The 144,179-nt window shown below is 38.3% G+C and overlaps 1 protein-coding gene across 3 annotated transcripts; it reads left to right on the forward strand.

Annotated features, from left to right (window-relative positions):
- The first annotated feature begins 6,959 nt into the window (after positions 1–6,959).
- On the forward strand, positions 6,960–82,191 carry IPO8 (importin 8). Of its 3 annotated transcripts, XM_032855158.1 has the most exons (24): positions 6,960–7,267; positions 13,169–13,250; positions 19,717–19,873; positions 22,303–22,461; positions 23,513–23,669; positions 26,868–26,957; positions 28,345–28,439; positions 29,043–29,127; positions 31,201–31,335; positions 32,952–33,051; positions 35,910–35,986; positions 36,272–36,388; positions 37,226–37,315; positions 38,970–39,135; positions 40,318–40,478; positions 41,312–41,437; positions 55,930–55,996; positions 59,542–59,667; positions 60,339–60,436; positions 64,036–64,131; positions 76,731–76,951; positions 78,416–78,621; positions 81,166–81,369; positions 81,977–82,191. In XM_032855158.1, the coding sequence occupies exons 1-24, from the start codon at positions 7,184–7,186 to the stop codon at positions 82,174–82,176; spliced, it is 3,099 nt and encodes a 1,032-aa protein (XP_032711049.1). In that variant the 5' UTR covers positions 6,960–7,183; the 3' UTR covers positions 82,177–82,191. The 3 variants fall into 3 exon arrangements, with proteins under 3 accessions (XP_032711049.1, XP_032711050.1, XP_032711051.1); XM_032855159.1 differs by lacking the exon at positions 41,312–41,437; XM_032855160.1 differs by lacking the exon at positions 13,169–13,250 and having other exon boundaries at positions 7,167–7,267.
- The last annotated feature ends 61,988 nt before the right edge of the window (positions 82,192–144,179 follow it).

A 144,179-nucleotide genomic window follows, 5' to 3' on the forward strand; every position in this document is an offset into this window, starting at 1 on the left:
AGTTTGAGGATTTGTTTTCATTATCATTAAGCCTGGGGTAACACATGGAAGAGTTTTACCATAAAAACCTAACTTGTGGCACACCTAGGTGGCTCAGTCAGTCAAGTGTCTGCTTTTGGCTCAGGTCATGATTCCCAGGGTCCTGGGATCCAGTCCTGCATCGGGCTCCCCTCTCAGCGGGGAGTTTGCTTCTCCCTCTCTGCTGCTCCTCCTACTTGTTTTCTCACTCTTGCTCTCTCTCAAATAAATAAAATCTTTAAAAAAACAAAATAAAACCTTCCCTCTTTCACTAATATTTGCATTTCCACCTCATTTACAGAACACCCTTAACCTTTGTGATCTTACTGGATCCTCACGGTGGCCTTAGTGAGGTAGATACTGTTTGACATAAGATGGAGACTTTTGGAGACTGACTTTCTGAGGCCACTAGCAGAAGTGCCTGGGCCAGACTTCACTCTCTCAAGCGCAAATACAGCCTACCATTTTCTACAGTAGTTTTTCTCTTCTTCAGTTCTCAGGTGCTGTTGCTTTTACCATGATTCCCATTGTTTTGCCCACACAGATGTTTTCGGTTCACTACTCAGTTTTGCTCTGGTTAACTAAACACTTTTTGAACTGGAGAAACTGCACTCAGAGCTGTTGTCACAAGGTGTAGTTGCAGTGGAGCCTGAAGTTGAGTTGGAGGACTCCTCCAGTGTAGGATGTGGAAAGCCTGAGGAAATAAACAGAACATTTTGAGGATGGAAAAAAAAAGGGATCTGAAAAGAAGTATTTCTTCTTTAAGTCCTAGTTAATACTACTCTCTTTAGGTTCTATCCCTTCCCACCACACTACTATTTTAGTCTCTTGGAGAAGAGACTGTAGTCAGAAACTTCCTAATCCCCTATTTAGCTTATTGATCACTGGTTTTTAATTTTTATTTATTTTTATTTTTTTAAATAAGATAAATAAAAATTTTTAAAAGATGTTATTTATTTATTTGACAGAGAGAGACAGCACAAGTAGGCAGGAAGGCAGAGAGAGAAGGGGGAAGCAGGCTCCCGGCTGAGCAGAAAGCCTGATGCCAGGCTTGATCCCAGGACCCTGAGATCGTGACCTGAGTGGAAGGCAGAGGCTTAACACACTGACCCACCCAGGTGCCCACTACATGTGTAATTTTATTTTATTATTTATTTAAGATTTTATTTATTTATTTATTTATTTATTTGACAGCGAGATCACAAGTAGGCAGAGAGGCAGGCAGAGAGAGAGGGGAAAGCAGGCTCCCTGCGGAGCAGAGAGCCTGATGTGGGGCTCAATCCCAGGACCCTGGGACCATGACCTGAGCCGAAGGCAGAGGCTTTAACACACTGAGCCACCCAGGCGCCCCTACATGTGTCATTTTAAAGGAGACTATCATTGACTTACATTAACAAAATACTTAAGATCTTACATTTATAAGATGTGTGTATATATTCTTGCATATATTTCAGATGTTATGATGTAGAGCCTTGGCAATATGACACTTTTGGGATAGAGGTATTCACTTGCAGATTATTGATCATGGTTTAAAAAAATGTATTATTAACCTTAGATTTTAACTCCCATTTTCTCTTTACTGTGTGGACTAGATTCAAGCTTACTAACACAGGCCAGCAGGTGAGCTGCTGCTAACAGGTGGGGAGGACAGCTGTGTGATACTCCATTTAGACAACTAAAATGTTAAATCTCAAAGGCCACAGTGGCAGTGCTTGGAGGAAAAACTACTTCGTGTAATTGGAGTTGTAATCATGCCAGTTATTCTCACTCTGTGCTGTATTTCTTGGGTAATGTCCATGTCTGTGTGCCAGCTAACCTATATATAGATGACTCATAGTTCTCTAACAGCATCCCTGTGTTCCTTCCTGTAACCCTGTCATAGCTCTTTTGGGAGTGCCAGATGTGAATTTCCAATTGTCACTGGAAAGCTTTAGCAATATAACACTTGAGCACTTGTAGTTCAGTATGTTCAAAGGCAAACTGATCTTCTCTCCAAACTTTAATACTGCTTCACGTTGCCCTGTTTAATGGCTTCCATAGGTCATCAAAGCTTGGACCTTCGGAATCATTGTTGACTTCCTTTTGCTACTTCATATATTATATAAGTCACAAGTTCCTGTTGATTCAACCTGTGAAATGTCTCACATCTGTCTTACCTTCTTAATTTCTATTGTGGATATGCTGTTTCAGACCCCTTATCTCTCTCACATGCATTCATGTATTCATTCAGCGAGTATTTATTGATTGCTTTTTATGTACCAGGCATAGTGTGAGAGTAGGTCTCACTAGGTCTCATTCAGTAAAGGTTGAACAAGGTATGTCCTCTCTCCTAAATAGAATACAAAGATAGTCAATGCTGAGCATGTATCCTGGACAATGTGCTTACCTCATTTAGTCCTCACAACAGCTTTTGGAAGCAGATGAGGAGACAGAGGTGACAAAAACAAAGAGGTGCGGCATATGCATACAGTGATAGTACAATAAGACATTGTAGCTGGCTCACATTCTACCGTAAATAATGTAAGTGCATTAAGAAATAGACATCCTCAGGACACCTGGGTGGCTTAGTCAGTTGAGCTGCTGCCTTCGGCTCAGATCATGATCCCAGGGTCCTTGGATGAGTCCCGCATCGGGCTCCTTCCTCAGCAGAGAGCCTGCCTCTTCCTCTGCCTGCTGCTCCCCCGCTTGTGCTCTCTTGCTGACAAATAAATAAAATCTTAAAAAAAAAAAAAAGAAATAGACATCCTCTCATGTAAAGTAATTAAAAAACAGGACTCAATGAGCCATATATAAGTTAAACCTAAGTTATAGTTTAGAGACAGCTATTTTAAAACACTTGCAAAGAAATCTGAGAGCAGAATCATGGATGCTTATGGGTTTTTTTTTTTTCCTGTTGCCTTAGACACTGCTAACTTGACAGCATTGTTTTTTTAGTAATTTATCTTCAGAGTCTTTCCAAAGCCCACAAAGTTTTAATGGGAGCATTAACTGTCTTTAATTAGACATTTTGTTAAAATATTTATCTAAGATAATTGTAGATTCTCATGTAGTTATGAGAAATAATACAGGTGGATCCTGTGTACCTTTTAATTTCCTTCAGTGACAACATTTTGTAAAACAAGATACATATTACAACCAGGATGTTGAGATTGGTACAGTCAAGATAGAGAACATATCCATCACCAGAAGGATCCCTCATGTTGCCCTTTTATAGTATAGTAATGCCCATTTTCTTCTTGTCCCCATCCCCATTTAAGCCCTCACAACCACTGATCTGTTCTTTCTGTGACTTGTTATTTTAAGAATGTTATTTATTTTTTTTTTAAAGTAGACTCCATGCCCAGCATATGAGCCCACAGCAGGGCTTGAACTCACAACCCTGAAATAAAGACTCAGATCAAGATCTGAGCTGAGATCAAGTCAGACACTTGACTGAGCCACAGTGGCACCCCATTTAAGAATGTTATATTAGTAAAACTTATATAAATGGAATCAGGTATTATGTCAGCTTTTGGGACTGGCTTTTTTCACTTAGCTTAATTCTCTGAAGATTTATCCTGGTTGTTGAATATTTCACTCCTTTTTATTACTCAGTAGTATTCCATGGTATAGACGTGCCAGTTTGCTTAACCACTGTTTTCCAGAGAGGTGGTATTTTAAACCTCACCAAAATATATGAGTGATCCAGTTTCTCTTGTGTCACATTTTTTTTTTTTTGTCTTTTCTCTTTATGTTATTGAATTAACTGTATCAGGCCTCCCCCTACTACAAACCATCCTCAATGTTATCACAGCTCAGTTTTAGATATGTGCTTTAAAGGATTTGGTTTAGAAACATTTAGAAACAAACATTGAAGGCATTTGGATACATCCAGTTCAGGGAAAGAGATCTTGGTTAGAAGCAGTTTTGTGAGTTGTCCCTGTTGAGTTGATGGTTAAAGTTATATAAGTGGATGAAATGACAAAAGCAGGGGCCCCTGCATGGCTCAGTGGGTTAAAGCTCTGCCTTTGGCTCAGGTCATGATCTCAGGGTCCTGGGATTGAGCCCCATATCGGGCTCTCTGCTCAGCGGGGAGCCTGCTTCCTCCTCTCTGCCTGCTTCTCTGCCTACTTCTGATCTCTGTCTGTCATATAAATGAACAAAAAATCTTAAAAAAAAAGACTCTAAGAAATGACAGAAGCAGAATGGGTTTAAGAAAAAGAGAAGAGGGCTGAAGACAGAGTCTTGAGAAGCACCGGTGTTTAAGACTTGGGTGATCAAGTGAACAATCAAAATATTATGAATATAGGGCGACTGGGTGGCTCAGTCAAAGCATCTGCCTTTGCTCAGGTCATGATCCCAGGGTCCTTCGATGAGCCCTGCATCAGGCTCCCTGCTCAGCAGGGAGTCAGCTTCTCCCTCTCCCTCTGTGGGTGTGCTCTCTCTCTCAAATAAATAAATCTTTAAAAAATATTACAAATATATTCTTTAAAACAAGGAAACATTAAAAAAAAAAGAAAAGGAGAAGAGCATATAATAGTGTCAGGTACCAGACAGAAATTTTCAGGTGAGAACTGAAGATGTCTCTTGCATTTGGTATCTATAGGATCAGTGTTGGCTTTTGCTTGGCAGTTTCAGTGGGGGAAATGAGGGCAGAACCCTGGGGATAACTGACTGAAGCACAAGTAGAACTAAAGAAGTAGAGACAAGGAATGAAGACCATTCTTTGGAATAAAAAGTGAAAAAGAATGAACAATAATTAGCATTATTGGAGAAAGATTTTCTTTTAACTGGGGGAAATGTTTTTAGGCTGAGGTTGAATTGGTGGAGAGAAAGGGATTGAAAATAGAAAAAGTTTTACAAAATTGTTGGCTGTGAGCATATAATTACTCAAATTTTATTTTTAAATTGTTTTTTAATAGAGTTTATTTGAGAGAGAGAGCATGAGCAGGGGAGTGGCAGAGGGTGAGGAAGAGCAAGAAGCAGACTCCTTACTGAACCCCTTTCCACGGGAGGGGCTCAATCCCACCATCCAGGGATCATGACCTGAGCCGAAGGCAGACGCTTAACCAATTTAGCCACCCAGGTGCCCCTCAAAATTATTTTAATGAAAAGTATATAGAAAAGTGAGATTTATTTATTTATTTATAAAAGATTTTATTTATTTATTTGACAGAGATCACAAGTAGGCAGAGAGGCGGGGGCGGGGCACGGGGGGCGGGGGAAAGCAGGCTCCCTGCGGTGCAGAGAGCCCAATATGGGCTTTGATCCCAGGACCCTGAGATCATGACCTGAGCCGAAGGCAGAGGCTTAACCCACCGAGCCACCCAGTCACCCGAAAAGTGAGATTTATTGAGCAAGGTGCCAGAAGAGATGGAGAGAATTAGGTTCAGATTGGGGATAAGGAGGTGAATAGGGGTAAGCAGAGATTAATTTGTGTTTTGAGTGAGTTGAGCCTGATGGCTTTGCTCATTTTTGCAGGGCTCCATGAGACAGGTAGGAGTTTGAGAAGAGTCTTAAGGTTGGGAACCGTTGTTGGGAAATGGAAGATGGTTCTGATCAATGAAGGAATAGGATTGTTGAGTCTAAGAAAAGAGTACACATGGTGGCACCTGGGTGGCTCAGAGAGCTGGGCATCTGCCTTCGGCATGGGTTGTGGTCCTGGGTTCCTGGGATCAAGTCGCACATTGGGCTCCTTGCTAAGTGGGGAGTCTGCTTCTCCCTCTGCCTACTTCTCCCCTGCTGTCATGGCTCTCTGACAAAAGAGAAAAGAAAAAAGAACACACAGTTGTAGAAGTATTAATTTGCATAGTGGGTCAAGGGTGGACCTAAGTTGAATTGGGAGTTTCAAAGCAGAGAAGGATGTGTAGTCAGGAATGGGTAGACTAAGGATAACTAAAAAAGTAATGGAGTTGGAAAACAGGTGAAGAATTACTGGGGGAGAGAGAGATGGAAGAATAGGTCCTAATTTGAAAAGAGGACACGAGTTAAGATTTCAGAGGTCAAGGAGCTTTAGATTATCATTAGTTCCAAGAAAGTGGGTTAATGAAACAGTGTGGAGATGAAAGCACTACATTTCCCATGACCCTGGAGTACTAAGCTAAGGAGTTTGAATATTATCTTAAAATTGATGGGAAATCACCAGGGAAGGGACATGACAGTATTAACCTTTAAGAAACATTACTCTAATGGCAATGTGGAGAATGGACTAACGAAGGGGAAAACTGGAAGCAGTAAGAGACATTGCCAACCACTAGGCCATTGAATTTTTTGGGCCAGATAATGCCACAGTGGGTGATAATTGTATAATTCTTCTTGCCTTTCACTACTCTTCTGAGAAGATACAGACATCTTTCAGAAACTCTCAGGCGCAATAGTTTCTCTGATCTCTTTATTTTCACAATTACTCTGTAAATACTTTTACATTTGTATCTTTTGTCAGATTTTACGTTCCTTCATAATAACCTGCATGTCAGTAATCTTGTTATAATGTGGAACCTAAATATCGCAGTACTCTGCCCAAAAACATGTTTAACAGATGTTCAGCGAATGAATGAATGAATGAATGGATGAAGATGGCTCCCACAGACCAAGGAAACCCTGTCCTCCTATGAGCTAGATGATCTTAAGGTCCCAACAAGTCTGCCCTGCAACAGGTTCAGTTGTGATGCCCAAACAGTTTCGTACTAACAAAAAGTGCCATTGCCCGTAAAGAGATCTCGAGCCCGGTTGTTTCCTCATCTGGGAAGCAGGTGAGGCTGTTTTCCGTAAGGCAGCATGGCGGACGCTTGCCGGAGCTAGTGAGCGCGGTTTCCCTCCCGGGAAGAAGCCATTACTGTTTCCGTACAGCAGCATGGGGGGCCGCCTGCGGGAGCTGCCATAGCATCACGCCCGGAGGGAAGAGGCCGCCGTAAAGGAAGCGCCGCTTCCTCTTCTCACTTCTCCCGCCTCCCACCGGTTGTCGTAAAAGGGTGAATGGAGAGCGAGTTGTGGGGGGTAGAAAGGGAGGACAGGGGGCGCGGAGTCAGAGTGGCGCAGCAAGTGGCTGCAGGTGGCGACGGTGGCGGGGGGTGGGGAGTGAGGTAGTCTAGGGGTCGCGGAGGAGGAGGCTGAGAGGATCAAAAGAAAAACTAAAGCTGCAGTCTGGCCTACTGGTCCGGGGGCCGCGGAGCCCCCACCCGGGGAGATGGACCTCAACCGGATCATCCAGGCGCTGAAGGGCACCATCGACCCGAAGCTGCGGATTGCAGCTGAGAATGAGCTCAATCAGGTGAGGAGCGGGCCTGCGGCGCCCCCCCTGGCGCCCCCCGCGGGCTCACCGTGCTCTCCCTCCTCGGCGCCCCCGATCTCCACCCCAACCCGGGCTTCGGACCCCGACGCTCGTCCCGGCCCGCCCCCCACCCCCAGCCCCGGGGGCCAATTTGGCGGCACTCCCCGGATCTTTCCTGAACAACTCGCGCACCTGTTGGCCACCTTTGCATCTTTTCCTGTCGTTTTCCTTCCACGGTGCAGTTTGTTCAGTCCACTGGATCGCTGAAAGAGGCTTTGGAAAGCTTTGCCAGTGTTCGCAGGATGTGTGATTTCCCGAAGTACGCTGATTTAGGGAAGGGGGTGGGAAATTTCACTTAAAATTCGGATCTGAGTTCAGCTTTTCTCCAGACCCAGCCTTTTTTAGGTGTTGCGGTGGTAAGCCCTCCCATCGCCTGCTTCTGTGGGGTTGGTAGGACTGTTTTGACACTGATTGGCAGAGTTTTGTTGGAGCTCTGGGAAAGGCTGCCGGGAGAGTACAGGGGAGAGGACAGGCAGTTTTCATCGTGGTATATTGTACAAAAGACACGTCGAGTAATGTGCGTTTGGAGGCATTTCTTATAAGCGCTAAAATGTCCAAGACTTTCTTTTATCTTCCATCCTCTGTTCTTACTGGCCCTAACCTTGTTCCAGCGTTACCACCGACATTTCGAAATTGTAGTGATCCCAAAATTTAGCTCATGTTTTCCTCCTCACCTGTAAGAATGAATGATAGACTTCTCACTAAAAAGTACGAATTAAGGTCTACTCCCTAGGGTAGAGTGACAACTGGTTGAGGTTGGGGTAATCCTTAAAATGTAAAGGAATATACCTAAATTAGTGGTTTTCAAGGTGCTGCCCAGGATGAGCAAAATCCACATCACCTGGGAACTTGCTGGAATTGGAAATTACTGGGCTTCACATTTAGAGAATCAGAAACTCTGGGGGTGGGTCCCAATTATGTTTTAATTAGCAAGTTAGGTGATTCTGTGCTTCCTGAAGTGTGAGAGCAGCTGTCTTAAGTAAAAGTTTCTGTGGGAGTTCACTAAGGTTTTCCTGGTTGGAGTTGACTTTAAAGTGCAACTGTGCATTTAAATCTTTGAAATCCAGTGGGAAATCTGGACAGCGTTTGGAGTAAGTGTGAATTCAGGATTCCAAGAGATAAAAGGGAGAGTGAAAGCAGTGGAGGGAAGGTGGAGTTAAACAGAAGCCTAAAGAGCATGTGTTGTTACCTCGAAAAGAAAAGGACTCTCACTCAGAATAGGGGAACGTTAAAGTCAGTACCTGTCTCAGGCTTTACGAAGCAGGGTACTATATGTTGATTGGCTAGAAGAATAGTAATCCAGGGGTTGCTTAGAAGGAACAAAGCAAGAGCTGAACTTGGAATCTATTAGTATGTCCAGGGGCATTGGCCTGTTTGTGACCCCCTTCTCTTCACAGTGAGGCCAGATGTTATTTTGATAGTGTCAGTAGGGATTATATCTTTGCTATCATGTTGTACCTTCCTGCCTCTGTTCGCCTATCCTTGCTTTGTTTCTGATTCATCAATGTGTAAGTGATTCATCAATGTATAAGTGTCTGTCCCCAGACAGAAGGGGAAGGGTTGGTGGGAAAGCCTGCAGAGCTAGAAGAGACCCTTGGGACCCAAGTCTACATTTTTCTTCATGGGATTTCAGTTCAAACCCATTTCATCCTCACTCTGCCCTGCCCCATACCCACCCATTTCATCACAGACCATAATTTCCTCTGCAACTGCTCTAAGTAGCTTATTGCTATGCTGCTCTTTGGCATTACGTTTTGTATAATGCTTTGGATTGTAATACGCTCTTACTAAGTACTTTTTTTTTTTTAATTGTCTGTAAGTAGAAGACAAGTATAATGTCGCATAACCTTATAGTAAAATATGGCTATAATATTGGGTTTTGTGTGCTTATTCTTTATCACCACTATAATGTCCTGCTTTGTTGGACAAATGGGTGGGGAAACTATCATAAGTGATTAGGGTCCAGCTTGTTTATTTTAGTCTAGGTCCCCCCTCAGCAACTACGCTCTGCCTAGGAACTGGGGGCAGCTTCTGCAATGTACTGATGATCTGTCAATTGCCTTGTAGAAGAGTAGGCAGTTTCAAAACATAACGGCCTCTGTTCTGAGGGATAGATTCTTGTTTGGAGTTAGAGTTTTCTGTAGTCAACATATTTCTGTTATTAGTTATAGGTTCCTTGATTGCTGTGTGTGATATTGTTTCTGTGGGAAAATGCATTTTCATTTTTTCTTTTTCTTTTTTTAAAAATGATTTATTTATTTGAGAGAGGAGAGCTTGTGAGCCTGGGGAGGAACAGAGGGAGAGAGAGAGAAACTTAAGCAGACTGTACTGAGCATGGAGCCTGAAACGGGGCTCAGTGTCATGGCCCTGAGATCATGACCTGAGCCAAAACCAAGAGTTGGATGCTTAACCAATGGAGCCACTCAGGGGTCCCCAGAAAACACCTTTTCAGTTTTATCTCAGGATATTAAGAATGCATCCTTTGTGCATTCCTCCCAGTCTTTAGGCCCAGAAGTCCCCTTAGCAGCTGCAAAGGGAAGTAGGAATGGGTAGATATCTTGCTCCAGTAACTCATCCACAAAGGTATCTTCTTTTAATAAAACATTCTCCACATGGCCTCAGTAGCGAAATAAAAATAATTACTTTCTTTGCTGAGCTTTGGAATCCCTGCTTTTCTGTGCATCTGTCTGTATCATTTTTATTGCCCTTTAAGAGTGTTTGCTTATATGAATAACATTTATTTGTTTATTTATTTTTAAAGATTTCATTTATTTATTTATTTGACACAGAGAGGCAGGGAGAGAAGGAACATAAGGGGGGGGGGCGAGATTGAGAGGGAGAAGCAGGCTTCCTGCTGAGCAGGGAGGCTGATGTGCGGCTCGAACCCAGGACCCTGGGATCCTGACCTGAGCCACTCCTGACAGAGCTTGCATTCTGGTGGGGGATAGAGATAAGTAAGTAGTATTAGGTCATAAGTGCTATAGTGCTATAGATAGTAAAGTCCTGGAGAGACAGTGTTGGAATGTATAAATAATGTGGTCATTCTCTGAAGAGTGACACTGAGCCAAGACCTAGATGTTGTGAAGGAGTGAAGCAGGTGAAGAACTGGGAGACAAACAGAGGGAGGAGCAAGTCCAATAAAGGCCTTCAGCTTGGCATGTTGGAGCCCTTGAAAAGGTAATGTAGTGGGAGCCATGAGGCAGAGAACTGGAGGCAGCAGTCTTTGCTTTACAATGAGTTCTCGTCAGATGCAGAATTATGCTAAGTAAATACACTATTTTCAGAAAACTTCACAGATACAAAGTAAATATCGAGAAATGCCTTTCATTTTTTTCCTTAGAAACCTGAACCCCGAGGTGGAAAAAGAAATTGGATAAATATTTGTGAGGAAAAATTGTATGAGACTTTATCTGAATTTACCTTTGGATGTTTTAGCTGGCCAAATTAACATAGTTTGAATCAAGGTTGAAAGGAGAAGACAAAAAGTTGCACAAGGTCATTAAAATGGCAGGCAGTTGCAAAAAATGGAGTTCCAAAATGTGTACAAAGGCAACAGTGTTGAAGTGAAAGCAGTCTCCACAATAACTACTCTAAAATAGATACTATTAGTCTAAGTGTACAGGTTATTTTGTACTTATGTGTAATAAGTATCTACACTGGAGAGATTAGAACTAAGCTATGGATGTTTTAGTCTTGGATTCACCATGGGATCTTTCTGTAACTGAAATGTTACAAACATGAGTTATTTTATAATAATGTACATGTAGAAGGTTAGAAGATTGGGCTAAATCTGTGTTAATTTTGACTTCTGTAAACTGCTGTTAGGAGAAATCTGTTTTCTTAAAAATTACTTTAAAATGGTGGTTTCAATTATGAATGAAAAAGAACTTTATGTACAACAGATTTAAGATTCTGAGGTTTAGATAGGATGAAAGGAAGAACAATTATAAGATAATTAAGAATTTTTAAAAAAAGTTTTATTTATGTATTTGACAGGGAGAGAGACAATGAGAGAAGAAACATAAACGGGGAGAGGGAGAAGCAGGCTTCCTGCCAATCAGGGAGCCCGATGTGGGTCTCAATCCCAGGACCCCGGGACTATGACCCAAGCTGAAGGCAGATGCTCAACGACTGAGCCACCCAGGCACCTGGATAATTCAAAATTTTATAGAAAGAATTGGAAAGCAAAATGTCCTTGGATGGAAAAAATCGATATTAAAATCTCGATACGAATTTTCCCCAAATTTTTTAGTCCTTTATCTTATTAATGCTGTTATGAATAAATGAGTAGGAAAGATGGTTAAATTAAAAAGTTGAGTGGTGGGCGCCTGGGTGACTCAGCTGGTTAAGTGACTGCCTTCAGCTCAGGTCATGATCCCAGAGTCCGGGGATCAAGTCCCACGTCGGGCTCCCAACTCTATGGGGAGTCTGCTTCTCCCTCTGATCTTCTCCTCTCTCATGCTCTCTCTCGTTCTCTCTCTCAAATAAATAAAGAAAATCTTAAAAAAAAAAATTGAGTGATATACATAAACCTAGTGGTATGTTGAAAAAGATACCACTATAGGTCCAGGCTCCTGGGAGAAGGGAAGCTGAACAGATTCTCTTCATCACTGTTGGCTTTAGCCTTACTGAGAATTTATGAGTCTTTTCTGGGAACGTCCGCGGGCAAGGCCAAGTGTAAGCTCTGGGAATGTGGCAGAAAGGTAACCTGGTCCAGGTACTTGACATTTGGAGGGAGTATTATCAAAAGGAACTGGCTGCTCTGTATCTTTTTTAATTTTTTTTTTTTTTTTTACTTCTACAGTCAGCCTGTCAAAACTCAGGGGTAGGTCAAAGTAGAACCGGTTGGGGGAGGCAGGGAACTGACCCAGGCAGCACACACGTCAGCACAGACTTAACTTGGGTGTCAGGTTTAAAAGATGCTTCTCCAGGTGCCTGGGTGGCTCAGTTGGTTAAGCGTCTGCCTTCGGCTCAGGTCATGATCCCAGGGTTCCAGGATTGAGCCCCGGGTTGGGCTTCTTGCTTATGGGGAGCCTGCTTCTTCTTCTGCCTGCCGCTCCCACTGCTTGTGTTCTCTCTCTCTGACAAATAGATAAATAACATCTTAAAAATAAAATAAAATAAAATAAAGGATGCTCCACCAACAGGGCAGCTGGTGGTGACAACTTTCAACACTGCCTTATGAGGCACGTCGTTCCAGCCAGGGCTGGTTCTTCATGGCTCATGCACACATAATTAACATTATCTTGTCTGTCTTCCTAGGCCGGATCCAGGTTTTCTGTGTTTCTGTTTGACAAAAATACTATCAGCAAAATTAAAGCACAAATAAGCTGGGAAGAAACACTTGCAATGTGGAGGTCCAATAAAAGTTAGGATTTTAAATGTATAAATAGCTCTTAGGATTACTAAGAATGAAACAAATACTCTTCAAAAAAGGATAAAGGGAATAATTTGTAGAAGAAAACAGCCAACAGAAAGGATGAATTTTAACGTAGCAGAAATGTAATTTAAAATATGAGTCAATTTTGAAGGAATGATAATGCTAAACATTGTGTTGGATAGATGGGTATATACTACTTTTGGGAGTGGAGATTGCTACACACTTTCTGGAGAGCATTTTAACAATATATGTTAAAAACCAAAAATATTCATACCCCTTTATTCATCAATTTATTCCAATTTTGATTAGAAGTATTTCAGTAATCTTATTTTTGCCTTGAAAAATTTCTCTCACTTTAAAAGTTTTCCTTTTATTTGGACAGTAATTTTGTATTCAGTAACAGTGCTAACAGTTATTCATTTATATTGGCCTATTTTATAAATATTTCTTTGTAATTTCAGTCCTACAAGATTATCAATTTTGCCCCCAGTTTACTTCGGATTATAGTCTCTGACCATGTGGAATTCCCAGTACGTCAGGCAGGTGAGTAGTTTTTTCATCCTTTATAAAATTACTTATATCTGTGATTTCTTTAAAAAATAGGAAGCACACTAAAGTAATTCTAATGGCTTAAAAACTCTTTTTCCCTGGAAATTTAGAGGTAGATACTGAGTTTTTACATCTTCCCTAGTTTTTCCTCTCCTCCTCTCCTTTTCACCTACTGATTCCTTGCTTCTGTAATTTTGCCATTTTCCCCCTTAGTTTTCACAATTTCAGTGGCTTAATCTCCCTAATTCTTTATGATTCCTGGTGGACGACCCTTTGGGTCCATAGATGAAGACCGTGAATTTATGTATGTGGATTTGAGCTCCATTCATAAGTCAGATCATGGATGTAATATATGTGCACAGGTGTTCCTAAACACGTGTTTGGGGAACAGGACTTTCTTTTTTCTTTTTTCTTTTTATTTAAAGATTTTTATTTATTTATTTGACAGAGATAGCAGCAGCAGAGGGAGAGGCAGAGAGAGGGAGAGAAGCAGACTCCCCACTGAGCAGGGAGCCTGATGTGGGGCTGGATTCCAGGACCCTGAGATCATGACGTGAGCCGAAGGCAGAGGCTTAACTGCCTAGCCATCCAGGCGCCCCAGGACTTTTGTTTTAAACATGAGACTTACTTTCAAGTGCTGTGGGACCTTATGGTAGTTCCATGGTGTTGTGCCTTCCTCTTTTTGCCTTTTTAATGAGCTGGTCATTACAGGCCAGAATGTAAAAAATGGAGAACGTCTTGGAGTGTCATGAGTCCTGAAAAGATAGTAATATCAAGATAAAGGGAATAAAATGATAAATGCTAATTTAAAAAGTAGATATTTAAAAACTCTTTTTTTAAAGCTAGGCCACTTGATATATATTCTTTTTTGTTTGTTTGTTTGTTTGTTTTTTTGTTTTTAAGATTTTAATCATCTATTTGACGGAGAGAGAGACAGCGAGAGAGGGAACAAAATGAGGGGGAGCTGGAGAGGGAGAAGCAGGCTTCCTGCCGAGCAGGGAGCCTGATGCAGGGCTGGATCTCAGGACTCCTGGATCATGACCTGAGCCGAAGGCAGATGCCTAACGACTGAGCTGCCCAGGGCACCCCAGTATATATTCATTATGAATAATTTGGGCAACACAGAAAAATACGAAGATGAAAGTAAAAAAATTTACTCAATATTCATTGCTCAGAAATGGCCATCATTAACATTAGGCAAACATTAGTCTTTGCAGGTTCAGGTAGGGAGAGATCAACAATTTTATACAGGTAAGATTATACTCTACACGCTGATAAAAGTATTTAATTTTCCTTGAGCATAACAAAAAAAGAGGTAAGGAATCATTAGCTTTGGGGAAATACTTGTAGCAATATGTATGATTTCCTAAAAGATCCCTTTGTTATTAAGAAAACAGTGTGGAGATTCCTCAAGAAATTAAAAATAGAGCTTCCCTATGACCCTGCAATTGCACTACTGGGTATTTACCCCAAAGATACAGATGTAGTGGAAAGAAGGGCCATCTGTACCCCAATGTTTATAGCAGCAATGGCCACGGTCGCCAAACTGTGGAAAGAACCAAGATGCCCTTCAACGGACGAATGGATAAGGAAGATGTGGTCCATAAACACTATGGAGTATTATGCCTCCATCAGAAAGGATGAATACTTAACTTTTGTAGCAACATGGACGGAACTGGAAGAGATTATGCTGAGTGAAATAACTCAAGCAGAGAGAGTCAATTATCATATGGTTTCACTTATTTGTGGAGCATAACAAATAACATGGAGGACAAGGGGAGATGGAGAGGAGAAGGGAGTTGAGGGAAATTGGAAGGGGAGGTGAACCATGAGAGACTATGGACTCTGAAAAACAATCTGAGGGTTTTGAAGGGGCGCGGGGTGGGAGGTTGGGGGAACCAGGTGGTGGGTATTAGAGAGGGCACGGATTGCATGGAGCTCTGGGTGTGGTGCAAAAACAATGAGTACTGTTACGCTGAAAAGAAATACAAAATTAAAAAAAAAAAGAGAAAAAGAAAAGCTTATGGAGAGACTCTTAATCTCACAAAACAAACTGAGGGTTGCTTGGGGGAGGGGGTTGGGAGTGGGTGGTGGGGTTATGGACATTGGGGAGGGTATGTGCTATGGTGAGTGCTGTGAAGTATGTAAACCTGGCGATTCATAGACCTGTACCCCTGGGGCTAATAATACATTATATGTTTATAAAAAAATTAAAAAAAAAAAAAGAAAAGCTTATGGAAAAACCTACATGTTGTAATTATTTGTAACTTTAACAAGGTGTATAAGACTTATGTGTAGATTTTTTGAAATTGTAACTCTGTTGTTTAATCTTTGTTTTATGAAATAAGGCTGTTCTGAAATCACATTTTGCTAAATGGAAACTGTTTTAATAATCTAAGTGTTTATAGGGCCATCGCATAGTATTTTTAAAGATTTTAACAGTTTATTGATTTAATATGTCTTCTTTACATGACATATAAACACTACAAAAATTCATTGGATTGCCCCAATTACACCCCCAGAGATACCTGCCATCAACTTTGGTGCAAGGTTCTCCAATTCCTTTTTTCCCTGTAGATTTGATAGTTTTAAAATGTAACAAAAATATGTCTTTATTCCACATGGTGTTTTATAACTTTTTTTTCCCTATTGAACCATATACCCTTGGGGGGTCGTTCCATACTGGTGTATATGCATATAAATGTGCTTTATTCTTTGTAACAATTGTTTATTATTTCTTTGTACAGAACTCCTTTAGTTTATTTAAACAATTTGATATTGAAGGATATTTCCTTTATTGTCCCTTTTTGTTGTTATTGTTGATAGAGGCAAAGCTATAATCAGAATCCTTGGACATTTATCTCTGGATACTTGTGGAAATATTTTCAAAGAATAATAAGAAATGGAGATGCTGGGTGGATATTAATGATATTAAAATTTTCAATTTTGAATCTTCTCACCAAGTTGCTTTTGCTTATTTTTTGTGTCATAACTGCAATAATGCTAGGTTCCTCATATCCTCTGTACAACTTTGAATCTTAATAATGTATATAACAGTTTTTTTTTAAGATTTTATTTATTTGACAGAGAGATCACAAGTAGGCAGACAGGCAGGCAGAGAGAGTGGGGGGAAGCAGGCTCCCCACTAAGCAGAGAGTCCAATGTGGGGCTCAATCCCAGGACCCTGGGATCATGACCTGAGCTGAAGGCAGAGGCTTAACCCACTGAGCCACCCAGGTGCCCCTATAACTGAGTTTTGATATGAAATGTAAATAGCATTTATAGGCAATTTTTCTTCATAATTTATGTAGATTTCAAATCTGTTAGTCACAAGACAGAGTTTAGCTTGGTGGTTAATTTTTTATTAGGACAGTTTTCTCTATTAGAGCATCTATTTTATCATTGAATGTAAAATATACAGTGTAAAATTCTACATTATATCTCCCCTAAACTTAAAAATTTTCTGTCCTATTTAATCTATTATTAAAATACAGAGATACCCCAAGAACCTTATGGTGACACCCAGACAGGTAATTTATCATTTTATCATGACATTTAAAAAAGAATGATGTGATTTTTGCTTTAAAAAGAAGTCAGCCTGCATAAAACTATCAAAAATATGCTAATATTAAATGGAAAGACATAGTTCTGCAGAATAGTCAGTTCTTGATTTTTTGGCTTGTGGGCAATCCTATAATATTCTTGTTACCATCAATCAAGCTCATTAGTGAATGTCCCTTATTACTTTACTGTGGAGAAATAGGGAAAAAATGTAATATTTTGATATTGATAAGCAAAACAAAATAAATCTGAATGTTCTGTTATTTTCTAGTATTAAGAGGCATAATAGCATTCTTAATATTATTATCCAATGTACAGAGAAAGGAGCCCATCTTAAATTTAGTATAGTTATGATTAAGAATCTCTCAGGTGGCTTTGTTTTCAGTTTTTTACTCCTTGCTTGTGAGGAGACCCTCTACTATACCTAAACCTAGTTTTAGAAATGTGGTTTCTTTAGTAAATTTTGGAGTTGCTATGAGCAGAAAAGTCGTTTGGAATTGAAAGTGGTAGTTGAGGGGCACGTGGCTGGCCCGGTCACTAGAGTGTGTGACTCTTGATCTTGGGGTTATACATTTGAACCCCATGTTGGGTGTGGAGATTACTTAAAAATAAAATCTTTAAAAAAAAAGGTTAAATAAATGAAAGTGGTAGTTTAGGGTTGGATGTTACATTAGACCTGATGAAGTCATTGTTGGTGACTGGTGTGGGGACCCTCATTTGAAAAGTAGCATGGATCTGTTTTCTGTAAGTTGCTTGCTTTTTTGTTCTTCTGACTTTTTGTATATATTTTTAAAAGATGGATGGGGCCGCGTGGGTGGCTCAATGGGTTAAGCCTCTGCCTTCGGCTCAGGTCATGATCTCAGGGTCCTGGGATCGAGACCCACATCGGGCTCTCTGCTCAGCAGGGAGCCTGCTTCCTCATCTCTTTCTCTCTGCCTCTTTGTGATCTCTGTCAAATAAATGAATAACATCTTTAAAAAAAAAAACACGGATGGGGGTGCCTGGGTGGCTCAGTGGGTTAAAGCCTCTGCCTTTGGCTCGGGTCATGATCCCGGGGTCCTGGGATTGAGCCCCATATCGGGCTTTCTGCTCAGCAGGGAGCCTGCTTCCCCCCCCCCGCCCCGCCTGCCTCTCTGCCTACTTGTGATCTCTGTCAAATAAATAAATAAAATCTTAAAAAAAAAAAAGATGGATAGGGAGAGATATAAAAATTCAGCCTATAGCTAAGTTATTCACAAGTTATTCTTTAAGGTTAACCTTAGTGTTCTAGAATACAGAACCTAGAAAAAATTGGGAAGATGCCTCTGATCAGTCCAGAAGCATGACAAGAAACTCTTTCATTAAAACCCATGTGTCTTGTATGTAGGAAGCTCTTAGCTCTTACTCAGAATCTATTTAATCTTGTTTTGGTTATAATTTACATACACTATTCAATTTCCTAGCCTGTAACAGATTAACGAATAAGAGAGAAAGGGACTACCAAATTACAATGAAAAATGGAAAAAACCTAGAAACGTTCACTCAAAAAGCCCAGCGTTGTGCTTCAGTGAGTTCATACTGGCATCCTTTCCCCTTTGAGGTTGTGGGACCAATTGACCTGTGTAGTTGTGAGTCTGGATTCCTGAGCATAGGGCTTAAGTGATGATCTGTTGTGCTTGAGAGGGAGAGAACTGTGTGTACGCATTAGAAAGTTAATTTTAGACTTAAGATGCTTGGAATGGTGGATTTCACAGAAAAACAAAGTTTAATAATTTCCATATGACTGGATTAAGATGATATTTGTGTTTTGTTAGCTCTGGCAAATGGTTAGATAGATAACTTCAATTAAATGATGAAAGGAAGGTTTTTAGATTATTGATAGTTTGAATTATCTTTGGTACCTTTTCTTAATTATTCTTAGCAATCCATGATTATCTGTATGAGAAATTAATACTCTCTTATTAACTTGTAACAGGTTCAATTTTACTTTAACGGATTGAGGATTTAATTTTTTAAAAAGATTTTATTTTTTTATTAGAGAGAGTGCATGTGTGTGTGAGTGCAGAATAGGAAGGGAGAGGGACAAGCAGACTCCTCACTGAGTGCAGAGCCCGATGAGGGGCTCGGTCTCCGGACCCTGAGATCATGACCTGAGCTGAAATCAAGAGTCAGATGCTTAACTGACTGAGCCACCCAGGTGCCTCTAATTGAGGATTTATTATTTTTTTTGTTTGTTTTGTTTTTAAGAACTTTAAAAAATATATTTATTTGAGAGAGAGGGAGAGAGAGGAAGAGTGTGCACAAGTGGGGGTTGGGCAGACAGAGAGGCAGAAGCAGGCTCCCTGCTGAACTCCTTGAAGGTTAATGTCTTTTTCCCTATTCTTCTATTTACAAGTGGTAAATATTTCAGAAGGGTAAGACAGAAATTAGCAATATTTTGGTGCAGGATAGTGGCCAGTGAGAAAAGATAAACAAGATAAAGATAAACAAGAAAAGCAGGGTACATGAAGGACGGTGGAATTTCACCTGTTGTGGACTCAGCTTTCGGCATTAGGAGCAGTATTATCTTTATGCCATCAAAATACAGTTAGTAGAGTTTCATTTAGACTACCTTATATTTAGTCTAAGGATATATACTTGATTCCTAGATCATGTTTCTGTCCTCTAGACTCTGAAGCTTGATTTAATGAAAGGTTTTCTGCTTAGATTTGGTTTACTAGGTAAAGATAAAGTTTAAATTCTTCTACATTTTCCCTTCGCCAGTTGGCTATTTATAATTTTAAGATATTTCCATTTTTGCTGAGTGTCATGTTTAGCGGTGAAGATATAACATGAAGGACTTAGCCTTTCATGCTCTGTAAAGCTATGTTAAAGCCATCTTTTCAGTATTGCTATGTTAGCATTTTATTCTCCACCTTAGCTGCCATTTACTTGAAGAACATGGTGACACAGTACTGGCCTGACCGAGAACCTCCACCGGGAGAAGTAGTATTTCCATTCAACATTCACGAAAATGATCGCCAGCAAATACGTGATAACATTGTGGAAGGAATAATTCGGTCTCCGGATTTAGTGAGGTACATTATACTCTATATGATTAGTAGGGAGCACGAAATGTTTGGATGGGAGAGGTTGGATTTAATCATCAGCCTCAAGTTTGTATATCTGAAGAGGTAAAGTAATGAAGGTGGACACTCAAAAAATATTGTTTGACTTATTTGTCTTTGAGTTTGTAATTCTTTGCCTCAGAGTATTTTGGAAAAGATTTAGTTGCCGTAAGTTGCCCAAAAAAGAGTTAAGGCAAAAATCAAACTTAACTAAAATTGTATAAATCCCTGCTGTTTAAATAACCTATGTTCTTAGTTATGATCTCTTTACTTTTTACCAGCTGTTTCCCCCACCTCCCCATAATACAGGGAAATTGAGGCCTGGGAGTTTTAACCACTTTTCTTCCTACTTTACCTATGTTTTCATTCATTTTTTTAAATGAACTGAGTATCTTTTTCTTTAGAGAAGACAGGATAGAGTATGTATAGGCTAGAAGACTGGCTCCAGTTTTTAAAATTCAGGTTAGATGCTATAAGCAGCACTGGTCAGTAGGCCTTTATGTGATGATGGAGCTCTCCTGTACCCACCCTGTCCAGTACTTAGCCACATGACGTCGGTGGCTGTTGAGTGCCTGCAATGTGGCTGCTGCAGCCGAGGACCCGGATGTTGGTAGGAGTGTGCACATAATGCTAGCGGCTTCCCCTCTCGCACCGCAGAGCTGCAGACTCACAGTTCGCACTTTCAAAATAGGAAACAGATTCTTTTCCACGTGAGTTCGTAGTTAGATTTCTGTTGAAAACGGAGGAGGGAAAGAGGTGAAACTGAGGTAGGGGAGCGAAATTGTTTAACATTAATAGATGAGCTATAACTTTAGCCCTGAGTGTCTCATGTACATTATGTCATAAGCAGCAGGAATAGTGAAGGAAGTGTGAGGGGAATAGTGGGGAAGGAGAACAAACATTGAACAACTCTTCTTGCAGTTCCTTTGTTAGTTAAGAGGAGAAAGGATGGGTACTGATTAAAGAAAATCCCCAGTATTCTCAGCGGGTGCCCACATCCAGCCAAGCAGGGGCTCCCCTCTGGCGCCGTCGTGTGTCTGTGTCTCGTCAAAGTCTTTACACTTTCAGTTCTCTCTGAGTCTTGTGATGCTTCTGCACAATAACATAGGAAGGGACGGCTGCTCATAGCCATCCCTCCTTGCTTGCTGGGAAAATGAAGGCGTTGGGAGGTCTCCTAAAGATGAAATTTGAAAAAATGAGAAGTTTTAGTTTTATTGCACACAGATGTGATGTATTTATTGTTTAGGAACGACTGCTGGTGGCACAAGAGAAGAATTTTATCTTTATCGTGAGACAGTTGCTTCTTGTGTGTCCTGAAGACTTAATTGTAATCACTCTTAAAGAACTATTCTCAGAGTTCATTTAAGAGTATGGCACAGAAAAATTTTCAAATGGATTTGATAACATAAAAGGAATTATTTTGTGTGTTTCATTTCAGTGAATGCAAATTATTAGCCAGTGGAACACACATTTTTTTGGGGGAGGAGGCATTATGGAATCCTAATTTAGCCAGGTTCACTTTCTAATCATTTGCAAATGACCATATAAGGACATATTGATAGTCTGTGGAGGAGAAATTTTTTTCTTCAATTTTGTTTTTTCCCTGATCCCAATTATAGTAGGGCTTCCATTGAGGAAATGGATATTGACATAAATGTTATGAGATCACGTTTTTTATTAACTTTGTTGTTTTATTAAAGAGAAGTTGGTTTTAGGTCTTTCTTATTGCTTTTTTCTTAATTTCTCTGCAAATAACTTAGCTTTCCTCTTCAGGAATTGCCAGCTAATACTTGCTTCTTATTCTAAAAGACAAAAATTACTGTCTTAGGAAGCTTTGACAGGAGCGACATACTGTGTTGGCTGTTTACTATAATGGATGGCTCAGGCTCACTGAGATGCTTCCCACTGTTATGTCAGCCTTTGTTTTACCTACTTTGACTATTTTTAGGCTGTTTTTCCAGTTGAAATGACAAAATACTTTGTTTTGTTCTGTTTCCCCCTTCGGATATGATAACTAAACTACAAAAGATGACAAAGTGGGAAATTTTGCAGAGCTGTGGTGGATTCATTCTTTCTTCCTTTTTTTTTTTTTTTGAGAATTTTTAAATGAATTTTTGTTTTTAAATTATTTTTTTTCTCCCCAAGGCTGTATTTAGGATAATCCCATTTGAAAGTTTTCATTCATTGTAAGAAATTACCCATTTTGTTTATTTTCAGTAAGTGGAGCTACTGAAGAGATTTTTCTTTATAGGACTGTTCTTTTTTCCCCTGCCCAAGATATGTAACTATATAATATAGGTAAATAGAGGTTAGAGTGCTTTTGTGTAAAATATTAGAGGTGTTTGAATCTGATATTTATAACTACTTAGATTGTGGACTTTTTTCCCCCCACCTTATAGAGTCCAGTTAACAATGTGTCTCCGTGCCATCATTAAATATGATTTCCCTGGTCACTGGCCAGCGGTAGTCGACAAGATAGACTATTACTTGCAATCACAGAGCAGTGGAAGCTGGCTTGGCAGTTTATTATGTCTGTATCAACTGGTGAAGACATATGAGTAAGTTGATTTCTACTGGCTGAAGATACCAGCCTTGTGTTACTTAGAAAGAATTAAATTGCATAGAGAGGTCTGCTATATGGGTGTTATGCAAAATCAGGTTGGTTTGGGAAATGGTGGGTTAAGCACAAACATGTTTATTTACTATAGTTATTCAGAGAACCTTAAATCTGCTAAAGTACATTGCTAATCTCTAAGGCAGAGATAAGATATGCAGTGTTTCTTGAATTTATTTGCCAGTTTCAGTGGCCCATTTATTAACAGTTTTCCTTGGAAACTCATATGGAGGTACCTTAATATTTAAGTTCTTCAAGTGAGCACATTAAGTAAACCAAACATTTAACTTTTTGGATGCAAGATAGAAAATGTTCAAGTTTCCTTGCTAGTGACGTTCTTTTCCATAGAAGTTGCTCAGGAGTTAGGAGACCAGTGAGCGTCATGTTTAATAGCATTGCTTTCTGGTTTCTGGGAGGGTTGTGCCTTATGCATGCAGAGTCCTGTAGTTTTCCTTTTAAAAAATTGGTTAGTTCTGACTCTGTAGAGTTTTTAGAAGATATTTGAGATTTGGAGCAATTGAAGTAATTTGAGAGCACCTAAGTTTGCAAACTGTTTTTAACATTTCAATTTAGTGTATTCTAAGAAGAAATTTTTTCCTGCATTATTTATTATGGGATAGGAATGTCTGTCAACTTACGTTTAATAGGAAGAATTGTGGTATGATGAAAATTACGTAGTAGAAAAAAATCACTTAGGAAATTTGCAAAATAGTCTAGAATTCTTTGAAATCAATTTAACCCCTTTTAGAAAGATTTTAGGTTTCTCTGCCTAAAAGAGGGATTTTATTCCAAGTTTATTCTTAAAATCCAAACAGAAAATGTAAGCCACTGTTTGTATATGTGCTGCCGAAGCGAGCACTGTAAGCCACTGTTTGGAATGTTTTTGTTTCATTAGCTGTATCTAGTTTAAGAAATTTAAAAAAAATTCATTATTTATAGCTCTTTTGTAGGGGGAGAAATTATTTTTTTTCTCTTTTTTGTCTTTGCTTATGTAGATATAAGAAAGCTGAGGAAAGAGAGCCTCTTATAGCAGCAATGCAAATATTTCTGCCTCGTATTCAGCAACAAATCATGCAGCTCCTTCCGGATTCCTCACATTATTCTGTTTTACTACAAAAGCAGATTCTGAAAATCTTTTACGCACTTGTTCAGGTAAGTTTTTGTTGCAGAAGATAAATATGGGGCCTTGTATTTCTGCCTGATCTATGGAAAGTGCTTAATAAGTGTAAGTTATTATTAAAAATTATTATCTATTCCATATGTATTTCTTTTAAAAAATCCTATGGAAGAACAGACTCACAGAAATTAACTTAATTGTCCAAATTTATCTTAGTGGCAGAGCTGAGATTCACTGACTGTGCCTTTTGCTCCAGTGTCTGAAGTGCTGGCTGAGGAAGAACCAGAGTAATTAACTGACTGAGATGACTTGACTCATCTGTCAGTAGCATCCTGCCTGCTGATAAGTTAGGATTAGAGGAGAAGGGGAAGGAAAAGAAGAGGGTCCTTTTTTTAGCGGGAAATCATACTGATGACAGTTTCTTTATAATTTGACCCAATGTAAGGCTAACAGTGAATGTTTAGTGCTCCACTTTCCTTCGTTTAAAATCCTTCCTTTTCTTACCTGAAAGCTATAAAGAAGATTAATATAAGAGTCTAAAAAATAAGAAGAGGACAGAAATGGAATGTTTTAAATATAAAAATATTTAAAATTTAATCCTTGAAAGATTTAGATAAATTATTTAGATCTGGGTGGAGGAGGAATCACTTGTCAGTCTGTAAAGTGTTTGATGACGAATGAGTCAAACCTCTATTACATGTTTTTTTACTAGATCAGTCATGCAAGAGGGTAGTGTTGTCAAGCTAGAGAGCCAGGACATTGGTTTTTGTTCATGTCACTCAAGTACCTTTGTAGTGTTTCAGAATATTTCACTTCCATAAAGAACGATACTTTTAGACTCCTCTTTTGAACTTTTAAAAAAATATTTATTTATTTTAGAGAGAGGGAAAGAGAGTGAGGGGAGCAGGGGGAGGAGCAAGAGGGGGAGGGAGAGAGAGGATCTCAAGTGGGCTCCGCATTCAGCATGGAGTCTGATGCAAGGCTTGATCTTACCACTCTGAGATCAAGACCTGATTTGAAAGCAGGAGTAGGACACTCGACTGACTGCACCACCCAGGCACCCTTCATCTTTTAAACTTTTTTTTTTTTTTTAAAGATTTTATTTATTTGAGAGAAAGAGAGACAGAGTGAGAGAGCATGAGAGGGGAGGTCAGAGGGAGAAGCAGATACCCCATGGAGCTGGGAGCCCGATGTGGGACTCGATCCCAGAACTCTGGGATCATGACCTGAGCCGAAGGCAGTGGCTTAACCAACTGAGCCACCCAGGTGCCCCCATCTTTTAAACTTTTAATAGAGGATGGTTTGAGGTAATTTTTTTTTTTTTCCAGCTTAGCAGGGAGAGGGAAGGGGGGAGGAAATAAATCTGAGGAGAGAAAAAGCTAGGATACCAGGAAACTATATTCCACCTCTCCCATCCCCCACCCCCTTTTTAAAAAGTAATAGGGAAGGAAGATACATGGTGCCTTTGGCTTTTTATTAAAGCACTGTTCAGAAGTTTTCCTCAGGACAGTCACTTTACTCAGAGGCAAACATTTTTTATTCTGTGAGATGTTTTCCTATTAGATACAGTAATATCGCATTTATACAGAGTCTAGACTTCCCTTTCCCATCAGGAGAAGCATAGTAGGATTCCGGAAGTAAGACAGAGGCTCATGAAATAATTTTCCTAAAGCCTCCTCTTTTGTTTGATTTCCTAAGAAGGTGGAATCTAAAAAACCAGTGCAGAACCTCAACATTTTTAATCATTTTGGTGATCTATTATATGCTACCAAAGTAATATGCTCCCTCTGGGAATCCTGGAAGCAAAACTTGAGGCAGCTTTAAGGGCATGATACAATAATAATGTAAGTAAAAAGTTAATGTTTGGTAATTCAGGAAGAGGCAGAAAAGTTTGTTTTAAAAAGTGTGATAAAATTGAATTGATTTTGTCTAAGTAGCATTTATTAAATGTTTGTTGTGTACATGGCATGGATAGTCCATACATACTTCAGAATTCAGTTTGTCCAGAAGTGAACTCCTCGTCACTCACTCACTAACCCTGAATCTGTTCCTCCTGTGCCCCCTATCTCAAGCCCCAACAACTCATCATTGCACTTAAACTGGGAACTTCTTAACATAGACCATAAACCCGTCATATCTCCACCTTCTCTTTCACCATTCTTACCTTTGTACTTTACACTTCGGTCATGCTGGAATTCTTTCAGCTGCATGAATAAGTCATGCCCTCTGTCATTCTGAGCTTCTGAAATTCTGTCTGGAACACTCTTGTCCTTTATAGCTGGCCAATTCTTGCTCTTTCTCCAGGTCTTAGCTTGTGTGTCGCTTCTAGAAAGATGTCCCTGATACTCCCAGCCTGGATGAGGCGATCTTCTTGTGTGTGCCTTTAACAATATTGTACTGTTTTTGTCTGTGTTGTGTATCATACCATATTGTAATTGCTTGTTCATATGTGTGTTTCCCCCAACTAGTGTGTAGGCTTTGTGAAGACAGAGACTATGCCTCGTACTTGTCATTATGTCCTTTGCATGTAGCACATTTTGAAATGCATGGACGTAGAAGCACTGTGTCTTACAGGAGTGTAACTCACAATGTAGCAGGGAGATGCACAGTAATACGTAGTTGTGTGTGATGCTGCAGTGTAGAGAAAGTAACTGAAGAAAATGTTTATGAGGTAAAGATTTTCATTGAAGTAGTTAAAATAAGTTCTCACTACAAAAATGTAATTATGGGAGGTGTTGCCCTTATTTTAGTGATCATTTTACTCTGTGTGTGTGTGTGTGTGTGTGTGATTATCACATTGCATATCTTATGCACACACAGTTATATGTCAATGGGATCGCAACAAACCTGGGAAAAAAGTGGTTATAATGAAAAGTTTGACACAAAAAGAGGGAAAATGGGAATGGGAAAAATCACTTTTCTAGAATCTCATGCTGGATAAATGAAATTTTACTGTATTAAAGTTTTTTTTTTTTTAATTTAAACAAGTAGCCCAGAGAAACAATTCATGGCATGCATATTTCACATATTTCTAGATTTTCAAGATTTTAATTTACTTGCATATGTTTATAGAGCTATTTTAAGTTAAATTTTAGGTTAAGCCATATGAAATTACTATTTTCATGGTCAAATGTTAGCCATTTCATATTTTCAACCTTTGAATATAGATGAAATTACTGGCTCTTTTGGAGGGGAAGAATTATTGTTTGATGATGATATTCTTCTGTTTTCAGTATGCGTTGCCTCTGCAACTAGTGAATAACCAAACCATGACCGCGTGGATGGAGATCTTTCGAACTATTATTGACAGAACGGTTCCTCCTGTAAGAAAGGGCTTCTTGTTGAGAAAAATTGGGAAAACTTGGGTTTGGGATATTTGTGGTAGACTGATTTATTATCCTGGCTTGCTGTTTGGAAAAAAATTACTATTGTAATAAAAATAGTAATACATATTATTTTTATAAAGTTCAGATAAGCAAAATTAATTAACTGTATTTAATATTACTAAAGATAATAAAAACCATTTTTAAAACTTGGTATTTATTCTTTTGGCCTTTTTTTCCCTCTGGGTCTATATACAGGCACATTTTATTTATAAAAATGGCATCTGTAGGTCCTGTTTTGAAATTTTCACTTAAAATCTCTTATAAATATTTTTTATGATTATGAATGTTTTTGTACTGTCACTTTTATGGAGTGTTTCATTTGCTGAACATTAGGTAGCTTTAGCGTGTTAGTGTAACTGTAAGGATGTAGTTAAATTTTTATGCACATACATGATTATTTTCTTTGGATAAACTCCTAGCAGTGTTTAGGGCTTTGACAGATCTTGTAAAGTGCTCTCGAGAAACATTGCTCTGGCTTATACTTTAATAAGTACGGACTGAGAAAGTCTGTCACATTAAATTCTAAGTTTGCCAGTTTGATAGGTTAAAGATGGTGTCTCATTTTTTTCTGTAATAACAATGATGCTATATGTCACTTATCAAATTAACTCAATAACTAGTCAAAATAACTAATTAAATTACGTATTTTAAAATTTAAGTTTGTCTTCAAATGTGCAGTATTCTTTCTTTTATCCGTATCTTGGGACAAATTATGTTGAGGTTTACTTTATATACAAAATGTACAGAACTTAGGGAACAGATAAGTGAATTTTGACAAATACACACCTGTGTTACTATTACCCAGCTCAAGATATAAAATCTTTTTGTTGTCCCAGAGTTTCCTCAAGGGATGTGGTGTTTTGTATTTTGTTTCCCACTTATTTGGGCCTTTTGAAGATAGGAGATAAATGTGAACAACAGCATTAGTTAGTTGAAATTTGCTTTGCTTGTGTATTTTTTTTTCAAAATTTTAAAAGATTTTATTTATTTATTTGACACAGAGAGAGAGATCACAAGGAGGCAGAGAGGCAGGCAGAGAGAAAGGGGGAAGCAGGCTCCCTGCTGAGCAGAGAGGGCGATGCAGGGCTCGATCCCAGGACCCTGAGATCATGACCTGAGCCGAAGGCAGGGGCTTAACCCACTGAGCCACCCAGATGCCCCTGCTTTGCTTAATTCCTGTGTAGCAATCTATAAGTAAGAATATGCATTTGCAATCTAACTCATGTGTAATATTACTTAATGTATAAAAAAATTTATTCTGCCTTTGTTGTTTGAATAAACCGTTTTATTTGGAAATGTAACCTGGGTGTTTCTGTCCTCTTAGGAGACTCTGCAGATCGATGAGGATGATAGACCGGAATTAGTCTGGTGGAAGTGTAAGAAATGGGCACTGCACATTGTAGCTCGTCTCTTTGAGCGGTAATTTTGTTCATCAGATCATCTTATGATCAATATTTCAGTATTGGATGTAATAAGACTGGATGGGTCCCTTGATACTCCACAGTAAATTATTATTTTTCTTTAAAAGCCATAGTGGGCCAAAAAAAAAAAAGTCACCCTCTGTTTTAAGGTAGGCTTAACTGTGATAGTTGGCTTTGAGATCGTAACGATGTGGACAGTCTTCTCTGGATCTTTCTGTTCTGTGAAAAAGAATGGAGAAATGACCTTGTTTAGCTCATTGGAAATCTGTAGAAATTGTACAAGAAGGTGCATGGCTACTCAGCTCCATCGGAAAGTTAGTCAAATTGAATTATAGAAACATTTATTTAAAAAAAAGTCAGATATAATTTTTATTTGTAAAATGTGCCCTTTAGAAGCTCTCGGTTAAGTAGGTGGATTTAATTATGGGCCAGAATCTAAATCCAAGGTCATCATGATTCCATCTTGGGGATTGTGGAAAAAGGGGAAAGTGTTAGTTTTCTGCCCAAATAGATCTTTTAGCAAGGGACTGTATTTAAACAAGTGAGCATGCTTTTTAAAAAAAAATTATAATATTTAAATGTTTTCTCTTTGTATTTTAAGATATGGAAGCCCAGGAAATGTCACAAAAGAATACTTTGAATTTTCTGAATTCTTTTTGAAAACCTATGCGGTGGGAATTCAGCAGGTAATAAAAATATGCTTTTTAAATGGAAGGACAGTTATTGAAAGTAGTTAAGTTGGGGCACGGGGGTGGCACAGTCAATTAAGTGTCTACCTTGGGCTAAGGTCATGATTCTGAAGTCCCCGGATCGAGCCCTGCTCGGGTTCCCTGCTCAATGGAGAGTCTGTTGCTTCTTTTCTCTCTGCCCTTCTCCCCCAACTCTTGCTCTCTCTTGCACACACTCTCTCTCTTTCAAATAAATAAATAAAATCTTGAAACAAAAAAGACAGTAGTTAAGTCATTTCTATGCATTTAGAAGTAGACTGTGAACATATTAATACATTATATGTTAATAGGGGATGAAGTGGCAGCTCTGGGAATCTAATACAGTGCAGTCACTTTTAAAACCAGATATCCCAGGGCAGCTTCCACAAGAAGTGCCCTTCCAAACTCCTAGATGCTAGACTCAGACCTTTTAAGTTTGTTGATTCTGATGTCCCAGTGCCCAGTGCTTAGATAGGGTTTGTCTGTTAACTTTCTGACCTCTTATGGGTTTCTTACTCTCTACTCCTTTGATCCTCTCCTCTTTGTTCTAAGCTTTTATATCAGAAGATTTATGTGATGAATTGATCTGTTTCAAGAGGGATGGAGCTCAGAAGTTAAGACCTTCAGCTGAGAACTTACCACATATTTTTGTGGAAGTTTGGGAACCATTTTGTACAGTGAAAATAGTTCTTGAGAAATAATCCAAGTTGGTATTAATATTTAAAACCTACATGGGGCACCTGCTTGGCTCAGTCATTAAGCGTCTGCCTTCAGCTCGGGTCATGGTCCTAGGATTCTGGGATCAAGCCCCGCATCGGGCTCCCTGCTCAGCAGGAGGCCTGCTTCTCCCTCTCCCACTCCCCCGGCTGTGTTCTCTCTCTCACTGTGTCTCTGTCTAAATAAAAAATCTTAAAAAAAAACCCCAAAGCCTATAGAGGACATTTCAGTGTGAAGATTGGTTGACCTGTATTGCCATTTAAGTCCCATTTTTGTTTATATTTCAACAAATGAAGTTTAATAATAATATTATTATTAATAATAATATTCCAGCACTGGCTGTATCAAGACTGCAACAAGGAAGCAAGGATTAATTAAACATAGTAAAGGCCATTAACAGTATAGAGGGTGTTTCTAGATTTGTATAAATCTGTGCATATTAGTCTTCTTTATTGTCAGTGATACCAAGTTAAATACTTCAGTGCTGTCATCATAGATGGAATACTTCCTTTTATGGATGATTGTTTCTAAGAAAGGACCTTGCAACAATTCAGGAAAGCTATGGCTATAATTTTCTCACAAATTACTTTGTTGGCCCACAAGGCAGTCGGTGGGGAAAATTAGTGAATAATGATCTGTTAATGAACTAGTGAAAGTTAGTGGATAAAATGATCTGTTCAGCCATTCTCTGTGGAAACTAGGATAATCAGGAAGCGGGTCAGCTCTGTCTTCTGCTGTTTCCATGGCTGTTAAACTCATTAAGCATCCTAAAGTTGATGCCCTCTTGAAGTGTGCTCAGCCCAGTTTTTCTGGTGCCACCTAAACGTATGTATGTTGTACATACATACACTTGCAGATTTCATGGCCTTTCATCCATGTCTAAGCCATTTGTTCCTATATATTCCTGGTATTTAAAAATTGTTCTCTCACAAAAAACTATTCTCCTCTTAGCTGTTTCTCCTCTCCCACCACCTCCACCCCATAGAGGCCACAGTGGTCTTAGGAAGAATCGTGTGCAGTAGCATCCACTTGTAGCTCGCATCGCAGACAGGGCATCGAGGTGATGGCAGGACTTCTGACAACTTTGATAAAGTTGGTTAGAAGTGGGACAAGTGGCTGGGAATTACAGTGAGACATCCTTCAGTTCAATATAACGTGGACCTAATAAAATTGTCTGTGAGTTTTCTCGCAAGATGTTGATTTCCCCCCAAAATCTGTTGTTGTTTTTTTTAATCTCTAAGGATTCTGGGTTTTATGTCATACCTAAAATGCCCCTCCCCTTAACCTTTAAATTATTTATGTTCTCCTGAACTTTTTTCCCCTCTTTTCCTGTAGGTACTACTAAAAATTTTAGACCAATATAGACAGAAAGAGTATGTAGCCCCCCGTGTTCTTCAACAAGCATTCAACTATCTTAATCAAGGGATTGTTCATTCTGTCACCTGGAAGCAGATGAAGCCACACATACAGGTTAGTGTCAGGGAATTGCCCTCCAAGATTTTCCTGTGGTTAAGTTAGGTTCTCCAGACAAGGTAAGCTACTAATCCTGTATTATATGTTTAATATATTTTTATTTCCATGACTAATTTCAAATGCATGCAGTTTTATATCTGATATGATGGGCATTGAAATTTAAGTATTTGAGAAGAGTGAGACCTACAAGTTTAATGAGTTGTAAGACCTGGATTCAGTTGGTCTCGCTTGGAGTCTCATTCAGCCTCAGTTTCCCTTCTGTTTAGTCAGGTAATATTTTTCTATCCTTATTATCTAAAGGTTACTAGGCTCACATGTGGCATTTTATGTGATAACATTTTGAAAAGAGTCACCAAGGCTCTACTAAGTTATTATTATTTTGCAGGAAATGAAACAAGATCATTTTCTTTTGTATAACAAGATTTTTATCTCTCTTTGGGGATTAAGTTCAAAGTTTTCTGTTTTTGTATCGGTTGTTTACTTAAAGATAGAATTCAGCATCATTGTTTAATTAAAGAACAAATGAGGATGAAAATTATTGCCTATTAATAAATAAATTCTTATTTGCATATAGATAATTTTGGGTAATTCAAAGAGGTTAAGAACTGAATTTTTTTCCCTCTCAAACCAAGATTTCTTAAATTCTATAATCTCTGTGATAGTATATGAAAAGGAAAATAAATTCTTTTACTTTGCCTTTGCTGTCCAGGATAGACACCAAACAATAGACAAAAACAATTCGTTTAGTGTTACCTTATTGCTGGTCTTATAAATATAATATTTTTGTATTATTTTCTTTGGGCATCTTAATAATATTTGTCTAATCCCCTGGATCAAATAGTGGTAGTTTCTTTGCCATTAATAAAGATACCAATTTCATTTTATATACTATGTTGTTACAAATAAAGAGTGGATTTTTTTTCCTAATGCCTATGGCCTTTATTTTTTACATTGCTGAAATGTAGGAATAAGAAAAGTCCAATCCCTCGGTTGAATTTTTTCTCCTAGAATTTAATTTAGAAAAAGTGAGAAGAGATGATTCTATTTTTACATTTGTAGTTGTTAAAGCACAAACAGGCTTTGTAGAGCTTTAGCAGCAGTGTACACAGAGGCTATTAGATACCATTTTTTCCCCCACTGAAATCTACATTTCTAGAGTAGGAAATTTTTTTGAAAATGGAAGAGGAAAAGAAATTTTAATATTGCTGGTTCATTGACATTTATGGCCAAAAATGGAAATGTAAAAATGTTCACAATATAACCTTGGCTTGATACTTCCTTTTCTTCCTTAAAGAATTAAGGTGTGTTTAATATTGATTTGTTAGTAAAACTTTATTATCGCTGCTGTTGCTTCAAAGAATAGCATTTCCATTCATCTCTTTCCCTGTACTTTTGATCATTTATTGTTTAAAAACAATCTTAAGTTTAGCTCTTTCTCCCCTGCTCCCTCCAGCTCTTGCTTTCCTGCTTTCCCCTCAGTCAGTACAAGCTTACCACAAGATTAATTTAACAGTCTGGAAAACTAACATCATAAAGACTGTCAGTAACTATGTTATTAATATTCTCCAAATTTGAATAGCCCAAAGCCCATTTGTTGTTTTGTTTCTTCTCAGAATATCTCCGAAGATGTAATTTTTTCTGTGATGTGTTACAAAGATGAGGATGAAGAGCTGTGGCAAGAAGACCCATATGAGTACATAAGGATGAAATTTGGTAATCAAGATGATTTTATTCCTCAACAGTTCCTGCAAATGTAGAGTACTGTAACTAAATTTGTATTTTTAAGCAGATTTTATTACTTTGTTAAATTCTGAAAGTTCTGTATTTCCTGATAAACTCTGAAACTCATGAGAGTTTGATGTTCTGTTAAGCCAGTGGACTTGAGGCCTTAGCATGTAGATGATGGAAAGCTTGTCTTGTTCATCTCTCTTGGGGGTGCCGAAGCAGTCAGGGAGCCATCTTCAACTTTTCCTGTTATGATGCTGAACCGGAGAGACCATCCCTTTTGGTACCTTTTGGGATACGCATTTCTAGATTGGGTTGTTCTTAGTCTGGGAGATTATTTGGATTTCTGCATATTTTGTGAGCACCCCAATTTAGTATGCTTCTTAATTTTAGTGGCTAAGTATTCCACAACAGAGAGTAAGAATATCCCTGCATGACCCTGTTCTTTGGAGGTAACTTTTCATTTGGAACTTTAGTTACTGAACCATGTAGGTTGGTTGAGTTTATTCCATTTTATCCCCAGTCTAAACTAATTGCTTCATGGAACGCTCAGGCATTTCACATAGCAGAATGTTGCTTGTGTACCTCTTTCTCCTACAACTTCATGCTTTTTAAGGGGAGGGGCTTTATCTTGTTCATTTGCTTTATTTTGCATTCTCCATCCCTTCTCCACCTCTCCATTCCTCTACTAGTGCTTGGCTCTAGTAGCCATTCCATCAAGGTTGGAGTAAAGAATTGATAAAACTAGCACTGCCCCAGGCACATTGAAGATAGTGACAACACAGTGCTTTTCCCTTGTTGGGCCATGTGTCTGTGGCTACTTGAGTTAGGCCTGCTGGTGGAGGTGCTAGATGATTGGGTTATGTTGTTTTTATAGTGCTCTGTATTTAGTATCAGTTGACTCAGTAACCAAGGGAGTGCCTCTTCTCTTGGGGACAAGTACCAGAGAGGCAAATGAAGGAGAAACAGTATTTACCATCTGCCTTATACCTTCATTCCACTGTTTCCTTTTGAAAATCATTTTACATATGCATGATTTATTATTTCCCCTTCCTAATGCCTTTTGTTTTGATTAGCCAGTCTTTCGTCTGTTCTCAAGGCATTATTTTAGTGTTTAGTTTTTCTATAATACCTGTGTGTTTTTGTAACAGCCAGAGTATTTGTTTAGTGTTCAGAAAGCTACCATTATTTCATTTACTCTTTATGTAAAATAGGATAGTATCTCAGTTTTTAAAAAATTTATTTATTTTTTTTAAATTTCTTTTCAGTGTTCCAGAATTCATTGTTCATGTACCACACCCCATGCTCCATGCAATCCGTGCCCTCCACAATACCCACTACCCCCAATCCCCTCCCCTCCAAAACCCTGTATCTCAGGTTTCAGAAATATAATAATAAACATCTGTGAGTGTTGATTGACAGAATTAACATTTTATTGATTAAAGAGAATATGGATAATTCAAGATGAACTCAAATGCTTTTTTGAAAAAAATCATTTTCTTTTGTGGACTAGGATATAGTGCCTATTATTCAATATGTGTATTTTTCTTTTGGATAACTGTAGGGAAGAACAGTTATATAGTTACGTAGTTTTCTTTTTATATTTTTGTCATTTACAGCTATTTATTGAACAAGGTATTCTTATCTAAATGCGTTGGCATTAATAATGTTTTTAGATTTGGTAAAAACTATGAGAGCATAGGCTCTTGATGTTAAGACAGTGTGGGTGCAATTCTGTCTTGGTCACTTACTCACTGTGTGTCTGTGGGCAAGTTACTTAGCCTCTCTAAGACGCACTATTTTCAGCTATAAAATCAGCGATATTAATAGTCTTGGGAGGATAAAGTGGGATAATACATGTACACTAACTTCCTTAACTGCTTAGAGTAGACTATTCGATGCTTGTAAAATCTCAGCAGAGTGCCTGCCAAAGAGTAAGTGCTGGGTGCAGTAGGTAGTCTCATGAGTATAGTGTCTGGCCCGCAGTACCTGTTAGTTATTAGTATTATTGCATTTGTGTTTTATATATTGGCAAAGACTTAGATTTGGTCTTATTTTTATACTTAAATATGGACATATGATATGAGATACTTTTCAAATACCTGCCTGTTCTGAAATTTGGAAATTTTCATGATGTTCAGTTGTGTGTTTTAAAAGTGGTGTGTTATATATTCAGAAATACCCATTGAATACTGCTGAATCTGCCTGTTGATAGAGCCAAGCACTGACCTCGTAGTCCCCCAAGGCTTTTACACTTGCAGTTTCCTTTGTTTGGAAAGCTTTATCTTTAGATCTCCACGTAGAGTTTTCTCTCTCCTTCATTCAGTTTCTGCTTAAGTGTTAGCCCAGCAGAGAATTAAAGAGGCTTTCCTTGACACCATATTTAAACTAGCACTCCATATAACCTCGCTCTCTTCTATAACCTCACTCTCTTCTTCCTTACCCTATTGTACCTGTTGTGTGTGTATGTGTATAATCGGTTTCTTTCTCTTACCTTGTGAATTCTGTGAGAACCCTTTTTGTTTGATCCTTGTATCCCCAGAATCTAGAGCAATGTCTGGCACATAACAAGCACTAAATAAATGTTTGTCTTAGTGAAATGGATATACCTTATATATATTATTCTCTTTAATATGATTGTTTAAAAGGACAACATATAGAGATTGTTAAATAATTATTGTGCATGGGAGCACTGATGATATATCCTTAACTTTTTTATGCTGTAAACCAGGGTCGTATGTGGGCACTTTTTATTTTTTTGTTTTGGAGTAGTGCTCTATTGGGTTTAAAATCTTTAATAAGAAATTGTATTTTTACTAATGTGGTTTAACCTTTTAAAATCTTAGATATTTTTGAAGATTATGCTTCTCCCACCACAGCAGCCCAGACTCTCTTGTATACTGCTGCAAAGAAAAGAAAAGAGGTATACAGTTACTCTTTTTAAATCCAAAGTTGAAAGATCGACTATGTTGCTTTGACACCAGTTACACACCTACTATTTGAAAAAAATTATATTATTTGTTTTAATCTAACACTTGAATATTTTCCTGTCCTTGTTAGGGAAAAGGGTTGCTTTCTTAATTGTAATTGCTTGATAAAACACAATAAAATGGCTTCAGTTTAAAAAATTTGTGTATCACACTTAACACTGTGGTAGTAAGGCAGTGAAAGCTCACATAGACTAAAACGGATTCCTCTGTTTCTCTAGGTGTTGCCAAAAATGATGGCATTTTGTTATCAAATCCTAACAGACCCAAACTTTGATCCAAGGAAGAAAGATGGAGCCCTGCATGTGATTGGTTCCTTGGCTGATATTTTATTGAAGGTCAGGCTACTCATAATATAATTTACTTAATTTAAGCACAGTCAAATGAGAGAATATGAAAGTAGTGAATAATTTAAAACTTGTGACTGCTTCTGCATAATTGAGTTGACTGTAAACATCCTTTTTTCTGTCATCTGTGTCTTTATTTAAAAAGAAAATCTCACTTTGTCAGTTTTTCTGTATGAAACTGTTGCCAGGGCGCCTGGGTGGCTCAGTTGGTTGAGCAACTGCCTTCAGCTCAGGTCATGATCCCAGACTTCTAGGATCGAGTCCCGCATCGGGCTCCCAGCTCCTTGGGGAGTCTGCTTCTCCCTCTGACCTTTTCCTTTCTCATGCTCTCTCTCACTCATTCTCTCTCAAATAAATTAAAAAAAAAAAAAAAAAAAAAAAAAAGAAACTGTTGCCATATGAGAAAAGGATACAAAATGACTAGTGTTATTTGTTGCTACAAAAATCAGTCGGGGGCACCTGGGTGGCTCAGTTGGTTAAACAACTGCCTTCAGCTCAGGTCATGATCCTGGAGTCCCAGGATCAAGTCCCACATCAGGCCCTCTGCTCAGCAGGGATTTGGCTTCTCCCTCTGCACCTCGCCCCTCTCATGCTCTCTCTCAAATAAATAAAATCTTAAAAAAAAAAAAAAATCAGTCAGTACCAAATTATAGGTAAGGTACTATTTCTGTCTTGTTTTAAAATGCATAATATGTAGGTCAAATAATTTTATAAAATTGTACATAGAAGTATATTAAGCATAAGTCATAACAAACATACTTTATTCGGTTGTGATTTTTATATGAAAATGCATTGCTAAGTTTAAACTTCATTTCTATTTCCTTACAGAAGACTTTATTCAAGGACCAAATGGAGTTGTTGCTGCAGAATCATGTATTTCCATTACTGTTGTCTAACCTGGGATACCTTCGGGCTAGAGTAAGTTTTCCATATTTCCATTATGTATCTTAAAGTGTTCATTTGAGGGGTGCCTGGCTAGCTCAGTTGGAAGAGTATGCGACTTGATCTTGGAGTCACATAGGGATCATGAGTTCGAGCCCCACGCTGGGTGTAGAGATTATTAAAAAAAAATAAACTTTAAAAATGTTTTTGGATAAAATGACCTTTTACCATATATTGGGATAAAATGAAGTCAATTAGAATGTCCCTTATGGTCACCTAAGCTGAATAAAAAGCTAATAAATAATGGATTTATGGATTTTAATTTCAGCTGCTTTAAATTTTCACCCTAGCCCTACTTGCTGCATTTGTAACACATGCAGGGAGAGGGATGATGTTACAGCAGTAATACAATGTAAATTCGTAGACTGATTCATTTTTAGTACCTAAAACAGCATGACATTCTAGTTTGGTTAAAAACTTGATTAGTATAAATCGTATATTAGGTCGATATATATGCCTTAGGAAAATGGAGAAAATAACAATCCATGTAAACTTATTCATGTTCTAAGTGTATATTACTTCTAAAATCAATATCTTTTATGGAGAAATAAAAATAGAGCATTAATTCAAGAGCCTAGTATTTATCTTTATAAGTACATCAAAACAAAAAATGTCTTGCTATAAAGAACATATGTTAACAATGTCTTACACACTAAAGCATTTTATAAACAGAAGGTAATGTTCACTGGAGAAGTATTTGGGCGCATGTAGATTAGAGGTGCAGAGGGCGTACAAGTGTTTTTATAGGTAAGCTGTTGTCTTTGACAGCTGTATGAATTGTAACTCTCTTGCTAAAAAGTCTTTGGTAATTCAAATTACCATTCCTTGTATGTTTTATGTATATAGAGAATTAAAGTAATAATAGGATTCTGTGATCTAATGGTTTAAAATTTGGTAACCTCTAGAAGGTTAAAAATTCTTCATACCTTATATGAGGAAAAAAAAAAAAAAGAAAGAAAGAAAAAAAGGAAGCTTGCTAAGTCCTGATGCTGGTAAGGGAAAATAATGTTTCATTTGTTTGCTGTGAAGGCCAGCAAATGAAAGTCAAACACTGGTTTGTAGTAGCTCTTACATGTAACTAAATAACAAATTAATTATGATTCATAGGATTTATCAACCTTGAACAGGATTTCTTTTTTCAGAGACACTTCAACTTGGTTCCATTTTCTTTTCCTTGTGAAAAATGCATATAGATAATTTAGAAGTTACAAAACTGCCTTTTTATTTTTTTATTTTTATTTTTTATTATTTTTTAAAGATTTTATTTATTTATTTGACAGAGAGAGATCACAAGCAGGCAGAGAGGCAGGCAGAGAGAGAGGAGGAAGCAGGCTCCCTGCTGAGCAGAGAGCCCGATGCGGGGCTCGATCCCAGGACCCTGAGATCATGACCTGAGCCGAAGGCAGCAGCTTAACCCACTGAGCCACCTAGGTGCCCCAAAACTGCCTTTTTAAATAAAAAAACGGGAGATCCAGAAGTTAGCAACTGAGGCTAATATGCTACCCTCCCAAAACAAATAGTACTTGGTAGAGTTAACAATATTTTACTTAGTAAGAAGTTCCTTTATGCATGATTTTATTATAGAATGCCATAATCCTAATAGTTCCCTACTTAACTTCTTCTAACATAGTCCTGCTGGGTACTTCATGCATTCAGTTCTCTGAAGTTTCATAATGAGCTTAATCTAAGAAATGCAGTTGAACTGGCAAAGAAGAGCCTGATTGAAGATAAGGAGATGCCTGTCAAAGTTGAAGCTGCCCTTGCTCTCCAGTCATTAATTTCTAACCAGACACAAGGTAAAGCCAAAAATACCTTTTAGAAAGTTTATTCTATTTTTATTTTTACATTGTCTTCTCAAATAGTTGCTTTACTTACTTCTCTAATAAGGATGATTCTCGATGTCTTAAGGTTCAGGGTTTAGATTTCTGAACCTTTGCCCCCTCACAATTTCATAGGAGTTTATTCTTCCTCTTTTTAGGAGTTCCTATTGACTGGTTTCCAGAAAAGTTTTATTTTTTTTTATTTTAAAGATTTTATTTATTTATTTGACAGAGAGAGACCACAAGTAGGCAGAGAGGCAGGCAGAGAAAGAGGAGGAAGCAGGCTCCTTGCAGAGCAGAGAGCCCGATGTGGGGCTCAATCCCAGCACCCCGGGACCATGACCTGAGCCAAAGGCAGAGGCTTTAACCCACTGAGCCACCCAGGCGCCCCTCCAGAAAAGTTTTAGATTAGGAAATAAGTTGGTTACCGTTGGGCCCTGGGGTAGACTGGGAATCAAGAGACCTGGTGTCTAGTTTTGATTCCGCTACTCGGTTGCTGTGTCAAGGGTTAGATAGCCGTATATTTAAATTCAGGGGTTTGGACTGGATGGCCTCAGGTGTCCTTTCCACTCTAGGATTCTGTGATTCTACTAGTTCCGAAAGTAGCAAGTGGTATTTTTAGTGAGTGATAACACAGATAAATCATTTGTTTGTTTAGAAGACTATCATTTAAAGTTCAGGTAAACCTTTGGAAGTAAATTCAGTTTTATGAAGAATATGAGCCTAGTTTACTTTCATTCAGCAGTGTTTCAGTGAACATTGTACAAGGATATGTGGTGGGGAATGGGCACCATCAATATTGGGCATAGTTTTTATCTACATGATTTTTTATGCTTGTATCTTGATGTCATATATATGTCCCATAAGTCATGCTGGTAATAGAGCATTTGTATAATGAGCATTTCTCAGTGAAAGTTCTTGGCATTTTGGGTAGGACAGTTCTTTCCCATGTGTAGGATTGAATACTCCTAATTACTTACAGGGAGATGGATATATTGGTGAAGATCATTTTGGGATAGCTTTGTGTCTTACTTACCATAGAGCATGTATCTGCCAAGAATCTATTAGTCTATGTCACTTCATGTGACCATGTTAATTCCTTTAACCACTTGCGAATGCCTAAGTGTTTGCTGATTTTTGTTTGTTTTATTGCATTAGCTAAGGAATATATGAAGCCACACGTAAGGCCTATCATGCAGGAGCTGTTGCACATTGTTAGAGAGACTGAAAATGATGATGTTACTAATGTCATCCAGAAGATGATATGTGAATATAGTCAAGAAGTAGCCTCAATTGCTGTTGATATGACCCAACATTTGGTAAGAATGGGCAGAGGTTTATGTTAGTTTGAATGTAAATTCAGCCTTGAATAATAAAAATTAAAGCTTTGACTTACCTGAATAAATTAAATTCCAAAATTTGAAATTTAGTTTTATAAGCAATTGAAATGTTAATATAAAAGTGTTTGCTCTAATAATTCTGACAGTTGTTAGTTTCTGTAGTTAATTAGACTTAAATCTAATAACATTGAGATTATTTCATCTGTAGTATTCTGAGATTTTATAATGATGTGCTTTGATATGAGCCTTCTAAATATTCACTTTCTGAGCTTGAATCTGGAAACTAATTTCTTTCAGTTTTGGGCAACTTCTTGAATTACTTATTTGGTTAATTTCTCCCTACCATTTCCCCTCCCCCCCGTTCTGTAAGTCTGATATTGGATATGGGGTCAGGACTGAGTCTTTATTTTTCTACCTTTTTTCTCCTGTCTTCCATGTCTGTCTGTCTTTTTTGTTTCATTTTCCTGGTGATCTCTTGATTTTGTCTTTTACCTTCTATTAAATTTTTCATTTGAGTATTGCTAGATTTCACTTTTCACAGACTTTGGGTTTATTTGTTTAATGATAACCAGAAGTTAAAAAATAGCTATCTAATTGTTGTAACTATTGTATATTCCACTCTAGTGATTAGTTAAGGAAAAAAATGTCACATATTTAAAACATGACCATTTCTATCATTGATTTACTCAGCAATGTGTGTAACTTAAGTGTGAGCAAGTGTGAGTGCCATTGCCCTTTTATTAACTTATAACAACAGCAAGGGGTGGGTATAACAGTACTGATTTTTGAATGTGTATATGTTATGTTCATAGGCTGAGATATTTGGCAAAGTTCTTCAAAGTGATGAATATGAAGAAATTGAGGACAAAACAGTAATGGCTATGGGAATTTTACATACTATTGATACTATCTTGACAGTTGTAGAAGATCATAAAGAGGTGCGATTTCTTTGTGTTTTATTATGTCATTTTAATAACATTAACTGAAATTTATGTGATCAATGGGCATGACTTTAAACTAGCTATTTTGTTATTTTGCTAGATTTTAAAAGTTACTTTCAAATATCAAAGGAACATTCTAAAATAATTGAAGGGGGGAATATTAACATGTTGTAAGATACATAGTATATTCCTTTGTACTAAACTGAGTTTCGTTTATCATATTCTAAACTAGGTTGTTGGGGAATATCAAATTGAGTAAGACATGAGCTCTGGCTTGTGGAACCCACAGTCTAGTCTTCTTGATAGAGAGATAGCCATTCATTCACAGTGGCAGTTATTAAATAATGGAATGAAATTCAAATGTAACAGCCATCATGAGAATGGAAGGGAAGAAGAGCTTTCTTTCCTAAACTGAATTCATTTCTTTCCTAAATGAAATTCAAATGTAACAACCATCATGAGAATGGAAGGGAAGAAGAGCTTTCTTTCCTAAACTGAATTCCAGAAGAATATTGGGAAAAGAATCTTTCCTAAACTGAATTCCAGAAGAATATTGAGAAAAGAATTTGTGCAGATAGTTAAGAGCTTTCCCCTGTATTAGCGGATAGAATTTTACTAATGTTACTTTGAGATCACTAGAGCAGGTAAATTGATGGTGTTCTTGTGCAGAAGTGGAAAACAAGTTCAGGTAGTATTGAGGAATCTGCTCACTGCCACAGACTTTTGGGTTTATAGTCAGATTATTCTGATAATATATCCATTCATCTCCACCCGAGACCTTCTGCTGTCCTTCCCAGGCATTACATAGTCTCTCCTTAAATCAGATTTGAGTTTGTTACTTCTGTGAGCTTAAGCTGACTTGCTTAAGCAGAATGGCAGAAGCTCCTGTTTCGTACAGTGTGACTTAGGAAGCAGGTGCTGGTTCTTTAAATAGCATTGTTAAACCCTGTGGCTGTTGATTTATCCTGTGTTTATCATGTACCAATGGAAGATTACCAGATTCTTTTTAAAAAAATATATTTTTTTATTTTAAAAGATTTTATTTGTTTATTTGACAGAGAGTGAGAGAGGGAACACAAGTAGGGGGAGTGGGAGAGGGAGAGAAGCAGGCTTCCGACTGAACAGGGAGCCCAATGAGGGGCTCGATCCCAAGGATCGATCATCAATTATTAGATCATGACCTAAGCTGAAGCAGACACTTAATGACTGAGTCATCCAGGTGCCCTGATTACCAGATTCTTTTTTTCGTTTGTTTGTTTGTTTTTAAAGATTTTTCTTTATTCGACTGACAGAGATCACAAGTAGGCAGAGAGTCAGGCAGAGAGAGAGGGGGAAGCAGGCTCCCCACTGTGCAGAGAGCCCGATGCGGGACTCGATTCCGGGACCCTGAGATCGTGACCTGAGCCGAAGACAGAGGCTTAACCCACTGAGCCACCCAGGTGCCCCCCTGATTACCAGATTCTTAAAAGCAGTTTTGATAGTCTTCTCCTGGGCAGGCCTCCTTCACCTAAAAGGCTAAATGTGAATTTTTACTTCCATATTTGTTATTTTGTTTTATTTTTGAATCTTTGTTAAAATTGTATGGGCCATTCAGAACAGTGAAATGCTCCAAATTAAATTAGAACAAGTATACTTGAGGATAATTCTTTTGCCTTATATGCAGAACTTGTATTTTAAATGTGGCGATGCCTGAGAAATCCCCTAGTCCAGTTTACAGAGTATGTGTGTGTGGAGGATAGGCAGTAGTAAAATGAGCCTCAGGAAAAAAAATGAGCAGCAGGATCAGTTTGAAAATAAAATTGTATTTTACCTTTCCTTTCAATTTTTTTACTTTTGATGTTAAATTTATTTTGCATTTCAAGTAAAGGAGATGTGAACTTACTGTGATTATCAAAGGAGGCATGGTTTAAAGTTGAGCACTAATCAAATCCAGCTTCCTTATCTACAGATGGAAAAAAACAAAAACAAAAAAACAAACCTGAAAGCCTTCAGTAAGTGGCTTTACCAAGATCATAGACAATTAGAGGCAAAACAAGGGCTGGAATCTTGGTCTCCTGACTGCCTGTTCTGATCTTGAACTTTGACTTATTAAAAGCAAACGTTGAGAAGAATCCTTCCTTAAAAGGAAAAATCACTTGTGTATGAATACTTGCACAAACACTTAATGTATGCAGAACAGAATTAGAAATTTAAACCAGATGCTTATGCATATGCAGTTTTGCTTTAATGGTTTTAAATATATTGACAAATTTGTAAACTGGGAGAATTTTGGAGCATTTGAACTTTAAGACTGTATTTTTTTTTCTATTTATTTTTTTTTAACATTTGTTGTTAGCATTTATTGTATATTCTTCCAGATAATGTTACTGCACATATATCTCTTTCCAGGGCTGGTTTTCAGGAGTATGCAGTGATAAATAAGTGTATCAATTATTTACAACTGGCAGCCATTCTGGTGGTTTCGTGTCCACGATGGCAACATATGTTGATTATTTAATACAGTACTTTAAAACTGAATATTCAGAGAATATGCCCCAAACTTGAAATAGGAGACTCAGATGAAAAATGTAACCCATGATGGAATTTAATTTTTATTTACTTAAAAAATATTTAGTACAACATATGTTGAAAAATCCAAAAGGTGTGAAAGGACAGTGAAAATTCACTTTCTCCCTCAGCTCCCCAGATCTAGTTCTCTCTGGAGGTAGCTCCCTAATGAGGTCTTTGTATCCTTCCAAAGATTTTTTTTTTCTATTGTAATAGCTAAGCAAAAGAATGTGTATATTTTTCTTTTATGAAAATAAAATAGCATAAAGTTTTGGTTTTTTAAAATTTTATTTCTTTTCAGTGTTCCAAAATTCATTGTTTATGCACCACACCCAGTGCTCCATGCAATCCGTGCCCTCCGCAATACCCTCCACCAGGCTCACCCAACCCTCCATCCCCCTCCCCTCCAAAACCCTCAGTTTGTTTCTCCGAGTCCACAGTCTGTCATGGTTCTTCTCCTCCTCCAATTTCCCCAACTCACTCCTCCTCTCCATCTCCCCATGTCTTCTGTGTTACTCCCTATGCTCCACAAGTAAGTGAAACCATATGGTACTTGACTCTCTCTGCTTGACTTAACTTCACTCAGCATAATCTCCTCCAGTCCCATCCATGTTGATACAAAAGTTGGATATTCATCCTTTCTGATGGAGGCATAATACTCCATTGTATATATGAACCATATCTTCTTTATCCATTTGTCCATTGAAGGGCATCTTGGTTCTTTCCAGTTTGGTGACTGCGGCCATTCATACAGATGACCCTTCTTTTCACTACATCTGTATCTTTGGGTAAATACCCAGTAGTGTAATTGCTGGGTCATAGGGTAGCTCTATTTTTAATTTTTTGAGATCTCCACAATGTTTTCCAAAGTGGCTGCACCAGCTTGCATTCCCACCAACAGTGTAAGAGGATTCCCCTTTCTCCACATCCTCTCCAACACACATTGTTTACTGTTTTGTTAATTTTGGCCATTCTAACTGGTGTAAGGTGGTATCTCAATGTGGTTTTGATTTGAATCTCCCTGATGGCTAATGATGATGAACATTTTTTCATGTGTCTGTTAGCCATTTGTATGTCTTCATTGGAGAAGTCTATTCCTGTCTTCTGCCCACTTTTTGACATGATTATCTGTTTTGTGTGTGTTGAGTTTGAGAAGTTCTTTGTAGATCTTGGATATCAGCCCTTTGTCTGTAGTGTCATTTGCGAATATCTTCTTCCATTCTGTGGGTTGCCGCTTTGTTTTGTTGACTGTTTCCTTTGCTGTGCAGAAGCTTTTGATCTTGATAAAGTCCCAAAAGTTCATTTTCACTTTTGTTTCCTTTGCCTTTGGAGACCTATCTTGAAAAAAGTTGCTGTGGCCGATGTCGAAGAGGTTACTGCCTATGTTCTCCTCTAGGATTTTGATAGATTCCTGCCTCACGTAGAGGTCTTCTATCCATTTTGAGTTTATCATTGTGTATGGTGTAAGCAAATGGTCGAATTTCATTCTTCTACACATAGCTGTCCAGTTTTCCCAGCACATTTATTGAAGCGACTGTCTTTTTTTCCACTGTATGTTTTTTCCTGCTTTGTCGAAGATTATTTGCCCATAGAGTTGAGGGTCCTTATCTGGGCTCTCTACTTTGTTCCCCTGGTCTGTGTGTCTGTTTTTGTGTCAGTACCATGCTGTTTTGGTGAACACAGCTTTGTAGTAAAGCTTGAAATCAGGCAATGTGAGGCCCCCAGTTTTGTTTTTCTTTTTCAACATTTCCTTAGCAATTCAGAATCTCTTCTGGTTCCATACAAATTTAGAGTTGTTCCAGCTTTTTGAAAAATGCCAGTGAAATTATGAATGAAAAGGGAGAGATCACAGCAAACATCAAGGACATAGAAACAATCATCAGAAATAATAAATAAAATCTTAAAAAAAAAGAAATTATTATCAACAGTTATATGCCAATAAGTTAAGCAACCTAGAGGAAATGTATGCCTTCCTGGAAACCTATAAACTTCCAAAGCTGAATCAGGAAGAAATTGACAACCTGAATAGACCAATATCTAGTAACAAGATTGAAGCAGTGATCAAAAACCTCCCAAAAAACAAGAGCCCACGACCTGACGGATTCCCTGGAGAATTCTACCAAACATTCAAAGAAGAAATAATACCTGTTCTCCTGAAGTTGTTTCAAACAACTGGAGCAGAAGGAAAACTTCCAGACTCTTTATGAAGCCGGCATTACTCTGATCCCCAAACCAGGCAAAGACCCCACCAAGGAGTCTTAGAAGGTGGAAATTCAGACCAGTATCCCTGATGAATATGGATGCTAAGATTCTCAACAAGATCCCAGCTAATAGGATCCAACAGTACATTAAAACGATTATCCACCGTGACCAGGTAGGATTTATCTCCGGGATGCAAGGGTAGTTCAACCTTCGCAAATCAATCAATGTGATAGAACAAATCAATAAGAGAAGAGAGAAAAACCACATGGTCCTCTCAATTGATGCAGAAAAAGTATTTGACAAGATACAGCATCCATTCCTGATTAAAACGCTTCAAAGTATAGGGATAGAGGGAACATTCCTCAACTTCATAAAATCTATCTATGAAAACCCCACAACGAGTATCATCCTCAATGGGGAAAAGTTGACAGCCTTCCTTCCCTTTGAGATCAGGAACACGTCAAGGATGGCCACTCTCACCACTGTTGTTCAGCATAGTATTAGAAGTCCTAGCAACAGCAATCAGACAACAAAAAGAGATAAGAGGTATTCAAATTACCAGTGAAGAAGTCAAACTCTCTTCACAGTTGACATGATACTTTATATGGAAAACCCAAAAGACTCCACCCCCAAACTACTAGAACTCATACGGCAATTCAGTAACGTGGCAGGATACAAAATCAATGTACAGAAATCAGTTGCTTTCTTATACACTAACAATGAAAATATAGAAAGGGAAATGAGAGAATCGATTCCATTTACTATAGCACCAACAACCATAAGACACCTGGGAATAAACCTAACCAAAGAGGTAAAGGATCTGTACTCGAGGAGCTACAGAACACTCATGAGAGAAATTAAAGAAGACACAAAAAGAGGGAAGAGCATTCCATGCTCATGGATTGGAAGAATAAACATTGTTAAAATGTCTATACTGCTAGAGCAATCTGTACTTTCAATGCATTCCCAATAACGTACAGTTTTTATCTGCCATTTTTGAATTATATCTTGGTGATCCTTCCACATGAGTCACTAATGTTAAATATTTTTAGTAGTTGCATAATATTCCTTTATATGCTATGTCAAGGGTATTCAACTGGTCCCTCATGAATGAATATAAATTAACTGTCCCTTTAACTGTCCATAAATGGAACCTTGGTGGATACTGATCACAAATGTTTACTGTAGTTAGTGGCCTTTTACATGTCATTCGCACAGGTAATAATATATCTGGAGAGCAAAGTCCTTGAAGTGGAATTGTTGGGTCAAAGGATGTATGTATGAGTAAGCTTGAGAGATACTGCTGACTTAGCCAACTTATACTTCCCAAATCAATGGACAGCAGTGTCTCTCTTCCCGGCCCCGTACTTTTTAATCATTACAAGACTGATAGGTGAAAAGTGGTAATCTGGAGCTTAGAATTTGTACTCTTCCCATGTATTTGAGTGAACATCTTGTTAAAAGCTTAAGGTCTGTTTATATTTCTTTTTTATAACCTTTGCCTTTTTTTCTGTTGATTTGATTTCATGGAAGGGAATTTGATCTTTGTGATACTATTTGAAAATAATTCCCTCCATTTTTCATTTATGTTTGATTTCCCCCTACTCCATGCAGATACTCATTTTTGAAATGAAGTGCTTTGATATATTTATTTCTGATTTCTGTGCATTGAGCCATTTTCCATCTTCAGGATCATACACAACCTCTTTTCCTTTCTTCTGATAAATATATATATATATATATATATATTTCTTTTTTCTTTTTTTACTACTGTGTAATGTGTTATTTGCCCCAGGGGTACTGGTCTGTGAATTATCAGGCTTACATATTTCACAGCACTCACCGTAGCATATACCCTCCCCAATGTCCATAACCCAGCCACCCTCTCCCTTCCCCCCTACCCCCTGCAACTCTCTGTTTTGTGAGATTAACAGTCTCTTATGATTTGTCTCCTTCTCAATCCCATCTTGTTTCATTTTTTCCCTCCCTACCCCTCCCACGATCCCCCACCCTGCCTCTCAAATTCCTCATATCAGAGATCTCATATAATAATTGCTTTTCTCTAATTGACTAATTTTGCTAAGCATAATACTCTCTAGTTCCATCCACGTCATTGCAAATGGCAAGATTTTGGGGTTTTTTTGATGGCTGCTTAGTATTCCATTGTATATATATACCACATCTTCTTTATCCATTCATCTGTTGATGGACATCTAGGTTCTTTCCATAGTTTGGCTATTGTGGACATTGCTGCTATAAACATTTGGGTGCACATGCCCCTTTGGATCACTACATTTGTATCTTTAGGGTAAATACCCAGTAGTGCGATTGCTGGGTCATAGGGTAGCTCTATTTTCAACTTTTTGAGGAACCTCCATGCCGTACCTCCATGCAGCCATGCAGAGTGGCTGCACCAGCTTGCATTCCCACCAACAGTGTAGGAGGGTTCCCCTTTCTCCACATCCTTGCCAACATCTGTCATTTCCTGACTTGTTAATTTTAGCCATTCTGACTGGTGTGAGGTGGTATCTCACTGTGGTTTTGATTTATATTTCCCTGGTGCCGAGTGATGTTGAGCACTTTTTCATGTGTCTGTTGGCCATTTGGATGTCTTCTTTGCAGAAATGTCTGTTCATGTCTTCTGCCTTGATTGGATTATTTGTTCTTTCTGGTGTTGAGTTTGATAAGTTCTTTATACATTTTGGATACTAGCCCTTTATCTCGCATGTCATTTGCAAGTATCTTCTCCCATCCTGTTGCTTGTCTTTTGATGTTGTTGACTGTTTCCTTTGCTGTGGAAAAGCTTTTTATCTTGATGAAGTCCCAATAGTTCATTTTTGCCCTTGTTTCCTTTGCCTTTGGAGATGTTTCTAGGAAGAAATTGCTGCGGCTGAGGTTGAAGAAGTTGCTGCCTGTGTTCTCCTCAAGGATTTTGATGGATTCCTGTCTCACATTGAGGCCCTTCATCCATTTTGAGCCTATTTTCATGTGTGGTGTAAGGAAATGGTCCAGTTTCATTTTTCTGCATGTGGTTGTTCCACTTTGCCAACACCATTTGTTGAAGAGACTGTCTTTTTTCCATTGGACATTCTTTCCTGCTTTGTCGAAGATTAGTTGACCATAGAGTTGAGGGTCTGTTTCTGGGCTTTCTATTCTGTTCCATTGATCTCTGTGTCTGTTTTTGTGCCAGTGCCATACTGTCTTGATAATGACAGCTTTGTATTAGAGCTTGAAGTCTGGAATTGTGATGCCACCAACTTTGATTTTCTTTTTCAACATTCATGCTCTTGCTATTCAGGGTCTTTTCTTGTTTCATATAAATTTTAGGATTTTTTGTTCCATCTCTGTGAAAAAAGTTGGTGGTATTTTGATAGGGATTGTGTTAAATATATAGATTGCTTTAGGCAGTGTAGACATTTTCACAATATTTGTTCTTACTATCCATGAACATGGAATGTTTTTCCATTTCTTTGTGTCTTCCTCACTTTCTTTCATGAGTACTTTCTTTGCCTCTTCGGTTAGGTTTATTCCTAGGTAGCTTATGGTTTTGGGTGCAGTTGTAAATGGGATCGAGTCCTTAAGTTCTCTTTCTTTTGTCTTGCTGTTGGTGTATAGAAATACAGCTACTTCTGTGCATTGATTTTATGTCCTGCAAATTTATTGAATTCCTGTATGAGTTCTAGCAGTTTTGGAGTGGAGTCTTTGGCTTTTCCACATAAAGTATCCTATCATGTGCACAGAGTGAGAGTTTGACGACTTCTTTGCCAATTTGGATGCCTTTCATTTCTTTTTGTTGTCTGACTGGTGAGGCTAGGATTCTAATACTATGTTGAATAGCAGTGATGATAGTGGACAGTCCTGCCGTGTTTCTGACCTTAAGGGAAAAGCTCTCAGCTTTTCCCCATTGAGAATGATATTCATTGTGAGTTTTTCATAGATGGCTTTATTGAGGTATGTACCCTCTATGCCTACACTCTATGAAGAGTTTTGATCAAGAAAGGATGCTGTACTTTGTCAAATGCTTTTAAAGCATCTATTGAGAAGATCCTATGATTCTTGATTTTTCTTTTATTAATGTCTTGTATCACATTGATTTGTGGATGTTGAACCAGCCTTGCAGGCCAGGAATAAATCCCACTTGGTCATGGTGAATAATCCTTTTAATGTACTGTTGGATCCTATTGGCTAGTATTTTGGTGAGAATTTTTGCATCTGTATTCATCAGGGATATTGGTCTGTAATTCTTTTTGGTGGGGTTTTTGTCTGGTTTTGGGATCAAGGTAATGCTGGCCTCATGAAATGAATCTCATAAAATATGTTTGGAAGTTTTCTTTCCATTTCTAGTTTTTGGAACAGTTTCAGGAGAATAGGTATTAATTCTTCCTGCATGTTTGGTAGAATTCCCCTGGGAAGCCGTCTGACCCTGGGCTCTTGTTTTTTGGGTGATTTTGGATGACTCCTTCAATCTTCTTACTGGTTATGGGTCTGTTTAGGTTTTCTATTTCTCCTGCCTCAGTTTTGGTAGTTTATATGTCTCTGGGAATGCATCCATTTCTTCCACATTGTCCAATTTGCTGGTGTATAGTTGTTCATAGTATGTTCTTACAGTTGTTTGTATTTCTTTGGTGTTGGTTGTGATCATTCCTCTTTCATTCATGATTTTATTAATTTGGGCCCTTTATATTTTCTTTTTGATAAATCTAGCCAGGGTTTATCAATCTTAATAATTCTTTCAAAGAACCAGCTCCTAGTTTTGTTGATCTGTTCTACTGTTCTTTTGGTTTCTATTTCATTGATTTCTGCTCTGAACTTTATGATTTCTCTTCTAATGCTGGGTTTAGGCTTTCTTTGTTGTTTTCTCTCCAGCTCCTTTAGGAGTAGGGTTAGATTGTGTACTTGAGACCTCTCTTGTTTCCTGAGAAAGCCTTGCATTACTATATACTTTCCTCTCAGAACTGCCTTTGCTGTGTCCCAGAGAGTTTGGACAGTTGTGTTTTCATTTTCATTTGTTTCCATGAATTTTTAAAATTCTTCTTTAATTTCCTGGTTGACCCATTCATTCTTTGTAGGATGCTCTTTAGCCTCCATGTATTTGGGTTCTTTCCAAATTTCCTCTTGTCATTAAGTATTAGTTTCAGAGCACTGTGGTCTGAAAATATGCCAGGAATGATCCCAGTCTTTTGGTACTGGTTGAGACCTGATTTGTGACCCAGAATGGGATCTATTCTGGAGAATGTTCTATGTGCACTAGAGAAGAATGTGCATTCTGTTGCTCTGGGATGGAATGTTCTGAATATATCTGTGATGTCCATCTGGTCCAGTGTGTCATTTAAAGCCTTTATTTCCTGGGGCGCCTGGGTGGCTCAGTGGGTTAAGCCTCTGCCTTTGGCTCAGGTCATGATCTCAGGGTCCTCAGATCGAGCCCTGCTGAGCAGAGAGCCTGCTTACCGCCCCCTCTCTGCCTACTTACGATCTCTCTCTCTCTCTCTGTCAAATAAATAAATAAAATCTTTAAAATAAAAATAAAGCCTTTATTTCCTTGTTGATCTTTTGCTTAGATGATCTGTCCATTTCAGTGAGGGGGCTGTTAAAGTCCCTACTATTATTGTATTATTGTTGATGTGTTTCTTTGATTTTGTTATTAATTGTTTTATATAATTGACTGCTCCTATGTTAGGGGCATAGATATTTAAAATTGTTACATCTTCTTGTTGAACAGACCCTTTAAGTATGATATGGTGTCCTTTCTTATCTCTTATTATATTCTTTGGCTTAAAATCTAATTTATCTGATATAAGGATTCCCACCCTAGCTTCTTTTGATGTCCATTAGCATGCTAAGTTATTTTCCACCCCCTCACTTTAAATCTGGATGTGTCTTTGGGTCTAAAATGAGTTTCTTGTAGACAGCATATCGATGGGTCTTGTTTTTTATCCATTCTAACACCCTGTGTCTTTTGATTGGGGCATTTAGCGCATTTATATTCAGGGTAACTATTGAAAGATATGAATTTAGTGCCATTGAATTATCTGTAAGGTGACAGTTACATATATTGTTTCTGTTCCTTTCTGGCCCATTACTTTTAGGCCCTCTCTTTGCTTAGAGGACCCCTTTCAGTATTTCCTGTAGGGCTGGTTTGGTGTTTGCAAATTCTTTTAAATTTTTTTGTCCTAGAAGCTTTTTATCTTTCCTTTTATTTTCAGTGACAGCATAGCTGGATATAGTGTTCTTGTCTGCATATTTTTCTTGTTTAATGCTCTGAATACATCATGCCAGTCCTTTCTGGCCTGCCAGGTCTGTGTGGATAGGTCTGCTGTCTATCTATTATTTCTACCATTGTATGTTAGAGACCTCTCGTCCTGAGCTGCTTTTAGGATTTTCTCTTTGTCACTGAGACCTGTAAGTTTTGCTATTAGATGATGGGGTGTGGACCTGTTTTTATTGATTTTGATGGGGGTTCTCTGTGCCTCCTGGATTTTGATGCTTGTTCCCTTTGCCATATTATGGAGATTCTCTATTTTATAATTTGCTCCAGTATACCTTCCTCCTCTCTCTCTTTCTTCTTCTTCTGGGATCCCAATTGTTCTAATACTGTTTCATCTTATGGTATCACTTATCTCTCGAATTCTCCCCTTGTGGTCCAGTAGTTGTTTGTCTCTCTTTTTCTCAGCTTCTTTATTCTCCATCATTTGGTCTTCTGTATCACTAATTCTCTCTTCTGCCTCATTTATCCTAGCAGTAAGAGCCTCCATTTTTTTATTGCACCTCATTAATAGCTTTTTTGTTGCAACTTCGTTAGATTTAGTTCTTTTGTTTCTCTAGAAAGGGGTTCACTAGTGTCTTCCATGCTTTTTCGAGCCCAGCTAGCACCTTGATAATCATCATTCTGAGCTCTACTTCTGACCTATTGCTGTCTGTATTGATTAGGTCCATAGCCATCGATACTGCCTTTTGTTCTTTTTTGTGGTGAGTTTTTCTGCCTTGTTATTTTATCCAGATAAGAATAGATGAATGAGTGAACAAAATACTAAAACGGTAGCAACAACCCCAGAAAAATATACACTATATTTTTGGAGACTTCAAATGGGGTCGTGCACCAGAGATAGAAATGCTCCATCACAGCCTGTGAGCTTGGAGTGGGGCTGGGGACCAGGGAGATAGGAGGGAAATATCATCAAATCAGAAGAGACCTGAATCTGGGGGGAGAAGATAGGGGGAAAAAAAGAAAAAAATATATATATTAGACTGGTGAATAGAACAGAGCCACATACTTGATTTTGGGTATATTTTGGTTTGTTAGAAGAAACTACCTCCCAAAATTTTAAAGAAAGGAAAACTTATATATAAAAATAAGGGTAAGCATGATGAAGGGATGGAATATGAGTGTAAAGATGAAAATTTAAAAAAGGGCGACTGTGTGGCTCAGTCATTAAGTGTCTGCCTTCAGCTCAGGTCATAATCCTAGGGTCCTGGGATCGAGGCCCGCATTGGGCTCCCTGCTCGACGGGAGGCCTGCTTCTCCCTCTCCCACTCCCACTGCTTGTGTTCCCTCTCTCTCTGTGTCTCTCTGTCAAATAAATAAAATCTTTTTAAAAAAAAAATTCTAAAAAAGGAATTGGTAAGAAGTTGGTTGAAAAAGAAAAAAAAAAAGAGGAAGGAATGATCAGGCTGGGGACTAGAACAAAGTCATGTACTAGATTTAGGGTATATTTTGATCTGTTAGAAGAAATTGTATCCCAGAATTTCAAAGGAAAAAAGAACCTATATGTATACAAAAAATAAGGTTACATACAATGAAGGGATAAAATATGACTATAACAATGAAGATTACAAAAGATTTTTAAAAAGGTTTTGATACGATAAAATAGTTAAAAAACATTAAAATAGGAAAGAGGATAAATTAAAAAAATAGAATAAGAAAAAAATAAAATTATTATTTTTAAAGATTTTATTTATTTATTTGACAGGGAGAGATACAGGGAGAGAGGGAACACAAGCGAGGGGGTGGGAGAGGGAGAAGTAGGCTTTCCACTGAGCAGAGCCTGATGTAGGGCTCAGTCCCAGGACCCTCTCTCATGAGCTGAGCCAAAGGCAGACACCCAACCACTAAGCCACCAAGGTGACCCCTAGAAAAAATTAAATTAAAAAAAAATTAAGTTAGAAAGACTAAAGGATCATGGGAAAAAAGCCATGAATTCTATAGTTGCTTTCCCGTAGCTCTGGAGTTCATAGTTCCTCTAGCTCTGGTGAACTTGGTCTCAGCTGGATATCTTTGCGGATCCTCTGGGGGAGGGGCCTGTTGTAGTGATTCTCAAATGTCTTTGCCCGAGGCGGAATTGCACCCCCCTTGCCAGTTCTGGTTCACTCTTGGCAGCTTTTGTTCCCTGACCACTTTCCGTACAGATTTGGAGGATGGGAATGAAAATGGCGGCCTCCCAATCTCCGGCCCCATAGGAGCTAAGAGCTTGGGGCCCCACTCCTCAGTGCGCCCTCAGAGAAAAGCAGTCAATCCCTCCTATCTCCCTGGTCCCCAGCCCTACTCCAAGCTCATAGGCTGTGATGGAGCATTTCTATATCTGGCTCACGACCCCGTTTGGAGTCTCCAAACACAGCCAATTCCTGCCATGTGCTCCCGCCCCGCTCCTCCCTGGGGAAGAAGGAGAAGTTCTTTCTAGATCTGCCACTTGTGGGGTCCCTGATGGAAGAGCAGTGGCCCAACTGTGCCTTGGATCACAGTTTAAGATAACCCAGGGTTGAGAGCTCACTCCTTGGCTCCGGCTCTGTCTCTGGAGCCAGCTTCCCTGCTCCGATACCTGTCAGGTCTGCCACACGCAGACACTCTGGTCTTCTTGTGACATGAGTCCTGAAGGGTCCTGAGTCTGCACTGTCCCCTCAAGGGCTCCATCCCCGCTTAGTCTTTAGAGCAGTGCCCCTCAATGGAGCAGACTTCCAAAAGTTCTGATTTTGGGCTCCTCTGCTCTCTCACTTGCTGGGAGCTGGCCATTCCCCCAACGGTCTATCTTCCTGGAGCTTCAGATTCACTTCTCTGTATGTCCTGCCTTCCGGAAAGTGGTTGATTTTCTATTCTTAGAATTGTTACTCTTCTTTTGTTCTATCTCCTGTTGAGTTTGTAGGTGTTCGGAATGGTTTGATGACTATGTAGCTGAATTCTTGAGACCTGATGATATTTCAGTCTCCTACTACTCCTCCACCATCTTGCTCCTCCCCCTCCTCTTCTAGTATTCTTTCTTTTTTTTTTTTTAAATATTTTATTTATTTATTTGACAGAGATCACAAGTAGGCAGAGAGGCAGGCAGAGAGAGAGGGGGAAGCAGGCTCCCTGCCGAGCAGAGAGCTCGATGCAGGGCTTGATCCCAGGACCCCGGGATTATGACCTGAGCCGAAGGCAGAGGCTTTAACCCACTGAGTCACCAAGGTGCCCCTCTTCTAGTATTCTTATGGCCCACATTTTCACATTGAAATCTTTCATTTGTTAGGAACTTATTTTGGTATAAAATATGAGGTAAGGAACTAATTTAATTTGTAATTTTATTATGGACTTAACTCCCACTTTTATCATTAGTTTACTTTTCAGAATTTCTTGGTTCTATTTTTCTCTTGAAATTTAGAATTGTCAACTTCTCTCAAGAAAATCCCTTTGGTATTTTTATTGGGCTAATATTAATAGATTAAGGGTTGTCATGGTGAATTTTAAACTAAATGTTTAAATTTATCTTTAGGTTACTCAGCAGTTAGAGAATATCTGTCTACGGATCATTGATCTTGTTTTACAGAAACATGTAATTGGTAAGTTAAAGATAGAGTGAAAAGGTAAACTGATATTCTTTAATTTGGTGAACTTAAAGTACACTTTTAGCCCTTCAAATTCAACAATATGGATAAGTTTGAGGAAAAAAAGCTTGCATTCTCTTATGTTTCTGGATATACTTTCTAGTATTAGATATCTGTGTTTTCATTTAGGGAAAAATTTAATACATCCAATAAAGAATTTTTGTCCTTGAATTTTTAAAGGACAGAGAACTTTAAGTTTTTACATTTTTAGAAAGGAAGAACTGGAATGAGGTTTAGGTGAGGTTACTTTACTCTGGAATTGAAAAATGTGAAATAACAGACCTATGTCCAATCAGAAGTATGAAATGAAATGATTGTTGTTCTGTTATATTATAGTGCCTGACTTCTGAATAGAATGAGTAACTAATAGAATCAGGATGTTACAGACTGATGGGGAATTTGTAGAGGAGGCTTGTTTTTCCAAGGTGTTTTTTTGAAGGTGGCAGCCCCAAGTCATGTGGGCATGTATATACTATAGAGGCAGCCTCTATAGTGTGCAAACAGAGGTGGAAGAGAAGCAGGTGACTGTTTAAGACCAGTTGTCTCCCAGCTTTTTATCATTCATACCATTAGTAACAAATTAAGCATGCACTTCTAATATAGGTGGATAATATTTGAATGCATATTGTAGGCAATATACATATGTTAGTAAATTACATTTACATCCATAAAAATAGAAATGTAAAAGGATGGGATTAAACATCTATATACATAAAGTATTGTAATACATTATTTTCCCTCCTGAGTGGATTATCTTGTACACTGCTAAGGGTACCTCCTCCTTCCTTGAAATCATTGCTTTAAAGCACTAGTTCTCAAACTTTGGGGTGCATAAAGAATTCCCTGGAACCAGTTAAAATGACATATCTGGACCATAACCCTAGAGATTCTGATAAGCAAAAAATATATTCACTGATCCCCTTATTCATGGAAGAGATTGTAACTGAAGATTCTCCACTTAAATTTAAAGTAAAGTAACCCTGAGGAGTGAAATCATGCAGTAAGGCAAAGAGAAGTAGTTTATACCAGCCTTCTAATCTGCCTATACCAGCTGTTTGATTTGAGCAATTGCAACATCAGCGTGTTAAGGAAATGGGCTGAGTTTTGGATGCAGTGGGTAGAGGAGAAAGCATGGCCCCAATTCCTGTCTGATATCCCATCCCTAGCCCTAAGGTGATGGATGGTCTTTTTTACATTTTTAGCTGTAATGTAATGTTAATGGCCCATTTTTTTTTTCTTTCTTTATTTTTTAAAGGTTTTATTTATTTATTTGACAGAGAGAGACAGTGAGACAGGGAATATAAGCAGGGGAGTGGGAGAAGGAGAAGTAGGCTTCCCGCTGAATAGGGAACCTGATGTGGGGACTCAATCCCAGGACCCTGGGATCATGACCTGAGCTGAAGGAAGACATTTAACGACTTAGCCACCCAGGCACCCTGTTAGTGGCCCATTTTGAACTGATATTTGGCCATACAGGATCTTAGATTAAAAAAAAAAAATGTTATGTATATTTGTTTGGTAAGATGTCATAGGATCACTCTGTTATTCCAGGACCTTTACCCCAGCAGCCTGACTTCATTTGTGTCCATGGTCTACTCTCTTTCCATTGTCCCACTTCTCTTTTTTCCCTGGCCTGTTTTCATTGCTAATTTACTCTTAAAGTTTCATTTATTATTAGAAGCCAGGATTGACTATTACCGCTTCAACTGTTTTATCTTAGGGAGTCAAAGTCAGTACAACCATCCTTCCCTAACAGTTAGTCTTCTTGGTTGAGAATAGTTGAAATAACTTTTGGTGCATTCAGGTGTAAATGGAATTTAGCTCACTGAATCCATGGGGAGACTGGAGTTGACTGGAGCCAGCAGGACTGTGCCCTGGTAGTGTTCTGCTGAGGAGACCTCTTGGGGTTCTGTACTGCTGTCCACCGCAGTCAGACTCCAGCATGGCCACGAAAAGTAATCTGCAACAGCTTTGCGCTTTCTCATTTCTCTATCAAGTTTCAAAGGCCTGGTCTTCAGCATCAGGGTGGCTGGGTCTTGCACACATGCTGAAGCTGTCAAGGCTGTGCAAGGAAATCTTGGCCACATTTCTGTCTTTAGGCTTCATATTAGGAAGAGGCATTTGCTCTCCTTTCATCATATACAAAGTGTGGGATGGTGATAAACAGAACTTTCAGATATTTCATATTCAGATAGTGCTGCTTTTCAAGTGATTATCTTATGTAACAAATTATTTCCCAATATCTGTGATTTCCAAATTACTCTTGGTAAGGCAAGTATCTGTCTACTAGCTTTTGAATATGTTGTTTTAAATAATGTTACAAAAGAACTCCAAATGCTCGCAGGGTGAATATTAGTTTCTTTTATTTTTTTAAAGATTTAAAAAGTTTTTTTGAGAGAGAGAGCGCACAAGTTGCAGGGCAGTGCAGAGGGAGAGGGAGATAGAGAATTTTAAGGAGGCACCACGCTCAGCACAGAGTCTGATGTAGGACTCAATCTTACGACCCTGAGATCATGACCTGAGCCAAAAGGAAATCAAGAGTCTGATGTTTAACGCACTGAGCCACCCAGGTGTACCTAGTACCTTTTAAAAAAGAGGGAAAAAACCTTTGAAGTTAAAAGACTTTTGCTTAGTGACGTGGTAGGATTTATTTGAAAATTTTGTATTGAGAATTGTGTTTTCTCATTGTGTGTTTAGATATGATTTCCTTTTGACAGAGGGTAATAACAAAGACATATCTGCAAATATAAGAGCATTCCTTTGGATTTTTTCTAGTGGGTATAATTGTCTTGTAAATTGACAAAATACGGTCCAGAATATAGTTTGTAAATATATGTGAGGCTGGAAGATATTTTAGCCTAGCATAATTAAGCTTCCCGAAGAATATTAATTATTTATAATTTAAAAATTCTGTGCATGAGAGATAGACAACAGTCTCTTTCTTCTTGTATCCATTTCTGATACAACTTTAGAAGTATAAACTATATTTTATTATTACACAGTATCAAAAATATACATATTCCTGGGGAGCCTGTGTGGCTTAGTCAGTTAAGCATCTGTCTTGTCTCAGGTCATGATCCCAGGGTGCTGGGATTGAGTCCTTCATGGGACTCCTTGCTCAGCAGGGAGCCTGTTCTCCCTCTGCCTCTACCTGCCACTCTCCCTGCTTGTGCTCTCTCTGACAAATAAAGTCTTAACACACACACACACACACACACACACACACACACACACACACATATATTTCCAGTATTATGGGTGAGTTTAGCAAAAACAAATTTTTGTGCCATCTGACTGGGTAGGGGGCAGATCTTGGTAAGAAAGGGAAGGTGGCAAATAGAGGTAGCTGAAGATGGGAATGCCAATGAGGGGGTGCCCGACGTATGTTATGTGTGAGAGGAATGTATGCGAGTGGATAACCTAAATCTTCCTATCTGTGGTCTCTGTGGTTAATTTTTGCTCTTTTCTAGCATTCTAACTAGAGATTTTCTTCCTTCTAGAATTCTATGAAGAAATTCTTTCACTGGCATATAGTTTAACCTGCCATGGTATTTCCCCTCAGATGTGGCAGCTGCTAGGTATATTATATGAGGTTTTTCAGCAGGATTGTTTTGAATACTTTACAGGTATGGCTTTGACCATCTAACATTTTTGCTTTTCTGTGTCTAGACATTATTTCCTTTGGCGGTTGACATAAAGACTCACATGATTCCACTACTAATCAGAAAATCCTTGTTCTTTCCCTGTTGAGTAAAGGGTGGTGCTATCGGAGCAGTGTTTTACAGCTCCAGGAATACAGGCAGTACAAGGGGGTGTGTTTCCTGTTGTATCTTAAATCAGTTTGCAGTCAGCACATATACCCATACGTTAATTGAATTACTATTTTCTGAATGCTGTCTATATTCCCAGAACTGTTCTAAGCATAGCAGTGTAGCAGTGAGCAAAATAGTGCGTGCTCTTTTGACGCTTCCCTTCTAGTTGGATGGGGGGAACGGGGAAGGTGGGGAGCACACAGATAAGCAAGAAAATACACAGTTTGTCGAATGGTGATGACTCCTATGGAGAAAAAGACAAAAATTGAGAACACTCACTATAATAAAAGATGAGCATTTTAATCTTTCTGATCCACATCTTCCTCGTCTAGGAAGAGCAGATCTGTCACTGTTGTTACTAGCATTTTGTGGTTGTGAGGGAAGATAGTAATGTGTGGGTGCTACAGAATGTGGTTTCAGTGGGAATAATTTATTTCTATTCTTGTCACTCAAGTCTCATTGGGCTTTTGAATTTTTTTTTCCAGATATGATGCCTCTCCTGCATAATTATGTGACAATAGATACAGATACTTTATTATCTAATCCAAAGCATTTAGAAATACTTTTTACAATGTGTAGAAAGGTAAGTGTGTCCTAATCAGTTGTTATAATGGTTCTTACTAATGTTTAAGTGTTTTACTTCAGGACACTCTTTCAGTTTGTTTCTTATACTTCTGTATTGACTTCAACATTTGCTTTTTCAATATTTGCTATTTTTTATTTTCTAATAGAACTTGGAATTGTAATTTGATAGTTTTTTATTGTGTGTTGTGCTTAAGACTATTTGCCATTTTTATTTATTAATTTTAAAATTTTTATTTATTTTATTTTTTAAAAATCTATTCATCTATTGGAGAGAGAGCAGGGGGGCGGGGCAGAGGGAGAGTGACAGAGCACATCGCCAGCAGATTCCTTGCCAGTGTGGGGGCTTGATACCATGATCCTGAGATCATGACCTGAGCTGAAATCAAGAGTCTGAGGCTTAACGGACTGAGCCACCCAGGCGCCCGTTATTCATTTATTTATTTATTTTTTTAAAAGGTTTATTTTATTTTAGAGAGAGAGAGAGAGAGAATGCAGGGTGGTAGGGACAGAGGGAGAGAGAGAAGATCCCAAGCAGACTTCATGCCAAGCATACAGCCTGATATGGGGCTCGATCTCATGACCCCAAGATAATGACCTGAACTGAAACAGAGTCAAATGCTCAACCATCTGAGCCACTCAGGCACTCCTGACATTTGCCACTTCTATAGCTGTGCACTTTATAATGTTTAGGGTAAATAATTTTGTTTATGTTTTTTCTTTCAAAAATGCAAACTTGCTACTTGATTCAAGACAAGTGCTAAAAAACCAGTAACAGAAAAGCAAAATGCTAAGAAAATAACCACAGTTTATCAATCACTGATTTTTTAATTGAATATGTATATTGGAAAACACTAGATATATATTTTTTGAATATAAATAATATAAGATAGAAAAATTGGAATAGTTGTAAAAACGGCATCATTTAGCTCAGTCCAAGATGATTTATTAGCCATATACTGGCTACTGTTATATTTACATACAAACAGGATTGTCTACTATTCTGTCTTTGTCACAGGTTAGATTTCGCCCTCTGTTGGTAATATCGTAGAATCATTGTTGAATATAAATAATGTTTTCCTTCTCCGTTAGGTGAATATTTATACGTACATAAATATAAAACTGCATTGCATAGAGGTGCCAGATACTTAAGTTTGGCCTTGGGTGTAAAATATCTAGTGTACAGCCTGTCTTCCTCACTAGAGGAGATGTGTGCTGAGATGTTAAGAGCTCTGAACTGATAAATCAGCGCATCTGATTCAGGTCTCAGTTCGGTTGTAAAGAGCCTGGAGATTTGGGGAGGTCACTAAGTTTCATCACGTATAAACTGAAGGAGTAGAATCATGATTTTTTTAAAAAGATTTTATTTATTTATTTGACAGAGATCACAAGTAGGCAGAGAGGCAGGCAGAGAGATGGGGGAAGCAGGCTCCCCGCTGAGCAGCGAGCCCGAAATGGGGCTCGATCCCAGGACCCTGAGATCATGACCTGAGCCAAAGGCAGAGGCTTAACCCATTGAGCCACCCAGGCGCCCTAGAATCATGATTTTTGAAGACCCATTTAGGTCTGTAATAAATAACCTAGCTTATTAAATCATAATCACTTGGCAATCTTTAGTATCCTCTCCTAAGTGGAGACCATTGCTAGTGAGGGAAAAGGGAAGAGAAAGCAGCAAGCAGAAAATGTAACTGTCCTATACCCATTAGTACAGCTGCTCTGTATTATAGCAGCTGGGGTAAAAGCAATGTTCATGGTTATGGCCTTAGACTTATCAAGTGGTAAAAATATATGTCATAATCTTGGTTTTTATTAATAGCTAATACTTACTGAATTCTTACTATATATGAGGTATTTCCCAAGTACTTTATACATACTAACTTACTTTATCTTTACAACATTATGAGGAAAGTATCACATTTTGGTCAAAGGGGAGATTGAGGCATAATTTTTTGCATCATGCCTGAGGCAAATTGTCCTAAGTCACAGAACTAGTCTACATTGGAGCCATATTTGAAGCCAGGTAATCTGGCTCTAGAGTCCATTTTTAAAATTACCAAAATATATTTTTTTTTCTCTTTCTGGAGGTAGGGACTAAAATCAACCAACCAACCAAGAAAAAACCCAAGTAAATGCAATTTGGGGCAAAGGGAGTGATTTTTTTTTTTTTTCCTTTCTGTATTCTGCAACCCTACCATGTAAGTATATTATTATCCTCCTTTTACAGATGGGGACAGTAAGACACAGAGGTTAATTAGCTTTTTTAAAAGCACAGATAGGTGTCAGAGTGGGAATTTGAACGAAGACATTCTGGTTCCATAGATCATTCACATTTAGAATCTAGATGTAGATATATTATCCTAAGAGGTAGAATTTTAAATTTTATGTAAATAGGGTTGATTTTTGGCTTTGCCAGCTACCTGCTTGTGATTCAGTTCACTGATCCATCTGTTTTTGTTTCCAAAATTTTATAGCTGTCTTCTTTTTTCCTTTTCTCTGTCTTTGTAGATTTATGCCTCTAAAACCTCTTTATTATCATTTTAATGGTCTTTTGGGAAGTAATAAAATTAAATGGGAATGTTCAATCTGTCTTCTTTATCAAGAATTTCTTTTTAATTCACTTTTCTTAAGTTGTATTTGTCTAGGAAGTTATCCAATTCATCTGAGCTTTCAAATATGTAAGGGTTATAATGTTCTCCATAGTATTTGCTTATTTTAATCTCTCCTTTACCTGTATTTATGTCTTTTTCAATTCTAATATTTTTATAATTTTGCTTTCTACTCTTTAAGAATAATTCTGACAAAAGTCCATTTAGTTGTCTTTATTTAATGAGTCTGTCTTTTGTTTCTCTCTGTTACCTCTTTTTGTCTGTATTTTTAATTTCTGTCTCCTCTTTAGGTTAAGTCTGTTCTTTTTCTTGTAGCTTAATGTTTGGACTCTTATTAATTTTTCCATATTTTCTTATTTCCAATATGAGCATGGCTCTACTCTATAAATCTCTTTTCTGAGAACCTTATTGTAAGGCAATTATATTCCAAATTTTATGTATGAACATGTGCATTGTAAAATTATTTATAATAATAGAAATATAGAATTAACAATAGAGGAATGGTCTGGTAAACTATTAAACTTATGTACTGTAATACTTACAGTCCTAAATGACTATAACATCCATGGGAAATGTTTGTAGTTATAAAAATCCATATGGAGAAATTAAAAGGTGTGTGATAGTAAATTATGACAAAAATGAACTCAAAATAAACAAAACTACAGGGTTTGTTTCATTGTTTAAATGAAAGGTTTTTAAGAATTTCTTTTGATTTCATTTTATTGTTTTGTTGCCTTTAAAGGGAATCTTTTCTTATCTGGACATTTAACTCATATAGCTTACTTTATTGTAATTGTGATGATTGCAATGCTGGGCTTGATCCTAGGACCCTGGGATCATGACCCGAGCTGAAGGCAGACACTTAACTGACTGAACCACCCAGATGCCCCCAAGCTATGATTCCTGAATTTTTATGGGATATTTGCTTCCTGTAGACTCAAGTTAAATTCTATACAATGGTGTTCACTGCTGAGCTGAATTGTAATTACTGTAGGTTCTATGTGGAGATGCAGGAGAAGATGCAGAATGTCATGCAGCCAAACTTCTTGAAGTCATCATTCTTCAGTGCAAAGGAAAGGGAATTGATCAGGTAATACATGTATGGAAAGGTTGTACTGGATGTTTATATTGAAAATTTACATGCTTGAATGAATTTTGTTTATATTATGGTGGAAAATTAAAAAGATAGCTTGTAGTTTGTGCTTGCTGGTACAAATCCTATTTAAATGACAAAAATACTCATGCAGTTTGAAAATTGCACCTTGCATTCTAGTTGAGAAAGAAATAAACAGGAAATGTAATAATTTAAGAGGCTGTCAAGCAAATCATGAAGAAGATAAATATGTAAATTCTACTCAACAGGTTTTCCAGAGATCTTCATTCTCCCTTTGCTTTTATGGATTCTCTTGAGATGTTCTCGGATATCTTCTTTAAACCAGAATTGAAGATACTGTACAAAAAAGAAAAAGTTTCTTTTACTGATTAATAAAAAAAAAGCACTATACATTTTCAACAAAGATTAATTTGACGTTTGATATAATCATGATGTGATAGTTACTGAGAAAAGTGTTGAAGTGTTAAAGTGAAATTGTGGAGTTATCTTTTTTCTTTCATTCTGTAACTTTTGCTCCGTGTACTTTTTTAAATAGCTTTATTGAGCTGTAATTCACATACCATATATTTCACTCCTTTACAGTGTACATACTTACGTGGATTTTAGTATAGTCACAGAATCATGCAACTATTATGACGGTTTTAGAGCATTCCCTCACTACTCCCCAAAGAACTCCATACCCAGAAGTAATTACTTCTCATTTCCCCTTAACGCTCACCCCCCAGCCTAGGCAACCATTATTCTACTTTCTTATTTAGAGATTTGCCTATTCTAGACATTTCTTTTTTTTTTTTTTTTTTAAGATTTTATTTATTTATTTGACAGAGACACAGCTAGAGAGGGAACACAAGCAGGGGGAGCGAGAGAGAAAGAAACAGGCTACCTGCTGGATCCAGGACCCTAGGATCATGACCTGACCCAAAGACAGATGCTTAAGGACTGAGCCACCCAGATGCCCCTATTCTAGACATTTCATATAACCAGGATCATGTGGTCCTTTGCGAATGACTTTTCTCACTTAACATAATGTTTTAAGGGTTCATCCATGTGTGGGTATGTATACTAGTACTTCATTTCTTTTTATTGCTAAATATTCCATTGGGTGGATATGTCACATTTATTTTAGCTATTCATCAGTTGATAGACATTTGGATTATTTCCACTTTTTTAAATTATTATTTTTTAAAAATAAGTTCCATGCCCAGTGTGGGGCTTGAACTCACAGCTCTGTAATTAGGAGAGCTCTACCAACTAAAACAGCCAGGTTCCCCTGATTATTTCCTCTTTTGACTTTTATGAAAAATGTTATGAACATTTGTATGTAGATCTTTCTGTGGACATGTTTTCATTTCTCTTGGTATGTATCTACGAGTGGTAATTCTATGCTTAACCATTTGAGGACCTGCCACACTGTTTCTCCAGAGCAGCTGCACCATTTCCCAGTCCTACTAGCAGTGAATGGGAGTTCCAGTTTGTCTGTATCCTCATCAGCTCTTACTTTGTCTTTTTGTTATATCTGTCCTTACAGATGTGAAGTAGTATCTTGTTGTTTTGATTAGCATTTGCTTGATAGCTAATGATGCTGAGCATCTTTCATATGGCCATTTGTTTATCTTTTTTTGGAGAAATGTCTATTCAGATTCTTTGTTCATTTTAATTGGGTTGTTTACTATTGAGTTATAGAAGTTATTTATAGATTCTGAATTCAGGTCCATTATCAGATACACAATTTGCAAAAATTTTCTCCCATGGGGCACCTGGGTGGCTTAGTAAAAGTTTTCTCCCAATTTGTGAATTGTCTTACCATTTTCTTAATAGTGTCTTTTGAAGCAGTTTTTAATCTTGATGCCCAGTTTATCTTTTTTCTTTTGCTGTTTGTGGTTTCTGTTACATTTAAGAACCCATTGCTAAATCTGAGTCCACGAAAATTTCCTTCTTTCATCTTCGGAGCATTATAGTATCCTGAGCTTATAGTATTTGCTGTAATATTTAAGTCCTTAATTCATTTCGAGTTAATTTTTCTGTGTGGCATGAGGAAGGGGTTTAAATTCATTATTCTGCACGTGGATAGAAAGTTGTCTCAGTACCATTTGTTGAAAAAGCTATTCTTTCCCTATTGAATTGTCTTGGCACCCTTATCAAATGAATTGACTATAAATGTGAGGATTTATTTTTGGACTCTCATCTGATTAATTTTTTAATCCTTAATCCAGGACTATACCGTCTTTATTATAACTTGGTAGTAAGTTTTGAAATTAGGAAGTTTGAGTCTTCTAGTTTTGTTCTTTTGTAAGATTGTTTTGGCTATTCTGGGTCCCTTGAGTTTCCATATGAAATTTAGGATCAGCTTGTCAGATCCAGCAAGGAAGTCAGCTGGCATTGTGTTGAGTCTGTAGATCACACTGGGAAGTGTTGCCAGGGCTCAATCCCATGTACATGAGATCACCACCCGAGCAGAATCAAGACTCAGACACCCAACTGACTGAGCCACCCAGGTGCCCCAAGGTGTTTGTATTTTTGAATCTAAAGTGTGTTTCCTATAGATAGCATTTGGATGAATCTTGTTTTCTTGCTTTTTTTTTTTTTTTTAAATCCAATGAGACATTCTCTCCTTTTGATTGTTTATCTGTTGATATTTATTTACCATGTTATGATGCATGGATTTAGTCTGCTATTTTATTTATTTTTTTGTCCCCCTATTTTTTTTTACTGCTTTCTTTTGAAATAAGTAAATACTTTGAAATAAGTAAATATTTTCTAATGTCACATTTTAATTGCTTTTTAATTTTTGTCCCCACTATTTAAAAAATTTGCTTAGTGGTTATTCTAGGGCTTACTGTAATATATCTAATCAGAATCTATTTCAGATTTAGATTAACTTCATTTTATTGAGATATAGATGCATTACTCCTATATAGCTGTATCTCCTCTTCTTCCTTTTACTGTTACTGTTCTATATGTTACACTTTATATATGTTATAAAGCTAGTAATACACAGTTTATAATTACTATTTTTTTGTAATTTTATGTGTTAAGCTAAGAAAAGCGAGCAAGTATATATAGAGTTTGTCATATTAACCTTCTTATTTACCATTTCTCAATTCTTTCCATTTGTTCCTTTGGATTGGAGTTGCCATCTGGTGTCGTTTGCTTGCTCCAGTACAATCTTGCACCTATCTCCTTTTTATTGTTAATGTTGAAAATACTATATTTCTATATTTTATAGTTTCAATGATATAATTTTAAGATGTTATTTTATGCAGTTGCTTTTTCTTTTTTTTTTAATTGCCATTGTTTTTTAAAACACTAAGGGAAGAAAGTCAAAGGAATAGTGTTTTTCTGTTTTTGAAAATTACATAATTACTGTGTGTGTGTGTATTTGTTTTTAAATTCCCTTCTGGGTCACTTACTTGCAGCTTGAATTTCCTTTAGTATTTCTTATAAGGTAGGTCTGCTAGCAATGAAATCTCTGTTTTTGTTTTCTGAGAATATTTTTATTTTATTTTCAGTTTTGAAAGACAGTTTCTACTGAATTCTTGGTTGACAGGTTTTTCTTTCAGCAATTTGAACATACCATCCTTCTGGTCTCTTGTTTAACAGTTGTTAATCCCATTAACATTCCCTTGTACTTGGCAGTGGTGTATGTTTTTTCTTATGCTGCCATCAACATTTTCTCTTTGTCTTTTACCATTTTTACTATGGAATGTCTTTGTGTTTATCTTACTTGGAAGTTGTTGACTTTCTTGGGTGTGTAGATTGTTTTTTGTCACATTTGGCAAGTTTCTAGCCATTTCTTCAAATATTTTTTTTCTTCTTTCTCTTTTTTCTCTCCTTCTGATGTTCCTGTTAAACATATGTTGGTGTATTTAATGATGTTACATATTTCTTTGAGACTCTGATCATTTTTCTTTATTCTTTCTTTTCTCTGGTCTTTGGATTGCATACTCTTTTTTCAGTCTATCTTTAGGTTTGCTGATTCTCTCTTCTGCCAGTTCAGATCTATTGTGGGGTCCCTGTAGTGAATTTTTCATTTTGTTTATAGTACTTTTTTTTTTTTTTTAAGCTAGGTTCTGTGTCCAACATGGGGCTTGAATTCAAGACTCCAGGATCAAGAGTTGCATGACCTACTGGCTAAGCCAGCCAGGCACCCCTATAGTACTTTTTAACTCTAGAATTTCCATCTGATTCTTTTTTATAATTTGTATGTCCTAATAGATGTTTTATATTTGATGAGATATGGTCATCATGGCTTCCTATGACTTTAAAAATGGCTTCCTTTAGGGGCGCGTGGGTGGCTCAGTCTTTGGCGTCTACCTTCGGCTCAGGTCATGATCCCAGGATCCTGGGATTGGGTCCTGCATTGGATTCCCTGCTCAGCGGGAAGCCTCCTTCTCCTTCTCCCAAGGGAACAAACGCTTGTGTTCCCTCTCTCTGCCAAATAGGTAAATAAAATCTTAAAAAAAAAGAAAAAAGAAAAAAGAAAACTGTCCTTTAAAAAAAATATATGGCTTCCTTTATTCTGTAAACATATTTTATAATGACCATTTTGAAGTTTTCAAAAGTTCATGTTTGAGTTTCTGACCCCAGGAGGGTTCTTCATGACCATCTCTTTTCTTGCTTTTTCCACGTGAACTGCTAGCTTAGGATTTATCTTCTTATTTTAATTAGGAGAGCCACCAAAAAAAGAAAAGCAATTTTTGTTTACCTCCAAATTCTCCATTATTTTTAGAGTGACCCTTCAGGCTCCTTTTTTGTATTGATAAAGTTTTACATGTATGTTCAAAGGCTCTGATTTGACAGAAGCCGGGATTGCTGTTAGAACCCCAAAGAAGGCTTCAGTGAGTAGTGTTTTAGGTGAAAACAAAATAAGGAGGTAGTAAAGCACAGGACTTGAGTGAGAGTAGCAAAGGGTTTAGTTCTGTTGACTGGCTTTTGGAAAGTTTTGAGCAGAAGGTCAAAAGCCAGAAAGGTGGAGAATAAATCCAGCCAAAGAGTTTAGAATCTCTCCTGTAAGCCAGAAGTAGGCAAACTATGACCTGTGGGCCAAATCCAACCTGTGACCCATATATATGGTCTAGGCATAAAGCATGGTTTTTACATTTTTGAAGGGATGTTTAAAAAAAAAAAAGTATGCAACAGAGACCGTATGTAGCCTACAAAGTTGAAAGTGTTACTAAGAATTTAAAAAATTTTTAATGTATTTCTGTATGTATTTATTTATTTTTGAGAGTAAGAGAAGCCATGAGCAGGAGGAGGAGCAGAGGGAGAGGGAGAGAGAGAGAGAATGCCAAGCAGGTTCCACACCCAGCATGTAGCCCGACATGGAGCTCCATCTCATTACCCTGAGATCATGACCTGGACCAAAATCAAGAGTTGGTTGCTTGACTGAGCCACCCAGGCACGCTGAAGTTGAAAGTATTACTAAATATTGACTAAAAGTTTACCAACCTATGCCACAAGCAATTGAACAGAGAATCCACTAAGCAGAGAAATGATATGATCAAAGATAGGCACTTAGAATGATTAATCTCCTAGAAGTATCCTTAATCTAAACAGGTCTTCTGCATACACTGGGCTATGAAGATGAGCGAGGAGGCTGTTAGCGAATTAAAGTCTGAGGGTACTGGTTCTGCTCTAGGCTAAAAGCATTGGAATAGAAGACTAGAACAAGATTTACAGTGGGGACCATTGCAAACATTGCACAGAAAAGACCTGAAAAAATAAGTTGTTAGATGAGGAGGGCAGGGGAAAGCCCAAGGGCACAGGTTTACCCTGGAAAGTTATAAAGATGACTTTTCCCACAAATACAGAAAATATGGATACCAATAGATAGGAATAGAGTGATATTAATCAAATTGTGATCATCTAATGGTGTTAGTAGGTGTTCATGACAGAAAGTATTCAGTGGTCAGATAAGCCTTAGGAATACTGGATAAAACAAAATTCAACAGATTTCATTATTGCTTGACTTCTAGTGCCTTTATCTGAAAATGTGTCTAAATGGGCACATTGTTTCAAATTAATTTGAATTTTGTGTGTTTCAAATTAATTTGTGTTTCAAATTAATTTAACTCTGGGATGTTTTTGTTTTCCAAATCCAAGGAACATCTATTAACTGTTGTAAAAGTGCTGTTTGGATAATGCTGATATACAGATGTCTTGAGGTAGAAAGAAGGGGTATGGAAGCTTAAATTCAGTAGCCTTATATTCTCAGTAAAAGAGGAAAGGTAGAAAGTAGAAAAAGTTGACATTTCAGTTTGGAGGAGTCTAATACGTAATAAAGAGTTGGATAAAAGAATTGCTTTTATTAAAGACAGAACTACCCTACAATCCAGCAATTGCACTAGTAGGTATTTACACAAAGAATACAAAAATACTAGTTTGAAGGGATACATTCATTCCAATGTTTATAGCAGCATTATCAACAGTAGTCAAATGGAAAAGGCCCAAATGTCCATCAACTGGTGAATGGATAAAGAAGATATGGTCTATATACAGTGGAATATTACTCAGCCATAAAAAAGAACAAAGTCTTACCATTTACAATGACATGGATGGAGCTAGAGAGTATGAGGCTAAGCAAAATAAGTTAGAAAGACAAATACCATATGATTTCACACATATGTAGAATTTAAGAAACAAAAAACAGGGGGAAAAAGAGAGAGGCAAACCAAGAAATGGACTCTTAACTATAGAGAACAAACTAATGGTTATAAGAGGGCAGTAGGTGGGGGGATAGATTAAATAGGTGATAGGGATTGAGGAATGCACTTGTCAAGAGCACTGGGTGTTGTATGTAAGTATTGAATCACTAAATTCTATACCTGAAGCTGAAGAAAAAGGATAGCTTTTAGTTGGATGGACCCATTTGAAGGTAATAAGTAAAAATTTCTAGTGTAATATAGTGGGTTTCTACCCCTAAAACTAGGTTGCAGAAGGATTGGAAAATTGGTATTCAAGAATTTTTGTCAGAAATTTAGGGTTCCTGGGGAACCTTTAATGTTAGGGAGGTTACAGCTGTGGTGCACTCAGTAGAGCTAAAGGAGTATAATGCCTGGAATTACAGTCCTCTGTACTTCCTGTCACTTGGGAGTTAGGTCTAGGGATTTGGTTAGATTCATTTGTGATTCTTTTGGCAAGAATACTTCAGAGATAGTGGTTTGTATTTCTACCAGGAGGCACAGAATATCTGGTTGTCTCTCAGGATGTTAGTTGTGTTGGTGGTGATTATTCTATCATAACTTTTTCATGTATTAGCTGAAATATTTCTATGAAGAGAATGGTTTTTTATCTATTACCAGGTTACTCTGAGGAACAGTTTGAGAATGTCTACTTATTTACTATGATTCAAGATAAAAAGTTTGTTTCCTAACATTCTCCAAAGATGACCGATGAGGTGTTTTGCTTTTTTTTTTTTTTTTTAAATATTATTATGAACTTACAGATTCAAATTTGTTTAATGTGTTTCAGTATATTTCAGCTTTGGCCAGTGAGAACTTCTTGAATTTATCATATGAGTGCTTTTGACCTGACCCTGGTAGTGTTTGGTAGTTTCCTTGCTGTCTGATATGAGAAGATGTTCGAGGTTCATCTTGTACATTTCCTGCCCTATGCTGGGAAATGGTATTTTAAGACTGCAAGCACAAAGGATATTCATTGCTATTGAGTTGGTCATTATTTCCACAGGAGAGCCAAGAAATGCATATTGTATCATTTTAAGATTTGCCCATCATTAATACACACAGATATTTCCAATTCATATTCAGTACTACATTATTTTTAGTTAGCCTAATTACCGGAATCTATATCGGCTGTACCAAAATCTTGGTTCTCCTTATAATTACTCACTTGCTGTATCCCACTAACATGTATATAGAGTGTCAGAATAATTATACCAATATTATCACCAACATGTGATTACTATTAACTGTTTAAGATTTTTTTTTTTAAAGATTTTATTTATTTATTTGGCAGACAGAGATCACAAGTAGGTAGAGAAGCAGGCAGAGAGAGAGGAGGAAGCAGACTCCCTGCTGAGCAGAGAGCCCGATGCGGGGCTTGATCCCAGGACCCTGGGATCGTGACCTGAGCTGAAGGCAGAGGCCCTAACCCACTGAGCCACCCAGGCGCCCCAACTGTTTAAGATTTTTAATAGCTCTTTTTATCTTCAGGGTATATCCATATGCTAGGGATATATACAGCCAGAATATAGTCAAATCATAAATTTTGAAGTCCTTTAAAATAATCCCTGTTTGATTCATTTATTTTAACTTTTAGAAATACTTTAAAATTTTTTCTAAATATATAACATATATGTAATTCTAAAGTCTAATTTACAAAACAGGGTGTATTCAGGGAGGTCTAGCTTCCATCCTGTCCCTTCTGCCCTTATTTTTTTTCCCCTTCTCCTCCACTCCCTTTAGTTTTTAGTTCATCCTTTCATTTTTTTTTAAGATTTTTTAAAAAGTTTATTTTATTTATTTGACAGAGATCACAAGTAGACAGAGAGGAAGGCAGAGGGGGAGGGGAAGCAGGCTTCCTGCCCAGCAGAGAGCCCAATACGGGGCTCCATCCCAGGACCCTGAGATCATGACCTGAGCTGAAGGCAGAGGCTTTAACCCACTGAGCCACCCAGGCGCCCCTCATCCTTTCATTTTAAAAAGTAAGCAAATAGGTGTATTCATTCTTTCCTCACTTTTTTCTTTCCTCACCTTCTTAAAGAGTGGCATACTATACATATATTTTTTTCCCATCTTGCCTTCTTCACATAATCATATATCCATCCTGTAGATCACTCCATAGTAGTATAGAGAAGTATTCTGCATAAGTAGTCTCCAGAATTGATTGTTTTAATATAAAAGGATAATTTTAGTTTTATTCGTTTTAAAACCTCAAAGTTTCTTTGTATTATTTTTATTTTTTTAAGATTTTATTTATTTATTTAAGAGAGGGACAGTGAGAGAGAGCATGAAAGGGGAGAAGGTCAAGGTCAGAGGGAGAAGCAGACTCCTCATGGAGCTGGGAGCCCGATGCAGTATGCGATCCCAGGACTCCGGGATCATGACCTGAGCTGAAGGCAGTTGCTTAACCAACTGAGCCACCCAGGTGCCCCTGTATTCTTTTTTTTTTTTTTTAATTTATTTATTTGAGAGAGAGAGTGAAAGCATAAGCAAGGGAGAGCAGCAGAGGGAGAGAGAGAAGCAGGCTCCCCAATGAGCAGGGATGCCGATGTGGGGCTTGATCCCAGGACCCTGGGATAATGACCTGAGCCACCCAGGCGTCCCCAGTTTTTTTGTATTCTTAATGGCTTTGTATATAATAGAAAATATTTGTTAAAATGAAACTTTATTATTAAAACATCTCAAGAAGAGCTTTTCAAGCTTAGTTTACATTTTCTTGTGGCTTTGTTGATTCACAATAATGAACTTGTAGTAATAATTTAAAAAATTTTTTTATTAAGTTTTAATTTTAATTCCAGTGTGGTTAACATACAGTGTAATATTAGTTTCAGGTGTACAGTCTTGTGACTCAGCATTTCCACACATCACCCTGTACTCATCACAGCAGGTGCCCTCCTTCAGCCCCATCACTTGGCAAACTGAGAAAGTTTGCCTCTCTTTTTCTCCTCTGCTTATTTTGTTTCTTAAATTCCACATAGGAGTGAAATCATATGGTATGTCATTCTTTTTTTTCACTTAGCATAATATACCTCCATACACATTGCAAATGGCAAGATTTCATTCTTTTTTAATAGCTGAATAATATTCTATTGCATATACCATAACTTCTTTATCCATTCATCTATTGACGGAACTTGGACTTTTTCTATAATTTGGCTAGTGTATATAATGCAGCTATAAACATAGGGGTGCATGTATTTCTTTGAGTTAGTGTATTTTTGTACTTTTGGGGTAAATACCCAGTAGTGCGATTACTGGGTCATAGGATAGTTCTATTTTTAACTTTTTTGAGGACCCTCCACACTGTTTTCCAGAGTGGCTGCACCAATTTGCATTCCCACTAATAGTGCAAGAGGGTTCCCCTTTCTTCCATAGTAATATTTTTTAATTTAGCCTGTATCCTGTATGTGTTGTGCTACCTGAATGCTCTGCATCAGAATTAGAGAAGAATTCAGTAGGATTTTTTTTTTTTTAAGATTTTATTTGACAGAGAGAGCGGGCACAAGCAGAGGGAGGGGCAGAGAGAGAGGGAGAAGCAGACAGGAGCCGGGATCGTGACCTGAGCTGAAGGCAGACACTTAACTGATTAAGCCACCCAAGCACCTCATCAGTATGGTTAATCAAACATCAAATTAGTCATCTCTTTATAAAATGTTTTTTTTAAAAGATTGTATTTATTTATTTGACAGAGAGATCACAAGTAGGCAGAGAGGTAGGCAGAGACGGGGGGGGGGTCCCCCCGCTGAGCAGAGAGCCCAATGTGGGGCTCCATCCCAGGACCTTGAGATCATGACCCGAGCCAAAGGCAGAGGCTTTAACCCACTGAACCACCCAGGTGCCCCTCTTTATAAAATCTTAATCTTAAAAGTACCATGTGTAGAGGCGCCTGGGTGGCTCAGTCAGTTAAGTGTCTATATTGCTATAGTTAGTACAGTTATTAATATGTAGTTTAAAAAAGTCCTGGGGTGCCTGGGTGGCTCAGTCTTTGGCGTCTGCCTTCGGCTCAGGTCATGATCCCAGGATCCTGGAATCGAGTCCCGTGTCAGGCTCCTGGCTCAGTGGGGAGGCTGCTTCTCCCTCTGCCTGCCGCTTCCCCTGCGTATGCCCTCTCTCCTCTGACAAATAAAATCTTGAAAAACAAAACCGAAAAACTACCATGTGTAGTTGTGTGTTTTAATTTTATATATCCTCCTAAAGAAGGCTAGTATTCTGCTGATCTTAATATATTTATAGTTTTGACTTCAAAAACATATCAAATTTAACTCAAAATTCTACACAAAACTTTAGTTTTTCTTTCAAAAATGTTTAAATTCAAGTTAGTTCCCATATAGTATATTACTAGTTTCAGAGATAGAATTTAGTGTTTCATCAGTTGCATGTAATACCCTGTGCTCATTACATCGCATGCCCTCCTTAATATCCATCACCCACTGACCCCCTCCCCTCACCCACCTTCCTTCCAGCAGCCCTCAGACGAAACTTTCTATTTTGATAGACTATTTTTTAGAGCAGTTATGGGTTCACAGACTTGAGCATACAGAGATTTCCCATATCCCCCTGCTCCACATGCGCAGTGGCCTCTATTATCAACACGCGCACTGGGTGGTACAGTGGTCACAGCTGAGGGGCCTGCACTGAGAATGCATATTTCACCCAGAGCCCGCAGGTTACTCTAGGGCTCCTTCGTGGTGTCGTGCATTTTATGAGTTTGGACAGATGTGTAATGACATGTGTCTACCATTTCAGTAACCTACGTTGGTCTTCACTGCCCTCAGACTCCTCTGTGCTCTTCCTAGTCCTTCAATTCTCCCCTGAAGCCTTGATTTTTAACATTTTTAAAATGAGCTTGTATTAAGACCTCAGAATTTTGCTTTACACAAATCATTTCAGCCCATCCCTTTCAGTGAAAATAACTATTAGGAAATCCTTCTAATGAAGGTAGTTTATCAACATGGTAGAATTGGAGTCAGATGCCTTCATTTTCATGTGTGAAGTCCACCATTTTTGCTTTAGTCTTATACTAACAGGAATTTTATTTTTATTGAGATGTTGATGAGTAGCGTGTTAGATTCAGGTGTATAACAATGATTTGATATTTATGTTGTGAAATGATCACAGTAAGTCTAGTTAACATACAGCACCATACATAGTAATATGTATAACTATAACTATATATAAATATTGTGATAACTTTTAATATCTACTTAGCAACTGCCAGATATGCAATACCGCATTATTAACTGCGGTCACCATGCTCTTCATTACATCCTCTGACTTAGGAATTTTCTTTCTCAGGAGAAATTCCAATCACATCTTGATTATTTTTAGTCCCATTCAATTTGATTTAACAAAGAAAAATTCTAACCCGGTCATTTTACCTTAAATGTGGAAATGGTGGAGTCTACATTTAGATTATTGGCATCATTTGATTGGGGACTCTTGAGGGACAGTCTTCAGCTAACTGTAATCTGCACTCAGGAAGGAAGGAGACTTCCTCACACTGCTGCCCTCAGACCTCTTTTTGGCCATTTAATATCTGGGTTTTATGAGAATATAATTTCTTTGAATAACTCTAAAAACAATTTAAGCAAAGGTATCATTAAGAGTATCTTATTTATTTATTTATTTATTTTTCAAGATTTTATTCATTTATTTGACAGACAGAGATCACAAGTAGTCAGAGAGGCAGGCGGGGTTGGGAAGCAGGCTCCCCACGGAGCAGAGAGCCCGATGTAGGGCTCGATCCCAGGACTCTGGGATCATGACCTGAGCCAAAGGCAGAGGCTTTAACTCACTGACTGAGCCACCCAGGCGCCCCAAGAGTATCTTATTTATTGATGACACCCTCTACCTAGTTTCTAGGTGTATGGTTGACTTTTTCATTTTTTCCTCTAGTGCATTCCACTCTTTGTTCAACTCGTTTTGGAGAGATTAACCCGAGGAGTCAAAACTAGTGAGCTCCGCACCATGTGTCTTCAGGTTGCAATTGCCGCCTTGTACTACAACCCTGATTTGCTGCTACATACTCTAGAACAAATTCAATTGCCTCACAACCCTGGACCTATAACTGTACAGTTTATAAATCAGTGGATGAATGATACAGATTGTTTTCTTGGGTATGTGTCTTTTGGATTTTATTCTACGTTTCTGTTTCTGGAAAGTTGACTTTTAAAAGTATATAATAGCATATAGAAAGATAATTTTCATTTTTAAGGATTAATATTTAGTGTATTAACCTAATATTTAATTTTTAGAGAATTAAGAATGTGTTTCAGTAGTATAATCTAGTGGAAAGAATCCAGTCTCTGAAAATTAGGTATAGCTTGTCCCTACTGGTTTTTGACTTATGTGCTATCATTGTATCTTGAGGCAACAAGAATTAAGTGTACATCTGGTTCCCTGACTATTAAGTGTCGATAGGCAAAAACATTCTAAACGGGGTTAGGTTTCTAGGGGAAATGCCAGTTTGGTGACAAGACATTGAGCCCTGCAGATCTCAGGGGAGCTTATTCTCAAACATGAGGTCAGAAAGGAGGATTGTTCATTGTAGCCCAAGTGCTGCTCCTGTGGGAGAGTGTGTCTTTATGTGAAGTACTTTCCTAGTGTCCGAACTTAGAAAAAACAAGATGTCTTATAGTATGTACATGCCCTCCTCAAATGACTGAACTCCTATTCGTGACTGTGTTATGCTAGAATTTCAGTTCTGACAATGGCTTACTGGCAGTGTTATACCAAATATAGCAGTCTTTACATTCTTAATATTTTTAAACAATATTTTAGAAGAATATTTCTATACAATATTTTAGAAGAAACAAAAATGTATATAATGTATACTGGTCAAACTTTTTTCCTTCAAAATCAAATTTTCCTTATTATATGTTAAAGCAGAGAACTTTTTTTTTTTTTAAAGATTTTATTTATTTATTTGACAGAGATCACAAGTAGGCAGAGAGGCAGGCAGAGAGAGAGAGGTGGAAGCAAGCTCCCTGCCGAGCAGAGAGCCCGATGCAGGGCTCGATTCCAGGACCCTGGGATCATGACCTGAGCCAAAGGCGAGGCTTTAACCCATTGAGCCACTCAGGTGCCCCAAAGCAGAGAACATTTAATGGATTTAGTTAGAGCTGTCAAGTTTCCCTTATATGCTGAGTTTCTGAATAGCTTTTGGCACCCGGGGTTAGTGTACAGTACTTTGCACTATATACCTTGTATCTAGTCTAATACAGAAGACAGAGTCTAAATTTTTCCTTTTTCCCTGTTGGTTAGGAATTTCCTGCTGTCAAATGTAGGTATTCTTGCTTTAATAGAACTTGTATGCCAAGGCCCAGATGTAGTATTCATATCAATCATAAATTGATATTATAGCAAGGTTGACCATATTAATTGCAGACTTCTCTAGCTCTTTGATGATAATTGGTTTACAAAACATGATTTATGTAGGATTTCATACGGTACAAAATGGGGGATACCTCTGTATAATTCTATTGAATGAATCCTAAGATACTACATTGGCCATTTTTTCTTGTAGTTTTTCAACTGTCCTCATTTCTCATGAACACATTTTTTTTCTTTGTAATTTGTAGGCATCATGACCGGAAGATGTGTATAATAGGACTGAGTATCCTTTTGGAACTGCAAAATCGACCTCCTGCAGTAGATGCTGTAGTGGGACAGATTGTGCCCTCAATTCTTTTCCTTTTCCTTGGCCTAAAGCAGGTCTGTGCTACCAGACAACTGGTAAACCGCGAAGATCGCTCGAAAGCAGAGAAGGCTGATATGGAAGAAAACGGTAAAGTCTTCTAATTGCAATGAGTGCTAGAATTGATACTGATTTGAGCATGCATTTTTAAATTTTAGTCTATTTGGAGTCATTAAACAGAGTTACATTCTTTGGCTTGTTGCACATTTAAAAAATATTTTGGGGTGGATTTACATATCCTGACATGTAACTTTAGATAAGTTCATTTTTTGACATTTAAATAATTATTGAACTTAATGTTACACCTTGGGAAATACAAATACATTTGTAACAGAATCAGATGGTTTTGATGATAAGTTAGCAACCAGTTATTTCTTTTTCTTATTTGTGCTAACAATGTCAATGAAGTCAGCAGCATGAATTATTAAATGAACCACTTAGTTAAAAGCGGAAGTGTCAGTATAGCAGATTAGTAGAGTGCCTGGTACATTTTTTTTAAGTTTTTTTTTTTTTTTTAAGATTTTATTTATTTGACAGAGAGAGAGATCACAAGTAGGCAGAGTGGCAGGCAGAGAGAGAGGGGGAAGTAGGCTCCCTGCTGAGCAGTGAGCCCCATGCGGGGCTCCATCCAAGGACCCTGGGATCACGACCTGAGCCGAAGGCAGAGGCTTAACCCACTGAGCCACCCAGGCGCCCCTTTTTTAAGGTTCTTAATCAGAAACTATTTAGGAGAGACTTATAGTTTATGTATTAATAAATTTAGGGTAAAATACACAAGTGAAGGTTATTCGCTTAATAGAGATTCAGAATAAGATTGTTAGGGTCAAGCATATTAGATCTTTATTTAATGATACTTCAAAAAACTATTTACTTGGGCCCAGGAAGTAACATTATCCAACTCCAAGTGGAGTTTTTCCTCTTCTAGTTAAAAACAGACATTTCTTGGGGCGCCTGGGTGGCTCATTGGTTAAGGCCTCTGCCTTCGGCTTAGGTCATGATGTCAGGGTCCTGGAATCGAGTCCCACATCGGGTTCTCTGCTCAGCAGGGAGCCTGCCTCCTCCTCCTCTCTCTCTCTGCCTGCCTCTCTGCCTACTTGTGATCTGTCAAATAAAAAAAAAAAAAAAATAAACAACTTTAAAAAAAAACTTTAAAAACAGACATTTCTTTAAATGAGAAAAATCAGAACTTTCATGGAAAACCTACATCTTTCTTTTTGATGCTAAATTCTATGATTTCAGCAAGTGTAGATTTAAAACATTTTTCATTTAATTGGCATCATTCTGGTTTGTTCATGTACAAGAAATGGTACCCTTCCCTAACCCCTAACACAGTACACTTCTTCTGATTGAATTTCTTCCTCTCAAAATAAAATTTAAGAGAGAGAGAGTATGCACACATGCGTCCTGTGTGGGGAGGGGCAGAGGCAGAGAGAAAATCCTAAGCAGGCTGCATGCACAGCGTGGAGCCTTATGTGGGGCTCAATCTCTTGACCCTGAGATCATGACCTGAACTAAAATCAAGAGTCAGACACTTAACCAACTGAACCTCCCAGGTACCTCTAATTTCTTTTTCTGAATATCATGTACAACTTTTACAGTAATGCTTCTTTAGTAGAAGTGTTTTGTGTTTTTGCTAAGTATAGGCCAACAGTTATGGAATTCCTTTTTTCAGAATGTTACAATATTCTCCAAGTCTTTATTTTGTAAATTGTTGGTTTATAACTAATATGGCTTGAGAAAAAATTCTGTAGTACTTTCCCAGATTTTCCTGTTGTATTTCCACTGAAGTGTAGAATGATTAACTAGGAAAGGTGTTTCTTGTTATCTTTGTAATTATACCTTTGTCATATATATATATATATATATATACACACACACACACACACACACACATATATGATCAAAAATGTATGTATATATGATCAAAACCAGGGTTTCCTGTCTTACCCCCAAAACTACTTCACAGTTTAATTCAGTGTGGTATGTTTTATAGAACTATTTTTGGAATAATGTTGTCTAGTTTGGGTTTACTCTAGGTTTTTCCCTCTTAGTAAATGCAGAACAAAATCAACCTATCTTTTGGTTATTTACGGTACTGGGCTAACTGCTTAAAACAGATTGACATTGAAAATAAAGCAGAATCCATGATGATACACAATTCAGATTTCAACTTTTCAACCTACATGTAGCTAATTTTTCTCTATTTCTATATTTTTCTGTTTCTATTAGCAGAAACAGTCTCCTCATTTGAGTACTTCTAAGCAGTTCACAATCAACTTAGGTAACTGTTAAGAGACCAGATTCTCAATGGGAGGTCATTGTTATTTTTAACATGTGCACTGACTGTACAATTGTCTTTTTTTTTTTTGTACAAAAAAATTTGGGACTCTGATTAATAGCATTTTTGTAGTAAAGAGTATGAGGCAGCCCTAGCAAAACAGTAGTAATGTCCAGAAGACTTTAGATTTAGGGACACTTGTTTTTAGGAAGGAGGATAAAGTCATTTTCAATTTAGCAAATTACGATAAAGATTTATTTTTAGAATTTCATATATAAATAGATGGTAGTTTTTCCATTTCCAGAATGTTTTGTCCTTTTGTGTTTTCATTTCTTCAATAATTAATGGATTCACAGAGGAGATTTCAAGTGATGAAGAGGAGACAAACGAAACTGCTCAAGCAATGCAATCAAATAATGGAAGAGGTGAAGAAGAGGAGGAGGATGATGATGACTGGGATGAAGAAGTATTAGAAGAAACTGCCCTTGAAGGATTCAGCACACCACTTGACCTTGACAACAGTGTGGATGAATATCAATTTTTTACACAAGCTCTGCTAAGTAGGTCTTTACTTGCTAAATCTTCAGATATTTTCTCTGAAGTCGATCTTCATTTCCTTTGGTTAGAAGTTGTTTTGGGATCTGCCCCAGATTGGTTTAGATGTTAAATTTGGATTCAGTTGTGTTGAGTTTGTGGTGTGTTGTCCACATGGAAAAACGTGGGAGACTTAGGGGATGGTTTTGCCTAAAGCACCAATTCGAGTTCTTGGTGTGGGACCGACGTTGAAGCTGCAGGTACTGTGAGAATCTGGAGGAAAATGACAGCACCTGAGTAGAGGTGTATGTCAAGATCTGGAATTCAGGGATCATAATTAGTAAAACCTCAGGAGGTAGAGAGGGCGAAGGCAGGAGAGAAATGGGCAAAGCAGAGATTGGCAAGTCTTAACCATCCTCTGATAGTCCCACATGGTTGGATACAGAGTGGGTAGAGTACTCAGGAATAATCCTTTGGTGGAGTAAGTTTTACCACCTTGGGTTTGTTATGGTGTTGAACTCTTTCTCTTACTATCTGTAGTCGTCTCATTGTACTTTTATTATCATGTCACTTTTCTCTGAAATGATCATTGTCACTAGACTCTAATCTTTTTCTTCTTCTACAATGCAACAGCTGTGCAGAATCGGGATGCTGCTTGGTACCAGCTGCTCATGGCACCACTCAGTGAGGACCAGAGGAGGGCGCTGCAGGAGGTGTACACCCTGGCTGAGCACCGGAAGACAGTAGCAGGTCAGCTCTCCAGATTTCCAGATTGGAGTGCATGTGTGAGCATGCCAGTAGTCAGCCTTATTAATGAATCTTGTGGCACCTGAAGACTGTTTTAGAAATTACTAGAGGCCAACCTTTAGGGATAATAACGAATTATTATTGTATGATTTTTTAAAAAATGTTGCTTTTTAATCACTCGTGATATCTTAGATCTGCAAAATCCTGTGCATTAATATGTGTCTTTCAGTGGTGGTTATTCAGGAGTACTTACGCTGTATTGTAGAGCCCAAGATGTAAAAAGGTGGGGACGAGTCTTGCCGAGGGAGAGTTAATCAGTTGGATGACCCATCTAAACATCTTAACCCCAGATAGACTGAAGGTACTTCATGAGTTCTTGCAAAGGGCTTGTCTTCCTGGAAATGAAACACTCTTCATTTCTTTTTGCTGGGCTTTACGTGATTCTTGTTGATTTTCAGTTTTTTGACCTGGAGAAATTATTTTATGCAGACATTATTGTGGTTACTCTTAGAAAACCAATGGAAAAGATTTTGAAATTACAAAAATATTTTAGTGGAAAACATCATGGAATAGGTACCTGGGATTTGGGGTCTAAGTTCTTCGGCATGGATTTTAATTTTCAGCCCTGCATAGTCTATGTCAGCCCCCCAATAGGAGAATTCTGGGCATACTTCTAGCAGTAGACTATGGAACTGTTAAAACATAGCTCTGAGACTTGTTTTCATTTTGCTTATTTTTTCTAGAAGTTGAGATAGGGGAGGTAAAGTTTTCTTTTTAGCAGTTTTTCTGTGATAGTAAACATAACTTCTTACTCACATAGCCCTGTTAAAGGTTAATGCTCAGGGACGTCAGGGGAAGATGGCAGAGTAGGAAAACCGTAAGCTCACCTCATCTCACAGATACAACTAGGTAACACTCACATTAGGGTATATAACCCAGAGAATGACTCAAAGACTGGCAGAACAAACTTCACAACAAAAGGTAGAGAAGAGTCCACATCAAAGAGGATAGGAAGGGCGGAGATGTAGTGGGGAACCAAATGGATGGGTCTGTCCACTGGTGGAAGGGACCTGCGGGCATGGAGAGAGGAGAAAAACAGATCATCATACTGTAAAAGCCTGCATGGAAAGATAATCCCCGTAACACCTGGCTTTGAAAACCAGAGGGGCCGGATTTCGTTAGTTCTTACAACCAGGGTGATTTATAGCCTGGAACTTTAAAAAGCAAGTTCAGTTCCAAGAGAGCCTTGAGGGATATAAAAAACTAGGTGCCCACCCCCCATAGCACAACAAACAACCTGCAGAGATACAACATAGAGGCAGTACCTTGAAAAATGCCTGGGGCATACAGGAGGGAGAATTATTTACTAATCTCAGAGTATGTCCCTGAGGGACAGAGATTACTGAAAGACTCCACCAGGAACAAAGTTGCTGGTAGGTGCCATTTCCCTTCCTCACTCTCCCAACCCCCTGCCCCCGCATAAACACTAAGATACCTGCTGGAGCCAGCCTGGAACTTGCCTTCACTACCTAGCTTGCTTACACTATGCCCCAGCCTTTTCAGCTGGGCCTGCCTCAGTCCTGGTGCTGTCTTTAGTCCCCCAAAGACTAACGCAAACCTTGCCACCACTGTGTTTCCACTGTGCACATTGTGGGGGTCTCAGTCCCAGCAGTGGTGGCCAGTCTTGTTAAAACTGTGCACCCTGCCTGTGCATGCCTTGTGGATTGGCCCGGTCTCAGAGACGGAGATATATCTGTGGCAGAGGGCCAGCGCCACCTTGTTAAAACTACTTGCTCCACCCATTACTTTCAAGACAAGATATGTAGCTGAATTTCCTAACAGAAATAAACACAGAAAGTCAGACAAAATGAGGAAGAAGAAATGTCCCAAATAAAAGAACAGGACAAAACAATAGCAAGACACCTAAGCAAAACAGAGGTAAATAATATGCCTGATAGAGAATTTAAAATAACCGTCATAAAGATACTTACTTACTGGAATTGAGAAAACAAGGGAGGATTTCAGTGAGCTCTTTACCAAAGAGAAAACATTGGAAAAGAACCAGTCAGAGAAAAGAACAATAATTGAAATTAAAAATACACAAAATGGAATAAATAGCAGACTAGGGGAAGCAAAATGGATAAGCAACGTGGAGGACAGAGTAATGGAAAGTAATCAAGCTGAGCAGATGAGGGGAAAATAAATTATGCAGAATGAAAATAGACTTAGGGAACTCAGTGTCTCCATCAGGCATAACAACATTTGCTTACAGGGATCCCAGGAAAAGGAGAGAAAGAAGGCAGAAAATTTATTTGAAGAAATAATAGCTGAAAAGTACCTTAATCTGGAGAAGGAAATAGAAATCCAGATTCAGGACGTATAGACATTCCCCCTGACAAAAAATCAACCAAAGAAGGTCCCTTCCAAGACAATAATTTAAATGACACAAAGTGGTGATAAAGAATTTTAAAAGCAGAAAGAGAAAAGAAAGTTATATACAAGGCTGTCAGTGGATTTTTCAGCAGAAACTTTGCAGGCCAGATGGGAGTGGTAAGATATATTCAAAATGCCTGAAGGAAAGTATTTGCAACCAAAAATACTCTATCTGGTAAGGCTATTATTCTGATTAGAAGGAGAGATACAGTGTTTTCCAGACAAACAAAAGTTAAAAGAATTCATGACCACTAAACCAGCACTATAAGAAATGTTAGTGGAAAACAAAAACTATGAATAAGAAAAGTAGGAAGCACAAAGGAAGTGAAAATAAGCATATCTGTAAAAACCAGTCAAGGGATTCACAAAGTAAAAAGAAATGAAGTATGACACCATATACCTAAAATATGGGAGTGGGGGGAGTGACATGTGTAAAGAAAGTTCAAACTTAGGTGACCATCAACTTAATAAAGACTACTATACACAGAAGATGTGGTATACAAACCTAATGATAACCACAAATAAAAAACCAGTAGCAGATACATAAAAAGTAACAGATACACAAAAAATAAAGACAAAGGAATCTAAGTATATCACTAAAGAAGGCCAACTTATAGGGACAGGAGAGCAAGGGAAGAAAGGAATGGAGAAGAACTTCAGAAACAACCAAAACCAAGTTACAAAATGGTAGTAAATACATACCTGTAAGTAAGTGCTATGAATGCACATGGACCAAATTCTCTAATCAAAAGACAGAGGGTGATGGAATGGATAAAAAAAAAAAAACAAGACCCATATATATGCAGTGTTTCACAACATATGGAGACTGAAAGTAAAGGAATGGAAAAACAATTATCATGAAAATGGAAGTGAAAAGCAAGCCAGGATAGCAATACTTAGATCTTAAACACTTTTAAAATAGACAAAGAAGGATGCTACATAATCATAAAGAGAACAATCCAACCAGATGATATGACAATTGTAAATATTTGTGTACCCACCATGGGCACTCCCAAATATATAAAGCAGCTATTAATGAACAAATAAAGTAATTGATAGGAATACTAGAATAGGGGACTTTAACATTCCACTTACATCAATGGATAGATCAAAAGAAAATCAAGAAGAAACAGTGGCTGATTTAAAGGACACATTGGGTCAGATGGCTCTAACAGATATATTCGTAACATTCCATCCTAAAATAGCAGTGTGCACATGGAACATTCTCCATAATACATCCCATGTTAGGTCACAATGCAAGTCTCAACAAATTCAAAAAAGTCATGCCATGCATCTTTTCTGAACACACTTTGAAAGTAGAAATCAACCACAAGAAAAAACCTGGAAAGGACACATATACATGGAGATTAAATAACATGCTAGTAAACAATGAATGATTTCTTGGTTGACCCAAAGAAGAAATAAAAAAAGATACATGTAAACAAATGAAAATGGAAACACAATGGTCCAAGATTGTTGGGAGCAATAAAAGCCATTCTACAAAGGAAGTTCATAGAGGCCTATCTCAAGAACCAAGAAAAATCTTAAAAAACTTAACGTATACCTGAGGGAGCAAGAAAAAGAAGAATAAACAAATCCCCACACCAGCAGAATGAAGGAAATAATAATTAGAGCAGAAATGAATGATATAGAAACTAAAATTTAGAACAGATCAATGAGGTCAGGAGCTGGTTTTGTGAAAAGATCAACAAAATTGATAAACCCTTAACCAGATTCAGAGTAAGAGAGAGAGGGGACTCAAACAAAATCATAAATGGAGAAGGAGAAATAACAACCTAAACCACAGAAACACAAAAGATTGTAAGAGAATGGTGCAAAAAATTATATACCAACAAACTAGATAACCTAGAAGAAATGGATAAATTTCTAGAAACATATAATCTCCCAAAACTGAACCAGCAAGAAATAGAATGTTTGAATAAACCTAATTATCAACAATGAAATTGAATCAGTAATCAAGACTCCCAACAAACAACAGTTCAGGACCAGATGGCTTCACAGGTGAATTTTAACCAAACATTTAAAGACTTAGTATCTATTCTTAAACTTTTCCAAAAAATTGAAGAGGAAAGAAAACTTCCAATTCATTCTGTGAGGCCAACATTACTCTGATATCAAAATGAAATAAAGACACCACAAAAAAGAACTTTAAGGCCAATATCTGTGATGAACATAGATGCAGAAATCATCAACAAAGTATTATTAGCACAATAAATCCAACAATATGTTAAAAAAAAATCATTTACCACAATCAAGTGGGATTTATTACCAGGATGCAAGAGTGGTTCAGTATTCACAAATCAGTGTCTTACATTGCATCAGTAAGAGAAAAGATAAATACCATATGATCATTTTAATAGATGCAGAAAAAGCATTTGACAAAGTATAACATCCATTCATGATAAGAACCGACAACAAAGTTGTTGGAGATGGAACAGAGCTCAACATAATAAAGACTATATATGAAAAACCCACAGTTAACATCATACTCAATGGTGAAAAACTGGGAGCTTTTCTCATTAGGTCAGGAACAAGACAAGAATGTCCATTCTCACCAGTTATTCAGCATAGTACTGGAAGTCCTAACCACATCAATCATCTAAGAAAAAGGAAAAAAGGGACGCCTGGGTGGCTCAGTTGGTTAAGCAGCTGCCTTCAGCTCAGGTCATGATCCCAGCGTCCTGGGATCGAGTCCCACATCGGGTTCCTTGCTTGTCAGGGAGCCTGCTTCTCCCTCTGCCTCTGCCTGCCATTCTGTCTGCCTGTGCTCGCTCTCTCTCCCTCTCTCTCCCTGACAAATAAATAAATAAAATCTTTAAAAAAAGAAAAAGGAATAAAAGAAGAAGGAATAAAAATTGGTGAGGAGGAAGTAAAACTTTTACTATTTGCAGATGGCATGAGACTGTATATATGGCAAACTCAAGACTCCATCAAAAACCTACTGGAACTGATAAGTGAATTCAGTAAGGTCACAGAATACAAAAGCAACATAGAGAAAACCATTGCATTTATACACACTAGTAATGAAGTAGCAGCAAGAGGAATTAAGAAAACAATCCCATTTGCCATTGCACCAAAAAGAATAAAATACCTAGGAATAAACTTAACCAAGGAGGTAAAAGACCTGTACTTTGAAAAGTATAGAACATTAATGAAAGAAATTGAAGATGACACAACCAAATGGAAAGCTACTGCATGCTCATGGGTTGGAAGAATGACTATTGCTAAAATGTCCATACTGCCTAAAGCAAGCTACAGATTTAATGCAATCCCTATGAAAATACCATCAGCATTTTTCACAGAACTAGGACAAACAATCTTAAGATTTGTATGGAACCACAAAAGCCTCCAAATAGTCAAAGCGGTTTTGGAAAAAGAAAAACAAAACAAGAGGTGTTACAACCCTAGATTTCAAGATACACTACAGAGCTGTAGTAATGAAAACAGTATGGGTACTGGCACAGAAATAGACACATAGATCACTAGAATAGAACGTAGAGCCCAGAAATAAACCCATGATCATATGGCAATTAATATACGACAAAGGAGGCAAGAGTATGCCATGGGAGAAGGTGTTGGGAAAACGACAGCTAAATGCAAAAGAATGAAACTGAGCCATTTTCTTATAGCATACATAAACTCAAAATAGATTGAAAACCTAAACATGAGATGTGAAACCATAAAAATCCTGTAAGAGCACAAGCAGTAATTTCTTGGACATCTGCTATAACATTTTTCTAGATAGGTCTCTTGTGGTGGTGGGGGGGAATTCCAGGAGTGCCCAGGTTGGCTCAGTCACTTAAGCATCTGCCTTCAGCTCAGGACATGATCTCAGGGTCCTGGGATTGAGCCCCATATCAGGATTGCTGCTCAGTGGGGAGTCTGCTTGCTCTTCTTCCTCTGCCCCTTCCTCCCCCTCCGGCTCCTGTTTGGTTTTTCTCTCAAAAAATAAATAAAATCTTAAAAAAAAATTCCAGATGAGCCTTAAATCCTAATCCTGTTTCATTCTCTCCATTAGGTTCAGTGTACAAGTGCTGCCTCTATGTGGGTTGGAAGTTTCTCAGGCAGTCTACTAGAGAGTGAGGCCACAAAAATCAATGAACAAAGGGTTGGAAGCAGCCCAGACAGCAGGGCAGCTGTCACTGATCTGAGAGCCAAGAGAGAGGCGTGTGCAACAGAGAGGGAGTAGCTGGGCAGCGGGAGAATCTGGGGCAGTCTGGGGCAGACAGCGGTGATGGTGAGGGAGAAGAGGGCTGTGTTGAGGAAAGGAGGGAGTGCAAGGCTCTGCCGTGGACAGAGCAGGTGAAAGAGCGCACATGCTCCCTGCAGGTCATGTGAGGAAGCTCACCCTGGAGATCACCCAACTTGAAAGAGATGTCGCAGGTAGATGTATGTTCCTCTCCAGAGCTAGAAACTGGAGGCTTCTCAAAGGGTTTGGAATGTGCAGGAAGCAAAGAGCAACTCAGGCAAGAGAGACTTTTTCCCACAGGACCCCCTTTGGCATGAAGGGATGAACTGGGACAGATGGGAACTAAGCAGCAAGGCTTTATGGGGCCCAGCGTCCCCCACGCAACTCTCTTGTGTGTAGTGACACCCATTCCAACAACCTACTGAGTGAGGACAGTACCTTCATTTCTCTTGCTTGCCAGTCAATGTCTCTGGAAACTTCCACGGCTCTGCTCTCACTGCTGATTTCCAGACTGTCCAACTCCACTGGTCTCTTCTCATTCAAATTGGTAAATTAGAATTCCTTCACAGTGGACGACCTCTGGTCTTGCTGTTAGCCTCCCTCTTCTTTTTCACAGCACTTGTATGTTTTTCTGTTCTGCCTTGAATTGCTCATGCCGCTGCTTGCAAATCTGAGGGCAGGTACTGTGTTTTACGTAGTTTTTTGGTACACATTTTGTCTTCTTTACATACTCCGCAACTGGTGGCCACACATGGTTAATGTAAACAAATGAATGGATACTTGAGGTTCTGCTATTGCGCTTAGAATGCAGAACTTCCAGGAAGCTAAATAAGAACTCAGAAACAGGTAGCAGGCAGCTGGCTTTTAGAAGGACAAAACAAGCGTACCGCAGCAGCCACCTCCGCTGCTGAACTAGAGGGTATCATGCTTAGCGAAATAAGTCAATCGGAGAAAGACAACTATCATATGATCTCCCTGATATGAGGGAGAGGAGATGCAACATGGGGGCTTAAGGGGGTAGGAGAAGAGTAAATGGATGATGAAGTAGAGAATATGCCGCCAGAGGGAAGCTGCTGACTGGGGATTACTCTGGTCTCTACTGTAAGAAGGTCAGGGAGGGACAGTAGGGAATCCCCCAAACTGAAAAGGAAATGAAGCAGGTGATGCCATACAATTTACATGGCTTTATCAGGGTAACTTACTGACAGCGGGGATCAGGTGGAAGATGATCCAGGCTCTGGACAGTTATTCTCTGCAAAGGCTGGACCTTCGTGTGTAGACTTTTTAGAGTGAGGAGATGCGCAGAAAGGCACTGTAAGAGATCAAAGGGTTCACATGCACTTAATTGGCAGCTCACCTTTCATTAGATCTCGTGGCACCACCTGGGTATCAGGAAAGGGAGAGGCTATGTTATCTCTAACAGATTCATGGGAGGCCAAAACAAGCCTCCTTTCATCCTGGCCTTGGTGGGCATTTCTGAAGCAGAAGCCCAGTTTCTGATGTGCAAAGTGGTTTTTCAGGATTACAAACTCGTTACCTTCAGTGACAAGGCTACAAGGCTTCAGGATTCAGATGTTAGGTCTAACAGGTCATCATTTCCCTCTTAGTTACTGGTCATCCTTGCTCCCAGGGATGGCTATGCAGCAGACCTCATGGAACACCAACACAGATGTCAGCAAATATGGGGATAGAATTTCCATTTCTGCATAGCTCCTTGAATCTGTGCCTATTATAAAGAAAGAATGAAACTGATCAGTTTGTTATTACCCTCTGTGGAATTCCTCTGTAAAGCATGGTTTTGCTCAAACTCCCTCATTGTCTTCAAGGCAAGATATGGGTGTGGTAGGCAGTGATGAGTGGGGCACAGCTATTAATTCAAGGGGAATGATACAAGTGACTCTGCTCTTGTGCTGTGTTCCCTGATAATAGTAAGTATACAGGCTTACAGGTTTTATTTTTTGTTTTTATGGTTGGTGTTTTTTGGGGCACAGTGTAACCCTGCTATCATAGGTGTTCTTACAATTCTTTTAAAATCCTTTCAAGCATCACAGGACTTCTGGACACTTATTTTTAATTCCCCCTTGATACCCTGTTTCTCTACTACATTCTCTGAGCTTTGCTGCTCATCATGTTTTGATCCAGAATTTAGCCAATAAAGGAAGAGAAGCGTCCATGCTATTATTTTTTAAATGACTCCAAGCCCATTTCAAAAGTAGCGCTCATATGTAGTTCTCACTTATCATTATGTGATAATAATAATATTATAAAAGCCTCTGAAATAATCATTTAGAAAATCATACAAATTACCATTGGGTATATTATTACTGTATTTTAGAGTTTCATGAAAAAAAATTTGGAAAGAATCTGGTCTGTAACTCAAGGTTTGAGTATTTTCAAAATAAAAATATATTATTTAAAAATATATTTTAAGGACGCCTGGGTGCTCAGTTGGTTGGGCGAATGCCTTTGGCTCAGGTCATTATCCCGGACTTCCAGGATTGAGTCCCTCATCGGGCTCCCAGCTCTTTGGGGAGTCTGCTTCTCCCTCTGACCTTCTCCTCTCTCATGCTCTCTCTCACTCATTCTCTCTCAAGTAAATAAATAAAATCTTTAAATATATATATATATATATATATATTTTTTTTTTTTAATATACTACATACAAAGGGAAAGTCATTCCTGTTTTATTCAAAGTAACTTAATATCATTCTATTCTGTAACACTGTTATAAAGAAAAATTAGTAGCTCAAGAGCTGTACTGTAAGTATAGCAATTGTGGTTGTTGTTGGAATTCAGCTATCTACGAACTACTTCATCACACTGAACCAAATCAAAGCCTATACAGAGCACTGTGGAATCAATATAGGATTAAGAAAGAATTGTTCATATTATATCACTTAAATGATAGATCCTAATCCCTATAATAAAGTCAAACGTTGCCATGCTTGCAAAAGAATGAGATCATAGGACTGACTTTTTCATCTAAGATTAAAGAATCCGTCTAGAATGATCACATTACCACAGCAGCCCTTTGTGTTGCCATTCATCCCATCTTGGCATTCTGTGTTAGACCTTCCCATTTTGTCTTGGTGAGTTTATCAGGGGCTATTAGCACCACACGGAGGGGCCAAGAGCTATTAAGTAGCCATCTACACTGTGATTTGGAGGATCATGAAAATGATCACTGTCCACAAATATATTTCCACTACCCTCTGTTAGGATAGCTACCATCTGGGTGGTGAAAGCTTTTCAGAATTCTTGACATCTTTGTTACTAAAGAAGTTGGTTGCTTCTTTCTCCAAAGCACAAGACTTGCAGAGCAACCTTGTCATCTGGTCAGTGGTGATGCGTACAGTACTAGCAAAGCAATGAATTTTGGAATAGGTAACTGACACACAATGACGTTCATAATCTGGTCTTTTGTGGCTTTTCTGTTAAAATGAGTACTAGCTAAATGCGCATTGTAACATATATAGGAAGATTTAAAGGAATTACGTGATACTTCTTCAATTTAAAGTTTATCAGTTGTACCTTGACCTACTCTTGGCTTACAAATTTAAAATGAAAAATTTCTAAGAATATCACAAGGCTTTAAAACTTTGTTTTACATCAAAAACCCATTTGGGGAAGATTGTAAAATAGGAAGATCCTAAGTTCACCTGGTCTCATGGAGGTACCTAGGTAACACCCACATCAGTGTAAATAGCCCAGAAAATGACTAGCAGACTCCACTGCTAATCATAGGGAAGAGGCCACACTGACAAATGGTAGGAAGGGTGGACATGTGATTAGGAATCTAAATGAAGGGTGAAGATGCAATTAGGAACCAAACTGACCTGTGAGATTGGCCATGGGAGGGAGGGACACCACAGACACAGAGAAGGAGGGGGAGAAGACCCCACAGCAAGCACCTGAGGCACAGGGGACCCACAATGGGAAGACAAATCCCCATAACATTTGACTCTGAAAACCAGAAGGGCTTAATTGGTGAGGTATTACAATCAATGGGGCTCAACACCAGAAACTTTAAAAACCAGTGGCTCAGCTCTGGGAGAATGAGAGGGCAGTAGAAAAACAAATCTCTGTCCTTAAAGGGAAAGCATAACAAATAGCACTGCAGAGATAGAGCACAGAAGCAGTAGTTTGACAAACACTTGGGGTATATGGGAAGATCTATTTAGTAATCTCAGAATGTGGGCTGGAGGAGCAGGAATTTTTAGGGGACTTCTCTAAGAACTAAAGGGGGGGTGGGCACCACTTCCTTCCCTGTCCCCCCACTCCGGATACACAGATACTTGTGGGAACAAGTGTAGTTTCAACCCTCTACACCTAGCTTGCTAAGAGCTGCTTATCCCCATGCTCTTCTCCAGACTCACTCCTTGGCTGTCCTCCAAAGTAGCAACAGATCACCTCCCACAGCAGACCTACAAACACAATGCTAACACCCTGTGTCCTACCCCCATATTTTCCAGTGGACCTGCTCCCTTTAACATGACCTCCTTAGGAGTTCTCCAAAGTGGCTTCAGGTCTCCTCCAGCAGAAGGTGCAAAGCTTGCTAAAATTGTGAACCTCACCCCCATGTTCTTCTGAAAAGCCAACTTTTCCAACCTGCTCTCAGCAGAGGTTCATCCAAAGTGGTGCAACAAGTCTGGAAGTGTGCAAGCAGCCCTGACAGGAGTCAGCATCACCCAAAGTGACTCTTGTCCTGAGAAGAGGGGGTGATACCACACACACCATTTCCACTGCAGCCCTAGCAGTGAGCTGGAGGCCGACATCTGTTCTGACTGCAGACCCTGCCCAGCAATGAATGTCTCTTAGAGGACAACACAGGGAAAATGCCCTGCAGTTCAGTGTGACCACAGTTCTGGCAAATACCCAGTCTGACCCAACACAACTCAAGCCCAAAGCAGCCCTAGATCCACCCATTGACAACCCAGGAACCAAACTCTTGCCACAACAGGTGAAGAGAGCCATTGCAGATGACTGGATGGAAAGCAAATGTGGCTCAGTCACAATAGTAGGGTGCCTACAACAGACATAGGAGACACCTCTGAAGTGCTAGATTCTGAACAGGAGATATTGTGCTGTGGGGCACTTCAGGACCTCTATGTAAGACCACTAATTTCAAGAGCAGGAGACATAATTGGCTTTCTTAACACCCAAAAACAGACCAGAGAGTTAGACAAAAAGGAGACAGAGGAATATGTCCCAAATTAAAGACTGGGACAAAAATCACAAGAGAGCTAAGTGAAATGGAGATAAGTAATATGCTTGATAGAGAATTTAAAGTAATGGTCATGAGGGCACCTGGGTGGCTCAGTCAGTTAAACATCTGATTCTTGTTTTGGCTCAGGTCATGATCTGAGGGTCATGAGATTGAGTCCCACATCAGGCTCCGTGCTCAGCAGGGAGTTTGCTGGTGACTCTGCACCTCCCCTTTTTTGCCTCCCCTTTCTAAAATAACAAATAAATATATCTTAAAAGAATTAAGTAATAGTCATAAAGATACTCACTGGACTTGAGAAAAGAGTAGAGGACCTCGGTCCCTCAACAAAGATATAGGAAACTTAAAAAAGAACTATTAGATATGGAGAACTTAATAACTGAAATTAAAATACATAGAGGGAATAACCACTAGACTAGAGAAAGCAAAAAAAAAAAATGGATCAGTGAGTTGAAGGACAGAGTAATGGAAAGCAATTGGGCTAAATAGGAGAAAGAAAAAAGAATAAGAGAATAGATTAAGGGAAATCAGTGATGCCATCAAGGGTAACATCATTGCATTATAGGGATCCCAGAAAGAGAAGAGAGAGTAAAGGCTGCAGAAAATTTACTTGAAGAAATAATAACTGAAAACTGCCCTAATCTGGGGACTGCTTTATACATAAATGTTATATATAAACCTAATGGTAACCACAAATCAAAATCAGTAATAGATATACAAAAAATAAAGTCAAAGAAATCTAGGTATATCATGAAAGAAACCTAGCAAACCACAAGGGAAGACAGCAAGACAAGAAAGGAACAAAGAAGAACTATAAAAACAACCAGAAATCAAGGGAGAAATGACAATAAGTACACACCTATCAATAATTACTTTGAATATAAATGGCCTAAATTCTTCAACCAAAAGACAGAAGGTGACTGAATCGATAAAAAAAGCAAGACCCATCTATATGCTTCCTCAAAGAGACTCATTTCAGATCTAAAGACACATGCTGATTGAAAGTGAAGGGATAGAGAAGCAAGTATCCTGCAAATGTAAATGAAAAGAAAACCAGGGTAGCAATACTTATGTTGGACAAAATAGACCTTAAAACAAACACTGTTATAAGAAACAAAGAAGGACAAGAACTTACATAATCATAAAAGGAATAATCCAACAAGATATAATAATTGTAAATATTTACATTCAACATGGGAACACCCAAATACATAAACAGCTATTAACAAACATAACGGAACAAATCAATAGGAATACAGTATTGGTAGGGGACTTCAACACCCTGCTTACATCAATGAACAGATCTAAAAGGAAATCAACATGGAAACAATGGCTTTGAAGGACACACTGGATTAGATGGATCTAAAAGATATATTCAGAACATTAAACCCTAAGCAACAGAATACACATTCTCTTCAAGTGCACTTGGAACATTCTCCACAATAGATCATGTGTTGGGCCATGAAACAAGTCTCAACAAATCAAAAAAGATTGAAGTCATACCATGCATCCTTTCCAACCACAATGCTATGAAACTAGGAATCAACCATAAGAAAAAATCTGGAAAGATCACAAATACATGGAGGTTAAATAACATATTACTAAACAATGAGTGGGTTAACAAAATCAAAGAAGGAAAAATTAAGTACATGGGGACAAATGAAAATAAAAACAATGGTCCAAAACCTTTGGGATACAGCAAAAGCTATTCTGAGAGTGAAGTTTATAGCAGTACAGGCCTACCTTAAGAAGCCAGAAAAAATCAGTTTCCTGTCTGGTTCAGTCGGTAAAGCAATGCAACTCTTAATCTTGGAGTTATGAATTCAAGCCCCACATTGGGTGTAGAGCCCACTTAAAACAAAATTAAATAAAAAATAAAAGAAGCAAGAAAAATCTCAAATAGACAACCTAACCTAAAACCTGAAGGAGCAAGAAAAAGAAGAACAAACAAAACCCAAAACCAGTAGAAATGTTGCCAGGTGAACTGGCAAGACCCCAGACCCTGAGACCTTGACCTAGCTCATCCAAAGATTTTGCTGATGGCTCTTGATTTTGTTACAAGAAAGAATTCAAGGATAGACAACACAGAGGATGAGTGACACAAGCAGGAAAATTTATTAAAGCAAATGTACACTTTTCAGACATGAGAGTGAGAACGAGAGGGAGAGAAAGTGTGTGTGGGTGAGTGAGCTGCTCTGCCCTGGGGTTTGAAATTCTATCTTTTATCAACAGTTGTTAGGAAGGGGGAGGAATATTCACTACTTGCATGGAATTCTTGGAAGCAGTGTTTCAGGCTTTCTCTTCCTTAATTTGTCAAGGGATTCTGCCTATTTTGTCAGCCATCTTGGGCCTGTCTGGTTTGATCCAGCTGCTTGTGGCTTTGTTTTGGAGTGCTGCCAGGACAAGTCTCTGACTTTCCCAAGAACTGGCCTTGACTTCCTCTTTGTGCCCTCCAGGTATATTGTTAGAACCTAATTGCCTCTAACATTCACGCCTCTAGGACTCTGGGCTCTTAAAATCTTTTAAGGGAAAATGGATGACAGTCCATCTTCTGTAACTACTTCAAGCTGGCCGGGGATGTTGACCCTGCCTGAGGGCTCCAGAAGTCCTAGCTGTCTGAGTTTTAGGAAACCTGAATGGACAGTGCAGTTAGAAGTTATGGCTTGATCTAGTGGGTATTGATAGTCATTTGTTTTGGGGTTTCTTTGGGGGTTGTTGTGGACCACCATCTGGAGATTTACCTGACTGGAGGCTTTCTTTAACTTCTGTGGCTGAGCTGATCCATACACAGCATGATGTGTTAGCACTTATGCAGTCTTTCTGATTTCTGTAAAAATGTAGTCAAGGGCCTCTTGTAGCCAAGTTGTTGCCTGGTTTTATCTATATGGATTCTTACTTCTCAGGAGGATGTAATACAGGTGCAGCAGGTGGTATTAGCTACCATATAGACTGTCTTGCTTAGCATGCAATCAGTTAATAAGGCATTTCTATGGAAACAAAAGAAAAACATAGGTTAATGGTTGGAGCAAACCTAGTGTCTGAGTCCTAAATGCTGCCAGTGAGAACATTTCTAAATGTCAGGCATGAAGCATCCTCAGATGGGGGCCGGGGGAGAGCAAACTGATGGATCCTTTTGGTTTGTGGTTCAAATCCCCCTGGTGATCCTTTTGAGTGGCCCACAGGCAATAGGCACTAAGATTGTTTATACATGAGTTTTGTGGCAATTTCTCTCAAGTTGTCCTCAAGTTGTCCACCTTCAGTTTGTAGGGCTTTGGGAAAAAGGGAAACTTTTGTTCTCAATGACTCCAAGTCAAGAGAATGAAAGAAAATTGGAAATCTTTAGTTTGGAGAGTCCTAGCCAGATATTCAAGGAAACCAGAACAATTCAGGACCCAGCCTGGTTTTATAGGCAAACAATAAACTGTAAGACCATCAGAACTAGAATCAAACATCCACAAACATAATATTTCTCTAGAATCATGCTCATTTTCATTAAAGATAGCCAAATCAAGACTGATTTATTTGTAAAACAAGTCCAGTTTTAACAAACCTGACCTAATTATTTCCATAAACTTAGCAAGAATGGTGATGGACCATTTAAGTTTTTTAACAATCTTCTTTTCTAGGGAATTTCAGATTGAGCATTTAACAGCCTCTCATTTAAGGCCAGAAGCCAAGCCAAAAACTTGCCATCAGACATGACTGCAATAGCTATAGATTTGGAGGAATTCTTCTCGAGGTCCCCCAAATATCCTGGGAAGGAGTTTTGGCACCTGCCAGGAAGTAACATTCTCTACTCAACCTGGTAAGGCTGCTGGGAACTCTGAGTAAGGCATCTGGCCAACATTTCCAAGGGGTTTTATTGGCTCCATCAAGCTTTAATTCCTTAAAGCTGTGTGGTCATATCTGTAATATGCATATGCATGCTGCTCTCAAATATGACATTCCAGTCAAAGCCTTGATAATATAATCAATGTTTCCAATGGTCTCCAGTTACAAGAACACATTCCTATTGAAATTATGTAAACAACCGCAGTTGCCATGAAAGAGAGAATACTTACTGACAGTTTCTGAACTCTGGAGGGTTCTGGTAGAGAGAAAAGTTAAATGTGTCAGTTTGTTCATAAAAGAATATTTTATCATATTTTATCACATCTATCTTCTTAAGGGAAGACGTTTCCTTAAATCTGGAAGAGCCAACATAAGAGAACCAGCAATGTTTTAAACAAGTCATAAAAACCATAATCATCTTTCTCAATTCATTCAGTCCCATGTTACTAATTCTTGTTCTTTTTGAATACAGCTTTTACATTAGTTCCAGAAATTCCTACCCAGTTTAGTTTTATGATCTTAAAGATATTAGAAATCTGTATTTGTCAAAAGTCTTTTTCATGCATATCCTTGAAGATGAGAAACATTCTGCAGGAGCTTCAGAACAGTGATCATAAATGACAAAAGACTCAAAAGTGGACATGGTTAAAGATCTGGTAAGAATTCATAATCATGCAGGTGACAAGGAAATCTAGTTATTTCTGTGACATAACATTTTAGTAATTAGACTGTAATGACTTTATGCCAGGACATATTAAAACTTCAGGAATCTCATATATTTTCTGGAACAGTTATATCATGTACTCTTAAAATACAACCTAAAAAGGTTTATCACCATTTTTTGGACAATGCTTCCTGTATAATTTAACATATCAAGTATACAAACCTAATTAGACAAAGACTTCATTTAGAACTCAAATCTTGGGAAATTTGTTAAAAACCTGAGAAAGTTTTAGAGTGCCTAAGTAGGATGACAGATCATTATAAAACTTAATATTTAATTATCTAATTAAACCAAGGTGGCAATAAGAGATTCTACACAAAGTTATACAGTTGTAAACAAAAAAAATAAAAAAAAATAAAACTTAACTATTATAATACTGAAAAATTTTAGTTCTCTTAAGTAATCAAAGACCTGATAGACAAAACACAGAAATTTTGGTTTTCTGGGCCAACAAAGAAAAGAAAAACCCACATTTGTTTACAATTTCTTATCAAGAACAGACCAACAATCCAAGAAAACTTTGTATTTTTAACAGAGAGTAAACCACTTTCAATGTTATACCAGTGCCCTTCTAAAAATTCATCCATTCCAATCTCAGTCTTGATTACAAAATTCTTTCCAAAGTTTTCCCTTTATAAACCTTTTACAATTCTCTTTTTCACTCAGATTTTGTCCTAAGCCTTCTCTCTCTTGTTTTAGGAAAAAATTACTTTCTTTTACCTCAACAAAAATGTATCCTCATCCCTCACCCCTTTCCTAAACATCTCCTACTTCCTACCTGCAGAGTTGCTTCCCTTATCATTTTCAATTACATTTAGAAGAATTTTACTTTAAGAAAATTAGCCTCTAGTGAAAACTAAGTAGTAACTAACTGTGAACTCTGTTATACCAGAATTCTTTAGATCAGAAATTTATGAATATATTTCATAATTTCTAGAAACACCTTTTTTTAACATAATACAACTTTAATAAAGCTTAAAACATGTTTACTACCAAATCCAAGTATCCTCAGTTTCTCTGCAATAAGAAGCCCAAATCAGACAAACCTACATTCAGTAAATCAATGCTTTAGTATTCTATTTTACGTGGAAAAGTCTTAGCTATTCAATGAATTTAATCCAATTTATCATTTAACTTAGCAAAATTTGAATGTTTTAGGTTAGCAAATATTTTGAAAGATATTTAAAAGTTTCAGCTACAAAACCTTTTTGTCTGTTTAACCTACTTGTTATTAACAATTGCCCATGAAAACTTCTATGAGACAGACAAATTAACCGTCAGTTTGCGTTGTCTTTTTGTTGACAAATTGCAACAGAGATAACATGAGCTTATTTGATTTTTAGTAAACCTTGTAAGAATAGAAGTTTTATATGTAATGTTGATAACTCTAAAAACTTATTTTAATTAACTGAACAAGCTTGAATATGGTGCTCGTATCCACTAAAAAGTCAATCAATTTGCTCCCAGTGTCAATTTTATTTCGGACTACTGCGGGGAAATCCGGAGTGGATGGTTTAAGTCCAGGGGAGTCCTTGGGTGCCTTCATGCTGATTTGGGAAGTGCTTCAGTTTGAACTTCATAAGGAGGGAGCCCAATAGCTTGGGGTGCTCTGTGCTCCTCAACAGTGAGGGTAGGGGGGGAAGGAGCCAACGGTGCCAGAAGCACAAAGGATGGTATAGGAGATGGTTATTTAAGCCATGTCCATGGTAATGTAGAAACAGGAGTGGGGGAGGCAGGGCACAGGGGCTGAGGGGCTGAATGCTGAAATGCAGCCAGCAAGGCTGGAAGCAGATAAAAACCCAGAAGGCAGAGAAAGAGGATCCTAATGTGCACATATGTGAACTTACCTAAAGCTCATCAGGTTGAACAGCTGAACAGATGCATGTTTTCTTTCCACAACAAATAGTGAGAATAGGCAGTCCATGCTGGGTCAGAGAAGACAGGGAGCCTCCTTAAAACAAAAGGGGTTGACAGGATGAGAATACGCTGACAGCAGTCTGCATTCATAGGTAGACTAACCACAGACAATTGGCTCCAATTATCATAGCAATTAACCTGGGATATGAATGAGGGAGAAGCCCCCCATACCAAAAATTGGGCAATATTCATTCAATTCTCTCAAGAGAGGTTGCAGATCTGATACACAAAAGAAGACACAAACAAACAAGAGACTCAGGAAAAACAGGGGGAGGCTTGTACAATCTTGGCAGTAACCTATTTACAAGAGAGGAGAGGAGGGGCACACAGAGAATAGGACAGAACACAGGTGAAGTGGTAGATTAAAAGAAGTAGAACTGCCTGAGGCTGTTGATCAGCTGACAGTGGGTTGAGGGGTAAAGAGTAAGGAGAATGGTGTCCTTAGACCTCCTGAAGGGGTATGGACAGATCAGAGTTTTGGTATAAGGCCATAAAGACCTGACCATATGGGAGATTGTTACCCCTTTTTTTTCCCTCCCCAGAAGAGATCAAGTTGTAATATGGTATTATACTTAAGACTACCATTCTCTGGTCAGACTTCCCTGTCCTCGAGTTTACATCAGGGCCTAGCAGTGTTACAAAAGAAGATAAGCGTTTTTCTTTTTAAGCTTTCTTGTGGGAACTGGTCCCAGTGTCTCAAGATACATCTTAGGAGAGAATCTGGGGATGGACACAGATTTTTCCATTGTCTTCAGGGAGAGATGACTACTTTAATGAGAAAAGGAGCAACAAAACATGGGCTCCCATTGTTCCCAAGAGGGGGCTCTGATCTCCTGAGAACGTTTATAGAAAGAAGCCTGGAGTCTTACTATCCTGAAGAGAGCTGATTTTCTCTCAGGATCTCAATAGCACCTTAATTAGGAACTCTTCCAGAGATTTCCGATGGTGAGTGGACTGTGGGCATCTCCAGCCTGCTGTCCATTTGCCCCCTGTCATCACAGCGTGGCTAACATGCTATGTGATGAAATGGCCAGCCTTTGTTCTAGGGCCTGTGCCTCATCCTGGCACCTAGAGTGACAGGAGTGATGGCCCTCCTGAAGATCCTGATAGGAATGATAAAAGCAATGTTCAATAAGTAGCCCTGAAGTCCTGGACTCCTCAGAAGTGGACATCATTATGATTTCAAGATCTTGAAATATCTCATTCTCTTTGTTCTGATAGGTCTCTCGACAATTGGCGGCAAACAGTGGTTGCCAAGGATAGGGGTTGCCTTAGATTTTCTAAATATTTCTTGTCTGACTCACAGGAACATTTTGATCTCTTCTATTTTGTAGCCCGTGTAGATAGATCTATCCTCTATGTCCCATTTTCCTCTGACTCCCTGAACTGCTTGGGTTGAATGGCATTCAGTTAAATGGTGACTAACACAAACCCACAGGGAAAATCTTGTTGGGTAGGGTCCCTTGCTAGGGTATAAATGGCTTATAGCCTATTTTATGGTGATCCATGCAAACAAAACAGTGAGAGTTACAGGATCTCTGTGATGGGCAGCAGAACATCCCACAGGTCTCTCTGTGCCCTATCGTCAGCAAGGGAGAGCCTGAAGTAGGTATGAGAAGGGCCAGCTGAGGCTCAACATGGGGCACCAGAGTGTCCCATGATCCGGGAGATGTGAAATAAATCTTGCAGATATTCCACAATACAAGGGCAAGTCTCTGCCCTTCTCAAGATAATCTTTCAAAGTGAACCTGCTCTTCCTGGTGTCAGCTTTGTGCTGTCCCATCTCTGGTGGTTGTCTGAGGGAACAAATGTGAATGGGCTGAGAGGAGTGAGTCTGTAGTTGATAAAAAAAAAAAAATAAGAGAGGGGTGCCTGGGTGGCTATCAGTTAAGCATCCAATTCATGATTTCTGCTCAGTTCATGATCTCAGGGTTATGAGACTGAGCCCCATGTCTGGCTCTGTGCTAGGTGTAGAGCCTGCCTGAGATACTCTCCCTCTCCTTTTGTCCCACCTCCTGCTCATGTGTGTGCATTCTCTCTCTAAAATAACAAATAAAATCTTAAAAAAAAAGACAGAAAAGATGAGATAAATAAGTACAAGATGCTTAACACATAATAGAAGGACCAAAAGAAAGATTTCTGAAGAGGTAGAGATCATCTGGGAATACAAGGATTAGTACATTAATACCAAGGATTAGTGTAATGAATCTCAGTGTGCTGCATGTGAGTGTCACTTCCATGAATGACCATTAATCACTCTTTTACATATCTCAGTTTCTCCCACTGGAAGTCCAAGACAACCGGGGGAGGGGGTCTCAGAGCACTGGAGGGTCAGTCCTTACATGTGTGTTCATGGATGAGCCAAGGTTTTAATTACCAGTGAGATGGAAAGCCCTATGGGACCTCTGTACCTCCTGAGAAATAATCTCTGACACTTCCATAAAACTCTTAGTCACCTAAGAGTGCTTTTTGACTAGAAGGAGCAAGTGTCCCTTTATTCTTCAGAGCTGAAAATCAGTCTATCATAAATGCTATTGGACCATCTAGTTCTCAGGTAGATCAGAAAAAGACAATAGAACAAAGGAGTGACTAAGCAACTCTCCAGCACAAGGTAGGCAAAAGTTGGAGACTCACTGATGAATAAGGTCACTTAACACACCGTTACCTACATGGTTGCCAAAAGATGGTGCTGGGTAAACTGGGGAGACTCCAGGACCCTGAGGCCTCAACCCAGCTCATCCCAAAGATATCACTGATGATTCTTGGTCTTGTTACAAGAAAGAATTCAAAACAGACACAAAGAATTCAAGACAGACACAAAGAATTCAAGACAGACACAACAGAGTGGATGAGTGACACAAGTGGAAAAGTTTATTAAAGAAAAAAAGTACACTCTTGATAGTGAGAGCAGGTAAATTGGATGGAGAGAAAGAGAGAGGGAGGGAGGGAGAGAGAGAGACAGAGAGAGATGTGAGCTTGGAGGTTTAGGTTTCTTTTTTTTTTTTTCCTTTCTCTCTCTCCAGCTTTTCCTTCTCTCCTTTCCTACCTTTTCCTTCCCTTCCTTCCCTCCTTTCCTTCCTTGTTTCCTTCCCTTTCCTCCTTCCCTTCTGTCCCTTCCTTCCCCCTTTTTTCATTTTTTCCCCTGAATGACCCTGAGATAAGACCTGAGCTGAGATTAGGAGTTGGATGCTTAACTGACAGAACCACCAAGGTGCTCCCTGGTTTCTATCTTTTATTAAGAGTTGTTGACAAGGGGGGAATATTCATTACTTGGGGAGGGGAGATGGAGTTTTTGAAAGCAGGGTTTCAGCTTTTTCCTCCTTATTTGGCCTGGGGTTTCTGGCCTATTTTGTCAGCCATCTTGGGCCAGTGGTTTCAAATACTGCCAGGACAGGCCTCTGACTTTCCCAATAGCTGACCATGACTTCCTCTCTGCAGGCCACCAGGCATCCTGTTAGAACCTAAGGAACTGTCTCTAATGGAAGGAAGGAAATAATGAAGATTAGAGTAGAAATAAGTGAAATAGAAAAAAAAAACAACCCAATAGGACAGATCAATGAAACCAGGAGCTCGTTCTGTGAAAAGATCAACAAACTTAATAAACCTTTTTCCAGACTCATAAGGGAGAGAGAGGGAGATGATGATAAAGACAGAGAGAGAGGTAGAGGGGATTCAAATAAATAAAATCAGAATTAAAAGGAGAAATAAACAACACTACAAAAATAAATACAAAAGATTTTAAAACTATACACCAATAAATTGGACAATTTAGAAGAAATGGACAAATTCCTAGAAACATATAAACCTTCTAAAACTGAACCAGGAAGAAACAGAATATTCAAACAGACTGATTACTGGCAATAAAAATAAGTCAGTAATAAAACAACAGCAACAACAAAAACAACTTCCAACAAACAGAAGTCCAGGACCAGATGGCTTTACAGGTGAATTCTACTGAACATTTAAAGAGTTAATACCTATTTTTTGTAACTATTTCAAAAATTAGAAGACAAAAGAAAGCTTCCAAATTCATTCTATGAGGCCAGTGCTACCCTGATACCAAAACCAGATAAAAACACTACAAAAAAAGAGAACTACAGGCCAATATCTCTGATGAATGTAGATGCAAAAGTCCTCAACAAAATATTAGCAAACTGAATCTAATAATACATTAAAGATATCATTCAGCACCATCAAGTGGAATTTATTCCTGGGAAGCAAAAGTGGTTCGATATTCACAAACCAGGGACACCTGGTTGGCTCAGTGGGCTAAGCTTCTGCCTTTGGCTCATGTCATGATCTCAGTATCCTGGGATCAAGCCCCCACATTGGGCTTTCTGCTCAGCTGGGAGCCTCTTTCCCTCTCTCTGTCTGCCTCTCTGCCCACTTGTAATCTTTTTCTCTGTGTCAAATAAATAAATAAAAATCTTTAAAAAATATTCACAAATCAATGAGATACATCATATCAACAAGAGAAAGGATAAAAACCATGTGATCATTTCAATAGATGCAGAAAAAGCAGTTGACAAAGTACAACATCTATTCATCCTCAAAAAGTAGGTTTAGTGGGAGTGTACCTTAACATAATAAAGGCTGTAATGAAAAACCTACAGCTAACATCATATTCAGTGGTGAAAAATTGAGTTTCCCCTAAGGTCAGGAATAAGACAAGAATGTCCATTATCCCTACTTTTAGTCAGCATAGCACTGGAAGTCGTAGCCATGGTAATCACACAAGAAAGAGAAACAAAAGACATCTAAATTGGGAAGGAAGAAGTAAAATTGTCACTATTTGCAGATTATATGAGACTATATAAACAACCCTAAAGACTCCACCAAAAAGCTACTAGAACTGATAAATGAACTCAGTAAGTTTGTAGGATTCAAAATCAATATAAAGAAATTCATTACATTTCTATTTATGAATAATAAATACATTACATTTCTATTTATGAATAATAAAGTAGCATAAAGAGAAATTATCATGGATTGGGAGAACAAGTATTGTTAAAATAGCTATACTACCCAAAGCACTCTATAACACATTTAAAGCAATCTATCAAAATACGAATAGCATTTTTTTCACATAATTAGAACACATAATACTAAAATTTGTATGGAACCACAAAAGATCCCAAACAACCCAAGCAGTCTTAGAATAAAACTGGAGATATCACAATCCAAGATTTCAGGTGATACTACAAAGCTACAGTAATCAAAAAAGTACAGTCCTAGCACAAAAAACAGATACATAAATCACTGGGACAGAATAGAGAGCACAGAAATAAGCCCGTGATTATATGGTCAATTGATATACAAAGAATAGGCAATGGAAAAGAGACAATCTCTTCAAGAAATGGTGTTGGGAAAACTGGACAGTTAAATGCAAAAGAATGAAACTGGACCACGTTCTCACACCACACACAAAGATAAAGTAAAAATGAATTAAAGAGCAAAATGTGGGACCTGAAATTATAAAATTCCTGGAAAAGAGCAGTCAGTAATTTCTGACATCCTAAGTAGCAATATTTTTCTATGTCTCCTGAGGCAAGGAAAACAAAAGCAAAAATAAACCACTGGGACTACATAAAAATTGAAAGCTGTTGCACAGAAAAGGAAAAAAAATCAACAAAAAGACAACCTACTGAATGGAAGAAGAGAATTGCAAATGATATATCAGACAAGGTGTCAGTATCCAAAAATATATAAAGAACTTAAACAATTCAACACCCAATAAACTAAATTATCCAATTAAAAAATGGGCAGAAGAATGAACAGACATATCTCCAAAGAAGACATCCAGATGGCCAACAGATCCATGAAAAGATATTCATTATCACTTACCATCAAGGAAATGCAAATTAAAACCACAATGAGATATTACTTCACACCTGTCAGAATGGCTAAATCTACAGCACAAGAAACAAAAGGTATTGGTGAGGATGTGGGGAAAAAGGAATTCTCATGCACTGTTGGTGGGAGGGCAAACTGGTGCAAAACAGTATAGGGGTTCCTCAAAAATTTAAAAATAGAATCACCATATGAGTCAGTAATTTCACTACTGGATATTTACTGAAACAATACAAAAACACTAATGCAGAAAGATATATGCACCTCTATGTACTGCAGCCTTATTTAGTATAGCCAAGACACTGAAGCAACCCAACTGTTCATCAAGAGATGAGTGTATAAAGAGGTGGTACATATGCTATGGATTATTACTCAGCCATTGAAAATTAAATCTTGCCATTTACAACATCATCGATCACTCTAGAAGTTATAATACTAAGTAAAATAAGTCAGAGAAAGAAGTACTGTATGGTTTCATTCATATGTGGAATTTAAGAAATAAAACAAATTAATAAGGAAAAAAAGAGACAAACTTAGAAACATGCTCTTAAATATAGAGAACTGGTGATTACCAGAAGGGAGGTGGGTACAAGAAATAGGTGAAGGGGATTAAGAGTACACTCATCATGATGAGCCCTGAGTAATGTATAGAACTGTTGAAGCACTATTGTACACCTGAAACTAATATGACACTGTATGTTAATTACAGTGGAATTAAAACAAATCCATAAAATTTGGTTGGAGGAGTAGAAATGTAGACCTTTATAATGTTTTCAAAGTTAGGGTTGTCATCAACTTAAAATAAATTTATTAATAAAGTTGTTTTATGTAAGCCTCCTAGTACCCACAAAGCAAAATTCTATGGTATATACAGAAAACATAATGAGAAAGGAATCTAAGCATGTCAGTTGAGAAAATAAATCATGAATTAATTAGGAAAAAAAAAAAAAAGAAAGAGAAAATGGTCCCAAACCTCTGGGAGGTAGCAAAAGCTGTTTGAAGAGGGGGAATTTCTAGCAATACAGGCTTACCTCAAGAAGCAGAAAAATCTCAGATAAGCACCTTACCTTGCATCTAAAGGAGCTAGAAAAAGAATAACAAACAAAACCTAAAACAAGCAGAAGGAAATAAATAATAAAGATTAGAATAGAAATAAATAGGAGTGAGGCAAGATGGCAAGTGGCAGAGGAGTAGGAGACCTAAATATCATTGGGTCCCAGGAGTTCAGCTAGCTAGTTATCAAAGCATCCTCAACACCTATAAACTCAATAGGAGATCGAAGAGAAGAAAAGCAGCCATTCTATGACAGAAAAGCAACTGACTTCTGGAAGGTAGGACATGCAGAGAAGTGAATCTGAGGTGATATATAGGAAGAAAGACTGCAGCAGGAAGGGGCTGGCTCCCAGCAAGCAGTAGAGCAGTGAGGCACAAAATCAGAGCTTTTAGAAGTCTACTCCACTGAGGGATGTTGCTTCAGAGGCTATGTAGGGGTGGAATCCTTGCTGGGTTAGTGTGGTCTCAGGACCCTCAGGGTCACAGAAAGACCCGGGGTGCCTGAGTGTGGCAGAGCTCCCAGGTATTGGAGTGGGGAAGCCAGCTGCAGAGATGGAGCCAAGGAGGGAGCTCTAAGCTTGGGGTTACCTTAAACCATGATCTTAGGCACAGCTGGGCCACTGTTCTTGAGAAGGGACCCACAAGTGGAAGATCCAGGTAGACAGTTTCTCCTAACAGATCAAAATAAACCCTAAATCTAGCATATGGCTTTGTTCTAGTCCCCAGCCTGACCACCTTCTTTCCTCTTTTTTTTCTTTCTTTTTTCAACCAATTTCTTGTTAATTCCTTTTCTAGAATCTTCTTTAATTTTCATCTTCACAATCATCTTCCATCCCTTCTTCATGTTTACCCTATATCTGTTTAAGTATACAGATATAGGGTATATATAATATATAATAATATATAAATATTATATTAATATAATATCTCTGTGTATATACATATTATATATCTGTATATTTTATATATATTTTATATTATATATTATATCTATATATTATTATATATCTGTATATATACTGTATATATATTATATATAATACATATATATATGTAAAACATGAAGGGATGGACGAGATATATATATATATATTTCTTTAAAATTTTGGGAGACAGTTTCTTCTAAAGGACCAAAATACACCCAAAATCAAGTGTGGTGCTCTATTCTATTCACCACTCTAATATAGATAGAGATAGAGATAGAGATATAATTTTTCCTCATTTCTTCACCCCAAATTTGGGTCTCCTCCAGTTTGGCTAGTTTATCTTGTTCTGGGGTCATTGCTACCCTTTTAGTATTTTGTTCTCTCATTCATCTATTCTTATCTCGATAAAACGACAAGGCAGAAAAAGTCACCACAAAACAAAACAAAACAAAAAAACAAGAGGCCGTGCTGATGGCTAGCGACCTAATCAATACGGACATTAGCAATATGTCAGAACTAGAGTTCAGAATGATGATTATCAAGGTGCTACCTGGGCTCAAAAAAGCCACAAGTGGAAGACACTAGAGAATCCCTTTCTGGAGAATAAAAAGAACTAAAATCTAACCAAATTGAAATAAAAAAGCTATTAATTAAGTACAATAAAATATGGAGGCTCTCACTGCTAAGATAAATGAGGCAGAAGAGAGAATTAGTAATATAGAAGACCAAATGATAGAGAATAGAGAAGCTGAGAAAAAGAGAGATGAAACAACTACTGGACCATGAGAGGAGAATTCAAGAGATAGGTGATACCATAAGACAAAACAATATTAGAATAACTGGGATCCCAGAAGAAGAAGAAAGAGAGAGGCAGAAGGCATATTGGAGCAAATTATAGCAGAGATTTTCCCTAAAGTGGAGAAGGGAACAAGCCTCAAAATCCAGGAGGCACAGAGAATCCCCTTCAAAAATCAATAAAATAGGTCCACACCCTGTCATCTAATACAAAACTTCTAAGTCTCAGTGACAAAGAGAAAGTCCTGAAAGCAGCTCAGGACAAGAGGTCTGTAACACACAACAATAGAAATAATAGATTGACAGCAGACCTACACAGAGACCTGGCAGGCCAGAATGGACTGGCATGATATATGCAGAACAATAAATGATTAAAATATGAAGCCAAGAATACTATATCCAGCTAGGCTGTCATAGTAGTAACTATGTACATAGTTAACATAGTAACATAGTAACAAACCAGAAAGGAACAGAGATAATATACAGTGACAGTCACCTAACAGGCAATATAATGGCACAAAACTCATATCTTTCAATAGTTACCCTGAATGTAAATGCACTAAATGCCCCAATCAAAACACACAGAGTATCAGAATGGATTAAAAAAAAACAAAAACCCAAGACCCATCAATATGCTATCTACAAGAAACTCATTTTAGACCCAAAGACACCTCCAGATTTAAAGTGAGGGAGTGGAAAACAATTTACCATGCTAATGGACATCAAAAGAAAGAGGGGGTGGCAATCCTTATATCAGACAAATTAGATTTTAAGTCAAAGACTACAATAAGAGAGGAGGAAGGACACTATCATACTTAAAGGGTCTGTTCAACAAGAAGGTCTAACAATTTTAAATATATATAACCCAACAAGGGAGCAGCCAATTATATAAACCAATTAATAACAAATGAAAGAAACACATCAACAATAATACAATAATAGTAGGGGACTTTAACACCCCCCCTCACTGAAATGAACAGATCATCTAAGCAAAATATCAACAAGGAAATAAAGGCTTTAAATAACACACTGGACCAGATGGACGTCACCAATATATTCAGAACATTCCATCCCAGAGCAACAGAATACACATTCTTCTCTAGTGCATATGGAACATTCTCCAGAATAGATCACATCCTGGGTCACAAATCAGGTCTCAACCAGTACCCTAAGATTGGGATCATTCCCTGAATATTTTCAGACCACAATGCTCTGAAACTAGAACTCAATCACAAGAGGAAAGTTGGAAAGAACTCAAATACATGGAGGCTAAAGAGTATCCTACTAAAGAATGAATGAGTCAACCAGGAAGTTAAAGAAGCATTTAAAAAAAATCATGGAAACAAATAAAAAGGAAAACACAACTGTCCAAAATCTTTAGGACACAGCAAATGCGGTCCTGAGAGGACAGTATATAGCAATACAAGCCTTTCTCAGGAAACAAGAAAGGTCTCATGTACACAACCTAACCCTACACCTAAGAGCTGGAGAAAGAACAACAAAGAAAGCCTAAACCCAGCAGGAGAAGAGAAATAATAAAGATCAGAGCAGAAATCAATGAAATAGAAACCAAAAGAACAATAGAACAGATCAACAAAACTAGGAGCTGGTTCTTTGAAAGAATTAATAAGATTGATAAACCCCTGGCCAGACTTTTCAAAAATAAAAGAGAAAGGACCCAAACAAATAAAACCATAAATGAAAGAGGAGAGATCACAACCAACACCAAAGAAATACAAACAATCATAAGAACATATTATGAGCAACTATACACCAGCAAATTTGACTATCTGGAAGAAATGGATGCATTCCTAGAGACATATAAATTACCAAAACTGAACTAAAATGAAATAGAAAACCCGAACAGACCCATAACCAGTAAGGAGATTAAAGAGGTCATCAAAAATCTCCCAAAAAACAGGAGCCCAGCCAGATGGCTTCCAAGGGGAATTCTACCAAACATTAAAAAAAGAATTAATACCTATTCTCCTGAAACTGTTCCCAAAAAATAGAAATGGAAGGAAAACTTCCAAACTCATTTTATGAGGCCAGCATTACCTTAATCCCAAAAACCAGACAAAGACACCCTCAAAAAAGAGAATTACAGACCAATATCCTTGATGAACACAGATGTGAAAATTCTCACCAAAATACTAGCCAATAGGATCCAACAGTACATTAAAGGAATTATTCACCACGACCAAGCAAGTTTGGCTCAACATCTGCAAATCAATCAATGTAATATAATACATTAATAAAAGAAAAAACAAGAACCATATGATACTCTCAATAGATGCTGAAAAAGCATTTGACAAAGTACAGCATCATTTCTTGATCAAAACTCTTCATAGTGTAGGGATAGAGGGTACATACCTCAAAATCATAAAATTCATCTATTAGAAACCCACAGCAAATATCATTTTCAATGGGGAAGAACTGAGAGCTTTTCGCTTATGGCCAGGAACATGGCAGGAATGTCAACTATCACCACTGCTCTTCAACATAGTACTAGAAATCCTAGCCTCAGTAATCAGGTGACAAAAAGAAATTAAAGGCATCCGAATCAACAAAGAAGTCAAACTCTCACTCTTTGCAGATGATATGATACTTTATGTGGAAAACCCAAAAGACTCCACTCCAAAACTGCCAGAACATGCACAGGAATTCAGTAAAATGTCAGGATATAAAATCAATGCACAGAAATCAGTTGCATTTTTATACACCAACAAAAAGACAGAAGAAAGAGAAATTAAGAGTTGATAACATTTACAGTTGCACCCAAAACCATAAGATACCTAGGAATAAACCTAGCCAAAAAGGCAAAAAATCTGTACTCAGAAAACTATAAAGTACTCATGAAAGGAATTGAAGAAGACATAAAGAAATGGAAAAGCATTCCATGCTCATGGATTGGAAGAACAAATATTGTGAAAATGTCTATGCTACCTAAAGCAATCTATGCATTTAATGCAATCTCTATCAAAATACCATCAATTTTTTTCAAAGAAATGGAACAAATAATCCTAAAATTTATATGGAACCAGAACAGATCCCAAATAGCCACAGGAATGTTGAAAAAATAAGCCAAAGTTAGTGGCATTACAATTCCAGACTTCAAGCTCTAATACAAAGCTGTAATCATCAAGATGTAGGGTACTGGCAAAAAAACAGACACATAGGTCAATGGAACAGAATAGAGAGGCCAGAAATAGACCCTCAACTCTATGATCAACTAATCTTCGACAAAGCAAGAAAGAATGTCCAATTGAAAAAAGACAGTCTCTTCAACAAATGGTGTTGGGAAAATTGGACAGCCACATGCAGAAGAATGAAACTGGACCATTTCCTTACACCACACACAAACAGATTCAAAATGGATGAAACACCTCAATGTGAGACAGGAATCCATCAAAATCCTTGAGAACACAGGAAGCAACCTCTTCGACCTCAGCTGCAGCAATTTCTTCCTAGAAACATTACCAAAGGCAAAGGAAGCAAGGGCAAAAATGAACTATTGGGACTTAATCAAGATCAAAAGCTTTTGCGTAGCAAAAGAAACAGTCAACAAAACCAAAAGTCATCTGGCAGAATGGGAGAAGATATTCACAAATGACATATCAGATAAAGGGGTAGTATCCAAAATCTATAAAGAACTCATCAAACTAAAAACCCAAAGAACAAATAACCCAATCAAGAAATGGGCAGAAGACATGAACAGACATTTCAGCAAAGAAGATATCCAGATAGCCAACAGACACAAGAAAAATGCTCAACATCACTTGGCATCAGAATGGCTAAAATTAACAATTCAGAAAATGACAGATGCTGGTAAGGATGCAGAGAAAGGGGAACCCTCCTACACTGTTGGTGGGAATGCAAGCTGGTGCAACCACTCTGGAAAACAGCATGGAGGTTCCTCAAAAAGTTGAAAATAGAGCTACCCTATGACCTAGCAATTATACTACTGGGCATTTACCCTAAAGATACAAATGTAGTGATCTGAAGGGGCATGTGCACCCGAATGTTTATAGCAGCAATGTCAACAATAGTCAAAGTATGGAAAGAATGTAGGGGTCCATGAACTGAGGAATGGATAAAAAACATGTGAGATTGAGATTTTATACACACACACACACACACACACACACACACACAATGGAATACTATGCAGCCATCAAAAGAAATGAAATCTTGCCATTTGCAATGATGGAACTAGAGGGTATTATGCTTAGTGGAATAAGTCAATCAGAGAAAGACAATTATCATATGATCTCCCTGATATGAGGAATTTGAGAGGCAGAGTGGGGGGGTTTGGGAGGTTCGAAAGGAAAAAAATGAAACAAGATAGAATTGGGAGGGAGACAAATCATAAGAGACTTTTAATCTCACAAAAAAAAACCTGAAGGTTGCTTGGGGAAGGGGGGTATGGAAAGGGGGGTTGGTTATGGACACCAGGTAGATTATGTGCTATGGTGAGTGCTGTGAAGTGTGTAAGCCTGATGATTCACAGACCTGTACCCCTGGGGCAAATAATACATTATATGTTAATAAAAATAATAAAAAAAGAATCACCATGATCCATTCATTTCTCTACTGGGAATTCACCCAAAGAATACAAAAACACTAATGTGAAAAGATATATGCACTCCTATGTTTATTGCAACCTTATTTAGAATAGCCAAGATATGAAAACAACCCAGTGTCCATCACTACATCAATGGATAATGAAGAGATGTGTACACACACACACACCCCACACACTAGAATATTACTCAGCCATAAAAATGAAATCTTGCCATTTGCAACAAGTATAATGCTAAACAAGATAAGTCAGATGAAGACAAATACCATATGATTCACTCAAATGTGGAATTTAAGAAACAGACTCTTAAAATCAGAGAACAAACTTGTGGTTCCCAGAGGGGAGATGGGTTGGGGGGGATGGGTAAATAGGTGAATGAAATTAAGCATACACTTTTCATGGTGAGTGCTGAGTAATACATAAAGTTGTTGAATCATTGTATTATACACCTGAAACAAATATAACACTGCACATTAATTGTACTGCAATTTTGCAAAGCCATCTGTCCACTTTTGTGTGACTACTTGTCTAATCAGAGAAATAAATCACTTTATTTTCTGGTCCTACTCATTAGCCTGAAGTATCCTCTTCATTTGCATCTTCTATTCCCTTTGCAAAATCCATTGTCTCTCTTTCTTTGCATCATTGACTCCTTTCCCCAAGATTAATTGAAGATAATCACTGAAAATTATGGAACTCCCTATTTGATGTTGGCCCTGCTTAGCCATTTTCCCAATCCTCTTCAAAATTCATCTTAGACATGTGACCAATCTCCTGTAACATCACTCTGATCCCAACACCTTAAAAGTCATGCAGTGAAATGTACAAAACAGTCACAATATCTGACTGAAACTCAGAGCCAGCTTTGTTTTTGTTCTTTGTTTTTATCTTTCTTCTGAACATTGTACACAGATTTTGAAAATACGCTAGAAATTTTTACACATATTTTAGGGACATTTGGTATAAATATGGTGGTAGTTTAATTATAAATCTTCATATGACTTCTTCTGAAAACCATAGGAAAAAAAACATTTTTAAAGGCACAAACTCAATTTTCATGAAGCTAGGAAATAGAAAATTCATGAATTCTAAGTTGAATGGAAGTGTTTTTAAAAGCAACGGAGATCATCAGAATTCAGAAATCTAGGTAGAAGGCAGAAATGAGAGTAATAGATCACAGAGGGATGTAGCAGCAACAGTCCCAGGAAATCATCAATAGCAATTTTCCAGATCAGTAGCACCTTTCTTAGACCTGGTGTGGACCGGACTCAATCTGAATGGGTTTCAAGTGCTGGCAAAGAGACAGAGAAAGGTGGTGCCCAGGGGTATCCAGAGTAGTAAATATCAAAAGCAGCAACCAAAATACATCTCTAAAAATGAAGGGATCATCTTCTTAGGTAAGCATATCATTGGATGAAGCAATGAAAGGAGTGTAAGACAGACTGTAGATAGGATATGAACCAGATGAAGTAGAGAGAGGAATACACAGAGGTCCCATATTTAAAGGAAAAAAAGAAAAGAAAAAAAGGCAGAAAAATATTTGAAGTAGTAATGACTGAAAACATTTCATTTGATTAAAACATTTATTTACAAAACCAAGCAACTCAACAAACTCTAGGTAGAATAAATTTAAACAGACCCACACCTACACATATCATATTCAAACTGCCAAAAGACAGTAAGAAATTTTTGGACATAGAAAAACTACAACTCATCACAAAGGATCCCCATAAGATTAACACCTGACTTCACCAGAAACCATGAAGGCTAGAAGGCAGTGGGATGACATATTCAAAGTGTTTTTTCTTTCCTTTCAAATTTTTTATTTAAATTCTAGTTAGTTAACATATAGCATAATATTGTTTTCAGAAGTAGAAATTTAGTGATTTATCACTTACATATAACACCCAGGGCTCATCCCAACAGTGCCCTTAGTGTCTGTCATCCAATTACCCTATCCTCCAACTACCTCCCCTCCAGCAACCCTCATTTTGTTCTCCATAGTTAAGAGTTGCTTATGGTTTGCCTCCCTCTGTTTTTATCTTATTTTTCCTTCCCTTCCCCTATGTTCATCTGTTTTGTTTCTTAAATAACACATATGAATGCAATCATACTGTCTTTGTCATTCTCTCACTGACTTACTTTGCTTAGCATAATACAGTCTAGTTCCAACCATGTTGTTGCAAATGGCAAGATTTCATTCCTTTTGATGGCTGAGTAATATTCCATTGCATACACGCTGCATCTTCTTTACCCATTCATCAGTCGATGGATATTTGGACACTTCCCATAGTTTGGCTATGGTTGATAATGCTGTTATAAACATCGGGGTGTGTGTACCCCTTTGAATCTGTATTTGTGTATCCTTTGTGTAAACACCTAGTAGTACAATTGCTGGATCATAGGGCAGTTCTATTTTTCACTTTTTGAGGAACCTCTATATAGTGGCTGCATCAGTTTGCATTCTCACCTAGAGTGCAAAAGGATTCCCTGTCTTCCATATCTTCACCAATACTTGTTTCTTGTGCTGTTAATTTTAGCCATTCTGACAGGTGTCAGGTGGTATCTCCTTGTGGTTTTGATTTGTATTTCCCTGATGTTGAATGATGTTGAGCATCTTTCCATGTGTCTGTAAGCCATCTGGAGGTCTTCTTTGGAAAATTGTTTATTCAGGTTTTCTGGCCATTTCTTAACTGGATAATTATTTTTTCTTGTTTATTTGTTTTTGGTTGTTGAGTTTGATAAATTCTTTATAGATTTTGGATACTAACCCTTTATTAGCCTGTCATTTGCAAATATCTTCTTTCATCCCATAGGTTGCCTTTTAGTGTTGTTGATTGCTTTCTTTGCTGTGCAGAAGTTTTTATCTCAATGAAGTCCTGGTTGTTCATTTTTGTTTTTGTTTTCTTTGCCTCTGGAGATGTACCTAGTGTGAAGTTGCTCTAGCCAAGGTACAAGAGGTTTCTGCCTGTGTTCCCCCCCTAGGATCTTGATAATTTCTTTTCTCACATTTAGGTCTTTCATCCATTTTGAATTTATATTTACCTATGGGATAAGAAAGTGGTCCAGTTTCATTCTTCTGCATGTTACTGTCCAATCAGGGATACTGCTTCTCCTTGTGTGACCCAGGGGATCCTCAGACCACACTACCCACTCTTAGGTCACCACCTTCCTTTCCCACTGGAGCACCACTAGGCCTACCAGACACAACCATGGTGATGGCCTGGACCTCCAAAACTTCAGATTCTGTGCTCCAATGTTTATAAAAAGATGTGGTATTCAGGTATTCAGGTATTCAGTGAAATTAATTAATTAAAAGGAATAAATGTTTAATTTTGCAAGTTACTGCTAGACTGTATTCCAGTAGTTACATCAATTTATTCTCTTGCCAGGAATATAGCTCTTAATCACATTTCTTCCAACAATAAATACAATCAAATTGCTTTGAACATTCCAAATTCTTGGAGGTAAGATGGCAGAGTAGGAGGGGGATTCTGAGCTTGCCTCATCCCTCAAACACAGCTGGATCAACATCGAATAATTTTGAACTAGGAAATCAATCTGAGGATTAAGAAAATAATATGCATAAATGGAGGGAGAAAACATGGCAGATGTGAGGTTCATTGCTGTGTACTTGTGGGGCGGAGAAAGCTGTAATGTCCCAAAAAGGAGGGAGAGCAAAGTCAGGGAGAGGGAGAGAGCAGGAGATAGAACAGTGTTTAGAGTTTGCACAACACACTATGGTGAGGGGATCCCTTGGGTTGCACTGGGAGAGACTGCTCCCCTTCCTAGAGTACATTTGGAAGATGGTATTTTGCCTCTTCAAGGACAAAAGGCCCACCAGGAGTCACTGAGTGCCCATTCAACAGCAGGGGATATGGGCATGCGTGCAGAGGACAGATAGCCTGGTTGTAGCTTTTTGCTGTGCATCACAATAGACTCTAGCCACCATGCATGCACCATGTGACTCTTTTTATGAAATGCAACAGTACCAGGCATGCTGGGAGACTCTCTTCCAGGGGAGGGGAGTGGGTCTCCAACTTGCCAGACCCTTTAAGATTTGGAGTTTTGAATCCCAGCCACCAGCAAGAGATAAAACACAGGAGAACTGTAGCACCACATATGCCAATAGCTGGACACAGGCAGGTTAGAAGGGATCTGACAAAAGCTTGGGACACAGAGAGGAGACTGTTTGCTTTTCTGTGAGGGTCTTCTGAACATTGTTGGCCACAAGTTCCCCTCCCTGGGGAAAAGAAGGCAGGGTGATGCCATCTTCTTATCCCCACTCCCAGACCCCCCTTCCCCCGCCACCAGCATGGTCAGAATTCAGAGAGAAATGCAGTGTCTCCAGTGGAGGCTGGAGTCACTTACATCAACCCCCACCGTCCCTGCACCCGGCAGGGGCATCTTTATAAAGGCAGTTCTGACTGTGAGCCAGTGTGGTGGGCCTCTCCTGAGGGAGAAGAAGGCCCCCCACATTACCAAGTCTACTGATTATAGAGTTCTCCAAATCATTAGCTTCAGTTCTGGTGGAAATAAGACCAGGCTTTCCTACCCGCCCCCTTTCTATTTCTATTCTATTTTTTCTTCTTCTTCTTTTTTCTTTTATATCAGGCTTATAGTTTTTGTTCATTTTTTGGATTGTCTTTTTTTTTTTTTTTTTTTTGGGTCAAGGCCCCCCCCCCACCCCTTCTTTCTTATTCTTTGCAATCAGGCTGATAGTTAGTTTTTTGTTTGTTTGCTTTCTGGTTCCTTTTTCTTTTCTCTTTTCTTGGCTTTGGCTTTTTTTCTTTCCTTTCTTCCAGGCTTATTTCAACAAGCAAATCAAAGTACACCTAGTTAAAGGATCAAACACCCCCACTGCAAGCAAGGAGGAACTCTGTAGAGGACTGACGATGGGGAAAAAGCAACTAAAAGACAAAGTGTACACAACATACATACATAATACATAATACACCAAAGACAGAACCTAGTGATAATGACAAGATAATGACAAGATGGAGGAATTCTCCCCAAAAGAAAGATCAAGAAGAAATCACAGCCAGGGACTTGCTCAAGACAGATATAAGCAATATATCTGAAAAAGAATTCAGAACAATGGTAATAAGAATATGAGTTTGGCATGAAAGAAGTATAGAAGACATGAGAGAAACCCTTGCTGTAGAGATAAAGGATCTAAAAACTAGTCAGGCTAAAATTAAAAATAGTATAACTGAGATGCAAAACTGACTGGATGTAATCATAATGAGGGCTGAAGAAACAGGAGACAATAGATTATATAGAAGATAAAATTATGGAAAATAATAATGCTGAAAGAAGAGGGAAAGAAAACTATTAGATCATGAATACAGAGACTTAGGGAACTCAGCAATTCCATAAAGGGCAATAATATCTGTATCCTAGGAGTCTCAGAAGAAGAGCAGGAAAAAGGAGCAGAAGGTTTATTTGAACAAATTATAGCTGAGAACTTCTTTAATCTGAACAAGGAACAGGCATTCAAGTCTAAGAGGCAAAACATGACAGTCCAAAACCTTTGGGACACAGCAAAAGCAGTCCTGAGAAGAAGGTATATAGCAACACAGCCTTTTTCAAGAAGCAAGGAAAGTCTCAAATACATAACCTAATCTTACATTTAAAGGAGCTGGAAAAAAGAACAGCAAATAAAGCCTAAAGCCACCAGCTAAAAGGAAATAATTAAGATTATAGGAGAAATAGAAGACATAGAAATTAAAAAAAATTATAACAGATCAATGAAACTAGGAGATAGTTCTTTGAAAGAATGAACAAAATTGATAAGCACCTAGCTAGACTTATCAAAAAGAAAAGAGAAAGGACCCAAATAAATAACTCACAAATGAAAGAAGAGCAACCACAACCAACACACAGAAATACAATTATAAGAGAATATTATGAGCAATTACATGCCAATAAGCTGGGCAACTGGAAGAAGTGGACAAATTCCTAGAAATGTATAAACTACCAAAACTGAAACAGGAAGAAATAGAAAATTTAAACAGACCCATAACCAGCAAGGTAATTGAATCAGTAATTAAAAAAATCTCTGAACAAACAAGCATTCAGGACTGGCTTGCTTCCCAGGGGAATTCTACCAAAAATTTATTTATTTTTAACATTTTTATGTATTTGAGAGAGAGAGAACATGCATGAAAGTGTGCACACACAAGCATGGGGAGTGGCAGAGGGAGAAGCAGGGGCCAGACATGGGCTTGATCATGACCTGAGCCAAAAGTGGATGCTTAACTGACTGAGCCACCCAGATGCCCCTCTACCAAACATTTAAAGAATACCTATTCTTCTAAAGCTGTTAAAAAAAAAAAAAAAAGAAAAGAAAAGACAAAGAAATAGAACTTCCAAACTCATTCTATGAAGCCAGTATTATCTTGATTCCAAAACCAGACAAACGTCCCATTAAAGAGAATTACAGACCTATCTCCAATGAGCATGGATGCAAAAATTCTCAAGATACTAGCTAATCAAAGCCAACAAAACATTAAAAGGATTATTCACCATGATCAGGTGGAATTTATTCCTGGGCTGCAGGGGTGGTTCAATATCCACAAATCAGTGTGATATACCACATTAATAAAAGGATAAAAATGATATGATCCTCTCACTAGATGCAGAAAAAGCATTTGACAAAGTTCAGCATCTTTCTTGATAAAAACCTTCAAGAAAGTAGGGATAGAATATATCTCAACATCATAAAGGCCACCATATACAAAAGACCCACAGCAAATATCATCCTTAGTGGGGAATACCTGAGAACTTTCCCTTAAGGTCAGGAACACAAAAGGGATGTCTACTCTCACCACTGCTGTTCAACATAGTACTGGAATTTCTCGCCTCAGCAATCAGACAACAAAAATAAATAAAAGACATCCTAATTGGCAAGGGAGAAGTCAAAATTTCTTCACAGAAGACATAATACTCTACATAGAAAACCTGATTCAATCAAAAAATTGCTAGAACTCATACAGGAATTCAGCAAAGTGGCAGGATATAAAATAAACATACAGAAATCTGTTGCATTTCTATACACCAATAATGAAGCAGCAGAAAGAGCAATCAAAGAATTGATCCCATTTACAATTAATGCCAAAAATCAAAAGATACCTAGGAATAAACCTAACCAAAGGAGTAAATGATCTATATGAGGAAAATTATACCATAGTTATGAAAGGAACTAAAGAAGACACAAAGAAATGGAAAAACATTCCATGGTCTTGGGCTAGAAGAACAAATATTGTTAAAAAGTCTATAATACCTAAAGCAGTTTATACACTTAATGAAATACCACCAGCATTTTTCATAGAGGTAGTACAAGCAATTCTAAAATTTGTATGGAACTGGAAAGAATCTGAATAGCCAAAGTAATGTCTAAAAAGAAAAGTGGGAGTCATCACAATTCTGGACTTCAAGCTATATTACAAAGCTATAATCATCAAGACAGTATGGTGCTGGCACAAAAACAAACACATAGGTCAATGGAACAGAATAGAAAACCCAGAAATGTACTCACAACTGTATGGCCAACTAATCTTTGACAAAGGAGGAAAGAATATCCAACGGAAAAAAGACCATCTCTTCAACAAATGGTGTTGAGAAAACTGAACAGAATCATGTGAAAGATTGAAACTGGGCCACTTTCTTCTACCACACATGAAAATAAATTCAAAATGGATGTGAGACGGGAAACCATCAAAATCTCAGAGAAAGAGCATAGTAACCTCTTTGACCTTGGGCACAGCAACTTCCTATTAGACACATCTCCAGAGGCAAGGGAAAAAAAAGCAAAAATGAGCATTTGGACCTCATCAAGATAAAAAGCTTTGAAAGAAACAATCAACAAAATTAAAAGGCAACCTACAGAATGGAAGAAGATATTTGCAAATGATATAGCTGATAAGGGGTTAGTATCAAAAATCCATAAAGAACTTACCAAATTCAACAACCAAAAAAACAAAACAAAACAAAACAAAAAACCCAAAAAACAAAAAAACAAAAAACCCCACAATCATCCAGTTAAGATGTGGGCAGAAGAATAAACAATTTTCCACAGAAGACATCCAGATGGTTTACAGACTCATAGAAAGATGCTCAACATCACTCATCATCAGGGAAATACAAATCAAAACCACAAGGAGATACCACCTGACACCTGCCAGAATGGCTAAAATTAACAACACAAGAAATAACAAATATTGGTGAAGATACGGAAGACAAGGAATTCTCTTGCACTCTTGGTGGGAATACAAACTGGTACAGCCACTCTGGAAAACAATATGGAGGTCCATCAAAGAGTTAAAAATAGAACTACCCTATGATCCAGCAATTGCACTACTAGGTATTTGTCCAAAGGATACAAAATGCAGAGTTAAGGGACACATGCACCCTAATGTTTATAGCAGCATTATCAACAATAACCAAAATATGGAAAGAGCCCAAATATACATCAATTGATGAATGGCTAAAAAAGATGCAGTATATATACAATGGCATATTATTCAGCCATCAAAAGGAATGAAATCTTGTCATTTGCAACAACATGGATGGAACTAGCGTGTATTATGCTAAGTGAAATAAAATAAGTTAGAGAAAGATAAATACAGTATGACTGTACTCACATATGTTATTTAAGAAACAAAACAGATGAACATAAGGAAAGGAAAGGAAAAATAGGATAAAAACAGAGGGAGGCAAACCACAAGAGACTCTTAACTATGGAGAACAAAATGAGGGTTGCTGGAGGGGAGAGAGGTGGGTGGGGGAATGGGCTAAGTGGGTGATGGGCATTAAGGAGGGCACATGTTGGGATGAGCACCGGGTGTTATATGTAAGTGATAAATCACTAAATTCTACTCCTGAAAATGATACTATACTATGTTAATTAACTTAAATTTGAATAAGAAATAAATAAATAAATAGCATTATTCTTGATTTAGAAAAAAAAAATTGCTTGGAACATTCCAGAATTCAGGGAATGATGTTCATGAGTACTCTTCTTATAGAAACCAACAGAGGAAAAAATTGTAACCAGACTGGGGAAGCCTCAGTAAGAAGACTTCTCATTGATTGCAAATATTTCTACCTGGAGATATAACATGAAAAAAAAAAAAAAAAAGGTAAAAATAAGGATGCCAGAATAGAATATAAGTGATGTGATCTGAGAACTTAAAAACAAAACAAAACCTTAAAAATGAAAAAAAAATAAGAGGGAAAGAAAATAAAAGGATATGCTCACTTGTTTCTTCATCTATAATGCCTAGAAACCAAGAGACATTTAAAGTTGAAAAATCATTTTAGAAGCATAACATTAACATGCTTAATAATACAAAAGTCAACACTAAGAAAGACAGTATTGACTAAAATTGTATGAAAGAGGGGAAGGAATGAGGCGAAGAAGAAAATATAAGCTAATTTCAATGCTGCTTATATTAGGAAAACTATAGATCTGATTCTAAAAAAATAATAAAAGATAATTATATAGCCACTAAATAAGAAATATCACAAAGACGAAACTTTTAAAATGTTATGTAAATGATATTATAAAACTAAAACTAACTAGCAAGAAATGTAAGTAAACTTACCCAAGAGAAGAAAAAATTCAGAGTCACAAATCTGGGCTACAAGCTCAATTCCTAGGCTATATATAAAGAGTAACCCTGAGGACAAACCTTTTCAGAAAAGCTCAAAATAAAAAGATGAACAAAGATAGCAGAAAAGAGCAAAACAGAAAGAAAAATGGTGGTTGCAATGATACTACAGAAAGTAGAAGTCAAACCAAAAAACAATAAGAAAGGCACGTTATCATATCTATGCACACAAACCAGCAGTTATGAGTATCTCTGTATCAAATAATGTAGCAGAAATGTTGCTTAAAACAGTAACTATAGGAGGCATAGGGAGAGATGGAGAAACAGTGGAGACTTCATTTCTCTCTGTCCAAGTCAGATCAAATGAACAAAAATAACATTTCTATTCCTAGATATGATAGAATTCATGGCAGGAAAACGCTACCACTGAGAGTAACTACAGAAATTCAAATAAACTTAGAATCTTATTTCCTAATGTATCAGAGAACTGCAAAACCAATCAGTACCAAAGGGAGTAAAATTCCAGAGATTAGTGGACAGAGAACGTTTTATAAAGGAGCGGAGAACCTACAGTTGCCCTTTTCAGAAGATTTTATGCCATTTCTGGTATGGGCTGGAGGTGGAAGGTCTGAACATCTCCTGAGGAGAGGGACAAACTCAGAGTTTTGGGTAAACACTCAGGACCAGTCGTAGAGTAGGCAGTTTGTTAGGTTCTAACAGGATACCTGGAGCTCAAGCAAAGAGTTATGGCATTGCCAGCTCTTCAGGAAGCCAGAAACATCTTCTGGCAGTACTCCACAAGATGTGGGACCAAACCAGATGGGCTCAAGATGGCCAGTGTCATGACAGGAAGCCCCTGACCAAATAAGGAAGAAAAGGCAGGAAATCTTGCTTTGAAGAAATCCTTGCCCCAATGAATATTGCAGCCCCTACTTAACAACAGTCAGTAGAAGACCCCCAGGGCAGGCAGGTTTCCCTCCCCTATTCAATCTCTCCTGTTCCCTCCCAGTTTCTTGTCTCCTTTTCTGTCTCTTTCTCTGTATCTAAAAGATCTTTGCTTATATACACACATTGACCTTTGAACAATGCACGGGTTGGGGTGTTGGCCTCCACACATTTTGTAATGTATATATAACTTCAACTCCCTAAAACTTAACTACTAATAGCATAATGTTGACTAGAAGCCTTACTGATAACATGAACAGTTGATTAACACATATTGTATGTTGTATGTATTATATACTGGTGCTTTCAATAAAATAAGCTAGAGTAAAGTAAATCATAATAGAAAATACATTGGTAGTGCTGCATTTATTGAAAAAAAAATCCATGTATAATTGGATCCATATAGTTCAAACCCATGTTGTTTAAGGGAACTATATATACATATATAAAATCAAATGGGAGAGCGAGGGAGAGCGAGGGAGAGCGAGGGAGAGCGAGGGAGAGCGAGGGAGAGCGAGGGAGAGCGAGGGAGAGCGAGGGAGAGCGAGGGAGAGCAAAAGTATCTATTCTCATATTTTGCTGTTAAGTATTTTAAGTTAAATATTACCTCGAGGACATTTATAATCTTATAAAAGCAATCTCTGGAAAAAAGATTCATCATGAAGAAATGCACTTTGCAGCATTTTAAAAATTTAGCTCTTTAATAATTAAAGAATATCACTAATCAGTTAGTACAACTTGACTATGCTGATTTCACTCCATTACAAAATCTCCTAGAGTTTTTGTCAAACCTGATTGACAGCATAATCCACTACTCTAAATTAGTGGTTCTCTACATTGCAGAATAAAATTAACAGTGTCATCAAATAACAGTGTCATCAAATAACCATTGCCAAGTGACAGCTCAACAAAAGACCTAGGAAGGCAAACACATGTGCTATTATATTACACAAGCAGTCCTGTTCTGGTGTTTAAAATCTCACAGTCAATTCTAAACTCAGGCATCTATGAAAATCAGATTTTCAAGTTGAATATAAACATGAGATGGGAAAAAAAGAGCCCAAGGGCAGAGAGACACATTCAGGCTTATGAATAATTTGTAAAGAGACTGAGAAATAGCTTCACAGCAATGCAAGTCTGTCATGCCCATTAGACTGATCTATTGAAGAACTGTCTCAGCTGCATGAGTTAGAAGAGCTGACCTATGGAGTGAGTGTAACTTGAGAAAATGCACAAATATGTGAAAAATGAATTCAGCGATGGTTGCAAATGGTGTTTTATGTCCATATAAATATAGTCTACAAATTTGTCCTTTTCACTTGCATATAAGTTTTATATACTAAAAAATAAAGCTGACAGGAAGAAGAGAAGGATGTCCACTCTCATTGGTTTTATTCAAACATTGTATTGGAAGTCTTAGCCATAATGATCAGATGACAAAAAGAAATAGGCAGTAACCTCTTCAACATCAGCCACAGCAACTTCTTTCAAGATAGGTCTCCAAAGGCAAAGGAAACAAAAGCGAAAAAAGAACTTTTGGGACTTCATCAAGATCAAAACTTCTGCAGAGCAAAGGAAACAGTCAACAAAACAAAGAGGCAAACCACGAAATGGAAGAAGATATTTGCAAATGACACTACAGACAAAGGGCTGATATCCAGGATCTATAAAGAACTCCTCAAACTCAACACACACAAAACAGATAATCATGTCAAAAAATGGGCAGAAGACATGAACAGACACTTCTCCAATGAAGACCTACAAATGGCTATAACAGACATGTGAAAAAATGTTCATCACTATCCATCAGGAAGATTCAAATCAAAACCACATTGAGATACCACCTTACACCAGTTAGAATGGCCAAAATTAACAAGACAGTGAGCAACATGTGTTGGAGAGGATGTGGAGAAAGGGGAACCTCTTACACTGCTGGTGGGAATGCAAGTTGGTGCAGCCACTTTGGAAAACAGTGTGGAGATTCCCTAAGAAATTAAAAATAGAGCTTCCCTATGATCCTGCAATTGCACTACTGGGTATTTACCCCAAAGATACAGATATAGTGAAAAGAAGGGCCATCTGTAGCCCAATGTTCATAGCAGCAATGGCCACAGTCACCAAACTGTGGAAGGAATCAAGATGCCCTTCAACAGACAAATGGATAAAGAAGATGTGGTCCGTATATACTATGGAGTACTGTACCTCCATCAGAAAGGATGAATACCCAACTTTTATATCAACATGGATGGGACTGGAAGACATTATGTTGAGTGAAATAAGTCAAGCAGAAAGAAGTCAATTATCATATGGTTTTGCTTATTTGTGGAGCATAAAGAATAACATGGAGGACATGGGGAGATGGAGAGGAGAAGGGAGTTGGGGGAAATTGGAGGGGGAGATGAACCATGAGAGACTGTGGACTCTGAGGGACTAACTGAGGGTTTTGGAGGGGGAAGGAGATTGCGTGAGCCTGGTGGTGGGTATTTTGGAGGGCATGTATTGCATGGAGTACTGGCTGTGGTGCATAAACAATGAATTCTGGAACACTGAAAAGAAATTTAAAAAAATTTAAAAAAAGAAATAAAAGGCATTCAAATTGGTAAGGAAGAAGTAAAATTTTCAGTATTTACAAATGATATGTATATGGAAAACCCAAAAGACTCCACCAAAAAACTGCTAGAACTGATAAACAAATTCAGTAAAGTTGCAAGATACAAAATCAATGTATAGAAATCTGTTGCATTTCTATACACTAAATATGAAACAACAGAAAGGTATTAGGAAAACAATCCCATTTACAACTGCAGCAAAAATAATAAGATACGTGGGAATAAACCTAACCAAAGAGGTAAAAGACCTGTACACTGAAAACTAAAAAACACTGATGAAAGAAATTGAAGATGACAAAAAGAGATGGAAAGACATTCCATGCTCATGAATTAGAAGAAAAAATATTGTTAAAATGTCCCTACTACCCAAAGAAATCTACAAATTCAGTGCAATCCTTATCGAAATACTACAAGCAGTTTTCACAGAACTAGAACAAACAATCCTAAAATTTGTATGGAACCACAAAAGACCCCAAATAGCCAAAGCAATCTGGAAAATGAAGACTAAAACGAGCGGCATCACAATCCCAGATTTTGAAATATGCTACAAAGCTGTTGTAACCAAACCAGTATGGGACTGGCATAAAAACTGACACATAGATCAATAGAACAGAATAGAAACCCAGAAGTAAAATCACCCACAATTATATGGTCAATGTTCAACAAGCAAGAAAGAGTATCTAATGGGAAAAGACCATCTCTTCAAAAAATGGTGTTGGGAAAACTGGTCAGTTATGTGCCAAAGGATGAAACTGGGCCACTTTCTCTACCATACCAAAAAATATACTCAAAATGGATCAAGACTTAAGTGTGACACCTGAAGCCATAAAAATCCTTGAAGAGAGTATTGGCAGTAGTGTCTCTGACATGGGCCGTAGCAACTTTTTTCTAGATAGGCCTCATGAGGCAAGAGAAACAAAAGCAGAAACAAACTACTGGAACTACATCAAAATAAAAAGATTCTGCATAGCAAAGGAAACAACTGACTAAACTATAAGAAACTACTGAGTGGGAAAAAGATATTTGCAAATGATAGATCTGACAAGGGGTCAGTATCCAAAAACATATAAAGAACTTAAACAATTCAACATCCAATAAACCAAGTTATCCAATGAAAAAATGGGCAGAAGACACAAGCAGACATTTGTCCGAAGAAGAAATCCAGATGGCCAACAGACACATGAAAAGATGCTTAGCATCACCATCATTAGTGAAATGCAAATCAAAACTGCCAAGAGATAGCACTTCACACCTGTCAGAATGGCTAAAATTAAAAACACACAAAACAAGTGCTGGCCAGGATATGGAGAAAAAGGAACCCTCTTGCACGGTCAGTGGGAAAGCAAATTGGTGTAGCCACTGTGAAAAATAGTATGGAGGCTTCCCAAAAAATTAAAAATAAAACTACTCTACAATCCAGTAATGGCACAACTGGGTATTTACCCCTAAAATACAAAAATACTAACTCAAAAAGATCTAGGCACCCTTTTGTTTATTGCAGCATTATTACAATAGCCAAAATATGGTAGCAACCCAAATGTCCATCAATAGATGAATGGATAAGCAAGAGGTGTTTTATACACACACACAAATATTACTCATCCACAAAAAAGTGAAATCTTGCCATTTGTAACAATACGGATGGATCTAGAGGGTCTAAGGCTAAGTAAAATAAGTCAGAGAGAGACAAATACCATAGGATTTCACTCACGAGTGTAAGAAACAAATGAATGAAGTTAAAAGAGAGAGAAAGAGAAACCAAAAACAGACTTTAATTATAGAGAACAAGCTGATGGGTTACCAGATGGGAGGTGGGTAGAGGGATGGGCAAAATAGGAGAAGGAGATTAAGAGTACACTTATCTTGATGACCACTGAGTAATGTACAAAGTTGTTGAATTACTATATTGTGCACCTGTAACTAGAATAACACTGTACATTAATTATACTGGAATAAAAAGTAATTTTAAAATGCTATTAACTGGTAAAAATATAATACTTTACAATAGTTTAGATATTATACTATTAGAAGAGGGACAGCCAACAATCACAACCTATGGGATATAATCTAAATGCACATTTTTATCTTCCACTTGCTCTTTAAGTTTTATCCACTAGAAGAAATTTTTAGATGAAAACACCCAGGAGACACAATGATTTTCTCATCACTGGTAGGTAATAATGGGCCCCACAATCATTTTATACTGTAAAATGTGATCTTAATTTAGAAATTAAAATGTCCAGCCCAAAATATTAATCAAAACAGACTTCTCCTGTACCTACTCTCTACCAGAGCCTGTGAATTCATTTTCCATTGCTGCTGTAACAAGTTACCACCAATTTAACAGCTTAAAACAGACAGATTTATTAGTTTACAGTTCCAGAGGTTTGAAGTTTCAGGTAAGTCTCACTTGGGTTAACACCAAGGTTGTGGCAGAGCAGCATTCCTTTCTGAAAGCTCTAAGAATCCATTTCCTTGCTTTTTCCAGCTCCTAGAGGCTCTCCGTATCCATTGTCTCATGACCTCTTCCTCTCTTAGGCCGCGCTCTTCCATTTTTTTTTTTTTTTGAAAAAAATTTTAAGATTTTAAAAAAATGTATTTATTTGACAGGCAAGAGATCACAAGCAGGCAGAGAGGCAGGCAGAGAGAGAGGAGGAAGCAGGCTCACCTGCTGAGCGGAGAGCCCGATGTGGGGCTCAATCCCAGGACCCTGGGATCATGACCCGAGCCGAAGGCAGAGGCTTTAACCCACTGAGCCACCCAGGCGCCCCTCTCTTCCACTTTTAAGAAACCTTGTGATTACATTGGGCACACCTGGATAACCTGGGTACACTCCCTATTTTGAGGTCAACTGATTATCAAACTAATTGTATCTGAAACTAATTCCTCTTTGCCATGTACCATTACATAGTCACAAATCCTGGGGACTAGGATTTAGATATCTTGTTGGGAGGGTCATTATTTTGCTTACTACTGCCTATAACACAGCAACCAACAGATGGATAGCACTCGGGAGGATTCACGTGAGGAGGTAGGCTACGAAGGAGCAGGAAAGGAACTAGCATCACCTGGCAGTTGCAGCTGGGTTAGGTTGTACCCCTAAAAGAGGGTGAAACTTATCAGACGTAGGCACATTGAGAGAGTAAACAACCTGCTTATTTAACTTGTTTCTGTCTTGGGAGACTCTGGCAATAGTGCCCAATCACAGCTGATCAGTTGTGGCACCTGGGTTGATCAGGGGGCACCTGGGTGGCTCAATTGGTTAAGCATCTGCCTTCAAGTCATTATCCTAGGGCCCTGGAATCAAGCCCTTCATGGGGCTCCCTACTCTGCAGGGAGTCTCCTTCTCCCTCTGCCTGCCACTCCCTCCGCTTGTGCTCTCTCTCTCACTCATTCACTCTCTCTCAAATAAATAAAATAAAATCTTAAAAGGCGGGGAGTGGTCAGCTGGGGAGTGGCCTGGAGCACCGACAGTAAGGCTATATAAACCTCACTGGATTCCATTGGAAATATGGTGCCAGCTAATGGAGGTTTCCCAGTCCAACTCCTCATTGAACTTGAAATGTAAGTTTGTTCTGTTCCTACCAAAGCAGACAACACTCTCATGAAGAAATAAATATTCCCTGTTATCCACCGATGCTGAGCATTCTCTTTTCGTGCAAGTGCTACCAATCCTGATACACCCAGTTGAATGTTGTTTGATATCAGCAGCTACAGGAAGAGAAAAACTAGGAACTTGGATTGTAGTTTTGGTTATTGGGAATGACCAATGTTGGGTTATCTGGTTGGGAAAACTGTGTGTAATAAATGCATATAAAGTTTACTTTTGAAAATAAATAAAAAGTTAAAAAATCAGTTTCTCTCTAACCCCACCAAATAAATATTGAGCAAATATTTAAATATAACTAAAATAAAGGGGAGACCAAACTACTGGTTTTTTAAAAATTTTTGATTGCAACAGAGCAAGTAAATCAGTTTCAATTGGGGTGTTTTATATCCCACTGAATTCTCCAATATAACTGTTATCAGAGAGTTTTCCTTTGGGGGGGGGTGTCTTGGAACATGGGAGCTACCAATGATAAAACCCACTATGAGCAAAACACTTTGCTAGATGTTAGGGTTTTCGTAGTCAGTAGAACACAGATTCGGCTCCAGAAGCTTATATTACACAATTACTAGATTATAAGCTAGATACATGATTCACAGTTGACATAGGGGTCTTAACAGCAGAATAGCTTCTCTAAGAAAATATTTGTGTTCCAAAGTAAAGATGAAGAGAAATTTATCAGGTAAAGGACAAGGGGAAAGAAGAAATAATAGCTTCTGTTAACCTCCTATAGAGAGAAAAACAATGAATTGGAGGCCGTGAGGACAGGCAGCTGGAGTGTAGGAAGGAAGAAGCACAGGAGGAGATAGTTGAGGCAGGGCCAAATCATTCAGGATCTTTTGGGTCATGTTAACGATTTTATTTGTATCTTAAACACCACTGAGAGATCTCGGTCTCTCAGTAACACAATCAAAGTTTGTATATTGAAAAATCTTTCTGCCTATTGTGTGAAGAATAGATGAAGTCAGTGAGGTTGGGCACAAAAGTAGATTTAAGTGCTCAGACTTGAAGATACTAGAGTACTCTATCTAGCAAAGGGATGATGGTGGTCTGCACTCAGGTGATACAGAAAGAAGTAGACAGATTAAAAGTATTTTTTGACTGGTAGTACCAATCAAGAAACACTGGAGTGAGCCAGGCTGGGTGTAGAAGGGACAAGTTATGATTTCCATTGGTACATGGGGGATTTATCCCCATGAGGCAATTTGTTCTATATGTCTGAATGTCAGAGGAGACATCGGGGGTGGTAACAAAAGCCAAGAGAGTAGAAGAGGGCCTTGGATTAAATATGCAGAATTTTCTATACAATGAATGCCAGACGAATGAACAGCCTTTTAAAAAATGAAGTAGAGGAGAATGACTCAGAAGAGGAAAGGAAAGGAACAGCAGGATTTAGGAGATAGAGGTGCTTTGGTATAGAAACTAGAGGAAGAGAGATTTGGGGTGGGGAGGGAAAAAGGACTCAAGTGCATAAAATGTGTCACTGGCTAGATGCAGAAATGGAAAGACCAGTAAATATAGGAGTGCTAACAATACTGACTCCATCTTTGGCCCTCTTTGTTCATGTTTACTTGATGACTGGAGCTCTGTGTTCTGGACACCCTTGGAGATCAAGTGACTATATGAGGGTTTCAGCTGCTTCACATCCTTGTTGGCACTTGATATTGTTAATCATTTTGATTTTAGTCATTGCATGTGAAAGTATCTGTGGATTTAATTTGCATTTCTCTGATCACTAATGATTGAGTCTCTTTTTACATGCTTGTTGGCCATTTTTATGTCTTCTTTGGAAATGTTTCTGTCCAAATCTTTAGGCCATTTTTCATTGGGTTGTTGTTTTTTTATGATGAGTTGTATTTTTCCTACTGAGTCATTACTAAGATTTCTTTATATATTCTTAATACAAGTGCTTTATCAGATACGTGTTTTTACAAATATTTTCAGCCAGTCTGTGGCTCACTTGCTTTTCATTTTCTTAAGAGCATTTTCTTAGCAGAAGTATTTTATTTGATGATACCCAATTTACCAATTTTTTTAATAGTTTGTTAGAAATCTTTAACCCAAGGAAGGTCACTGTTACATGGTAAATCGTGTCCTCTCAAATGAGTATGTTGGAGTCCTAACTTCCAGTACTTAAGAATGTAACTGTATTTGGAGACAAGGTTTTTACAGAGGTAATGAAGTTAAAATGAGGTTATTAGGGTGGGTCCTAATCCAATATGACTTGTGTCCTTATAAAAAGAGGAAATTTGAGGAAAGACACAAACACACAGGGAGCATGCCCATGACCGTAAGCCAAAGACTGGGTTAGGATGCACCCACCGACCAAGGAACACCAAGACTGCTGGCAAAGCACTAAGAAAGACGCATCGGATAGATTCTTTCTCACAGTCCCCAGAAGGCACTAACCTTGCTGACACCTTGATCTCAGACTTTCAGCTCTTAGAGCTATGACATAATAGACTTCTGTTGCTTCACCTTTTCAGTTTGGGGTCCTTTGTTTCAAAAGCCATAGCCAAGTAATATAATCACTAAGACTTTCTCCTATTTTTTTTTTCCTAGAAGAGTTGTACCACTTTTGTAAGATCAATTCAGAGGAGCTTTGAAAAAGAATTCATGAGATGGAAATGACTTGAGGATGCGTTCAAGGAGCTGGGTGATGCTGGTAGCAATGAAGTTCTTATCGGAATAAAGAAATTCTGCCTTGTGTCTTGTGACAAGCAGAGAGGAGATTTTATCTTTGTGTAAACTAATTTCATTGAACTAAGAAACCAAAAATGTTTGGCATCTGTCTCTATAATTTAATGAATTAGAAATATAATTTTGTGGGGGGTGGTGCCTGGCTGGCTCAGTCAGTGGAGTGTGCAAGCCTTGATCTTGGGGTTGTGAGCTTGCCCCCCCACATTGTGTATAGAGTACTTAAAAATAAAATCTTTAAAAAAGGAGAGAGGAATTTTTTTCTTTTTGGCCTGGAAGCTGCAGTTTGCTGAACCCTCATTCTTCTGTTCCATTGTGAAGAAATTCATTGCTTCTTTGTAGGTAGTGTTCAAATAGAAATTTTGGAATTAAGGAGTAAAGTGTTGGGCTATTTAGTAGCTAAGATAGGCAATGAGGCTTGCATTACATTTTTAGCAGAGGCCACTGGCTGAACTGTGTCTCAGGTCTCAGCAGTGTTTGCTTATCATCCTTTATTCCATCAGTCTTCTTGAAAAGATAGGGAATTCAGGAAATTCAACTAGAAACCACAGAGGGCTCCCCATACACTCAGCGTTATCAGGATAAGAAGAAGGCATATGATGAAGACCTAGTGCTTATGAAAGGCTTATGAAAGCTTGATTCTGGCCATACTGTCCACTCAAGGACACCACTCCTCTGTTATCCTGGCTTCTTATGGCAGTCTAGGGGAATCATTGTCCATGTTGGGACTCTCAATGAAGAATCAGAAGCATGCTCATTCAGAAAATGCCAATTTATCATAAAAGCGGGGCTTCAGCATTCCAAAAAAAAAAAAAAAAGGCATCATAAGGGCCGAGAACGGTGATTTTATTTCTCTGAGTTAAATAAAAGGGGGTGTTATGATTATGTTTTACAAATGACGATTGAATTATAGAGAAGCTAGAAATACATACCAGATTATCAATATTACTAGTGTTATAATAACCAAACTGAGGAAGGAGCTGAGATGTCCTTCAACAGATGAATGGATAAAGAAACTGTGGTTCATATATACAATGGAATATGTAAATGAATGAATGCCCACCATTTGCATCGACATGGATGGAAGTGGAGGGGATTATGCTGAGTGAAGTAAGTCAAGCAGAGAAAGACAATTATCATATGGTTTCACTCATATATGGGATAAAAGAAATAGCACAGAGAGAGGAGGGAGTGAAAACTGAATGGGAAGAAATCAGAGAGAGAGACAAACCATGAGAGACTCTTGACTCTGGGAAACAAACTGAGGGTTACAGAAGGGGATGTGGGTGGGAGGATGGGGTAACTGGGTGATGGATATTAAGGAGGGCATGTGATGTAATGAGCACTGGGTATTATATGCAACTAATGAATCAATGAACACTACATCAAAAACTAATGATGTACTACTATATGTTGCCTAATTGAATTTAAATAAAAAAAATTATTGGCATTAGCAATATTTAGCCAACGCTTTCAATTAATGCTTTGTGTGTGCGTGTTATGCTGGTCACAAGTATCTTTTTTTTAAAAAGATTTTATTTATTTATTTGACAGAGAGAGAGATCACAAGTAGGCAGAGAGGCAGGCAGAGAGAGAGGGAAGCAGGCTCCCTGCTGAGCAGAGAGCCCGATGCGGGACTCGATCCCAGGACCCTGAGATCATGACCTGAGCTGAAGGCAGAGGTTTTAACCCACTGAGCCACCCAGGCGCCCCCACAAGTATCTTTTTTATTACAGAATCTTTGTTCATGGGGTTGTAGAGAAGATTATTGTTCAGTTTCAGTCTCTCTGTTCCTCTAGGCTCTCTGGGTGACACGCATTCTCTCGTCACCCTGCTGGACTTTGACTTAGCCACCTGGACTGCTTTAGCCGGTCAGATGTCAACAGATGGGAGTTAATTGCTCTCCTGAGCTCCTGCCTTTAACCATGAGAAGCACATGTCATGGACGCTGCTCATCTAAGAAAAATGAGAGACACAGAGCAGGCCTGGACCCAGCCCACAGTTAGGAGTCAGGCCCAGCTAAGCCCAGTCTGTCAGGTAAGCCCACAGATGTGAGAGGGAGAAACATACTGCCGCAAGCCCCTGCAATTTCCAGGTTATTTGTTAAGTATCATTGTTTTGGTTAATTAAATTAATACATAACCGGTAGAGAGCCAAATAGCTGTGGGTAACAGGTAGCAGACAGTGCTTATGTATCTACTAGATTAGAAACAGAGTAAGAGAGTGATTTGAAGAAATGGCAAAGGACGGGAAATGACAAGACCTGGGTTGTATTGGTTTTCCTACCCTTAATAATAACAGTGTATCCTTGTCAAGTGCTGACTATGTGGCAGTTATATTTTCTAGCAGTTTTTTAAATTAATTAATTAATTTATTTATTTATAAAGATTTTATTTATTTATTTGACAGACCGAGATCACAATTAGGCAGAGAGGCAGGAAGAAAGACAGGAAGGGAAGCAGGCTTCCTGCTGAGCAGAGAGCCCGATGCGGGGCTCGATTCCAGGACCCCGGGATCATGACCTGAGCTGAAGGCAGAGGCTTTAACCCACTGAGCCACCCAGGCGCCCTAGCAGTTTTATTAACTTGTTTATTTATTAACAACTTCATGAGGTAAGCTGAGTGTTATTCTCACCTTGGAGATGAAGAAACAGAGGCACAGAGAGATGAAGAAACTTAGAAGAGTTCACGATCAGTCAACGGTTGAACCACGATTGGGACAACACAGGCTGTGTAAGGGGTGCTGTTGCGTGCTACCCAGACACCCTGCTCAAGACTGAGGCACCCATTTACACAGCTTTTGGGAGCCTTGGCTCCTGAGGGCTCTCAGCCGAGTCTCTCTCTGCAAATTGCCCTTGACTAAAAGGGAGCTACCTCACCCACCATTACATACTTTCTTGAGCGTAGCATATCCAGTGTCTGGTCAATCTGTCCCCAAAAGCCTGGTCAAAACCCCTTTGTCAGGGCACCTCGGTGACTCAGTGGGTTGAGCGTCTGGCTGATGACTTCAGCTCAGGTCATGATCTCAGAGTCCTGGGATCAAGCTGTGTGGAGGGTTCTGCACCCAGCAGAGAGTCTGCTTGAGATTCTCTCTGTCCCCCTGTCCCTTTGCCCCTCCCCACCCTCACACGAGCACACGCACTCTCTCTCTCTCTCTCAAAATAAATAAATAAAATCTCCAAACCAAACCAAACCAAAAAACCCCTTTGCCTTCATTAGGGGCAACTTGAAGTTCCTTTCCAAACCAAGAGCCCTTGCAAGAGGATTAAAACTTTGTAGCTATTTCGTCACCTCTGCCCAATCCTGCTTCCCTCACTTCCTTACAGATGCAGGTTTTGAAAATGCTCCCCAACAAACCTGTGTACAAATATCCATCCCCAAGTCTAATTTCAAGGAACTCCCCTGAGAGAGCCGCATTCCAGAGTCTGAGTTCTTAGCCGCTCGCTGCCTGATACGGCGAGTCACCACACTGAGCTTCACTAAGCCTGTCAACAAGGCTTAAAAGTGGTATCATTTTACATCAATTTTCACTCTGGAAGGTGGCTAGCTCCCTTCTGGCCCACCCTTTCCTGCTGCAGGAAGCTCTTTCTACAAAAGTCAGCAGTGACTTTTAATGGCAAAACCCAGCTGATACTGTTTATACTAGATTCTGCTGCATTTGACTCAACCATCACTCCTGAACTTGGCCTTTTGATTGTTTTTTCACGGGATTCCAACTCTCATTCCCTTGTTCAACTACCACCAACATAACCATGACTTCCTACCCCAACTTTTTCCCTAGGCTTTGGAACTTCCCATAAGCAGCTGGCTATGCATTGCCACTTGTCTCCCAACTTCATCACACTCATCACTTTCAAAATGGAAGCCAGCATTTTCTCTGATGAACCTGCTCCTCCTTCTGTATTTAGATTTCACTGGTGACACCAGCTTTCCAGGCCACCATTCACACACAAGGATATCTTTCTTGAATAGTTCCTCTTCCTCATCCCTATGCCATATCAATAAGTAGGGCTCATTTGATCCACGCCCCCCAAACTTCTCCAGTATGTCCCTCCTCTCCATTCCTTTTGTCACTGCCCTCCTTGAGTCCCTTATCATCTCTCATCCAAACAATTGCAATAGCTTTCTGAGTGGCCTTTTTGCTTCCAGCTTTGCTTTCTCAAAGTTATCCAAACCACCACCCATGTGCGACCTGCCTAAAAGGAAAATCTCATCGTGCCATTCTTCTGCTTAAAACTCTTTAAGAGCCACCATTGTCTACGAGATAATGTCAATCTTCTTAGAATAAAAAGCTCTTCCTGATATCTGGCCGTACAGAGTTATGGCTAAGATGTGGGCTTTAGAAGCGGACAGTTGGATTAGATTCCGGGCTTACCAGTGATGTGGCCCTGGCTAATACACTTCACCTCTCCAACAGAAGGGAGATAGAAGAAAGGTTTCTACCTGAGGCAGGTACTCACCGACTTTTCCCTTATGCTGTCCAGCCTTTCTGGGAGTAAGGTTGGGGCCACTGACAGTCAGTGGGGAATGGAATTGATGTGAGGCCCGTGGTCCTCCATCTTGCTCTTTTCTTGCCATGACAACCGGTTGGCCACATATTCAGTTGGGCATAGTAAGTGTGGCCAATTCCTTCCTTACCTGTCAGGGCTCCCGCAGACTGTGAGCTCCTCGAGAACGCACAGGGCTTTACCAACGCTAAGCAGGGCTTCGTTCACATCAGGTGGTCATCAAATGTTTGCTGAATAAATCAACAAGCACTTTGGATTTTGGAAAATGGAGTCTCCTTTTCTGTAAAATGTGCAGAACAGATTTATACCCTTGCATTAATTTGCTAGGACTGCCATAACAAAATACCACAGTCCAGGCTTCAACAACATAAATTAATTTTCTTACAGTTCTGGAGGCCAGAAGTACAGAATCAAAGTGTTGGCAAGTATTCTTCTGGGTGCTCCCTCCTCAGTTTGCAGATAGCCTGCAAACTGGTGGTCTTTTCACTGCCTGGGCAAGTGTCTGGTGTCTCCCTGTATGTCCAAATCTATTCTTTTTATAAGGATACTGGTCCTATTGGATGGGAGCCCACCTGAATGGCCTCATTTTTATTTAATTACCATTTATTTATTTATTATTTTAAAGATTTTATTTACTTATTTGAGAGAAAGAGAGAGAGGGAAAGAGAATGAGCAGTGGGGAGGCGAAGAGAGAGAGAGAGAGAGAGAGAGAGAGAGGCAGATATCCTGCTGAGGAGGGAGCCTAACATGGGGCTTCATCCCAGGACCCCAGGATCATGACCTGAGCTGAAGGCAGATACTTAACTGACTGAGCCACCCAGGCGCCCCTTAATTACTTTCTTAAAGACCTTATCTCCAAAAATAGTTACAATCTGAGGTAGTGGGGTTTGGATTTCCACACCTGGATTTTGGGGAACACAATTCAGCCCATATCAGCCCTCATCAGGAGGCCACCCTGGATTGACTCCAACAGAGTAGAGGGTCTTTTCCTCTTAGGGGAAAATATCTTACAGTAAGAATGATCAGGACAGGAGGAAGTAACACCTGTTGTGGCATGGCATAATAGCAGCCCCTGCTTATTGTCCACTTGCTATGTGCACGGTCTTCTGCCAGGTCCTGTAAGTGCACTGTCCCTTTCAATCTCAAAATTGAAGTACAGGAAGATAAAGGAAATTCTTTTAGTATATATGGCTGGTAAGCAGTCAAGCTGGGATTTTAGGATTTGAACCTGTGTATATTGCCCTCCTCCCCATATCAGTGAGTCATCACAAGTGCCCTGTGAGAGACTATACGCTTTTTTTAAACTGATAATAAAGTAGTAAGCATTTATACAATGCTTTCGACATAATGGGTCCTCTTTTAGGTATTTTATGTAAGCTAACATTTAATCCTCATAATAATGCCATGAAGTAGGTATTGTGTTATTGTTGTTCTACTGCTGGAAGTCACCAGCAAGGAGGTGGCAGGGGAGGATTTGAGCCCAGGCAGCTCTGGCTGGCATGCCAAGCTACCTCTCAGGATGGGAGTTAAGCAATTTGGCCAAGGGCATGCTAGGTAGAAGGAAAACACTGGGATTTGAACTTGGGTCTCTCTGCAGACTCCACACTCCCTTCTTTGCTCTGTGTCACAATCTCTGCCTATACCTTACCTGCTTTCTGTTTTCCTCCCAATGCTTGATGATATGAACAGGTCTCCCAACTCTAATGCTGAAGAAACAAGGGTTGGAGAAAATGCTCCTTTGTAATATGATTGGAATAAACTCTGTTTTCCCTGAGACTGATAGCTATAAACATGAATATCTTCTCTCATTCCATAGACTGCCTTTTAGTTTTGTTAACTATTTTCTTTGCTGTGCAGAAGCTTTTTATCTTGTTGAAGTCCCAAGAGTTTACTCTTGCTTTTGTTTTCCTTGCCTCCGGAGACATGTCTAGTATGGTTGAGGTCAAAGAAGTTGCTGCTTATGTTCCCTTCTAGATTTTGATGGTTTCCTGTCTCACATTTATATCTTTCATCTATTTTGAATTTATTTTTGTGTGTGGTGCAAGAAAGTAGTCCAGGTTCATTCTTCAGCATGTTACCGTCTAGTTGTCCCAGCACCATTTGTTGAAGAGAATTCTTTCTGTTGGAATTCTTTCCTGCTTTGTTGAAGATTAGTTGACCATAGAGTTGTGGGCCCACTTATGGATTCTCCATTCTATTCCATTGATCTTGTCTTCAAACAATGAGTGGTTAAATTTGAAGGGGCCGGGAGTCTTCAGCAGGTTGGCAGTTGTGTGCAAATTGTTTGGTTCTTTTATATTTATAAAAGTTATGTATGTCACCAGGCCTCCTAGAGTCTTTGCACAATTTAAAATACAAACTAGAAAAAGGATGTGAACATATTGTGGCGGGTTCACAAGAAAAACCCCAGAGGGAATTATCGATCACTGAGTTCATTACACCCTGGTTGCAGCTTCCTGCCTTTCCACAGACTTGTTCCGTGGTCACTCCTCAGCTTTGGTGGAGCTCTTCACAACTTCGCGAAGTTTGGTGTTATGTGGAAACTTCCAAGACTTCACAGTGTATTTCTTCCTGAAGCTCTTATGTTGAAAGGATTTATGAATCCTGATGAATCATAAATTAGAATGTCAAGTTCAGTGTACTAGTAAAACTTTAATCTTGAATTAAAGATGACTTCTTCCCTACATCCCCTGCCCTCCAGCCTGTAACCTGTGCTCCTGGGAAGGTGAGGCAGTGGCCCCCATTCCCCACAGTTAATTTAATTCCCTAGAACATGGGAGGAAGCAGGGGAAAGGGAGGAGGAAGTTCTTACTGGAATGGTAAGGTGGTTTTTGCACTCTGGCCCTGGAAGTTGTCTGTAACTGATTCCTGCGGGCACCCTCGTGCTTTGCTTGGTACACCCTCTGATTACAAACCTTTTGACATGGGTGATGCATTCTATTTTTTTCTACAATTCTCCCCTCATCCCCCACTTCTGTGACAGTTTACGTTGCACAGATTTCCACTGCTGGATTCATCCTCTTGGGCAGTAGTCGAAATGACTTCAAGTCGCCCATCTCTGGTCCACATCTGGCCCATAGGAAGCATTCAGGTGTCCCTTGGCCTGACAAATTTGGAGGCATCAGGCTTCTTCTGATATAGCCCTCTATTCTTGTTTGCAGGCCACTTTTGCTGTCTCTCTGTGGGTCAGGCATAGTCCTCTGGGCCCCCGTAAGTGCAAGGAACACAGGGAAGGGTCTCCGGGTGGTCCTGCTGAAGCTTTTAGCCCTAGGGTTGAGATGTGAGAAGAGCACCAATCCTTCCCCAATAAGATGAGAGTCACAGCATACTGTTTTCTCCAAAGAGCTGTATTGTAGGTTCCCTTTGTATCAACACAATCTCAACTCTTTGAAATTGTCACATTATGATGGTCTGTCTTTGACTCAGAATTTGGTATTCATTGTATCTTCCTGTCTCAGTTGAAACTTCTAATTTAACACCTTATTATACCCGTTCACCATCTCTTTAGTTTGCATCTACAGCATTTACCAAGTCATAACAAAACCTCCCCTAATAAAATCCATCATTACATTTCTTTCTGTTACTTTTGAGGGGGAACCCTGTCATAGGCTGGTTAACAACCGAAATTGTTATAGCACAGGTAAAGTTACCTTGCTCAGTATCTGGCACATACTGAGTACTTAGTGAATGTTAGTTCCTCATTTCCTTGGAAATTAATCACCACTGCACTAGGACTACTACTGAAAAGTTAGCTGCAACATGGAATCCGAAACCATATGAATAAATTTTTCAAAATCTATTACATTAGAATCCATTTGTTGATCTTGCATTGTGAATGAAGCTTTCATTCATGCATGGTTTTGTAACAGGCATTGGATATTTGGAAAATATCAATTTGCTGAGTTATACAGATCTTCCTAATGTTAATGCATTTCATCACTCCATATAAAAAATCACATACATTGGGGCGCCTGGCTGGCTTGGTCCGTGGAGCAGGCATTGATCTCCAGGTTGTGAGTTCGAGCCCCATGCTGGGTATGGAGATTAGTTAAAAATAAAATCATAAAAAAAAAATCACATACATAGATATCACCACCAATCTCACTGCAAAATTCTGTGATCATTGAAAAGCTGATGATGAATACAAATAAATACCGTGATAAGTACAATTTTTCCAGAATTTTTGTTTGTTTAACTTAAAAGCTGGAATTCTATCATTGGCAACAAATACCATTAGTGATTTTCTTGAAGCGATGATGGGCTCTCTGTTTATTTCTGAGAAACTATGTGTTAAATACCCAAGTCTTCAAAACCATGAACTCTGGCAGTAGTTCTGTCACATAGAAATTGTGTCTATGAAAAAAGAGTGACTAGTTCAGTTTGTGGTTCAAACAGGTACACGAAGGCTTTACCTCAAAAGTGCCATTGCTCTTGGGTTCACAGAAGTGGTTTGGAAGTGTAGTTCCCATTTGTCACACAGAATAGTAAAGGGATGTGTACTCAGGGTTGAAATTTCATAAGATTAAGAACTTTGAGGAGCGTTTGGGTTGCTCACCTAGGTGAGCTACTGACTCTTGCGCTCAGCTCTGGTCTTGATCTCAGGGTAGTGAGTTCAAGCCCCATGTTGGGCTCCAGGAGCCTACTTAAGAAAAAAAAAAAGGAATTTTTAAAAATAGATTTTGTTTATTTGAGACACAGAGAGTGAGAGAGAGCATGAGTGGGGGGCACAAATAATTGATTAATATTATTATGAAAATACTTTTGACTTTGTGGACTCCTTAGTATTGTGGACTCCCAGGGATCCACAGACCACACTTTGAGAATTACTGATCTAGAACATTCCCTTAATCTTTTTTTTTTTTTTTTAATCTTTCATGACACAGACATTTTGGTAGATTTAGGTCAATTCTCCTGTAGAATGTCCCACAGTTTGGATTTTGGAGTTGTTTCCTTCCATTTAGAATTCAGGTTAAATACGTACGTATATTTTAAAGATTTTATTTATTTCTTCATTTTAGAGAGAGAGACAGAGAGACAGAGAGCAGGGGTGGAGGAGAGTGGTGGGAGGGGGGAAGAGCAGAGAGAGAGGGACAAGCAGACTCTGTGCTTAGTATGGAGCCCAACATGGGGTTTGATCTCTGACCCTGAGATCATGACCTGAGCCAAAATCAAGAGTCGGATACTTAACTGACTGAGCCATCCAGGCGCCCCACAGATTAAATATTTTTAAACAAGAATACTGTACAGATGATGCTGTTACATCAAGAAGCACTTACTGTCGGTTTTTCCTATTATCGGCAATTCTACATTTGATTACTTGATGAAGCTGGTGCCTGAAAGATCTCTTCATAGTAACTATACTCTTTTTCCATTGAAAGTAATAGTAATAAGAAATTTATATGTAATCATCTGTGAAATGATACTTGGAGACCACATGAATACCTTATTCTGGAAAATGGCTTTAGCATCCATTGACAGTCCTTGCCTAAATTATGATTACATTGGAGATTGCAAGGTGGTGATTTTCGAATTCTATCATTTTACATTTTTTTAGCAGCTGTTATTCTGTAAAGAAGTACTATCTCTTCACACCAACCCATTCTCTTTGTAGACACGTGGGTTCTTTTATTTTTTTTACAGTTTAGTGAATTAATTGGGCAAATGAGAACCCTTTTAAAGTGATTATTATGCCCTTTTAATATGTCTTCATCAATATTTAAGCATTTTCTTGCCTTCTGGTATACAATAAGCAAGATTCACTTTCTACTTTCTGTGGACCAAACTTGCAATGAGCCATTTGTCTGAGGAGATTTGATTCCTTTTAGTGGCAATGATATTTGGAAATCAAGATCTGGGGGTACCTGGGTGGCTCAGTTGTTTGAGTGTCTGACTTGTTTCAGGTCTTGATCTCAAGGCCACAAGTTCAAGTTTCTTGTTGGGCTCCACCTTGGGTGTAGAACTTACTTAAAAGAAAAAAAAAAAAGAATTCAAGATCTGAGCACTATTTGTACTCATTGCTACCAGGGTATCATTTTTTTTAGACCCTTTTAGTGGACAGAGGTAGAATCTATATATTATTAAAACTGACCAATTCAGAATCACTGAATTGCTCATAACTACAACCACATGGATGAATTTCAAAAACATCACAAAGTAAAATAAGCTTAAAAAAAATGGCCTATAGAGCAGAACCAGAAGCCTGGAGTCCCAGCTGGCTCAACTGAGCTCCACCTAGACCGGCTGACCTACAGCCCACTTTCAGATCTGTGAAGAATGAAAAGAGGGTTTTAGCAAGTCACTGGGATTTGGGGGTTGTTTGTTTACAGCATTATTTTAGCCCCAAACTGACAAATAACACAGAAAGCCAAGAGCATGTGTGGTCTTGGAAGTCAAGAAAGTGCTTCAAACACTGCTATTAAATCTGTTACGTGGTAGACTGGGAATTGACATTGAATTTAGAGGCATGAAGTTATTAGTGAACTTACTAAGAACAGTATCAGGGGACCAGGGATGGGTGGATGGCAAGTGTGTTTAGAGCAGATTTAAGAGACAATGGGCTATGAGG

Source organism: Lontra canadensis, unplaced genomic scaffold (assembly GCF_010015895.1).
Source record: "Lontra canadensis isolate GAN:19392208 unplaced genomic scaffold, GSC_riverotter_1.0 scaffold9, whole genome shotgun sequence".
NCBI lineage: Eukaryota > Metazoa > Chordata > Mammalia > Carnivora > Mustelidae > Lontra > Lontra canadensis.

Coding starts and splice junctions, on each gene's coding strand:
- IPO8 (XM_032855158.1), top strand. CDS start 7,184: ATGGACCTCAACCGGATCATCCAGGCGCTGAAGGGCACCATCGACCCG. Junction 7,268..13,168: donor CTGAGAATGAGCTCAATCAG/GTGAGGAGCGGG, acceptor TTGTAATTTCAG/TCCTACAAGATTATCAATTT. Junction 37,316..38,969: donor TGGGATACCTTCGGGCTAGA/GTAAGTTTTCCA, acceptor CTTCTAACATAG/TCCTGCTGGGTACTTCATGC.